This window comes from Balaenoptera musculus, chromosome 5 (assembly GCF_009873245.2).
Source record: "Balaenoptera musculus isolate JJ_BM4_2016_0621 chromosome 5, mBalMus1.pri.v3, whole genome shotgun sequence".
In the NCBI taxonomy this organism is placed as follows: Eukaryota; Metazoa; Chordata; class Mammalia; order Artiodactyla; family Balaenopteridae; genus Balaenoptera; species Balaenoptera musculus.
This window is the reverse complement of record NC_045789.1, coordinates 104,870,898-105,015,076: the sequence shown is the minus strand read 5'-3', so window position 1 is coordinate 105,015,076 and position 144,179 is coordinate 104,870,898. Positions and strand designations below refer to the sequence as shown.

At 35.7% G+C, this 144,179-nt stretch overlaps 1 protein-coding gene across 1 annotated transcript; it reads left to right on the top strand.

The window, feature by feature from the left end:
• Window positions 1-54,580: 54,580 nt before the first annotated feature.
• On the top strand, window positions 54,581-124,089 carry TACR3 (tachykinin receptor 3). The gene is made up of 5 exons (XM_036853394.1): window positions 54,581-55,667; window positions 81,598-81,786; window positions 83,543-83,693; window positions 121,442-121,638; window positions 123,069-124,089. Exons 1-5 carry the CDS (start codon window positions 54,652-54,654, stop codon window positions 123,379-123,381), a joined length of 1,866 nt encoding a protein of 621 aa, XP_036709289.1. The 5' UTR covers window positions 54,581-54,651; the 3' UTR covers window positions 123,382-124,089.
• The last annotated feature ends 20,090 nt before the right edge of the window (window positions 124,090-144,179 follow it).

The following is a 144,179-nucleotide window of genomic DNA, read 5'->3' as shown; positions in this document are numbered from 1 at the left end:
ATGTACCTATCTTCTCCCACACAACCCTCCCCCCCAAATTATCAGATATAAAATATTATAAAGCATAATTTATGAATTTCATCATATTAAATCAAAGTAAAATTCTTGGAATGAAATACAAATTGAAACTTTTCTTGTAGAAAAGAGCCTTTGCAATAGGAACAAAATGATTATAAAATCAATTGAAAATGGTTTATAAAACTTATGAAGTATCTTTTAGAAACAATTTCTTCCTTTGTGCATTATAATGTTATGCTAAGTATATGGTAATGTCAATTCATGTTTTATGTGTAATTCTACCGCTGCTTTGTAGCATTTACATAACTTAAAGTTTAAAATATCCTGCTTTTTGTTTAAAAGTTTTAGAAAAAAATTTCCCTAGAATCTTTGCCAAGAGTTGTGACATCATGAAATTTGTTTTAGCCCCTCTGTAGAAGTCATAGACTATTCCCCCACTCAACCTTACATGTAACCCTGTGATAATCCTCCCAACTGTGACTGCCTGCTGGATGTTCATCGTTCTTGTTTCAAGAGGGTAGGCATTGCTATGCTATGCACTGTATCTCTACCACACCACACGAGACATTTAATGAATACTAGCTGAATGGATGCAATGCTTCAATAAACTAATACATTGTAAGACTCACACCAGATTAAACAAATCTGATTTCCTCTTCATTACCTTTAGAATATTCTGGCTATTCTGGGAACAATAAAAACTTGCTGTCTGTTTCGACAATCAGAAAGACAGATCAAAAAGACCTGGAGAACTGCCGCTGTCAGAACACTGTGGTTATTTAAATTGCATTCAACATCTGTAAGAAAAGAGTAATTATGCCAATAATGTCATATTAATTGGAGATAAGGAAAAAATTCCTAAATTAGCAGCACCAAATAAAGCATTAACTGGAGTTCATTAAAATTTTAAGTTCTTCAAATTTTGATTTACTATAATCAGTATACTAACTTATTATTTTGCTTATTCACTATTATCAATAGACCAATATTGTGTTACGCCAGAGACCCAAATACTACCTACAATTCAAAATCCTTTCACTTCCCTGAGCTCCTTTTTTTTCCCCACCAGCTATCTCTAATGATTAATAGCAATGCTTTGTGTTCATGCTATTACTCCATATTCAATAATAAAGAATAATTATTTTCTCTCTTTTTATAGTAGTACATATAAAATAATGCTTGAATTGTTTTATTATAATGAATTATTTTAAAAGATAAAGATGTATATAACGAGGACAAGTGGAGTGAATAAACAGAGAAGAGAAAAAGAATAATGCAAGTGGAGAGAAAATGAGAGTTTAGAGAGCAGTAAGGAAGTACAGTAAATCTGCATTGGAGGAGGAAAGACTGGGGAAGACTGACACGAAACACTTTTCTAGTCTAACTTCCCAAATGGAGCTGGAATAAAGCTTCCCACTTTAAAAGTAAGACAATTCTCACATGCACCAAGGGGTGCAATCATTTCTGTCTCATCTCTTACTTTAACCTTAAAGTGCAAATAATAGCCCTATTATGAGTTCTAGAGAAAATGGGAGCAGAGAAGCCAATTTAAAATTGGTTATTTAGGCAAATGTTCTTGTTGAAACTTCACAACTGTTGATCACCAGTATCTTCATTTATTACATCTTTGGTAGGTACTTAAGTTAACAATATCTTTCAGTTTATGAATTTCAAAAAATCTCTTACATATGTAGAGCCTTTAAAATGAAGTAAATGTAAGACAATTTATCACTCTATCAAAAATATATAATTGTGCACCCTGGTTTTTATTATGAAAAAGTAGTATATCAATATCATTATTCTGAAATTTTGCCTTTGAACATTTTTACATGTAATTTCAAATTTTTATTTCTTTAGGTATCTATTAAGTCCTTGAATTAATGTTATTTATAATCAAAGCATTCCACTAATAACAGTTCTCCTTTTAATTGTATATGCAGTAATCATTTCTCAAATTTTCCTCAAAATCATGTTATGCATTAACAAATAAGTCTACTAGGACTACAAATAGTCAAAAAAATACAGAGAAAACTTGCAAGCATTTCCATGTAGTACAGAAAAAACATTGGAGTCTCTCAAAGTCTCTGACATGACATTACTTAATGCTCAGTGACAATTTTAAATTAGTTTGTGGGACAAATGACAAAAAGCAGCCTCTATGATCAGTGGTCAACATATTGTGGCATGCAGCAATATTTACAGTTGAAAAAAGAACCAGAATATATAATCTTGTGATATCTTTTTATTTGGCATCTCAGCTTAATCTATAAGATATTTTATCAGGGCTAACTAGTTTATTGCGGTGGATGAGTATGTATTTTATATAGTTATTTCTTGCCTCCAAGTAACTCACTTCATTCTATGTTCTGTGTCTAAATTTGCTCAACTCTATAGTTGGAATATATGAATAAATATTATCTTCATGCTGAGGTTAGGTTGACAAAAATCCTTTTGCTAGGTCAATCAAAGGTACTAACACCTGTGAAGTGAAACATCACAGATCAAAAGATATAATAAATTAAAGGATCAAAAAATTGGACTTACACTAAACAAAATGGTTTTATGTTTATGTCTGGGTAAACTCCTTTATGCAGTAAAAATCTTCATATGCTTTATACTAAAAATTTTTAAATCTGAGCTTTCAATAATGAAAACACTTCATAAATGAAAGTATCTTCTTACTCTCAAAGATAGTCTTCCAATAGGATAAGACTCTAGTAACCATGAATGTGTTTGAATATATAAATAATCCTTGAACAACAGCAAAAATCCAACCTTCCCAAGCAATTTACTTCCAGTTTCAACAAAATGTAGTTGAGGAAGTAATTTCTTCCAGTCAGATATCTGGGTTTATTCTGGAGCCATTGCTTACTAGCTGTGTGACCTAGAACAAATTATTGCTCCTTAGCTTTCTCATGTCTGAGATAGAAATATGCCCTCTGAAATATTATCTAATATCTACCTCACAAGTGTGACAGAACTATTAAAAGATAGAACACAGGCAGAGGGTTTAGAAAGGGGCCAGCACACATAAAATTCTGAATAAATTCTAGATGTTATTATTTTTGTCATTCCTATTATTATTACCAATTGTTTTCCAAGTAATACACTTTGGTTGCTGATGTTCAACTAATTAACCAGTATTCTGTGAGTTCTCTTAGAAGTTAATGGATCATCTCTGCCTACTCTAGAAAATTAGAATTAGTAAGTAATATTGGACGAATGGACCCACAAAGGCCAGTCAAATTCTGGCACTCATACTCCTTCCCTCAAGAGAGGGAAGGCTTCAGGAGAGTTGAAAGCACAGGAAAATGAACGACAAAAGAAAACAAAACACAGTCTAGTCCACTTGGATTTGAGTATCAAACTCTGATCTTAGGAATAATGTAGGGAGGAGCTAGCATACTGGCTTAAGTAGGGGATTTAAGGAACTTCTCTCCCTTCTAGGTCTTGGCCTGAATCTTTAAAATGTACCAGAATCGTCTTAGTAACTTTGAAGAAGAGAGTAAATGGTAAGTAAGACGGCTGGGTGTTATCCTGTGTGGGAAGAGTCTGGGCTCTTCACCACAAAAGGGAGAAGAAGCGCTCCATACCTTTATGCATGACCTTCTAATTCAGCAGCTCCAACAACTTGCAATCATGGCTCAATCAGACTTCAAATCTGACAATCTGTAGCAACAGCCTGAGGCTGGAATCAACTAAAAGTTTATTTACTCATATGTCTGGCAGTGGATTCTGGCTGTCTTGTGGGACCTCAGCTGAGACTTCCCCATGACCTCTTCATGAGGCCTTGACTTCCTCATAATATGGCTGCTTCAGAGTAATCCAACTTCTTAAATAGCATTTCAGGGCTCCAAAAGCAAATGTCCCAGTGACAAGTTCATTACCTCTTCTGACATAGCCTTTGTAGTCATGCAGTGTTACTTCCACTGCATTCTATTCATTATAATTGACTCAAAAGCCCACTTAGTATTCAAGGGAAGAGGATGAGAAGGGTGTCAAGATCAAATTGTCAAAGAACACACAGGATGGGAAATATTAGTGTAGCCATCTTTGTAAAATGTCATCTGTCACAAAGATATAGCATTACAATATATGAATAATATAGATCATATTAAAGAGCAAATATATTAATTGCCAAATTTTGGAAATACACTATGAGTCTGAATGAATTTTAGGAAGTGTAGGCATCAGTGAAATGCCTACACTTAGGAGCAAATAACCTTATGGAAGAGACTGGCCCTGAAATGGACCTTGAAATATATGTGGTATCCTTTAACAATTCCTATAAACTTCAGAAAAAAGTACATATTAATGCCCAGCTGGTCTCCATTTTCCATTTAGAACAAGTTATAGTCTGCAATTTCTTATTAGAGCTAGTATTTAAAAGAGGTAGGAAACTTTAGTATTACTGACAATGACAAATATGAGAGTAAGAACTTCTAAAATAGGCTAAAACATAGTTATTAATATAACAATTTTCCTAATATAGCTAATAAAAAATTTTGTTTAATTATGGAAAAGAACAAAATCCTCAGGTTGTCACAAAATCCCAGATTAAAGAAATAAAGATAGCAACTATAAAGACTCCTCACTGAAAGAATATCAATGAATGGATTGTTCCATTTCATGTTAAATACCTTTTGAACAATACTTTTTGAGTATGTTTAAATAACTTGGAAGGTAAGAGAAAAAAAATCCTGCCAGCCAGCCTGATTCAAAACAAAGGACTCACTTTACATAAGATATTTTCTGAACATCAGTTGCTAGAAATAGCATTCTTTCTCTGAAAAACTAGAAAAGATGAATTTACTTTCAAAAAATCAATTTATAATACAGAAAATTGTTGCCTGAAATATTCTGAATATACTAAACCTAGTGGCTAAGGATATTATTAATTAGTAGATAGTAGTAAAGTTTCAAATATAAAAATGAAACTGAAATTATATCACATTTTAAAAATCAAAATGATTTACACTACAAAATGATATTTCTTTATTGAACAGATATGTCTGCTTGTGAAACACATCTAAGAATTATAAAGCGCACTGAGCCACAGATAAGATGGCTTAGCCAATAGGCCATTTTTTTGTTGTTTTTCGTTTTTAAATTTTTATTGGAGTATAGTTGCTTTACAATGTTGTGTTAGTTTCTACTGTACAGCAAAGTGAATCACCTATACGTATACATATATCCCCTCTTTTTAGGATTTCCTTCCCATTTAGGTCACCACAGAGCACTGAGTAGAGTTCCCTGTGCTATACAGCAGGTTCTCATTAGTTATCTATTTTATGCATAATATCAATAGCGTATATATGTCAATCCCCATCTCCCAATTAATCCCACAGCCCCCTAACCCCCCTGGTATCCATACATTTTTTTCTCTGCATCTGTGTCTCTATTTCTGCTTTGTAAATAAGATCATGTATCTACACCATTTTTCTAGATTCCACATATATGCGTTATTATACAATATTTGTTTTTCTCTTTCTGACTTACTTCACTCTGCATGACAGTCTCTGGTCCATCCACATCTCTACAAATGACCCAATTTCTTTCTTTTTATGGCTGAGTAATATTTCATTTTATATATGTACCACATCTTCTTTATCCATTCCTCTGTTGATGGACACTTAGGTTGCTTCCATGTCCTGGCTATTGTAAATAGTGCTGCAGTGAATATTGTGGCACATAAATATTTTTGAAGTATGTTTTTCTCAGGGTATATGCCCAGTAGTGGGATTGCTGGGTCATATGGTAGTTCTATTTTTAGTTTTTTAAGGAATCTCCACACTGTTCTCCATAGTGGCTGTATCAATTTACATTCCCACCAACAGTGCAAGAGGGTTCCCTTTTCTCCACACCCTCTCCAGCATTTATTGTTTGTAGATTTTTTGCTGATGGCCATTCTGACTGGTGTGAGGTGATACCTCATTGTAGCTTTGATTTGCATTTCTCTAATGATAGTGATGTTGAGCATCCTTACATGTGTTTGTTGGCAATCTGAATATCTTCTTTGGAGAAATGTCTATTTAGGTCTTCTGCCCATTTTTGGATTGGATTCTTTGTTTTTTTGATATTGAGCTGCATGAGCTGCTTGTATATTTTGGAGATTAGTCCTTTGTCAGTTGCTTCATTGCAAATATTTTCTCCCATTTTTAGGGTTGTCTTTTCATCTTGTTTATAGTTTCCTTTGCTGTGCAAAAGCTTTTAAGTTTCATTAGGTCCCATTTGTTTATTTTTGTTTTTATTTCCATTTCTCTAGGAGGTGGGTCAAAAAGGATCTTGCTGTGATTTATGTCATAGAGTGTTCTGCCTATGTTTTCCTCTAAGAGTGTTATAGTGTCTGGCCTTACATTTAGGTCTTTAATCCATTTTGAGCTTATTTTTGCATACAGTATTAGGGGGTGTTCTAATTTCATTCTTTTACATGTAGCTGTCCAGTTTTCCCAGCACCACTTATTGAAGAGGCTGTCTTTTCTCCATTGTATATTCTTGCCTCCTTTATCAAAGATAAGGTGACCATATGTGTGTGGGTTTACCTCTGGACTTTCTATCCTGTTCCATTGATCTATATTTCTGTTTTTGAGCCAGTACCATACAGTCTTTTTTTTTTGGCTTTGTTGGGTCTTTGTTGCTGCATACAGGCTTTCTCTAGTTGTGGTGAGTGGGGGCTACTCTTCGTTGCAGTGCATGGTCTTCTCATTGCAGTGGCTTCTCTTGTTGTGGAGCATGGGCTCTAGGCGTGCAGGCTTCAGTAGTTGTGGTGCATGGGCTTAGTTGCTCCGCGGCATGTGGGATCTTCCCAGACCAGGGATCGAACCTGTGTCCCCTGCATTGGCAGGTGGATTCTTAACCACTGCACCACCAAGGAAGTTCTACCATACTGTCTTGATTACTGTAGCTTTGTAGTATAGTCTGAAGTCAGGGAGCCTGACTCCTTCAGCTCTGTTTTTCTTTCTCAAGATTGCTTTGGCTAATCATGGTCTTTTGTGTTTCCATACAAATTACAAAATTTTTTGTTCTAGTTCTGTGAAAAGTGCCATTGGTAATTTGATAGGGACTGCATTGAATCTGTAGATTTCTTTGGGTAGTATAGTCATTTTCATAATATTGATTCTTCCAATCCAAGAACATGGTATATCTCTCCATCTATTTGTGTCATCTTTGATTTCTTTCATCAGTGTCTTATAGTTTTTCGTATACAGGTCTTTTGCCTCCTTAGGTAGGTTTAGTCCTAGGTATTTTATTCTTTTTGTTGCAGTGGTGAATGGGATTGTTTCCTTAATTTCTCTTTCTGATATTCTGTTGTTAGTGTATAGGAATGCAAGAGATTTCTGTGTATTAATTTTGTATCCTGCAACTTTACTAAATTTATTGATTAGTTCTAGTAGTTTTATGGTGGCATCTTTAGGATTTTCAATGTATAGTATCATGTCATCTGCCAACAGTGACACTTTTACTTCTTCTTTTCCAATTTAATTCCTTTTATTTCTTTTTCTTCTATGATTGCTGTGGCCAGGACTTCCAAAACTATGTTGAATAATAGTGGCAAGAGTGGGCACCCTCAATAGACCGTTTTTGAAACAGTGGATCTTCAGCAGGCTGGGCTTTATCCACCAAGATTTGGTATCATTTTCCCTTGACCATTACAGTTTTTGTTTATATGATGAGTCCTGCATTGCTCTTAACCTTCTTGCTACTTTGTGCAATTACATCTTGCAGTCTTCCATCTGGCATAGTATTGTCAAAATGTTATTCAAATAAAAAAACTGCATTTGCTCCCTTTGGACTACCCACATTTGAAAACTCTAGTTATATTTCTCACCAAGCAACCCTGTCCATTCCTTTTCTTGCCTTGCAAGTGTAACAAAGTACTAAAACACACAGTGCCTTTTTTGTTTCTATTTCAAGTTTACACAATTCAACATAAACTTTCTAGAAGACACTTCTAGATTTTTAGTAATCCTGTATAAAATATAATCTATTTTAATTTCACATAATCATTTTAAAGCATGACAATGTTTATTGAGTACACTATGAAATACTTCAATATTGCTAGATATGCATTCCTTTAAAAATAATACATAGCAAGAATCATTAGTTTGACAGTACACAAAAGCATGGCAGAAATATATGAAATAGATGTTCTAAAAATTTATTAGTAGACTTCAAGCTTCAGCTCTGACATGCAAAGATCTTGAAAGTCTTCACTCCTATCCTTACAATGAGAAATAGTTGGACAAGCGGAAATTTGATGACTTTGTTTAGACCTATCAGAGAATTGAGGTCATAGGGCAAATGCCACCCTGAAATGTGGAAAGAGATGTGTATACAGAGAGATACAACAACCAAGATTTGCTTATTTGGAGCAGAAGCATACAGAGCTATAATGCTGAAGATACATATGGCAAGAATTGTTGGAGACTGAGGACGGAGTAGCATAAGAGGAGGGCTATAGTTTTAGAGGAACTCACACTTTCATGGGCTTCCCCTCCAAGAATCCTACCAGGTATTCATTGTGCGGCTACAGGAAAGATCCCACTGTGGTTCTGTCAGAGTGAGGAGAAGAGTAACCACTGTGAAACACTCCCAAAACCTTCTCCAGACAGAAGCTGTCTCTCCAGGGGAAAGAACTTTGAAGCACAATTCTGAAATCCTATTTCAGCTCGATAAAGGGAATTCCTGCCTGCTCCAGCCCTTCCTACCTTCCTGTCTCAACTACAGGGAAAAACTATAATTGACAGGGGACAGGGCTTTAAGGATATAAATTAGGAATTCTTTAGACAGGAAGGGAATAGGTGACAAAATTTTAAAAAAAAGAAACTATAAACTGGAAGAGGATCAAGAACACTGTGAAGGCCACAGCCTGAGGCAAAGTCCCACTAAAAGACTGAGAAATAATCAAAGGATTATAGAAAGTTTTCCCTCCCCGACACCTTACCATCCCTGCAAAAGGGCTCCACTATAATAATAGTAATTACAACTGAAAGAGCTGCAAAGCTTTCTCTCTCTGAGGAACAATACATAGAGAAGCCTCTAGGACAGGAGAGAAGACAAAAATGAGGACATTAGAGGAATTTGAAGACTGTGGTACCTATAGCTACAACAAACATTAAACACAGTCTGACTACAAGACAGATGAGCATAAATCCTCACACTAAAGGCCTATTTATTTTATTTCCTATTACTCAATACAACATGTACAGCTCTCAACAAAAAAATCATAAGGCATGCAAAAAGGTGAAAACACACAATCAGAAAAGACAACACAATCATCTGAACTAGACTCAAATATTACACATATGTTGAAGTTATCAGAAAAGAAATCAAAATATTACGATTAATGCTAAGGGCTTGTGAAAGAGTCCTCATGACGACCCTCAAGCTCCATGATTCCCTAGAAGGACTCTCAGGACTCAGGAAAAGCTGTTATACTCACAATAAGTTTATTACAGTGAAAGAATACAGATAAAAATCAGCAAATGAAAAGATACATGGAGCAAAGTCCTGAAGAAAAGAGGCACATGCTTCCAGGTGTCCTCCCCCAGGGATTCATGCAGGGCTGCACTTAATTCTCCCAGAAATATGTGAGAACACATGAGGAGTGATGCCAACAAGGGAATCTCATTCAAGCCTTGATGTCTTGAGTTCTATTTTTTTTTTTTTTTTTAAAGCAAGGCAATGCTTTTTTTCTTTTTTTTAATTTTTTTTTTTTTTTTTTTTTTAATTTTTGGCCGTGTTGGGTCTTCGTTTCTGTGCGAGGGCTTTCTCTAGTTGTGGCAAGCAGGGGCCACTCTTCATCGCGGTGCGCGGGCCTCTCACTGTCGCGGCCTCTCCCATTGCGGAGCACAGGCTCCAGACGCACAGGCTCAGTAGTTGTGGCTCACGGGCCTAGTTGCTCCGCGGCATGTGGGATCCTCCCAGACCAGGGCTCGAACCCATGTCCCCTGCATTGGCAGGCAGATTCTCAACCACCACGCCACCAGGGAAGCCCTCTTGAGTTCTTTTTGGAGATCAGTCACACAGGCATGCAGCAACCACGTGACTTAGCTACTCAGATTCCAGATCCCCCCGCCAAAAATAAAGCATTACATATATGTTAGAATAACTACAATACGAAAAGCTAAAAATAAAAATTGTTGGCAAGGATGCAGAGCAACAAGAACTTTCATTCTTTGCTGGTGGGAATGTGAAATGGTACAGCCATTTTGAGAGACAGTTTGGGAATTTTTTACAATGCTAAACATACTCTTACCATGATCCAGCAATGGCAATCCTAGGTACTTCCACAACTGATTTGAAAACTCATATCCACATGAAAGCCAGAACATAAATGTTTATAGCAGCTTTATTCATAATCACCAAATACTGGAAGAAATCAATATGTCCTTCCACAGGAAAATGGATAAACAAACTGTGAGACATCCACACAATGGAATAATAGTCAATGATAAAAAGGAATAAGTGATATATCAAGCCCCACAAAAACATGGATGAATTTAAATGTATGTTGCTAAGTGAAGGAATTCAGCCTGAAAGTATCATAGGATTTCATTTTTATGATATTCTGGAAAAGGTAAACTACAAATTTGATAAACAGATCAGTGGTTGCAGTGGTTTTCAGGGTTTTGTGGAAGAAGGATACTTTTAGAGTGGTTAAGCTATGATACGTAATACTGTAATACTGGATAACGTTACTCTTTGCATTTGTCTAAACCCATGATAATGTACAACCACAGACAGAATAAATCTTAATGTATGCAAATTAAATTTTAAAATCGTTTACAAGTTTGGGAGAATCCCACAATGGAATGCAGACTGTGACAAAAGAATCTAACTGTATTAAAAAATGTATTAAATAACCTCATTTATGAGGATGGAAGAGAAAGCTCTGAGCTAAGCAACTTTGGAAATGACTGGAAATTGTTTAAAGGTAAAAGAAAGTACACATAAGCACCTGTACTCTAATTGTTTTCTCACAGACAAGTTAACAATTCTGTAATCACTATACAAATATAATGGAATTGAACAATTAAGTAAATTAATGTCCGATGGTGAATTCCGGGTTTATCACAGTTGGAATGGAACATTATAGACAAGCAAAGAGAAGGCTAGAAAGATCCATGCAGTACTAGATTAGAGTTAGAGACATTAATACTAATACATATTTAGACGAATAGGGAGAAAGATGGATACACATAGAAATATTTGTCAAAGTGGGTATATACAAAGGCTAGTATTTACACATATACTTCCTTGCTCTGTCCTCTAAGAGGGTCTAGAAGCAAGAATAGCCCAGTAGCAATAAACACATTCAGAGCCCAGATTTTAGTTTCTAATACCATTCTCCAATCAAAAGAAACAGGGCTCCTCAGATAAATGTCTGATTCTTAAGGTGGGGCAGGAAATATACCTGATGACGCTAGACCATCTTAGAGTGCCAGAAAGTAAGAAAAAGCTGAAAAATAATAATAATAACACAACAATGGTAATTCAAAGGGACAGAGAAGCCAACTAAAAGAGCTCAATGGCCAAAGCTGGAATAATTTGAGCAAAAAATAAAGACAAAGTGGTACTAAATTATAACCCAAAGTATAAAATAAATATCCATGACTCAATACTGATATAAATAAATAATTTAATAAATAAATACATGGGTGATAAGAGAAAAATACCCCATGGAGAAGAATTCCAAATAATTTATGTAGCTACTCTGCCCTCAAGGAGGTGAAGCATAACTCCAATTCATAATTATGGGCTGCACATAGTGAGTACTGCCAAAGAATACAATATGGAAAGGGAGAAAAATATGAGAGGGACCTTCAAGATGGTGGAGGAGTAAGATGTGGAGATCACCTTCCTCCCCACAAATACATCAAAAAATACATCTACATGTGGAACAACTCCTACAGAACACCTACTGAACACTGGCAAAAGACCTCAGACTTCCCAAAAGGGAAGAAACTCCCCACGTACCTGGATAGGGTAAAAGAAAAAAGGAAAAACAGAGACAAAAGAATAGGGACAGGACCTGCACATCTGGAAGGGAGCTGTGAAGGAGGAAAAGTTTCCACACACTAGGAAGATCCTTCACTGGTGGAGACAGGGGGTGGGGGGTGGAGAAGCTTTGGAGCCACCTAGGAGAGCGCAGCAACACGGGTGCAGAGGGCACAGCGGAGAGATTCCTGCACAGAGCATCAGTGCCGACCAGCACTCACCAGCCTGAGAGGCTTGTCTGCTCACACGCCGGGGTTGGGGGGTGGCTGGGAGCTGAGGTTTAGGCTTCGGAGATCAGACCCCAGGGAGAGGACTGGGGTTGGCTGCATGAACACAGCCTGAAGGGGGCTAGTGCGCCACAGCTAGCCGGGAGGGAGTCCGGGAAAAAGTTTGGAACTGCCTAAGAGTCAAGAGACCATTGTTTCGGGGATGCGAAGAGAGGGGACTCAGAACACTGACTAAATGAGCTCCAGAGATGGGCGCAAGCTGTGGCTATCAGCATGGACACCAGAGACGGGCATGAAACGCTAAGGCTCCCGCTGCAGCCACCAAGCCTGTGTGCAAGCACAGATCACTATCCACACCTCACCTCCCAGGAGCCCATGCAGCCCGCCACTGCCAGGGTCACGTGATCCAGGGATAACCTCCCCAGGAGAACACACGGAGTGCCTCAGGCTGTTGCAATGACACGTCAGCCTCTGCAGCCGCAGGCTCGCCCTGAATTCCATACCCCTCCGTCCCCCAAGCCTGAGTGAGCCAGAGCCACCTAATCAGCTGCTCCTTCAACCCCGTCCTGTCTGAGCGAAGAACAGACGCCCTCAGGTGACCTACACGCAGAGGCGGGGCTAAATCCAAAGCTGAAACCCAGGAGCTGTGCGAACAAAGAGAAAGGGAAATTTCCCTCAGGAGCAGCGGATTAAATCTCCACAATCAACTCGATGTACCCTGCATCTGTGGAATACCTGAATAGACAACGAATCATCCCAAAATTGAGGAGGTGGACTTTGGGAGCAACTGTAGACTTGGGGTTTGCGTTCTGCATCTAATTTGTTCCTGGCTTTATGTTTATATTAGTTTAGTATTTAGAGCTTATTATCACTGGTAGATTTGTTTATTGATTTGCTTGCTCCCTTCCTTTCTTTATATATATATATTTTTTTTTTCTTCTTTTTCTCTTTTTCTGAGTGAATATGTATGCTTCTTTGAGTGATTTTTTTTCTGTATAGGTTTGCTTTTACCATTTGTCCTAGGGTTCTGTCTCTCCATTTTTTTTATTATAGTTTTCAGTGCTTGTTATCATTGGTAGATTTGTTTATTGGTTTGGTTGCTCTCTCTTTTTTCTATTACCTTTTTTAAAATTTAATAATATTTTTTTATTTTTTATTTTAATAATTTTATTTTATTTTAATTTTTTTCTTTCTTCCTTTCCCCCCCCCCCTCCTTTTTCTTCTGAGGCATGTGGTTGACAGGGTCTTGCTGCTCCGGACAAGTGTCAGGCCTGAGACTCTGAGGTGGGAAAGCCAAGTTGAGGACATTGGTCCACCAGAGACCTCCCAGCCCCTCATAATATCAAACGGTGAGAGCTCTCCCAGAAATCTCTGTCTCAATGCTAAGACCCAGCTCCAATCAACGACCAGCAAGCTCCAGTGTTGGACACCCCATGGCAAACAACTAGCAAGATAGGTACACAAACTCACCCATTAACAGAGAGGCTGCCTAAAATCATACTAAGTTCACAGACACCCCAAAACACGCCACCGGACTTGGTCCTGCCCACCAGAAAGACAAGATACAGCCTCATCCACCAGAACACAGGCACCAGTCCCCTCCACCAGGAAGCCTACACAACCCACTGAATCAACCATACCCACTGGGAGCAGACACCAAAAACAATGGGAACTACGAACCTGCAGCCTATGAAAAGGAGACCCCAAACACAGTAAGTTAAGCAAAATGAGAAGACAGAGAAATACACAGCAGATGAAGGAGCAAGGTAAAATCCCACCAGACCAAGCAAATGAAGATGAAATAGGCAGTCTACCTGAAAAAGAATTCAGAGTAATGGCAGTAAATATGATCCAAAATCTCGGAATTAGAATGGAGAAAATACAAGAAACGTTTAACAAGGACCTAGAAGAACTAAAGAGCAAACAAACAATGATGAACAACACAATAAATGAAACTAAAAATTCTCTAGAAGGAATCAATAGCAGAATAACAGAGGCAGAAGAAAGGATAAGTGACCTGGAAGATAAAATAGTGGCAATAACTACCGCAGAGCAGAATAAAGAAAAAGGATTGAAAAGAATTGAAAACTGTCTCAGAGACCACTGGGACAACATTAAATGCACCAACATTCGAATTATAGGGGTCTCAGAAGAAGAAGAGAAAAAGAAAGGGTCTGAGAAAATATATGAAGAGATTACAGTTGAAAACTTCTCTAATATGGAAAGGAAATAGTCAATCAAGTCCAGGAAGCGCAGAGACTCCCATACAGGATAAATTGAAGGAGAAACATGCCAAGACACATATTATTCAAATGATTGAAAATTAAATACAAAGAAAAACTATTAAAAGCCAAAGAGAAAATCAACAAATAACATACAAGGGAATCCCCATAAGGTTAACAGCTGATCTTTCAGCAGAAACTCTGCAAGCCAGAAGGAAGTAGCAGGATACTTAAAGTGATAAAAGGGAAGAACCTACAACCAAGATTACTGTACCCAGCAAGGATCTCATTAATATTCGATGGAAAAATTAAAACCTTTACAATGAAGCAAAAGCGAAGAGAATTCAGCATCACCAAACCAGCTTTACAACAAATGCTAAAGGAACTTCTAGGCAGGAAACACAAGAGAAGGAAAAGACCTACCAGAAAAAACCTAGAATAATTAAGAAAATGGTAATAGGAACATACATATCAATACCTACCTTAAATGTAAATGCATTAAATGCTCCCACCAAAAGACACAGACTGGCTGAATGGATATAAAACAAGGCCCGTATATATGCAGTTTACAAGAGAGCCACTTCAGACCTAGGGACACATACAGACTGAAAGTGAGGGGATGGTAAAAGATATTCCATGCAAATGGAAATCAAAAGAAAGCTGGAGTAGCAATTCTCATATTAGACAAAATCGACTTTTAAATAGACTATTACAAGAGACAAAGAAGGACACTACATAATGATCAAGGGATCAATCCAAGAAGAAGATATAACAATTGTAAATATTTATGCACCCAACATAGGAGCACCTCAACATATAAGGCAAATGCTAACAGCCATAAAAGGGGAAATCTACAGTAACACAATCATAGTAGGGGACTTTAACACCCTACCTTCACCAATGGACAGATCAGCCAAAATGAAAATAAATAAGGAAACACAAGCTTTAAATGACACATTGAACACGATGGACTTAATTGATATTTATAGGACATTCCATCCAAAAAAAAGAGAATACACTTTCTTCTCAAGTGCTCATGGAACACTCTGCAGGATAGACCATATCTTGGGTCACAAATCAAGCCTCGGTAAATTTAAGAAAATTGAAATCATATCAGGTATCTTTTCGAACCACAAGGCTATAAGACTAGATATCAATTACAGGAAAACAACTGTAAAAAATACAAACACATGGAGGCTAAACAATACGCTACTACATAACCAAGAGATCACTGAAGAAATCAAAGAGGAAATCAAAAAACACCTAGAAACGAATGACAATGAAAACGCGACGACTCAAAACCTATGGCATGCAGCAAAAGCACTTTTAAGAGGGAAGTTTATAGCAATACAATCCTACCTCAAAAACCAAGAAACATCTCAAATAAACAAACTAACTTTACACCTAAAGCAATCAGAGAAAGAAGAACAAAAAATTAGGCCACAGTTAGCAGAAGGAAAGAAATCATAAAGATCAGATCAGAAATAAACGAAAAAGAAATGAAGGAAAGATCAAAAAAAATAAAAGCTGGTTCTTTGAGAAGATAAACAAAATTCATAAACCATTAGCCAGACTCATCAAGAAAAAAGGGGAGAAGACTCAAATCAACAGAATTAGAAATGAAAAAGGAGAAGTAACAAGTGACACTGCAGAAATACGAAGGATCATGAGAGACTACTACTAGCAATTATGTGCCAATAAAATGGACAACCTGGAAGAAATGGACAAATTCTTAGAAAAGCACAACCTTCCAAGACTGAACCAGGAAGAAATAGAATATATAAACAGACCAATCACAAGCACTGAAATTGAAACTGTAATTAAAAATCTTCCAACAAACAAAAGCCCAGGACCAGATGGCTTCACAGGTGAATTCTATCAAACATTTAGAGAAGAGCTAACACCTATCCTCAAACTCTTCCAAAATATAGCAGAGGGAGGAACACTCCCAAACTCATTCTATGAGGCCACTATCACCCTGATACCAAAACCAGACAAAGATGTCACAAAAAAAGAAAACTACAGGCCAATATCACTGATGAACAGAGATGCAAAAATCCTCAACATACTAGCAAACAGAATCCAATAGCACATAAAAAGGCTCATACACCATGATGAAATGGAGTTTATCCCAGGAATGCAGCGATTCTTCAATATATGCAAATCAACCAATGTGATAAACCATATTAACAAATTGAAGGAGAAAAACTATATGATCATCTCAACAGAGGCAGAAAAAGCTTTTGAAAAAATTCAACACCATTTATGATAAAAACCCTACAGAAAGTAGGCATAGAGGGAACTTACCTCAACATAATAAATACCATATATGACAAACCCACAGTCAACATCATTCTCAATGGTGAAAAACTGAAACCATTTTCACTAAGATCAGGAACAAGACAAGGTTGCCCACTTTCACCACTATTAGTCAACATATTTTTGGAAGCTTTAGCCAGAGAAATCAGAGAAGAAAAAGAAATAAAAGGAATCCAAATCGGAAAAGAAGAAGTAAAACTGTCACTGTTTGCAGATGACATGATACTATCCATAGAGAATCCTCAAGATGCTACCAGAAAACTACTAGAGCTAATTAATGAATTTGGTAAAGTAGCAGGATACAAAATTAATGCACAGAAATCTCTTGCATTCCTATACACTAATGATGAAAAATCTGAAAGAGAAATTAAGGAAACACTCCCAGTTACCACTGCAACAAAAAGAATAAAATACCTAGGAATAAACTTACCTAAGGAGACAAAAGACCTGTATGCAAAAAACTACAAGACCCTGATGAAAGAAATTAAAGATGATACAAACAGATGGAGAGATATAACACGTTTTTGGATTGGAAGAATCAACATTGTGAAAATGACTATACTACCCAAAGCAATCTAAAGATTCAATGCAATCTCTCTCAAACTACCAATGGCATTTTTAACAGAACTAGAACAAATAATTTCACAATGTGTATGGAAACACAGAAGACCCCGAATAGCCAAAGCAATCTTAAGAAAGAAAAATGGAGCTGGAGGAATCAGGCTCCCTGACTTCAGACTATACTACAAAGCTACAGTAATCAAGACAGTATGGTAGTGGCACAAAAACAGAAAGATAGATCAATGGAACAGTAGAGAAAGCCCAGAGATAAACCCACACTCATATCATCACCTTATCTTTGATAAAGGAGGCAAGAATATACAATGGAGAAAAGACAGCCTCTTCAATAAGTGGTGCTGGGAAAACTGGACAGCTACATGTAAAAGAATGAAATTAGAACACTCCTTAACACTGTATACAAAAATAAAATCAAAATAGATTAAAGACCTAAATGTAAGGCCAGACACTATGAAACTCCTAGAGGAAAACATAGGCAGAACACTCTGTGACATAAATCACAGCAAGATCCTTTTTGACCCACCTCCTAGAGAAACGGAAATAAAAACAAAAGTAAACAAATGGGACCTAATGAAACTTAAAATCTTTTGCACAGCAAAGAAAACTATAAACAAGATGAAAAGACAACCCCCAAATTGGGAGAAAATATTTGCAAACAAAGCAACTGACAAAGGATTAATCTCCAAAATATACAAGCAGCTCATGCAGCTCAATATCAAAAAAATAAACAATTCAGTACAAAAATGGGCAGAAGACCTAAAAAGACATTTCTCCAAAGAAGATATTCAGATTGCCAACAAACACATGTAAGGATGTTCAACATCACTAATCATTAGAGAAATGCAAATCAAAACTACAATGAGGTATCACCTCACACCAGTCAGAATGGCCATCAGCAAAAAATCTACAAACAATAAATGCTGGAGAGGGTGTGGAGAAAAGGGAACCCTCTTGCACTGTTGGTGGGAAAGTATATTGATACAGCCACTCTGGAGAACAGTATGGAGGTTCCTTATAAAACCCAAAAATAGAACTACCATATGACACAGCAATCCCACTACTGGGCATATACCCTGAGAAAACCATACTTCAAAAATATTTATGTACCACAATGTTCATTGCAGCACTATTTACAATAGCCAGGGCATGGAAGCAACCTAAATGTCCATCGATAGATGAATGGATAAAGAAGACATGGCACGTATATACAATGGAATATTACTCAGCCATAAAAAGAAACGAAACTGGGGCTTCCCTGGTGGCGCAGTGGTTGAGAATCTGCCTGCCAATGCAGGGCACACGGGTTCGAGCCCTGGTCTGGGAGGATCCCACATGCCGCGGAGCAACTGGGCCCGTGAGCCACAACTGCTGAGCCTGCGCGTCTGGAGCTTGTGCTCCGCAACAAGAGAGGCCGCGACAGTGAGAGGCCCACGCACCGCGATGAAGAGTGGCCCCCACTTGCCGCAACTAGAGAAAGCCCTCGCACAGAAACGAAGACCCAACACAGCCATAAATTAAATAATTAATTAATTAAAAAAAAAAAAAAGACAGGGTAAATGCTTAAACCTTTCCCTTTAAAAAAAAAAAAAAAAAAAAGAAACGAAACTGAGTTATTTGTAGTGAGGTGGATGGACCTAGAGTCTGTCATACAGAGTGAAGTAAGTCAGAAAGAGAGAAACAAATACCTTATGATAACACATATATATAGAATCTAAAAAAAAATGATTCTTAAGAACCTAGGGGCAGGACAGGAATAAAGACGCAGATGTAGAGAATGGACTTGAGGACATGGGGAGGGGGAAGGGTAAGCTGGGATGAAGTGAGAGAGTGGCATGTACATATATACACTACCAAATGTAAAATAGATAGCTAGTGGGAAGCAGCCACATAGCACAGGGAGATCAGCTCGGTGCTTTGTGACCACCTAGAGGGGTGGGATAGGGAGGGTGGTAGGGACACATAAGAGGGAGGTGATATGGGGATATATGTATACAAATAGCTGATTCACTTTGTGATACAGCAGAAACTAACACAGTATTGTAAAGCAATTATACTCCAATAAAGATGTTTAAAAAAACATGAGGAAATTTAAAGTAGTTAAACTTGACAAACACTACCTCAGTCAAGTTATCAAGGCCAACACCAACAATGATAATCCATATTAATAGCATGTATACTTGACATCATATAGTGAGAATGGCACTTTATCTCTGGGGTCTCCTCCCCAAGCCTTGTAACCTCAGTCTAATCCTAAAAGAAGCATCTATTAAACCCACATTTAGAGGCATTTTATAAAATACCAAACCAGTATCTCTCAAAACAGTCAAGGTCATCATAAACAAGGAAAGTGTGAGAAACTCTCACAGTCTAGAAGAGCCTAAAGGACATGATAACTAAATATATTATATTAAGGTAGCCTGGATGGCATTCTGGAATAGAAAAATGACATTAGGCAAATACTAAGGAAACCTGAAGAATATATGTACTTTAGTTTATAATAATGTATAAATATGGTTGGTTAGTTTTAACAAATGTATCATTCTAATATAAGATTTTTAACAGTAAAGCATGGTTATCAGCTACATGTAAAATTTCTGTATTATCTTTGTAACTTTTCTGTAAATTTAAAACTATTCTAGGAAAAAATTATTTTTAACATGATTACAATCATGAATTGATTATACTCTTAGGGGAAAGAATGGAGGTAAATTATTGAGTTTTAGAGATTTTTTTTCATAGAGAGTATCCTAAGAATAATCATTGTTTACATTTCATCATCAATATTAGAGACAAAATATATTTATTGCCAAAATGTTCATTCCTTATACTTCTTGTGTTTGTACATAGATGTACACAAATTTAGGTGCTAAAACTCCATCTTTGATTCAATAATTCAGTGCATGCCATTGATCCCATTATTAGTTGATTACTACTACCTCTGTGCATGAATGAGTGGTAGCATATCCATACACTACTCAGGCTATCTATGTTTAAGGCTAAGACACCTGATATCAAGCATGTGACTACTTAAAATTACACAAACATAAATAAGTTACATAAAATTAAAATTACATAAACTGGTATTAATTTGGTTGGAGAAAAAGTTTCTGACTTCTAAAAAATATATCAGTAGTCTTTACAATTTGGATTCCATATAAACTGACAGCAGTATTAGCATTAAGAGAGTGGAATCTTCTTGATTCTGTTATCTTTCATGTCTTTTGAGCTAATCCTACATTATAACAAGAAAGTGGAAGAGAAGCCATAGAAATCCATGAGAGAGAAATGGAACAGATGAGTAGATAGCAACAAATTATTGAAAATGTGCCCAACCCTAAGATTCACTCTAGAACAGATTTTTTTTTCCTTTTGACACTTTCTCATCTATTATCCCTATATTAAGTCAGAATAAATATGTTTAAAAACAAGGTCTATCTGATATAAATATAGTATCTCCCATAACACAACAATCCTAAAAGGCAGATAATAGTAATGTCTCCCTTACAGATTAAGAAATTGAAACAAAAAGAGATTAAGTGATTTACCCACAGGTATACAACAAATAGATAAGAATATCAAAATATAACTGAGGAAGATTATATCAGACTTTGCACATCTAAAGTACTGTGAAAAAATTGCTGCTGCTTGTTATCTCTGTCTTCTTAACATTTTTTTAATCTGTTCCCTACACCCTGTCTCCAACACTCTCTATCCACTGCTATTTCCTAAATTCAGGGGCCGTTACTTTTCATCCAGACTTACAATAGCCTATCATGCCCTTCCCCACTCATTGCAGCCTCATTAAAATTAAATTATTTGCATTTATAAATATGATAAAAATACTTGCATGAAAATTTTTATTTTTGATCTATCAAATGTAATGTACATCAAAATTTCTTGCATTAGAACAGTAATAATTTAAAGAATAAATTATAGCTTTCAATGTTTTAAAAACAATGCTCAGATAGCTTGGTTACTAGCTCACACATTTAAAAATCTAGTGAGTTCATACGGTGCAAAAGGGACTCAAAGCTAATTGACTAATGACTACATTACTTATGTTAACATAACTATTTGTTCTATAAAATGTTTATATATTTTCATTCTGTTTTATGAATTACAGCTCTATCTAAGGCCTCTTCCTTTTGAAAGAAATAAGTGCAGTAGAAGACTATATCATTGTCACATTTCATTAGGCAACCTGGCAGTAGTCACTCTGTGGTGTTTTTTGTTTTTTTGCTTTCGTTGAATATAGCTACTGGCATGGTTTATCACCTCTTTCCAAAAACTACTGAATAGTCATTGGGTACACCTCCCTCAAGCCACGTAGCTCCCAAGGAATTACTTTTATGATAAAGTAAACTGAAAATAGTCTGACTATAAGAAATATTAAAAGAATACCTACATGTTAATAGAAGCATTAAACAATGTGTAAAATTTCCTTTTTGTGAGCATTTGCGCATCAATTGATAATGGTTGCCTGAATTAAATATTACATTGAGACTATGAAATGATGATTTTTCTAACTGTATGATTCCTTATAAATGTGTTAGTTGGTATTTTTCCATAAAGAGGTCTTCTGTCCTCTGCCACTTTTTTTAGTATTAAAAAGGACACATGATTTCCTTGTATTCAATATATGTGTTACTATCGTTATTATTTTCCAATGCTGACTGACCCAGTTTGACCAGTGGATGCCCCTTCAAGCTGGCTCTCTGCCCTTTTGCTCTGATTCTATCAATCTTTAAATACCTCCTTGTTTTCACCATAACAAGATAGAATAAGAATGCCACAAAGTGTATTTTAAGCAAAAGAAATGTGACTTTCCACTTCTCTGATTCGTATTGTGACCTCTTTCGGCATGTAATACATTTGGTCGTTTAATATTATATTTCCTTACACAATGCCACATGCAGTGTAGATACTCCAAAAAATATATATTGCAAAAATGAATTAATTGTGCATTTGTTGAGACACTATTTAATTTTACTTCCCTTAAAGACAGATTGTGTGCAATATGCACAATCATCTTCAATAATACTTGTTAAATTAAATTAAATTATTAGAAACACAAAAGTGCTGTATAGTGCTCTGGTGTTAGTTATTAAAACTTTGACCCCTTGTAAACAGAAAAGGGTCCATTTGACCAAAACCTGGGAGTAAATTGCTCACATCATTTAATCCATTTTAGGCCTGAAAATTTTGATTCTAACAACCAGATAAGTTTCACCCAACTCAGTATCGGAAAGACTCTTTTTACAGAGAGGATTAAAAATAGCAAAATATTTGTTGAGAATGACTGAACCAAATTCTAGTGCCTGAGTTATATATAGTTTCTTATGTGTGCATATAAAAAAATTATGTGTGTTCTTATATATGCTTTTCCTAATCTTGCAAAGAAACAAATAATAATCCTTTACCAAAATGTCCTTATTGTTTCTATGTGTAATCAATATACAATTATCAATGAGTTATTTTAATTTGTTTTTTCATAGTAAGTGTTTAAGTCTATGTGTATTTTATACTTAATGCACACCTCAATTTGGACTGACCACATTTCCAGGCCTCACTAGCCACATGTGACTAGTGGCCACTATGGTTTTTTTTGTTTGTTTGTTTGTTTTTCACAATCATACCTTACTTTATATAATGGACTTCAAATTCTTTAACTACAATGGATTTTTACTTAATTTCAAGTAAAATCTGTAGCTGGATATTACATTATACTGTAATATACTTGCTTTTAAAAATGGTTTTATTGATAATACATTTTAAGAGCAAAAGCATATAAAAGGTGATTTGATTAAAAGTTAACTTTTAAAATTACAAAAATGCTGCAACTTTATTCTACAAAAGTGAAAAAAAAAGGTAAAGAAAAAAATCTAAAAATTACCCTTAATCCCATTTTTCTTTTTAATTGGGGTATAGTTGTTTTACGATACTGTGTTACTTTCTACAATACAGCAAAGTGAAGTAGAGTTCCCTGTGCTATAGAGCAGGTTCTTATTAGTTATCTATTTTATACATATTAGTTTATGTACGTCAATCCCAATCTCCCAATTCACCCCACCCCCCATCCCCATCCCCCACTTTCCCCCCTTGGTATCCATACATTTGTTCTCTACATCTGTGTCTTTATTTCTGCCTTGCAAACTGGTTCATCTGTACCATTTTTCTAGATTCCACGTATATGCATTAATATACAATGTTTGTTTTTCTCTTTCTGACTTACTTAACTCTGTATGACATTCTCTAAGTCCATCCATGTCTCTACAAAGGACCCAAGTTCATTCCTTTTTATGGCTGAGTAATATTCCATTGTATATATGTACCACATCTTCTTCATCCATTCCTCTCTTGATGGACATTAAGGTTGCTTCCATGACCTGGCTATTGTAAATAGTGCTGCAATGAAGACTGGGTGCGTGTGTCTTTTTGAATTATGGTTTTCTCTGGGAATATGCCCAGGAGTGGGATTGCTGTGTCATATGGTAATTCTATTTTTAGTTTTTTAAGGAACCTCCATACTGTTCTCCATAGTGGCTGTATCAATTTACATTCCCACCAACAGTGCAAGAGGGTTCCCTTTTCTCCACACCCTTTCCAGCATTTGTTGTTTGCAGATTTTCTGATGATGCCCATTCTAACCGGTGTGAGGTGATACCTCACTGTAGTTTTGATTTGCATTTCTCTAATAATTAGTGATGTTGAGCAGATTTTCATGTGCTTCTTAGCCATCAGTATGTCTTCTTTGGAGAAATGTCTATTTAGGTGTTCTGCCCATTTTTGGATTGGGTTGTTTGCTTTTTTGATATTGAGCTTCATGGGCTGCTTGTATATTTTGGAGATTAATCCCTTGTCCACTGATTTGTTTGAAAATATCTTCTCCCATTCTGAGGGTTCTCTTTTCATCTTGTTTATAGTTTCCTTTGCTGTGCAAAAGCTTTTAAGTTTCATTAGGTCCCATTTGTTTATTTTTGTTTTTATTTTCATTACTCTAGGAGCTGGGTCAAAAAAGATCTTTTTGTGATTTATGTCAAAGAGTGTTCTTCCTATGTTTTCCTCTAAGAGTTTTATAGTGTCTACTCTTACATTCAGGCTTTAATCCATTTTGTGTTTTTTTTTTTGTGTATGGTGTTCAGGAGTGTTCTAATTTCATTATTTTATGTGTAGCTCTCCAGTTTTCCCAGGTCCACTTAGAAGAGGCTGTCTTTTCTCCATTGTATATCCTTGCCTCCTTTGTCATAGAGAAGCTGACCATAGGGGGATAGGTTTATCTCTGGGCTTTCTATCCTGTTCCATTGATCTATATTTCTCTTTTTGTGCCAGTACCATATTGTCTTGATTACTGTAGCTTTGTAGTATAGTCTGAAGTCAGGGAGTCTGATTCCTCCAGCTTCGTTTTTTTTTTTTTTCTCAAGATTGCTTTGGTTATTCAGGGCCTTTTTTGTTGCCATACAAATTTTAAGATTTTTTGTTCTAGTTCTGTAAAAAATGCCATTGGTAATTTGATAGGGATTGCATTGAATATGTAGATTGTTTGGGGTAGTACAGTCATTTACACAACATTGATTCTTCCAGTCCAAGAACAAGGTATAATCTCACCAGCTGTTTGTGTCATCTTTGATTTCTTTCATCAGTGTTTTATATTTTTCTGAATACAGGTCTTTTACCTCCTTAGGTATGTTTATTCCTAGGTATTTTATTTTTTTGTTGCAATGGCGGATGGGATGGTTTCCTTAATTGCTCTTTCTGATCTTTTGTTGTTAGTGTATAGGAAAGCAAGTGATTTCTGGGCATTAATTTTATACCCTGCAACTTTACCAAATTCACTGATTAGCTCTAATAGTTTTCTGGTAGCATCTTTAGGATATTCTATGTATAGTATCATGACATCTGCAAACAGTGACAGTTTACTTCTTCTTTTCCAATTTGCATTCATTTTATTTCTTTTTCTTCTCTGATTGCCGTGGCTAGGACTTCCAAAACTATGTTGAATAATACTGGTGAAAGTGGGCAACCTTGTCTTATTCCTGATGTTAGAGGAAATGTTTTCAGTTTTTCACCAATGAGAATATTGTTTGTTGTTGATTTGTTGTATATGGCCTTTATTATGTTGAGGTATTTTCCCTCAATGCACACTATGGAGAGTATTTTATCATAAATCGGTGTTGAATTTTGTCAAAAGCTCTTTCCGCATCTATTGAGATGATTATATGGTTTTTATTCTTCAATTTGTTAATATGGTGTATCACATTGATTGATTTGCCTATACTGAAAAAGCCTTGCATCCCTGGGATAAATCCCACTTGATTATGGTGTATGATCCTTTTAATGTGTTGTTGGATTCTGTTTGCTAGTATTTTGTTGAGGATTTTTGCATCACTGTTCATCAGTGATATTGGCCTGTAGTTTACTTTTTTTGTGACATCTTTGTCTGGTTTTGGTATCAGGGCGATGGTGGCCTTGTAGAATGTGTTTGGGAGTGGTCCTCCCTCTGCCATATTCTGGAAGAGTTTGAAGAGGATAGGTGTTATCTCTTCTCTAAATGTTTGAAAGAATTCGCCTGTGAAGCCATCTGGTCCTGGGCTTTTGTTTGTTGGAAGATTTTTAATCACAGTTTCAATTTCAATGCTTGTGATTTGTCTGTTTATATATTCTATTTCTTCCTGGTTCAGTCTCAGAAGGTTGTGCTTTTCTAAGAATTTGTCTATTTCTTCCAGGTTGCCCACTTTATTGGCATATACTTGCTTGTAGTAATCTCTCACGATCCTTTGTATTTCTGCAGTGTCAGTTGTTACTTCTCCTTTGTCATTTCTAATTCTGTTGATTTGAGTCTTCTCCCTTTTTTTCTTGATGAGTCTGGCTAATGGTTTATGAATTTTGTTTATTTTCTCAAAGAACCAGCTTTTATTTTTATTGATCTTTCTTATTGTTTCCTTCATTTCCTTTTCATTTATTTCTGATCTGATCTTTATGATTTCTTTCCTTCTGCTAACTTTGGGGTTTTTTTGTTGTTCTTCTTCTTCTTTGCTTTAGGTGTAAGGTTAGGTTGTTTGAGATTATTCTTGTTTCTTGAGGTAGGATTATATTGCTATAAACTTCTCTCTTAGAACTGCTTTTGCTGCATCCCATAGGTTTTGGGTCATTGTGTTTTCATTGTCATTTGTCTCTACGTATTTTTTGAGATCCTTTTTGATTTCTCCAGTGATCTCCTGGTTATTTAGTAGCATATTGTTTAGCCTCCATGTGTTTGTGTTTTTTACGGTTTTTTTCCTGTAATTTATTTTTAATCTCATAGCGTTGTGGTTGGAAAAGATGCTGCATGCGATTTCAATTTTCTTAAATTTACCGAGGCTTGATTTGTGACCCAAGATGTTATCTATCCTGGAGAATGTTCCATGAGCACTTGAGAAGAAAGTGTATTCTGTTGTTTTTGGATGGAATGACTATAAATATCAATTAAATATACCTGGTCTATTTTGTTATTTAAAGCTTGTGTTTCCTTATTAATTTCCTGTCTGGATGATATGTCCATTGGTGTAAGTGAGGTGTTAAAATCCCCCACTATTATTGTGTTACTGTCGATTTCCCCCTTTTATGGCTGATAGCATTTGCCTTATGTGTTGAGGTGCTCCTCCTGTGTTGGGTGCATATATATTTATAATTTTTATATCTTCTTCTTAGATTGATCCCTTGATAATTATGTAGTGTCCTTCCTTGTCTCTTGTAATATTCTTTATTTTAAAGTCTATTTTATCTGATATGAGTATTGCTACTCCAGCTTTCTTTTGATTTCCATTTGCATGGAATGTCTTTTTCCATCCCCTCACTTTCAGCCTGTATGTGTCACTAGGTCTGAAGTGGGTCTCTCGTCGACAGCATATATATGGGTCTTGTTTTTGTATCCATTCAGCCAGTCTGTGTCTTTTGGTTGGAACATTTAATCCATTCACATTTAAGGTAATTATCGATATGTATGTTCCTATGACCATTTTCTTAATTGTTTTGGGTTTGTTTTTGTAGGTCCTTTTCTTCTCTGTGTTTCCCGCTTAGAGAAGTTCCTTTAGCATTTGTTGTAGAGCTGGTTTGGTGGTGCTGAATTCTCTTAGTTTTTGCTTGTCTGTAAAGCTTTTGATTTCTCCATCGAATCTGAATGAAATCCTTGCAGGGTAGAGTATTCTTGTTTGTAGGTTCTTCCCTTTCATCACTTTAAATATATCATACCACTCCCTTCTGGCTTGCAGAGTTTCTGCTGGGAAATCAGCTGTTAACCTTATGGGAGTTCCCTTTTATGTTATTTGTCTTTTTTCCCTTGTTGCTTTTAATAATTTTTCTTTGCCTTTAATTTTTGTCAATTTCATTACTATGTGTCTTGGTGTTTCTTCTTGGGTTTATCCTGCCTGGGGCTCTCTGCATTTCCTGGACTTGGGTGGCTATTTCCTTTCCCACGTTAGGGAAGTTTTCAACTATAATCTCTTGAAATATTTTCTTGGTCCTTTCTCTCTTCTCCTTCTGGGACTCCTATAATGCAAATTTTGATGTGTTTAATGTTGTCCCAGATGTCTCTTAGGCTGTCTTCATTTCTTTTCATTCTTTTTTCTTTATTCTGTTCCATGGTAGTGATTTCCACCATTCTGTCTTCCAGGTCACTTATCTGTTCTTCTGCCTCAGTTATTCTGCTATTGATTCCTTCTAGTGTATTTTTCATTTCAGTTATTTTATTGTTCAGCTCTGTTTGTTTGTTCTTTAATTCTTCTAGGTCTTTGTTAAACATTTCTTGCATCTTCTCAATCTTTGCCTCCATTCTTTTTCCGAGGTCCTGGATCATCTTCAGTATCATTATTCTGAATTCTTTTTCTGGAAGGTTGCCTATCTCCACTTCATTTAGTTGTTTTCCTCGGGTTTTATATTGTTTCTTCATCTGGGACATTGTCCTCTGTCTTTTCATTTTATCTATCTTTCTGTGGTTGTGGTTTTTGCTCTGAGGGCTGCAGGATTTTAGTTCTTCTTTCTTCTGTTGTCTGCCCTTCTGGTGGATGAGGCTAGAGGCTTGTGCAAGCTTCCTGATGGGAGGGACTGGTGGGGGGTAGAACTGGGTGTTGCTCTGGTGGGCAGAGCTCAGTAAAACTTTAATCCACTTGTCTGCTGATGGGTGGGGCTGTGTTCACTCCCTCTTGGTTGTTTGGCTTGAGGCGACCCAGCACTGGAGCCTACAGGTTCTTTGGTGGGGCTAATGGTGGACTCTGGGAGGGCTCATGCCAATGAGTACTTCCCAGAATTTCTGCTGTCAGTGTTTTTGTCCCTGTGGTGAGCCACAGCTGCCCCCCACCTCTGCAGGAGACCCTCTGACACTAGCAGAGGTTCAGTATCCTATGGGGTCACTGTTCTTTCCCCCTGGGTTCTGGTGCACACACTACTTTGTGTGTGCCCTCCAAGTGTGGAGTCTCTGTTTCCCCCCAGTCCTGTTGAAGTCCTGCAATCAAATCCTGCTGGCCTTCAAAGTCCAGTTCTCTGGGGATTCCTCCTCCCATTGCCAGACCCCCAGGTTGGGAAGTCTGACGTGCGGCTCAGAACCTTCACTCCAGTTGGTGGACTTCTGTGGTATAACTGATCTCTAGTTTGTGAGTCACCCACTCAGCAGATACGCAATTTGATTTTATTGTGATTGCACCCCTCCTACCATCTCATTGCAGCTTCTCCTTTGTCTTTGGATGTGGGGTATCTTTTTTGGTGAGTTCCAGTGTCTTTCTGTCAATGATTGTTAGTGGTTCAAGTGACCACTAAGTTTGCGCAGACTTAATATCTTACTATTTGCCTATGTTCTTGCTCAAAATAAAGCCTTTAAGTATTGTTTTTTTTGTTTGTTTCCTTGTTCTGCCATTGTTATCTACTAAAGTTTTGCTTTAGACTAAAACTCTCCAATTCAAGATGGTCAACTGCTTTGCAGTTAATGAAATCATTTTTGTTTTGCTGAAGCTTTCTGCGTTTCTATATCTGAGAGTTCCATCTTACATCTGTGCTACTCTTCAGTGGATGTGGTATTCTCTGTAAATTGTGTTTTTATCTACATGCTTTGGAAAGAAATGACTTAATTTTTAGTGGAAAAAATAATGACCCATCCTTGTAATAATCCTATGAAACACTTCTAAATAACACTATTAAACATCCTCTTGCAAGAAAGAGTAAATTGGCATTATCTTGTAATCACTTCACAGGAAGAATAAATTTGATCCAATTTGAGCTCATTCAACTCTCCAAAATGCAAATTAACAATTTAGCTTTCTAATATATTCAAAGCAATTAATGTGTACTTATGACCAGTGGGTTTTGTTACTTACTCAACCCAATCTGGACAGTCTCTTACTGGAATTGGTCATAATAACCTCTCTCCCTTGAGATCACCAGGCCCTCCTGAGCAGTGTTTTTAAATGTTGTACTGATGGATTTTTCTTCCTTTAAATAAAAACTTTAAAGATAATATTTAATTATATTGAAGAGAGAAAAAAGGGCCTCAATCACTTTCTCTTATTTTTTCTCCTTCAGGCTTCAGATAAATTCTCTATGGCAGCACTATGGTGGTGAAAAACACAGTGAGAAAACAAATAGTTTACAGCAATTAAGAAGACTTAGAAATTCACATACATGTAGAGAAAATTTTCATCTTATTCCAAATCCTCCAATAGCTGTTGTAACTACCTATGCCATCCAAAATCAGATCCTAGCCAATTAAATATAAGTATAATCTGTAGAGCTATTTTTATGTTTCATTAGGTTATGTTTCCACAAAAATTTATACTGAAAACCTTGAGTATTTATAGAAATAAAACAAGTTCACACAGCATTATCACAGCTTCTGTTTTCTTGCTATCTTGCTTTTCATAGTATAGTTCTTGATATATTGCTTTTCTGTTGCGTGCTTCTAAAAACTAATGAGAAACCTTTCCACTATAAGCACGCTATATTCAGACTCTTTGGTGGGCACCAACTAAAACAGGAGGCATCACACAAAAATACTGAACAAAGTGGGGAGATAAAGTTGGCTATAAATAATGCCAAGGATAACATGTATTCTGAGATCATAGATTCTAGCTTCAAGAGCATTTATTGTTATTTCTTTTCTTCACTATATGACTCCCTTCAGTAAAGCTATTCTAGTAAGTTAGTGGAAATATTATTTTGTTCAAAATACTATTAGTTCCAATTCCATGGATCAAAAAAATGTGTAAAAATATATACGATTTTTAAAAAATGATTCAGGGAATTCCCTGGTGGTCCAGTGATTAGGACTCTGTGCTTCCACTGCAGGGGACAGGGGTTCGATCCCTGGTCAGGGAACTAAGACCCTGCAAGTCATGCAGCACAGCCAAATAAATAAATAAATAAAATTTAAAAATCAGAGGGGGGCCTTCAAGATGGCAGAGGAGTACAACATGGAGATCACCTTCCTCCCCACAAATACAACAGAAATACATCTTCATGTGGAACAACTCCTACAGAACACCTACTGAATGTTGGCAGAAGACCTCAGACTTCCCAAAAGACAAGAAACTCCCCATGTACCTGGGTCGGGCAAAAGAAAAAAGAAAAAACAGAGACAAAACAATAGGGACAGGACCTGCACCTCTGGGAGGGAGCTGTGAAGGAGGAAAAGTTTCCACACACTAGGAAGACTCTTCACTGGCAGAGACAGAGGGGTGAGCCGGGGGAAGCTTTGGAGCCACGGAGGAAAGCACAGCAACAGGAGTTCAGAGGGCAAAGTGGAAAGATTCCCACACAGAGGATCAGTGCCGACCAGCACTCACCAGCCTGAGAGGCTTGTCTGCTCACCCGCTGGGGCGGGTGGGGGCTGGGAGCTGAGGCTTGGGCTTTGGAGGTCAGATCCCAGGAGGGGACTGGGGTTGGCTGTATGAACACAGCCTGAAGGGGACTAGTGAGCCACAGGTAGCCACAGGGAAAATGTCTGGACCTGCCTAAGAGGCAAGAGACCATTGTTTCAGGGTGCATGAGGAGTGGGGACTCCTTCCCTATTTGCCCACAGAAGGCAGAGCACCGCCTAAACGGGCTCTAGAGATGGGTGCAAGTTGCAGCTATCAGCTCAGACCCCAGAGATTTCCATGAAATGCTAACGTTGCTGCTGCAGCCACCAAGAATCCTATGTGCAAGCACAGGTCACTATCCACACCCCCTGGGAGCGTGTGCAGCATGCCACTGCCAGGGTCCCATGATCCAGGGACAAGTTCCCCAGGAGAACACACGGTGCACCTCAGGCTGTTGCAACATCACGCTGGCCTCTGCTGCTGCAGGTTTGTCCTGCATTCCAATTATAACCACCAGACCCCTACCTCTCCCCGGCCTGAATGAGAAAGAGCCCCCTAATCAGCTGTTGCTTTAACCCCATCCTGTCTGGGAGGGAACAGATGCCTGAGGGCGACCTACACGCAGAGGTGGGGCCAAAACCAAAGCTGAACTCCAGGAGCTGTGCGAACAAAGAAGAGAAAGGGAAATCTCTCCATGCACCCTCAGTAGCAGCAGATTAAATCCCCACAATCAACTGGATGTACCCTGCATCTGTGGAATACATGAATAGACAACGAATCATTCCAAAATTGAGGCAGTGGACTTTGTGAGCAACTGTAGACTCGGGGTTTGCTGTCTGCGACTGATTTGTTTCTGATTTTTAGGTTTATCTTAGTATAGTTTTTAGTGCTTGTTATCATTGGTGGATTTGTTTGTTGGTTTGGTTGTTCTCTTCTTTATTATTATTTTAAAATTTTTTTATTTTAATATCTTTTTTATTATTATTAAAAAAATTTTTTTTTCTTTCATTTTTTTCTCCCTTTTCCTCTGAGCCATGTGGCTGACAGGGTCTTGGTCCACTGGCTGGGTGTCAGGCCTGAGCCTCTGAGGTGGGAGAGCTTAGTTCAGGACACTGGACCACAAGAGACATCCCAGCCCCTCGTAATATCACTTGGCGGGAGCTCACACAGAGATCTCCGTCTCAAAGCTAAGACCCAGCTGCACCCAATGGCCAGCAAGACCCAGTGCTGGATGTCCCATGCCAAACAACTAGCAAGACAGGAACACAACCCCACCCACTAGCAGAGAGGCTGCCTAAAATCATAATAATGCCACAGACACCCCAAAGCACACCACTGGACATGGCCCTGCCTAACATAAAGACAAGATCCAGCCCCACCCACCAGAACACAGGCACAAGTCCCCTCCACCAGGAAGCCTACACAAGCCACTGAACCAACCACACCCACTGGTGGCAGACAACAAAAACAACGGGAACTACAAACTTGCAGATTCCAAAAAGGAGACCCCAAACACAGTAAGTTAAACACATGAGAAGACAGAGAAATATGCAGCAGATGAAGGAGCAAGGTAAGGTAAAAACCCACCAGACCAAACAAATGAAGAGGAAATAGGCAGTCTACCTGAAAAAGAATTCAGAGTAATAAAGGAAAGATGATCCAAAATCTTGGAAATAGAATGGAGAAAATAAAAGAAACCGTTTAACAAGGACCTAGAAGAACTAAAGAGCAAACAAACAATGATGAACAACACAATAAACAAAACTGAAAATTCTCTAGAAGGAATCAATAGCAGAATAACTGAGGCAGAAGAACAGATAAGGGACCTGGAAGATAAAGTAGTGGAAATAACTACCACAAAGCAGAATAAAGAAAAAAGAATGAAAAGAATTGAGAACAGTCTCAGAGACCTCTGGGACAACATTTCACGCACCAATATGCGAATTATAGGGGTCCCAGAAGAAGAGAAAAAGAAAGGGTCTGAGAAAATATTTGAAGAGATTATACTTGAAAACTTCCCTAATATAGGAAAGGAAAGAGTCAATCAAGTCTAGGAGGCACAGAGAGTCCCATACAGGATGAGTCCAAGGAGAAACATGCCAAGACACATATTAATCAAACTATCAAAAATTAAATACAAAGAAAAACATATTAAAAGCAGCAAGGGAAAAGCAACAAATGACATACAAGGGAATCCCCATAAGATTAACTGCTGATCTTTCAACAGAAACTCTGCAAGCCAGAAGGGAGTGGCAGGACATATTTAAAGTGATGAAAGTGAAAAACCTACAGCCAAGATTACTCTACCCAGCAAGGATCTCATTCAGATTCAATAGAGAAATTAAAACCTTTACAGACAAGCAAAAGTTAAGAGAATTCAGCACCACCAAACCAGCTTTACAACAAATGCTAAAGGAACTTCTCTAGGCAGGAAATACAAGAGAAGGAAAAGACCTACTAGAACAAACCCAAATTAATTAAGTAAATGGTAATAGGAACATACATATTGATAATTACCTTAAATGTAAATGGATCAAATGCTCCAACCAAAAGACATAGACTAGCTGAATGGATACAAAATCAAGACCTGTATATATGCTGTCTACAAGAGACCCACTTCAGACCTAGGGACACATACAGACTGAAAGTGAGAGGATGGAAAAAGATATTCTATGCATATAGAAATCAAAAGAAAGCTAGAGTAGCAATTCTCATATCAGACAAAGTCAACTTTGAAGTAAAGACTATTACAAGAGACAAAGAAGGACACAACATAATGATCAAGGGATCAATCCAAGAAGAAGATATAACAATTGTAAATATTTATGCACCCAACACAGGAGCACCTCAATACATAAGGCAAATGCTAACAGCCATAAAAGGGGAAATCGACAATAACACAATAATAGTTGGGGACTTTAACACCCCACTGTCACCAATGGGCAGATCATTCAAAATGAAAATAAATAAGGAAACACAAGCTTTAAATGACACATTAAATAAGATGGACTTAATTGATGTTTATAGGACATTCCATCCACAAACAACAGAATACACTTTCTTCTCAAGTGCTCATGGAACATTCTCCAGGATAGAGCATATCTTGGGTCACAAATCAAGCCTTGGTAAATTTAAGAAAAGTGAAATTATATCAAGTATCTTTTCTGACCACAAGGCTATAAGACTAGATATTAATTACAGGAAAAAAACTGTAAAAAATACAAACACATGGAAGTTAAACAATACGCTACTAAATAACCAAGAGATCACTGAGGAAATCAAAGAGCAAATCAAAAAATACCTGGAAACAAATGACAATGAAAACATGACGACCCAAAACCTATGGGATGCAGCAAAAGCAATTTTAAGAGGGAAGTTTATAACAATACAATGCCTAAAGAAACAAGAAACACCTCAAATAAACAACCTAATCTTACACCTGAAGCAATTAGAGAAAGAAGAGCACACACAAAAAAAACCAAAGTTAGCAGAAGGAAAGAAATCATAAAGATCAGATCAGAAATAAATGAAAAAGAAATGAAGGAAATGATAGGAAAGATCAATAAAAATAAAAGCTCTTTCTTTGAAAGCTGAGCAAAACTGAAAAACCTTTAGACAGTCTCATCAAGAAAAAAAGGGAGAAGACTCAAACCAATAGAATTAGAAATGAAAAAGGAGAATTAACAACTGACACTGCAGAAATACAAAGGATCATGAGAGATTTACTACAAGCAAGTGGATGCCAATAAAATGGACAACCTGGAAGAAATGGACAAATTCTTAGAAAAGCACAACCTTCTGAGACTGAACCAGGAAGAAATAGAAAATATAAACAGACAAATCATAAACACTGAACTTGAAACTGATTAAAAATCTTCCAACAAATAAAAGCCCAGGACCAGATGGCTTCACAGGTGAATTATATCAAACCAATCCTTCTCAAACTCTTCCAAAATATAGCAGAGGGAGGAAAACTCCCAAACTCATTCTACAAGGCTACCATCACCCTGATACCAAAACCAGACAAAGATGTCACAAAAAAAGAAAACTACAGGCCAATATCACTGATGAGCAGTGATGCAAAAATCCTCAACAACATACCAGCAAACAGAATCCAACAGCACATTAAAAGGATCATACAACCATGATCAAGTGGGGTTTATCCCAGGAATGCAAGGATTCTTCAATATATGCAAATCAATCAATGTGATGCCCCATATTAACAAACTGAAGGAGAAAAACCATGTGATCATCTCAATAGATGCAGAAAAAGCTTTTGACAAAATTCAACACCCATTTATGATAAAAACCCTACAGAAAGTAGGCATAGAGGGAACTTAACTCAACATAATAAAGGCCATATATGACAAACCCACATCCAACATCATTCTCAATGGTGAAAAACTGAAACCATTTCCACTAAGGTCAGGAACAAGACAAGGCCCACTCTCACCACTATTAGTCAACATAGTTTTGGAAGTTTTAGCCACAGCATTCAGAGACGAAAAAGAAATAAGGGGAATAAAAATCGGAAAAGAAGAAGTAAAACTGTCACTGTTTTCAGATAACATGATGCTATACATAGAGAATCCTAAAGATGCGAGCAGAAAACTACTAGAGCTAAGCAATGAATTTGGTAAAGCAGCAGGATACAAAATTAATGCACAGAAATCTCTTGCATTCCTACACACTAATGATGAACAATCTGAAAGAGAAATTAAGGAAACACTCCCAGTTACCACTGCAACAAAAATAATAAAATACCTAGGAATAGACCTACCTAAGGAGACTAAAGACCTGTATGCAGAAAACTATAAGACACTGATGAAAGAAATTAAAGGTGATACAAACCGATGGAGAGATATACCATGTTCTTGGATTGGAAGAATCAACATTGTGAAAATGACTATACTACCCAAAGCAATCTACAGATTCAATGCAATCCCTATCAAACTACCAATGGCATTTTTCACAGAACTAGAACAAAAAATTTCACAATTTGTATGGAAACACAAAAGACTCCGAATAGCCAAAGCAATCTTGAGAAAGAAAACCGGAGCTGGAGGAATCAGACTATATTACAAAGCTACAGTAATCAAGACAGTATGATACTGGCACAAAAACAGAAGTATAGATCAATGGAACAGGACAGAAAGCCCAGAGATAAACCCATGCACATATGGTCACCATATCTTTGATAAAGGAGGCAAGAATATACAATGGAGAAAAGATAGCCTCTTCAATAAGTGGTGCTGGGAAAACTGGACCGCTACATGTAAAAGAGTGAAATTAGAACACTCCTTAATACCATACACAAAAATAAACTCAAAATGGATTAAAGACCTAAATGTAAGACCAGACACTATAAAACTCTTAGAAGAAAACATAGGCAGAACACTCTATGACATAAATCACAGCAAGATCTTTTTTGACCCACCTCTTAGAGAAAGGGAAATAAAAACAAAAATAAATAAATGGGACCTATGAAACCTAAAAGCTTTTGCACAGCAAAGGAAACCATAAACAAGCTGAAAAGACAACCCTCAGAATGGCAGAAAATATTTGCAAATGAAGCAACTGACAAAGGATTAATCTCCAAAATATACAAGCAGCTCATGCAGCTCAATATCAAAAAAACAAAAAACCTAATCCAAAAATGGGCAGAAGACCTAAAAAGACAGTTCTCCAAAGAAGATATACCTATTGCCAACAAACACATGAAAGGATCCTCAACATCACTAATCATTAGAGAAATGCAAATCAAAACTACAATGGGGTATCACCTCACACTGGTCAGAATGGCCATCATCAAAATATCTACAAACAATAAATGTTGGGGAGGGTGTGGAGAAAAGGGAACCCTCTTGCACTGTCGGTGGGAATGTCAACTGACACAGTATGGAGGTTCCTTTAAAAACTAAAAATAGAACTAACATACGACCCAGAAATCCCACTACTGGGCATATACCCTGAGAAATCCATAATTCAAAAAGAGTCATGTACCACAATGTTCACTGCAGCTCTATTCACAATAGCCAGGACATGGAAGCAACCTAAGTGTCCATCGACAGATGAATGGATAAAGAAGATGTCGCACATATATACAATGGAATATTACTCAGCCATAAAAAGAAACGAAACTGAGTTATGTGTAGTGAGGTGGATGGACCTAGAGACTGTCATACAGAGTGAAGTTAAGTCAGAAGGAGAAAAACAAATACCTTATGCTAACACATATATATGGAATCTAAAAAAAAAAAAAGTTCTGAAGAACCTAGGGGCAAGACAGGAATAAAGACGCAGACGTAGAGAATGGACTTGAGGACATGGGGAGGGGGAAGTGTAAGCTGGGAGAAAGTGAGAGAGTGGCATGGACTTATATATACTACCAAATGTAAAATAGATAGCTAGTGGGAAGCAGCCGCATAGCACAGGGATATCAGCTCAGTACTCTGTGACCACCTAGAGGGGTGGGATAGGGAGGGCGGGAGGGAGATGCAAGAGGGAGGAAATATGGGGATATATGTATACGTATAGCTGATTCACTTTGTTGTACAGCAGACACTGGCACAACATTGTAAAGCAATTATACTCCAATAAAGATGTTAAAAAAATAATAAAATAAATAAGTAAATAAATAAAAGCTTTCACTTGAAAAAATAAAAATAAAAATCATTCAAACGAGTAAAAGATTTTCATTACTGAGTTTGTTTTTCAAAGAAAATATTGAGGACTTTTTTTTCACGTTTTGGTATGAATTTAAACACTTAAAATATAATATTTTTATGCAGTTTTTTGTTGTTCTTTGAAGCAGAAATGAAAATGCAAACTTTCTAAATATAAATAGTTGTTTATATATATGGATTTCTTTTAAATGTTAATCTTTCATTAAAAACGAAAGCAAAAGTTAAAGGGATTTATATTATATGAGGAAGAAATTTGTTTCACATTCAGGTAGCAGAGGTTTAACAAACAATTCCTTAAAAAATTGTAAAACACAGAATGATGTTCACGTGTACTCTTTTGAAATGCTGGCCTCTGCAATCAATTAAATATATATTTAGCTCTTATACTGTGTATTGTGTATCTCCTACACGCCTATGCTGAAGAAATTTTTTTTAAGTTATAAAGTTCATTCTCTGCTCTCAGGAATATTATTAGTATATTCTTGAATTTATATTTTACATTTCACTTATAATGGCTCTATTGAGGTAGATGTAAAGGGATTCTGAGAACAAAACTAACTGAACAAGGAGGTCTTCCTTCCTCCCTGCTTTCTCTCCCTTCCAGCCTTCTCTCTTGAACCAAATGGTTTCTGAGGCCTTCAGAGTGTTTCATTCAGGTGTTCTGGAATCTCTACTGAAAATAGGTATTCTCACCTATGGGAGGGGGTGTGTTTGAAGATCACTTTGAAAGAGATACTATACAGCAAAGCCACAATTCACTATCTGGACATAAATTTATTCTAAGAGATCTGCAGGTGTCATTGGGAATAGAATAATATCTGGCAGCTCGACTATGCCTAGTCTCTCTGGCCCCAAGAAGGCAATTAAGAGTTGGAAGGAGTTACTCTGTTATTTCTGCTTCTTAGGATAGAAAAGTAGAAGGAAATAGGCTTTCTTCTATTGCCTCAGAAAGATCCAGTTGCCTAGGGAGAGAAAGATGAGTTAAACAGAAGAATATCCAGCAAAATAGAGCTGATGGAAGAGGCTCTTGAATTCAGGAGAAACTTGAACTTAAAAATGATTATTATGGTGATTATACGAATTGAGAACATTTTGCTGTGGCTTACCAGCTTAAGGAATCAGTAGATTAATTGAATGAGGAGACAGAAACAGCTGTAACTTAAGTTAGTGGCTTGGAAAATCAAGTTGAACAAATATCTAAATCATAGAGCAAAATTGTAGAGAAATGGATATAATGAAGAAAAAGGTGAGAAGATTGGAGAATATATTAATGGCACATGAAGTATAAATAATAGTAGTTAAATTTTTTTAATGAAGGCACAGATGCAGAAGGATAAAAATTAAGCTATGAATAGAAGAAAATGTCCTCAAGATGGAGAGAAACAAAGTTTGAATGTTGAAAAAACTCACAGCTGGTCATGTCATTTCTGAATTTTAAAGAATCTGAACTCTAGGAATAAAAAAATAATAAGCACAGAAGTTTAGCAATAGAAGTAAAATGCTTATCTATAAAAAATGAAACAAAAAATTTATATTGGAATTTTTATTTATAATACTGGCAGCTAAAAAACAGACTGGTATCTACAAAGTACTATGAAAGTGGGACGCAACACATGAAACTTGAAGATGGAGAAAACTAAGAAAAAATAGTGGTGAGAAATAAATTTTACAATATATTATAAAATGAGATAAAAATATTCATCAACAGACAATGTGCATTAAAATTGACAACTAGTTTTCTTGAAACAGAGAGCTATACTTCAGGGCATATTAAAATAAAATTAAAGATCAAAAATACTAAACTACCTCATCAAACAAAGAAGTTGGAACAATGCTGAAGAGGGGAGAGAATAGAAGAGAGTGAGGAGAAAGAAATTGAGTTACGCCTATCAAACCCTGTCTGACAGCCAGCCAGCTGCTCCTTAGCTTCCTAGATGATGGACAAATGATCACAGATGCATGAATAAGCAAGTTTTCCCCTTCTAAATCCATAACATTTTCTATAACAGCACTGCTGAGATTTTTTTTTTTTATCTATCAGTTATCTAAAGCTCATTTTCTAGATACATTGCTGGTTCACTGGCTATTGCCCTATAAATGTTAAAAATCTATATTATCATTGACCGGTCACAGTACAGATGCTTTCCAGATGAAGTGTCAACCCTCTGCTCTTGAGACATTTGTAAACCATGTTGAATTTTTAGCATCTTCAGATAACTGATTATTGGGTGACTCCCATTTAGCCAGAATGTTAGATAGTTCCTCAGGAAGATGTAACGAAGGACCCGAAGAATAATAGTCATGTGTTCATTTATTTGGTTGGTACCCTCAGTGCTTTCCTCTGTTGCATGTTCTTGAATATACCATTTCCACTTTCTGAGGAAAGACTCTGTGCACTTCCCACACTGTTGGGATGATGATTTGCTGTAACACAGGCCACAACAGGTATTTCAGGTCGCAGAATAACTGCATGTTATTCAACAATAGAAGCAGTTTTAATTAAAGCTGAAGAACTAGTTAGCAATTGCTAACTAGGCATGACAGTATGTTGAGCAGCAGTGTCCAGCAATACTAATAAAGTTTCTTCACTATCCCCCAAGCCATTTTATCTATAAAAACACAAATGGCTTGTCAACTCCTGGTGACTCAATTGCTCCTTCTCTAAGGGAACTGGATTAAGTGATCTCTATAGTCCCTCTAAAATAAGAGACCTTTGAATACTTTGAGTTAGTTTTTCTCTCCCTTGATGTTATTTCTTCAGCCATCCAAGGAAATTTTTTATGTAGATGAAACAATCAGTTTCTTCTAAGCCCATAGAGAACAATTGTCTGAAGAGTTATAAACTCTTGTCTGAAGAGATATTTCTATAAATAAACTGCACCTTTTTATAAGTTTACTCTCTAAGGTTTCAGAGACACAGTCTTATTTATAGCTCAGCAGACATTTTTTATTGTCAAACAACAAATTGTAGCACCTGAAAAAGAGAGTGGTAATCTCTGAAAAGGCTATGATCAGAATTTTCCCATTTTAAAAGTGATTTACTCAGACTTTTTCGTCTCACTTACACATGATCTATCTTAACATAATAAACTAGAAAAAATCTCAGTGAATCTATTAGTCTGTTATTTCCAGAGAAATAATTTATAGATCTGGATAAAGGATTAATACCTGCTGAATAGAATGCAAGACATCAGGGTTAGCTTAAAGGTCTGCCAGGTAGAATGGAAATTATAAGCATAATCTCCTAAGGTAAAAAGAAAAAAAAAAAACTATTATGTAACCCTAATTTTCATACCACCACTGAGACTCAGGAAGATGGCACAAACAAGAGGGTAAATGTGGTCTTCTGTTACCCGGACATCCTTGTAGTCCTGCTAATTTAAGCCAACAGGGAAATATGTCAGGGGCAGAAGCAACGCATCTTCTCTGTGGCTGGGGAATGTGGTGTCAGAGGGAGAAAATGGACAGGGAAGGGAAGTACAGCATAAAGATCTTTTATAACAGAACTCCACCAATTGAAAAAGTAGTGCATGCAGCACACACACACACACACACACACACACAATCATCAATGTACAATTTATATCTTTGTTCTACTTTACTAACATGTAAATTTAAAAATATGTACTAATAACATAAAACATTTAAAGGACAAGATAAAGAAAAAAAATAATAAAAGTTCAAATAGGTCCTCCCGCATCCTAATGAATCATCTCTAGCACTACATGGAGTATGTGCACCTCACTTGGAGACCAAAGGTATAAGGGAGAGATGCTAGGGTTAGAACCATTTATATTCACTTAGATGGAATAATGCTTCCCATTTCATCATTTTATAAATATTGTTATTCCTAGAGATTTTTAAATGTTATTTTTCTCAGCCTTTTCATATTTTCATACTGGTTTGTTTTATATAAACTTAATATATTTTCAAAACCTTACAAGAATTTTGAATCTAGAGCTTCAACTACTCTGGGAATTTTGCTTTGCCACAGAAAACCACAACAATAATGAGACTATGAGGGTTGTTTCAAGGTTAATATAATTCTCCCATATTTAAGCATCAAATTAAAATGAATTTACTTCATAGATTAGAAAATGCATTTTTCTTAAAATATCCCTACAAAATTAAGATTGATGCTCTTGTTAATTAAAGACAGAGAGACAGAGAGAGAGAGAGAGAAATAACTTCCTGTCCTTGATCACATAACTTTGTAAATCCTAGATTCTACCACCATTAGATATTTGTCCTGTTTCCTAGAAATCCCTGATCTTTTTCAGTCAAGTAATTTGATCCTATCAGGAATCTGATTTTTCAGATTAATAATGAAACCATGGAGTAAAATACCCTCATAGGTGTTTTGTTTCTGTGGGAAATTGATAAGAACTCATTTCCGTTGAAAATATCTACCTGGTATGGGAGTTTAAATTAAATATAAATAGAATTGTAAATAGTTTTAAAATTGTTCCCCTTTATTTTCCCTTTCATCTTGTTAACTTTTAAGAAATATCAGTGTATTGTTTGTTTGTTTCACCCTGTCTATTTTACACTCTCTATGTGATGTTTTGATGTAGAAAACTACATTAGCCTCTTCCAGTGACTTCCCAATTAAATTGAGGTCAGAGAGTAGGTGATTAAGACTATATATGTTGCTGTTGAAACATCTGGATTTGAATCCTGGTCCTGCTAGTTAAGTTTCAAATTACTTCTCTCACTTTCCTCACTCATAAAATAGAGACATTATTAACAATTATGGCACTTTTTAAAAGTTGCATTAATAAAAACAGTACATATAGAGGAAAAGGACTAGTGACACCTCTCAAAATTTATATAATTTAGTTACAAGAGCACTAACAAAAGTTGCAATCAGTACTGGAGGAGAGACTTTGGACTACTGAAGCAAGTTTCTCAGCATGACTGGAGGCAACCTCAGCAGATACAAAAAATGTACCAACTTCCCAATATAGTTATCATTCCCTCATTTGCCAAACATATGTGAACTAGCACCTACAAATACTTCAGTATCAAGTGTCATATCTTTAGATATTGAAATACTGAGGATCTTCAAACATTCTCATGATACAAGATAGGATTTTATGGGAAGAAAAAAAGGGAAAATATCTATGTTTCAGTCAATTAGAAAATATATCAATACTATAAAACCTAGGACAGCCATTTCTGCATACACCTGCTGACTCCCAACTGTATAGGCAGCCATGGAAGTAGCAAGGTTGCTAACAACTAGTTTGTAGAGTTTGCGAGGGAAATGGCTATGCAGCATCATTAATATCATTTTTAATTAATTACAGAAGTAAGGAGAATTTTCATATCTATGAACAAAGCTATTTTGTGTAAATAGAGATTACATGCTAAGATGCTACATGTATATTTTCAGGACTATTGTCAATGGCGTCATCTTTCCTTTTTATTTTTGAATATTTTAAATATACGTAATATATTCATGCAATCATGCAATATATATAATTTGTAAATAAATAAAGATACATTATTGACAGTATATGCTTTCTTTTCACCTCTTGATCAATAACTTGTAGAATACTACACTAGTCAGCATATAATAGTACAAAGATTAGAATGTAATATGTACCTGAGAGAGTTAGTTATATTTGAATTTTTAATCTAGACCATGCTTAGATTAAACCATGTCAAATGCTGATTTGCTTATAGATTATGTTCTTAGAAATCTTCTTAGACCACTAAGAACATTTGGGAATAAATTTGTATCCAGAAAATTTTGTGCACTTCTATGAGTAAATTTGACCTATATTCTCCTTAATATACTTCCATTTTTGTGGAGCTTGTGCAGTGATCAGATTTCAAATGAAAATTTATGCCAGCCATAAATGAAGCATATGTGAATAAAGATATCAGCACCTCCTATACATAATAATTTCTGATTCCTCCTTTAAATGAATATGTGGCACAGAAATTATATACCAATCATGCAATCCTATAATTATACTTAATTATAATTATAATTAACTCTGATCCAGTTAACAGATAGGAGATCTCCAAGGAGCTCTTATTTTGAGTATTAAAAAGAAGCTGAATTATTCCACTACACACCTCCCTCAAATTCAGCAGTTGTTAAATTTATAGTAATAGATACTTTAATGGTTTTGAAAGATTATAATTTTTCTCTTAATTATGTCACCTGTTTCTCTTGAATAAACATGGGAAACCCAGTGTCTGCAGATAATCAGCAGATGTCTGACTTATCACACATACTTACTTGAATATAACCCTTTCTCCTCTTACACAAAAAAGTAAACAAATCCTAATGTTGCTAGAATTATTTTTTAATTCATTTGTATGAATATGTTTTTATTTCTTTGGAAAATTGTCTCCAAATTACTTGAAAGTAAAAATGCAGGTGGCAAAATTATCATCACTATATAATTCTATGGAATTATAGCAAATACGCATTTAATTTTCTAAAATTCCAATAAATATACTTGGAAAATAAAGAAGGTAAAAAGGAATGACATGTAGGGAGAAAAGAAAGGAGGGAGAGAAATAATTTACATTGTTCAGAAAATACACTTCTCATTTCTTTCAGTTAGCATAATCCCAGGGAGAAGAGGAGATGGGAGACATGAATCTTCAATTTAGTCATTCTCAACTCTCACTGTGTAAAGGTTTTGTACAAACAAGTATGATTGTAATGTTTACAAATGAGCATTTTATACCATCTGGACTTTAAATACAATCTAATACTTTATCTTGTGCTAAACTGAAGAAGATGCAATATATTCCAGCTTGAAGACTAGCTATTTTATTCGTTAGGAAATATGGTGTGTGTACATATTATACTTTATAGGTGATATAGAGGACTCTCAAGGGTGACTTTAATAATGTGACTTTCTCTTCAGATTGTAGTAGCCAATCCCCATGTAATCTGTGACTATGTTGTACATGTATATGTTTAAAAACATTGGCAGTTAGGGTATCAATCATTTCTAAGTCATCACTGTGGCTCATATCCATATGCTGTAGTCCATGGTCCCAGTCTTTAAACCATGGCTACTCCAGTCTGCCTTTGTTGGTTGGGTTAATTCCAAAGAAATTATCTGTTTGCTTGTTTGTTTGTTGATTTGTTGGAGTTTTGTTTGTCTTCTACAAAACACTCATCAGTGCTATACTTAAAACCCTGCATGTTTGAAAATGTCTTTCTGTTATCTTTATATTTGAAAAGAATTTAATCAATGGGATAAATTTTTTCGAACACACTTTTATTTCCCTAAGAATTTTTAAGAATTCCTCAACTCTATTCCAGCAAGCAATGTTATTATGTAATATTTTGAGACCAGAATGATTTATTAAACCTATAGGTAATTTTTTTTGCCTGTTACATCTAATGTTATTTCCTTATCCAGAAATCCAGTGGTCTAGTAATTTCACTTGAATACATCTTGAATTGATTCTTTTGTATAAATTTTGGTTGTGATGTAATGAATTTTTCTGAATCTAGCTTTTTTTAGGAACGGTTTCCTGTTTTAAGTAAAATTCACATAACATAAAATTTTATGTTTTAAAATTTTAGGCAAAATTTACAAAACATAAAATCCATCATTTTAATCATTTTAAAGTGTACAGTTCAGTGGTATTTAGTACATTCACAAAGTTGTGCAACCATCATCTCTAATTTTGGAATATTTAAAACATGCTCTTAAATGACAGGATAAAAGCCCCTCTTTGAAAACACCAGGATTCATTTTTTGGACATGTTAAAATTATTTTACATGTATGCCTTTTACATTTTTGACCTTGTAAATATAGCTCCAATATACATTCTTGTGTAATTTTGTCTGAATTTCTGATTACTTCCTTACATCAAATCACTAGGAGTGAAATTATTGAACTCAAAGAGTTAGATTATTATTAAGATTCCTGATATATATTGCTTTATATCATACCAATTCCTATTTCCTTAATAATTTATACACCAGCTTTGAGGGCTATTAAGAGCACTTGGTAATCTGAAGGGGAGAGGGATTCATGGTTTTTTTACTTATTGCTTCCCACCGAGTGCTTGGTTTGTAATATCTATACACAGCAGATGAGTTGTCATTCTCTAATTTAAAACTCTTCTTAAATAAAACCTTAAATAAACGTTAAAACCTTCAACATTGAATTTGTTCAAACATTGTGAGTGAGTTAATTTCTGGATACTGTGAAGTTTCTCCCTCTACTTACCATCTCTGTGATCTTGCACAAATTAACCTCTTGAAGTCTCTGTTTTCTCGTCTGTAAAGTAGGTACCTCCTGTACTTTAGTAGTATTTAAGGATGAAGTAAAATCTATGTCACTATAGTGCCTTGCAGAATAAATTCTCCATAAATAAGTTACTTTAATTAAATTAAATGTAAAATCAATCTTTAAAAGGTAATATATTTTCATAGTATCTGTCCCCAAGAAAAACGTACAGTACATTTAGAAAAACTCTATAGTCAAGCTGCATCAAAGCATAAGTCCTGTACAATTTCTATGCCTAGAACAGCACCTAGCATACAATAGAAGCTCAATAAATATTTTCTGACTGAGTGAATGCTGAGTAGCTTCTTGCCACACCACTGGAGTTTTCAAGTCTTTTATAAACCCAGGGGAAAAAAATCATCTTTCCAGCTAAAGCCTATAAAAAAAGATCTGTTTGTAAATATCCAAACTTAAAAGCAGTTGTTGTGTCCTGTTAGAAAGAAAAAGAAAGAAAGAAAGAAAGAAAGAAAGAAAGAAAGAAAGAAAGAAAGAAAGAAAGAAAGAAAGAAAGAAAGAAAGAAAGAGGGAGAGAGAGAGAAGGAGGGAGGGAGGAAGGAAGGAAGGGAGAAAAGAAAGGAAAAGAAAAAAAAAAGAAAATTATACCAGAGAAATAAGAGTTACGTAACTGAGTCATGATACAAAATGACAAAAATGAGTAAAACAAGAAAGTTAATATAAGGTTCTGTTTTGTGAAAATTGTACATTTTCAAGGAAAGTTAATTATAATATAAAATTAATATAGTCCTCTGTATGGTGACATGTTTTTTTCTTTCTACTAATATGCAATTAGAGGGTGTGAGAGAAATATTTCCAGTGAGGTTACCCAGAAATAGAAGAAAATCCTCATTTTCAATATATATTTTATATAAAAGGGAACAAAAACTGAAGTTTTGTGAATATTTAATATGATATTTTGTTACAAGGAATAAATGTGGTATTCAAATACTCTGTGTGCGTGTGTGTGTAAATCAAATGAATTCATGAAGTTATGCCATTCTATTAAGTGCACAAGAATATGTAAGTATCTTGAGACAATTACGAACTTACTGTCAAAATAAAATCTAATATGATCTTCTGTGAATCTAGTGATAATGGTAGATAGTATTAACCTCAAGGTCTCTGGGATAAGGGGGAAAAGACCAGTGCACCATTTCTTAAGTAAAACGTACCAGTGTATTTTCCTACATAAAACAGAATTACTTCTTCCTAACATCATTGAAAACATGGACTAACTTCTAAACTTACCATTTTCAATACAACATAAATTTCACCTATAAATAACAAACCCAATAAAATAAACTTTATTTCGGAAAGGTCATATTTTTATAAATCAAATGTGCTCATAAATAATTCAATTTAGGGTTGTTAATTTCATATAATATATAGAAAGAAGTGCTGGTCTATTAAGCATTTAGTAATTCCAATAACATATACTTGTTATAGATTCTAAGCTAGCCATCTGAATAAAGTTCATACTTGGCTCTTAAATGTCTTGTAGTTTAATTGGGAAGACATACAGGTAAATCAATAATTACAGGATGCTGTGAAAAGAGCCAACCTAATAACAGAAACAGGGTACTATGATAGACTGCCCCATCATAAGAAGCTTCTCCAAAAAGAAGGAAATAATCAAAATGAAATCTAAAGAACAGGTGATAAATTACAGGAAGGGAAAAGGTATTCCAGGAAGAGGGACCAGAACTGTGAAAACATGATGTATAAAAGAATAAGATATGTTGGAAGAACTGCCAGTAGTTTTAGATAGTTAAAAAGAAGAACAATGCAAGGGAGAAGTAAAAGATGAAGTTAAAAAAGCAAACAGGGACCTAATAATAAAGGGCCTTGTTGCTTTCCACTGAAAGATTTTTGGCAGGGAAATGATTGATCTAATTTATGTTTAGAAAGATCTCTCTAAGCCATTGTAAAGAATAGTTGACAGGAGCAGTACTGACTAAAATCAGCAGTGATCCGTTCATAAGAGTGATCCACTATGAGCCTGTCACAGAGTCCACAGAGGAAGTAATAGAGGTTGAAAGTAGGAATCCACCAGCGGACACTTTCCTACTTTAAATATCTATTACTTCTTCTGTGGATGTAAGAACTTCTAAGAATGCTGAATCTATTCTACTGGAGTTGGTAAGAGATTGGATTTGTGGAATAAGGAGAGAAAGACAGATGCAAAAAAAAAAATCTAGAATAATTCCCCAGTTTCTAGTTTGGAGAATTAAATTCAGCCAGATTTATTTCCTTATCAACATGGGAAAAAATGGAAAGAACAGGTTTAAGACCTTGAAGGTGAGTTCAATTTGGGTACTGTAGAGTCTGAAGTGACTGTAGAACATCTGAAGGGAAATGTCCAGTAGGTAGCTGAGTATATGAGCATGGAGAAGTAGATCTGGTAGACATCAAGACTAATGGTAGCAAAGATTTGCATTTGCATAAAGTAGATATCTCAGGGAGAGTATATAGAGTAATAAAGGCAAAGGATCAAGTAAGTAATCTTTGAAAACACTAAAAATAAATGGTAGGCAGAGGAAGTGAAGCCTTAAAATATATTGTTTGGATGTAGGGAGGAAGGAGAAAGCAGCAGAGGGAGAGAAAGTTTCTCTCTCCTTTCTCTCTCCTTTCTCTCCCCTTGTAGAGGGAGAGAAAGTTAAGAATGAAGAAATTAATAATAATATTGTGGGTTACATTGTGAGGAAGTGGGGTGCAGCTGTAAAAAATACTAAAAAATGTGAAATTGGCTTTGAAATTGGGTAGTAGATAGAGGCTGGAAGAATTTTGAGGTACACAGTAGTAAAAACCTAAATTGCCTTTAAGAGACTCTTAGAAATATGGTTGTAAAAGGGGATTCTGGTGAGATGTCAGAAGAAAGTAAGGTAGTAAAAACCTAAATTGCCTTGAAGAGACTGTTAGAAATAAGGTTGTTAAAGGGGATTCTGGTGAGATCTCAGAAGAAAATAAGAAATAGGTTATTGGAAACTGGAAGAAATATTATCTTTGTTATAAACTTGGCTGAATGGTGTTTTGCTTTTGGAAAGTAGAACTTGTAACTGATGAACTTGGATATTTAGCTGAGGAGATTTCTAAGCAAAGCATGGAAGGTCAGGCTTGGTTTCTACTTGCTGCTTGTAATGAAGTGCAAAAGGAAAGTGGTAACTTGAGGAAGGCACTGCTAAGCAAAAAGGAACTAGAAAACTTGGGAAAGTTTGTAAAATTCTCAGCCTGTCCATATGGCAAAAGATGAGAATACTGTGCTCTGCAGAAAACACCAAGAGTGTGGCTGGACAAACTTTTGCTGGAAAGATTAGGCATGTGATGGATCCAAACAACCATCTTAGCAGAAACACTGCTATCCTGGACTGAAGCAGACAGAGACAGGATGAAATGAAGAAGGGCTGCTGGACTTCTGGAATTCTGTAGGTAGGAAAAAGGAAATGGATTACTAGAGATACTAGGCTGTAAATGTGTGTTGCCTTTCAGGAAAAGGGAAGAACAACTCTGAAGGTGGCTGAGAGGCCAGCAGGGATGGCACCTCCTCAGTTCTAGAGAATAGGGTTACCACCTCCTTGGGCCAACAGGATGGGACCACCTCAAGCTAAGATGGCAGGACCACCACCAAGAGCCCAGAGGCAGGAACCAATAGGGCCTTGGTGGCCCCAGAGACAGGGACTGATGGACCCTCCACAGACCCAGAGGACAGAGCACCAAGCCACAGAAGATAATTCTCATGCCTTACATCTAATGGATTTTGTCTCGCTGGATTGTGAACTTTCTTTAAACCTGTGATTCCTTTATTCTGTCCATTATCTCCCTCTTCAAATGGGAATGCCTATTCCATGCCTGTCCCACGATTGTATTTTGGAAATAGATAACTTGCTTTCTAGTTTCAAAGATCCACAGATGGAGAGGAATTTTGCCAGAGGATGGACTATACGCAGAGTTTTAATGCTTACCTGATTTAGATGATAAGATTTGGGGCCTTTTGAGTTCATATTTAAATAAGATTTTGGACTTATAGTTGACATTGGAATAGGTAAAACTTTGGAGCATGTTGGGATAAAGTGAACACCTTTTATATAGGTGAAGACATAATTTGGAAATAGGGTCTTTGCAGATATAAGCAAGTTAAGATGAGGTATACTGGTTTGTGGTTGGCCTTAATTAAATGACTGATGTCTTTATAAGAAAATAGTAATTTGGACACATAAAAACACACAGGGAGGTGATGTAAAGACACACAAGAAGAATATCATGTGATGACAAGCAGAGATTGGAGTAATGTTATCTACAAACACAGGAACACTGAAGATTGCTAGCAAATAGCAGATACTAGGAGAGAGACATGGAACAGGTTCTCCCTCAGAGCTTCCAGAAAAAAAACAGCCTTGCTTACATCCTGATTTCAGATTTCCAACCTCCCAAACTGTGAGAGAATAAATTCTGTTTTAAGCTGTTCAGTTTGTGGTAATGTGTTATGACAGCCCTAGGAAACTAATGCAAATGTCAAATGCTAATGTTACAGAGAGGTCAATAAAGTTAAGAATGGAAAGTGGAAATCTGTTTAACATGCAGGTAATTGATAGGACAGAGCACTGACAAAAGAGTATTAAGAATTTTAATACCTCAAGATATTGTGAGTGAGGAAGTGGAAATATTAAATTTAGCTATTTTGTTTAAAAAGCTCATCTAGAAATAAAAGAAGAGAGAGAAAAGCGGTAACTAAAATGGAATGTGGTCAGGAAAGGGCTATTTAATGTAGATTCTTGGATATGTCTCAATCCTAAAGAAAAAAAAAAAGAAAAGAGGTGTTCAAGAGAGAGAGAAAGGATAAGAATTGTTGAAAGAACACGTAGTACAGATGAAAGAAGATAAACCACTTTCACAGGGACAATAATAAATGACTTAAAGATGGATGAAATGCACAGAAATGTGAAGTTCTTGGCTGGTGGTCTTACTTTTATCAGATAAACTGTAAATAACATCATTTGCTGAGCATAGAGAGGAAGATGGAGAAGAAAGAGAATTGCAGAACAGCTGAGAACCGATCACAGGCCCACATGGAAAGAGGGTCCGGTAGACAGCAAGAATTGCTAAGTAGCTGTCTACACAATTAACTGGAGATGATCAATTGTTGATTGTCAGCAATACTCAGCAGCCTGATTGTCGGAGTCCATAACTCAGAGGGTGGAAATGAGCCAGTGTAACTGCAAAGCAGGTACGATGAAATAATAAAGGACAAAAATAAAGCAAGCAGCAAAGAGTGGACTATCAGGATCTGACATTGGTAAAAAGAAAAAAATATCTCAACATAGTGGGAAACAATGAACACACTGAAGCTAAAAGTGTGAGAGAACTGTCACACGGAAGATTATTGTCAGAGACAGAAATCTGGAAATTTGACTTTTTCTTTCCGAAAATAACTCTTCCACTAGCCAGCAACACTACCCGAAATTCCACCCTGATATGTTTATTTTTAGGAGGCCTGTTAAAATAAAAACACAAGCATGAAATATGCCATATTGTTTCCTCGAGTTGTAAAAGAGGAAAAAATAATTAATATATGACCAGCATCCATTCTATTAATATAAATTGTTAGCAAATTACTGGGGCACATCACCAGTATGTATTCTAAGCAAAAATATGGAGAGTAAATCACATTTGGAAGAAATGTAATCTATTATGCATAATAAAATAGGCTAATATTTCTTGGTCATTAGGAATAAACTGCAAGTACTCACATAAATGATCGTAATTTGTATTACAATTATTCAGTCAAACCAAGATTTACACACTATTATCTAAAACCTATTAATGTCTCCTAGGATACCATGCTTGGCTTATTTTCCAGGATCCTCATACATTTGCATAGGTGCATACTCACACACACTCCCAGGTTTTAAATGTGGGAGCACAGGATTCTCTCTAAGTTACCTTCTAGTGGGTTAACATTTTCTCAGCCTCCCTGCTCCTTTCCTCAGTAGTCCAAGGCTAAGGCTTTTGGAGTTCTTACGGTAAGTGAAAGAGGATGAGAAAGAATTAGGAAACAAGAAGAGTAGGCTCAGATAAGAGTAAGATTCAGATTCTGGAGCTACTATGGTCAGATTATTCACCAAATTCTCTTAGTTGGGAAACTTCCTCCTTAACCATTATCTCCTAAACCTTCCTGATTTTCAAGGCATAAGTTTCTGCTAAGTCTATCTTTCTTTTTGGCACTTCATTTTATCCTCACAAAGAAATGTTTTAAGCAAAGTTAACAGAATCCAGTAGGCACACATCCTCCTACTTAGTTACATACTCCCATTTTTCTCTGCATCTTCCTATTCTACTACCCTTAACACTTGCTTTAATGTCAAAAACACTACTAGACTACAGGCTCCATGAGGACAGGGTTTGTATCTGGTTGTCTCCTTGCTACATCCCTAGTATTTGGTACAGCTTTGGAAGGAAGTACACTCAATACACATTGAAGGAATGACTGAAGCAACGCATGAGCAATAACTACTCTACTGGGACACAGGGAAAGTCTCTCTATGTAAGGCAGATCTAAAAGGAAAGCCATGAGCTGGATCCCTCTCTTCCTCTGAAAGAAAACAACTCTTTAAACGCCTTTCATTGTAACTTCTTCTAATTCTATCACCAATCAATTTTTGTCCTATCTTCTACTCATGTTTAAGTCCAATAAGGACAAAATCACAACTTATAACGCTCTGTATGGATAAGTAAAACAGCAGTGTAAACTGAATAGATTTCTACACAACTAATTTTACAACTGTAAATATTTGATCAAAATATGCATAATTACCAAACCACATCATGACCCATTTTGTAATCTTCATAAATGGTGTGTTTCATACAAAGGAATTTTTTTTAACAATTCTCCATTGATTTCATTAGGGAAGAAAGAGGCTTTCACTTGTAAATCAAGTAATTTCCCAAGATGGTGAATTAACAGAAAGGAGTAATTTGCCTTTCAAAAGAAAACAATTTAATTTAGAATTAATAAGCAGGAAGTGTGGAGTCTGTTAACTTATGATTTTTCACATGTTTTTGCAGGTCTTTCTGGGAAGAAATAGCAAATAATAACCTTTGATAATTATCATTTTCAGCATGCATTTATTTTGAAGTAGGGTTGTGTCCACAGAATTATTATCAGGTTGCCTCAAACTTACTTCTATATACCACCTTTTTGTCATAAAAAATATAAGAAGGAAAATATTATTTATTACCAATCACCCTATGTTCACTTATGCAATAATCCAGGTTTTTAAAGAATAGGTACTTAACTGGGAAACTAAAGAATACAGTGTGCACAAATCACAAGCTACTTTCTCTTGAAGCAAATAAAACTTGCTCTCAAATACATCTTACCTGGCAATGTTTAGATGAAATGCACATTGTAACAAAAGAGAAGGGCACTAACATTTATTGAGGTCTCCCTCCTGCCTGGTATTGTCGAAAGGCTGTTGAAACTACTCATCCCCATCATTACCCTGAAAATTACATTTTTTAAAAATCTTCATTCTCAAGTGAGGAAATCAAAGCTCAAAGAGTTCAAGTGGGGGGAAAAAAAAAAAGAGTTCAAGTGTTTTGGGGGGATTGCTAAAATACGTGTAACCCTAAACCTCTTCTCACCTGCCCCCCAAGAGACTAATAAAAGAGAGTCTTGGCCCCAGAACATCTTAATAAATTGCCTGTGAGATCCACCTAAGCACAGGCTCCAGCTTGCACTCCACCGAACACTCCAGCTCACCTGCTCTCACCCAAAGCTCAGAAGTCAGGCCTGCCTGTCTGCCCAGGAAATTAAGGTTATTCTTGCATCCTCATCAGTGTGTCCTCATGGTCAGGCCCTGAAAACTAAGGCTCCAAATGTCCAAAACCGTATAGCCATGTGTATGTATTTAGATTGCTTACAGGATACTTTCATCCCAGAGAAATGAAGAAATTCAAGTCTTGCCCTTGTGTTTCAAGAAAATCTACATCTTGGAATTTCTGATTTACCCTCATTGTTTTATGGCATTCCAACCTGAGCAGAATCCTCCAGGAAAAACCGTAGTCTCTCTCTGCCTGGGGGAGAGGAGGGGTCGGATTTCTGGTGATAGAGATTAGAGGAAGAGGGGAAATGGGTGGATTTGGGAAGGGGGAACGAGAAGAAACAGGATCTGAGAAGGGAGAATAGAAACACACGAGCAGAAAGTTGAGTGAAATTCCAAAAACCAGTGGCACCTAACAAAGCGCGCGGCTCTCGGTGCCCACAGTCCGCAGCCGGCTGCACCCACACATGCTCTAGCCCTAGCTGAAAAATCCCCGGGGCCCGTACCTTTGCTTTACGGGTGAATGGCTTAATTGGTTTAGAAAAGAATAGTCCACAGTAAATGTCTGAAAGCAGGGACCTCAGCAAAATATCTTGAAGTTAAAAGACGAAAAACAATCTTGCAATGATTCTAATTACGTATGAAAAAGTGCAGCCCTTCCTTCAGCGTATCAACCCGCCGAGTAGCGAATGAATGAAACCCAAAGGGCGGGGGTGGAGGAAAGGAGGGCAATCGTATCCCAAGAAGGGGCTCGTCAGCTCCGCACAACGTCACGAAAGCAGGGCACTATGACAAACTATAAAGCTCGCAGCAGCCCCCGATGCTCAGCGCTCCAGCCGGTGCCCGGGAACTCGCGCAGGGGCGGCCCCGGAGTTCTCCGCGGGCGACAGCCCTTAGCATCTCTTTTTCCGACTGTCTCATCCTTCCTGCCTGCTAGATTCGCAGACTCCTCGGAGAAAGTGCCTCCCTTCTCCCCATCACCTGCAGGTTCAAAGCATACCTTAACCAGCAAGGGCTGTGGGTACCTTTCTACCTCGCTTTCGGGCGGGGCTGAGGTCCACTCCGCAGCAAAGCTACCGGGAAGCAGAGAAGAACTTCGAGGGAGACGGCCCGGGCGGACAGCGGGTGAGTCAGGGGAGCCGGGTTGCCGACCCATCGCTATGGTCTCGCTCCCCGTAGCCGCGAACTGGACGGACTGGGGAACAGCGGGGGCGGACGCCGGGAACCCGAGTGCCGCGCTCGAGGCTGGGGCAGCCGCGGGAGAGGCTGAGCCTGAGTGGCTGCAACTGCTCGTCCAAGCCGGCAATCTTTCCGCTTCCTCCTCCACGCTGGGACTGGCCGCGGCCTCGGCGGCGCCTTCGCAGTTCCGGGCCAACCTCACCAACCAGTTCGTGCAGCCGTCTTGGCGCATTGCGCTCTGGTCCCTAGCATACGGCGTGGTGGTGGCCGTGGCGGTCTTCGGGAATCTCATCGTCATCTGGATCATCCTGGCCCACAAGCGCATGCGGACCGTCACCAACTACTTCCTCGTGAACTTGGCTTTCTCCGACGCCTCCATGGCCGCCTTCAACACCTTGGTCAACTTCATCTATGCGCTTCACAGCGAGTGGTACTTTGGCGCCAACTACTGTCGCTTCCAGAACTTCTTTCCTATCACAGCGGTGTTCGCCAGCATCTACTCTATGACTGCCATTGCAGTGGACAGGTGAGGAGAAGACCGGGAGGAAGGAGGAGGAGGAGGGAGAGAGAGGGGCTGGGCGGTGGGATAAGGTTACAAAGGAAATGGTGACAAAATGGGTTTGATAAAAGGAAAGGGACCAGGAAAAAGTTCTTGAAGAAAGGAGGTCACTAACGCATTTGTAGTCCTCTAATGGCTGAACTGGTTTCTGCTTCTATGGCCTCCCCACTCCCACCCTAATCCCCTGATCCCCATTAAGGGCATCTAGAAGGACTGAAGAAGGCAAATGAGAGAGACGGGGAAAATCTGTCATTCCAAGTAGGACAAACTCAGCTAGAAACGCTTAGTACTCTCACATTTTCTCAGATGGCTTTAAGCAATTGCCACAAAAATTATGTTATCTGTAAAATGTACTTTGTGGCCTTCCTTCTGTCAGTCATTATTCTGTCAGAGAAATGAATGATAAGTTACCCTTCTCCTCCCTCTGGTTTGCTGGTCCTCATCACCACCCAACCCCTTCCCCATCCTTGCCCCAAGGCCAACACTGGTTTGGTCTCTCAGTTATGGAGGATCCATCAGAGGCAACAAGCTCCCTCCAAATGATTGCCGTCAGCTAGCAGTTTCCACAGTGTTTCAGGTAGATTTCACTTCCAGTAATCTGTGAAGGCCATGAGATGGGTAAACCCTGTGTCTGGAAGATGGCATCCAAATCATTCAGATGATGGGCAATAAAAAGCCCAAAGAATAAGTGGTTAAGAAATGAGGCACACCACTTTATAACTGTTGAAGATAATCTTTTAGAATGTCCCCCCATCTACAGTGGGGATTCTGAGATTCTCAAGCAATTTTAAGAAGCTGGAGAGACCTCCAACAGTTGTCCTCATGTTCCAGTTTATGAAATTTCTGTGTGTATTTTCTTTCTCATATTGAACATTTCGGACTATGCATACTGTGTTAACACAATGGTAAACCTCTACCTGTTACTGATAGTTACATTTTAATTCAATATTATGCTAAAAAAGAAACACACCAGTTGATTTTAGTCTTCATTTTGTGATTGGCAGCTTGCAAGGGGGATGCATGGAGGCGGGGGGAGGGGATTGAAGTCACTTTAACTTCAAGTAACAATGTTCTCATCTGTGAAAAGAAAAAAACACTTTTTTTCTATATTAACAAACTTGTTCAAAATAAAATGAGGCTTAATATTAATTCTTACTACATTAAGCCACCATTATGAGAAAAAAATAAGAAAAAACTACTTTTTTTTCCCATAAGTCCATCCTCTGTGTTTACTATTTTGAAATAATGAGCACAGAGGTCTTGATGACATAAAGCTTTAGAAACAATTTTCAAATGCCACGCCCAGGGGGTTAAATTGAAGGAGCAGTGGTTAGTTGCCACTGACTAGGATAAGGAAGCATAAAACCACATTTTAAAAGCTTCTGAAACTGCCAATCTTCCTTTCCCCTTTATCTCTGATTTTCCACAAGTATCTCACCCCTTCATTTTTGTAGGGACAGAGGTGAGTACAAAGAAGAAATAAAATTAGCCCCAAGATGGAGAACAAGTGAAATTGCCTCTAATCTTGCTCTGCCAAGATAGAAAGGAATGTTTCTTTGGTTTGAGCATTTTTTTTTTAATACATCTTTTTTGGAGTATCATTGCTTTACAATGTTGTGTTAGTTTCTGCTGTACAACAAAGTGAATCAGCTGTATGTATGCATATACCACCATATCGCCTCCCTCTTGAGCCTCCCTCTGACCCTCCCTATTCCACCCCTCTAGGTCATCACAGAGCACGGAGCTGATCTCCCTGTGCTATGAGGCTGCTTCCCACTAGCTAGCTATTTTACATTTGGTAGTGTATACATGTCAGTGCTACTCTCTCACTGCATCCCAGTCTCCCCTTCCCCCGCTGTGTCGTCAAGTCCGTTCTCAACATCTGCATCTTTATTCCTGGCCTATCACTAGGTTCATCAGTACCATTTTAATAGATTCCATATATATGTGTTAGCATACGGTATTTGTTTTTCTCTTTATGACTTACTTCACTATTTATGACAGACTCTAGGTCCATCCACCTCACTACAAATAACTGGTTTGAGCATCTTTATTTTTTGTTTTTGTTTTATTTATTTTTCTTTGTTCTGATCTGGAGGAGAGGCATTAGCATATCATGTTATAAAATTCTCACAATGTTATTGAAATGTTAATGGTACATTATGAAATTTGATGAAAATTTAGTGTGTGAATTTGGTATTTCAAGTCTGCGAGGGGAAAAAAGGTCATTTTCCCAATCACTTTCTGCCAATATTTATACAAAATCTGAAATGGTCTTGGAGTTATTTTAATTGATAATGTAATGCTATTTCATCACACTCACTGGTTTGAAATCAATAAATACTACTTATTCTTTCCTATTTCTTTACTAGAAAACATTATTCAATTACCAAAACTCTTCAAAATTTAGGAGCGTACAATTTGCAACAAAATCTGAAGCATACTCAGTTCAGATACTGAAAAACTTTTTAAAACTGTTAATTAAAAAATTAGTTTCCTGGGACTTCCCTGATGGTGCAGTGGTTGAGAATCCACCTGCCAAAGCAGGGGACATGGGTTTGATCCCTGGTCTGGGAAGATCCCACATGCCACGGAGCAACAAAGCCCGTGTGCCACAACTACTGAGCCTGCACTCTAGAGCCCCTAAGCCACAGCTGCTGAGCCCGCGAGCCACAACTACTGAAGCCCGCGCACCTAGAGCCCGTGCTCCGCAACAGGAGAAGCCACCACAGTAAGAAGCCCGCGCACCACAGCAAAGAGTAGCCCCGCTCGCCGCAGCTAGAGAAAGCCCGCGGGCAGCAATGAAGATCCAACGCGGCCAAAAATAAATTAATTAATTTTAAAAAAAAGAATAAGCTTAAAAAATAGTTTCCTTTGAGCAACTGACAAAAAAGGATTACAAAAATAGAGATAATTTTTAGAATCAAAGGGTATACAGATATAACAGAATTCTCAATAGTTTACCAGTCCACAGAATCTTTCTGCATTGGTGTCTTATCAAACATGAACTGAAAATACTAGTCCTGTGGTATCTGCAGTAATTTTATTGATTCAATTTGGCAAGGTTGACCCATCCTAGGAAGTTTAGGTGAGTCATGGTGCCTTTGGTTATGGTTGCATGGACTCCCTGCCCCGTATAGAACATAGTTAACAGTATATGCTCAAGAAATTATCTTTCCCTATATAATTCATGCTTTATTGAAATAGCCATATAGTTATATAAACCCTAATTAGGTCTTAACTGATAAGGGAATACATCATTTAGACTGTGATACTAACACTTGATTATTGAATTGTGAGTGTTTTCGAATCCCATTTAATGTAAACTGAATTGTATCCTCCCAGCCTAAATGGAAAATGTACTGAACCCACTGTGTCCCCCTGCCTAAAATCAAAAAGATCTTCTGAGGTTTAAAACTACTTCAGCTTTGACTCAGGCACTTATGGCTTTCCTTCAGCTGCAGCAAAATGCTTGCAACCTCCTATGACCTCAGAAATCTTAGACCTGAAAGGATTGTAGATGCTTCCTTAATGAACACCTGTATTTTACAAATGGAGAAACTCAAGCCAACAGTCACACATTTTGTTGAGTAAAGGCGTTATTTTCCTTTAAGTGTTTTGCACTCATTCTGCACTGGGAGAATTGCTTGATTTCTAATTCCACATTTTTTATGTACTACTGATAACTCTACTAAAGATCTGAATGTGAGTTCATAGGTTCTGATCTTATCCTGAAACACCCTGTCCTTTTGCTTTGTTAGAAATTCTTGCAAAACTATGTTTTTATAGGCCAAGAAATCACCTTTAAGTTCTACATAGTTCCTTTTTGCCTGTAAGGCTACTTCACCATACACACGCACACATACACACACACAAACACACTGGAATTATTTGCCAATGAAGTCACTGTTTCTCTCCACCATCCTTCCCAAATTTGCCATTTTGAAATGTAACATTTAAACATAACATTTATCTAAAAGATGCTCAGCTTTTCCAAGATCATTCAGCAGAGCTTCAAACCACCGCAGTCCACTACAGGACCTGTACTATTCTTAACCTCTATACTCTCTTATAGTTCCTAAGGAGTTGTGGTGACTACAGGTTTAAATTATAATTTAGCACTTGTTTATGCTATATGTCTTACATGTAGATATAACACATCTTACGTATATATTACCTATGTTTTAATTGAGAATGCAGATGTTAGAAAATTAATAGAACAGTTTATAATAGAAATATTATCTTTTTAAAAATTTATGGCATATCCCACTTGACATACAGGGATATTAGAAAATAGAAAATATTTTCTTCCATTTTCTAAGCACATTTTTGAAGTTAAGTTAGAAACTCTAGGAAAGTTTATTAACATATAGTAAGGGACAATTTCAGGGCATAGGGTCCAGTATTGATTAAAATATTTAAAGAATTTTTTAAGTGACAGTCACTGTTTTTTACCTGGAAACCTTAAGGAAGTAATTTAATATGTTTTATTTAATAATTCAAAAGCATTAACAAACACAGCAAAAAAAACTTTATATTCTTCAAACCCAGGGACACCTGACATAAATAATTAGTAAAATAAATATTTAATCTAACTGAAGTAAGTTATATTTCTAGCCAAATAGATAAAAATTTATCTTATATGCTATACTTTAAAAAATTTGCTTTTCATAAAGCTGTTATGCAAAGTATTCATAGAACCTCTATTTTTTTGAAGCTTATTATGGACAGATGAAAATATATAGTCATAAAAAATCATAAGGCCTCAATGTGGTAACAAATTATGTAAATGTATTGTGGTAAATTTTACCATTGCTTTAAATATTATGGTTATAAATACTTAGGTAAATTTTTTTTAAAAACATCTTTGTCAGTCTTTAATTCTAGTGCCTGAGCCAATCTCCTCATTCCTCTCTACTTTAGGGAGAGCCACTGCCCATGCAGTTATATTCTTTATTACAGTAAGACTTGACTCATTATTTAGCCCAGATGATAAACTGCATGAGCTTAGCCTAAGATAAACTGCTTTACATTTGCATTCTTTGCAAAATAGTAACTAAAACTACGCTTTGGAAAAGATTACTTTTAGAAAATTTTTTATGAATCTTTAGCTCTTTTTACAATTTGTAGTTCTTATTCAAGGATTTTAAAATATCCCATTTGCAGTCACTAAAATTACTGCTGTAGTGTGCTGTGAAAGTTCGATTAAAACTATCAAACAAATACAAATTCAAGTGCAAATTCTTATAAAATTAATCCTGAGCACATAATGAAAGCAACAAATGTGTATTAATTGAATGAATGAAACATAAAATCATGACAAAGTAAGGTGAAATCAGAAGTGTCTCTTAGATAACTAGCAGGACTCCAGTTGATATCAATGTTACATTAACAACACTGGGAGAAAAAGGAGTTTATATCATATTTAACAGACACAGTATAAAAAATGCTGAATATATAACATATTCTTACACACTAATAAAAATATATATCTCTAATATAAAAAGAACAAAAGTAACAAACAGAGAATTCACAAAAGAAGAAATAAAAGTGTCTAACAAACATTAAATTATGGATTGCTTATATTCTGTATCTCCATTTTTCACCTGTTATTTGCTTCTCAAGACATTCAAATCTGAACTCTTTTCCCAACACTCTACCCAAAGAGCCTTACTGAGAAATTCAGTGAGCATTTAGTCCTCAACTTCCTTGACCTTTTAGTAGTATTCCTCACAGGTGGCTATTGCCTCTTGGCTTACGACTGTCCTGATCACCTCCTACCCCCTCCGCCTCTCTTCCATGGCATTATTAATTCTCAATAATTAGAATTATTTCTAATTCTCTGCCTCTATGTAGTAATTAAATGCATAGGTTCCACAATACCAAATCCTGGACCTGATTTTGTCCTTACTTTATTCTCTATTTCTAAGTGACCTCATTCAAACCCACAGCTTCATTTTTCACTTTTGAATGAGCAGTTTCCATTTTTTCTATTATCTAATTGGTTTTCTTTTGAATTATAGAAGACACATAACAATCCATACAATAAAGTGGACAAATATAAATGAATGAAAAATTAAAACTGGAAAAAATAGAAAGGGAGAAAATAAAAACAAGATGGGAGTGAAGTTATAACATGGACATTCAGGTCAAAGACTCCCAATCATTTATGAAAGTTAAGCTTCAAATATGTCTCTGAGCCTCTTAGTGAACACACAAAAAAGGAAATACAATTAGTAAATTTGTTTACACTGTCCGTAAAAACAATATATACACGTTCCTTAAGGGCTTAGGAATTTCTGATATTTGAGTTTCAAGAAATTCTTTGTATGGGTAATTAAGAGGACAGTGTCTTTAACCACAGTGTGACAAATGCAAAAGAAGATTTCCCATAGGTGTTTGCTTAGCATTCCTCTGAGTAGGCCAAAGACATATGCCAAAGCAGAACTCAGTGAATGATGTTCTCAGGGTAAAACCTCTATCTGAGCACAGTTTCCAGATGGTCTGGTTTGTTGTATTGAAAAAACTATGAAAAAGGATAAAATGTATTTCCTCCAAAAGTATTTTTTTTCACCTGAACTTTGGATATAGCTAGAGAATCAGATAATTCAAAGTTGTAACATACGGCAAAAGCTCTACAAATCATTCTCATTCCAGTCCCCAATCTCTGATCCTGATTCATCCTCTCTACCAGTCTCTTATTTAAACTTATTTTCCCCTCATTCATTATAAGGATCATACATGCACAGTGAAAAAAATTAAAAATAGAAATATTAGAAAGTTAAATTTACCTGTAATTGTCCTACACCCCAAATATATCCTATCTATGATCTTCACGTTCACATTTCAACTCTCCCCTCATTTTTTGTGATATGTATATCTCACATATTACATTATGTACATGCATAAATAAAGATATATTTTTTAATTACTAAAATAGTGCCACATTATCATGTCATTTTAAATTTACCATACAGGGTTATTAAAATTTATTGAACAAATTATAAATCTTGGACATTATATGTTATGAAGATATAGATGTTTATCTTACTCTATAACATTTTTACTTTAATTGTTTAAATTACAGTAAGTACATGTAAGACAGAAATAATACATACATATGTTTTAAAACTCAAAAAGTAAATGGATCACCGGCTTAAAATCCTCTAAACCTTCTTTAAGCTCTGCTCATGTACCTGACGTTTCCACCTGGGTGTCTGAAAAGCTCCTCAAAGTCCTCCAAACCCATTATCTTACCTCCAAACCTTTTCCTCTTCCAGTGTTTCCCATTTCAATAAACAGTACAAGCATCCATTCGGTTGTTCAAATAGCTCCCAATCTATTACCTTCTTTCTGACTCTACCCCCACTTCCCTAGTCCAAGCTACTATCATATATTTCCTGGACTACTAAAAACACCTCCTAATTGGTCTCCCCACATCCAGTCTTAATCCACCTTAGTGTATATAAGAAGATGTTTCTGCACTCCTACTTAATGCTACAATGTTTTCCTATTGCTGTTATGAGAAGAAGAATATTCTTAATCCAGATAATAATACCTTGTATAGCCTGGTTCCTTGACCTGTCCAACTTCAACTCATACCATACCTCAACTTCCTAATCTTTGTTCTAGCCACTCTGATCCTCTTTCAAGTCCCTAAATGTGCGATGCTATCTTTTTGCCATAAAGCCTTTAAACACAGTTTTCCTTCTGTCTCAAATTCCCTTCTGCCCATTCCTCATTAGTTGAATGTACTCCTCATTTAGATAACAGCTTGAATCTCATTTCACAGGGAAATGTTCCATAAGCCTCCCAATTTAAATTAAATGTCACTTTGTAGATTCTCTTAGCACATGTTAGTCATAGCATTTTTATATGTTAAATTAAGAATACTTGATTAATAATTTCCTCTAATAAACTTATAAACATCATAAAGACAAGTTCCCTCTGTTCTTAGTCTTTATTGTATCCTTATGCCTATCATACTGTTTTGCACATGGTAAGCACACAATCCAGATTCCTGAATAAAAGAATCATAAAAGTAATCAAATAAAAATTAAAGTGATGAGATATAACTTTTTTCCAATAAAATCGGCAGAGATTGCTAAGTTGTAGTAAACATGGCATTTTAACACATGATTTTAGACTGGACCATATGTAATTGCCAGTTTTTATAGTTTAAAATGTCAATTAATATTTCATATGGTTTAATCTAACAGTTGGGTATATATTGTAAAAAATATTTCAGGGTGCAATTTTCCAACATGTTCAAAGATATTTTTCAAATCAAAATTCAAAGAACTGAAAACAACTAAAAAGCCCAACAAAAAGAAATGAATGATGAGGCATCTAAAAATGAAATTCTATGTAGAAATTTTAAAATTACATTTGAATATAACCTCAGTTCTCTCAAGTCTCTAGGCACATGTATATAAATGTGCTAACATTAACATGCATATCCAAATTTTTTTAGTCCATAACCTTTGCTTATAAACCATTTCTTGCTAGTCTCCAATTATTTCAAAGAATCCCTAGGGAAGTCTGATGAGAGTTCATCAGTAGTCCTCCTTAGCACTTCCATTCTCCTCACCATACCCTGGCCAGACAGAGAGAGAGAGAGAAAGAAAGAAACAGCAATGTCAACACTTTGGTACAGAACATAACAGTGTCTCTGGAAAAAGCCATGCCTTTCTCCAGTTGTTTTGGGCACACTACATCCAAATCTGCAGAAGTCATAAATTACAAACTGCCCTCTGCCTGAAGTTCTTGTGATGTCTATTTATGTTCCAAACAGAATTTGGAGGAATTATCTTGTCCCTAATCTTTGCTCCATTAACAAATTCTTAAAGACCAGTGTTCCTTCATCTTCTGCTTGCAACTCTCTCTCCCTGGGGCTCAGCTCTAAACCACATGTCCAGGATGAGGAATTGTTTCCCTACTTCCCTATGCCTCATTGCTTTGAGAATAAACCATTCTTATTGAGGCTTGCTCACTGGTACATTGGATAAATGGTGCAAAATATACAACTAGGGTTTGAAGCCCCACCACTTCATTAGACACAGTCAGAGTCTGAATCCCACTTTAGACTCAGCAGGATCTCTAACACATGATGAATTTTTAGACTATGGATTTAACAGGCTGATATAATTCTATATGTGCAATAAGATATAGATTTGATTTTCTCTGAATGCTGAGATTTTGCGTAATTTTGTTTTCCTTTATACTTTTCCTTTTCTAATTATCTACAACAAAATGTACTTCTTTTATATGAAACAAAATACATTGCTAATTAATTAAAGTTCTGAAGATGGATGGTGGTGATGGTTGCACAATAATGTGAATGTACCACTGAACTGTACACTTAAAAATAGTTACAATGGTAAATTTTATGTGTGGTATATTTTATCACTATAAAAATTGTAAATATTAATTAAATAAATAAATACTGTTTAAGGACCTAATAATGACTCTGAGATACATGCTAAAGAGTTTGGATTCAAGGAGAGAACAACTTGATTAAACTTTGTATAGATTTTTAGTGATAGATGTTTTATGGCAACATTTTTAACACACTTTCTAGGCTAATTTAGAAATCATGAAGACATCTCTGGCAAAAGAGTACCGTTAACATTACAATGGATTATTTTGTAAACTGTGAAATCTTTTTCTTGGGAATTATGCAAAGATATCACACCTATGTGGAGTAATTTAGAAGACTGCCTAAAGATACAGGGATAAATTAGCTTAGTATTTCTATTATTTAGTCTGGTACATGACAAAAGTTTTTAAATATTTGCTTAAGAAGTCCCCTATTTTGAGTTTGTATTATCATCTATGATTTTTTTTTACCTTCAAATCTGCCCAAGTATCAAGGTTATTTAAATTTTTCTTTTACGCATACCTGTAAGTAAGGAAAATGTGTATCTGATTTTATCCCTAAGCAACAAAGGCCTCAATTGTGTTCTGGAGCTGATTTATACTTGTTAGAGGGAATCAATTGTGCACATTTCTTCTCAACTCTGCATTTAGTGATGTTACTTTGGTAGCTTGAAATCATGGTAGGAGTATTTACACCATAGAAATTTGCAAATGCTAGAAGTCATGAGTTTTGTTTTGTTTCTGTGTTTTTTTTTCCTTAGAGTGCTTGTGGTTAAACATTTACCAACACACAAATCACTATATTTGTAGTCATTCACTCAATAGCTATTTCTTAAGTACCTTCTAAGTATTAACATTGTATAGATATGGGGCACACTGGAATAAACAAGACAAACATGTCCCATATCCTAATGAAACTGTAATTAATATCTTCACTTGAATTCCTCAGCTGTAGTCCAGAGTCCTAAATCCAATAATCTATTGAACTTCAACATCTGAAAGTTTAATAAGCATCTCAGAATTTACATGCTCCAAACTGAGTTCCTGATTTTCCTCTGAAACTCACTCCTCCTACAATCTTCTGAGGTCAAAAATCTGAACCTTAGGTCAGAACTCTTGGAAATATTCTCACTCATCTCTTCTTTCATACTCTATGTTCAATCAATAAGAAAATCTAATCACTTTTACTTTCAAAATATATGTAGAATCTAATCACTCCTTAAGATGTCTATCGTTGCCTCCCTAGTCCAAGTCAATATCATTTCTCACCTAACTGGTTTCCCTACCCCTGCTTTTGTTCCCCTTTGGTTTGTTCTCAATGCAACAATCAGAGAGATCCTGTAATGAGTCAGATCATATATCCCCTCTACAAATCCTCCAATGGCACCTCAGTTCTCTCAGGGTAGAAATCAAAGTTCCTACAATGGTCTATAAGAATTTATAGTAGCTGGTCCTTTGTTACTCTCCAACCTTATCTCCTACTACTTACACTCCACCACTCTGCTCCACCATCACTGGATTCCTCTGTTACATCAATATACTAAGTGTGTTTCCACCTCAGGATCTTACACTCTGTGTGAAACACTCTTACTCCAGACACATTGTTCATTACCTGTACTACTTCTGGACCCTGACTACTCTATTTGAAATTGCTTTAAATTTTTCTTTACGACATGTATCACCTTCTAAAATACTATACAATTAGCTCATCTGCAATGTTTATTGTTTTTTGTATGTCTGCCCTGGATTCTAAGTTCCATGAGGACAAGGCTAGACCTGTGTCTCAACTGAGTAAATGAAGAATAGATAGAGTCTATGGTAACTGGGAACACATATCAGGGGAAAGCACATTTATAGTGTTAGAGCAGAAAAACTCAGAAATGTAGAAGCATTTTTAAAGTTCCTTATTTTATAGAAGTATAGAAAATATCTCCTAATAAATTGGCTATGAGTAGTTACTATTTAAATAAAAACAAAACATTTAAAATATTCTATGCAACCTAATATGTGATTATCATATTAAACTGAATCATCTATAAAGAAAAAGATTAGGAGATTTTCAAATGAGCAGAGGAAACAATTTTGAAGAAATTAAAAACTCACCAATTGAGTGTTTATGTTGAATAAGTACTATTAATCACAATTCAGAATTCTTAGATGAATAAACTTACTGAATTTAAAAGACATCATAGTGCCATATGTATTGATTTTTATACCTTCAAATTAAATAAATATATGAAGGCCGTTTTCCCCATTAAGTTAACTACATGGTATAAAATAAATTCAAAACTCTTAAACTTACATCATGTTTTCATTAACTTAAAATGTTTTACTCCTAAAATAAAAATATTTTCAATATCTCTTCAACAAAGATTTACATAAGCTAAATTTCATGTTGAAGGCTGTGGTATTTCACAAACAAACTAGTGTAATAATATTTTTTAAATAATAGATTACAATGCTTTCCTATGTAAGAAATTACTAACAATCCCCATTGACCAGTCACAAAACCATTGCTGAGACTATCTTTAATGGGCAAGAATGAAACAGGTCTCCTTAGAAACATATAAAAGGACACCATTTTAAAGTTTTAGCAGCTAAAAAATAGAACACATATGCCAAAGAACACACACACACATACCCAATTCTATGCATGCACAATTCAATACATGCAATCCTTACTTTGCACAAATTTCAGTTACCAAGATTATTTATTTATATAACACCAGTCCTCTCAACAGCATGGCTCAAGTTTTTCTTACCATGTCACATTAACTGTGAGTACTTGCATAAAGTAAAAAATTAGCTGCTAGCTCTTAAGCTCTCATGAATCACTCCACAAATAACAGATGCACTTTATAATCAGTGACCAATCATATTCCTATTTCTCAAAATCTGTTACTGATTGGTCACTGATTATCTTAGTTCATGCACAGACAGCAAAGCACATAGTTGCATTGCCTCATTGTCTTTCAATGATAAACTCAAATGACACCTTAGAAAAATGGCTAATCAAGAGAAGGACTTGCCAACAAAGAGGAAGAAATAAAAAGTGATAACACTGAAAGTGAAATTCAAATCCAATATAGGTGAAGATGAAGAAGAATAGCTGAATAAGGGAATGTTGACAGTCACTTTACAAGAGACTCTAAATATGCAGCCAGAGGAAATTAGTGAAGGTGAATTTATCAACAGCCTGAGCTCCTCCAATGCCGCCCTGGGTTTGCAGAGTAAGATGGCATTTTGCCGGTTTTTGTTACTTGTTTGTTTCTGAAGCAGGCAGATTTGCCACTGGTCAGTAAGGAATGGCTGACAAGAGTTAGGGGAAAGGGAATGGAGAAAGATTAAAGGGGCAAAAAGGGGAAGAAGAGAAGAGAGAGACACATACTATTATTGCAAATCCATAGCCGGTATAAAAACCATCAGATGTTTTAAAGCACTAATTTGATTTTGGTGGCCTTTCCTCTTTAAAGGAGCAATGCTGAATGGCATCAGTATGAGCAAGAAGATTCACAAGCAAGTGCCTCTGTTTATAGCTAATGTCAGCAGTAGGACCAGAGAGTCGTTCTTACCATGTTTCAGATGTAGGCAGCTGTCATTCTTGGACCTGTACCTGCAGAAAATTGTGTCTTTAACAAATTTTTATTGAAGAGGTTTTTGTACATTCCAAATACGTAGTAGCTACAATATAATGTGGACCTGTCTGCTTTACTTTTTATGGTTCTTATACCAGCCATTTTTATTTGTGCAGTACAAGTAGAGGCCTTATCTTTTATGAAAGAAAAGGGGAAATAAACTGGACCTCACTGAAAAAAAAAAAAAAAAAAAAGCTCAGGCTGGCCTCAGGAAAATGATAGTGACAAATGATGAGGATGTCCCAGAGGAAGAGAATTGGCAAAAATCTTCATATAAAAAAAAAAAAAAAACTCTCAGATACTTCACCACTTTCAAAGTTCAAAGATAAAATGTTGGAAGCTGATTCAAACTCACAAAGGAGTACAACACTCTTCCAAGGTATAGAAAACATGTTGGCTCTGCATATGTTATATGAAAGAATAAAGTAAACACTATTCAAACTACTCATGATACCTTTATATTTTTTTCTAAGACTTTACTTTTAGAGTAATTTTTGGTTAACAGCAAAATTGAGGGAAGGTACAGAGATTTCCTATATATCCTCTGCCCCCCACACATGCATAGCCTCCCTGTTATCAACATCTCCCAGCAGAGTGGTACATTCTTTACCACTGATGAACCTAACTGACTCATCATAATCACCCAAAGTCCATAGTTTACATTAGGCTTCACTCTTGGTGTTGTACATTCAATGCATTTAGGCAAATGTGTAATGACATGTAACCATCATTATTGTCTCCTCCAGAGTATTTTCACTCCCCTGAAAATTCTCTGTGCTTTGCCTATTCAACCCTATTCCCTTGAACCCCTAGCAAATACTGATCTTTTTATTGTGTCCATAGTTTTGTCTTTTCTATAATCACATAGTTAGAATCAAACAATATGTAGCCTTTTCAGATTGACTTCTTTCACTTAGTAATATGGATTTAAGATTTGCTGATGTTTTTTCATGGCTTGATACCAGATTTCTTTTTAGCAGTGAATAATATTTCATCATCTGATGTATTGGGTTGGACACAAGGTTCGTTTGGTTAGTGAATACGTTGTTCAATAAAGTTATTCGTGAAAGTGAAAAATGTGCCTTTTAGTTTTACTTAAAACCGAACGAACTTTTTGGCCAAACCAATATCATAGTTTATTCGTTCATCTAATGAAGGACATCCTGGTTGCTTTCAAGTTTTTGGTAATTATGAATGAAGCTGCAGTAAACATCCATGTGCAGGGTTTTGTTTGTTTTTTTGTTGTTGTTGTTGTTTTGGTTTTTTGGTTTTTTGTGGGTTTTTGTTTTGTTTGTTTTGTTTTGTTTTGTTTTGTGGACATGAATCTTCAACTCTATTTGGTAAATACCAAGGAGCACGACTGTTGCTGGATCATATGGTAGTAGTATGTTTAGTTTTTTAAGAAGCAGCCAAACTGTCTTCCAAAGTGGCTGAATCATTTTGCATTCCCACTAGCAATGTATGAGAGTTTCTGTTGCTTCACATCCTTTCCAGCATCTGGTGTTATGGATTTCCACCATTCTATAGGTGTGTAGTGGTATCTCATTGTTGTTTTAATTTGCATTTACCTGGTGATGTATGATGTGGAGCATCTTTTTGTATGCTTACTTACTATCTGCATATCTTCTTTGGTGAGGTGTCTGTTAAGGTTTTTGGAACCTTTTGGGAACCTTATGCATATGTTAAATCTTTTGTAGTTGTCCCACAGTCCTTGGATATTCTCTTCCGTTTTTTTCAGTCTTTGTTTTCTTTGCTTTTCAGTTTTTATGGATTCTACTTATATATACTCTAGCTGAGAGGTTCTTTCTTCAGCCATGCTCAGTCTACTAATAAACCCATCAAAGGCATTCTTCATTTCTGTTGCAGAGTTTTTCAACTCTAGCACTTCTTTTGGTTCTTTCTTTCTTAGGATTTCCATCTCTCTGCTTACATTGCCCAGCTATTCTTATATGCTGTCTGCTTTATCAGTTAGAGCCCTTAGGATATTAATCCAGTTGTTTTAAATTCCCAGTATGATAATTCCAACATCCCTTCTATGCCTGGTTCTGATGCTTGCCTCATCTCTTCAGGTTTTCTTTTGTTTTGTTTTCTTTGTCTTTTGATAGCTGGACATGATGTTCTGGGTAAAAGGAACTGCTCTAAATAGACTGTTAGTAATGTGGTGGTGAAGTATAGAGGAAGGGGAAGCATTCTAGAGTCCTATAATTAGGTCTCAGTCATTTAGTGAGCCTATGCCTCTGTTCTGTGAACTTCACAAGTGTTTCTCGTTTTTTTTCTCTCCCTTTATTTTTTTAAAAATTTTTATTGGAGTAAAGTTGATTTACAATGTTGTGTTAGTTTCTGCTGTACAGCAAAGTGAATCAGTTATACATATACATATATCCACTCTTTTTTAGATTCTTTTCCTATATAGGTTATTACAGAGTATTGAGTAGAGTTCCCTGTGCTATACAGTAGGTCCTTATTAGTTATCTGTTTTACATATAGTATAGTGTGTGTATATCAATCCCAATCTCCCAATTTATCCCTCCCCTGCTCTTTCCCCCGTGATAACCATAAGTTTGTTTTTTACTTCTTCTTAACAAGGACTGCCCTCAGAGGAAACTAGTTGGCCAGAGTTTAATCTGCTGGGGTATTATCGGAGACTAACTGTCCTGAGGGGAGGATATACTCCAGTCCCGCTGCATCAGCCTTCCACTTGGGTGAAGGGAAATAGCCAACTCTAACCTACTCTAGACATCTGTCCCATCTAAAGGGAGAGAAACATCTGTGTTAAGAAGAATAGTCTTTGATGTGTTTAAATATAGTCCTTTTCCCCTTCATCCTGCTAGAATCTTGAGGGGGTGTTTCTCTGATACATACAGTGGGATCATGGTCCAGTTCCTGGAAGTAACTCACAGTATTGTGAGGGGCCTCTGCTATATTTCCAAAATGTGTATTTAATAATCTGAGGGGAAAATGTAACATTCTATAAAGCAGGACAAAATTATTCTTCCACAATTTTACTTTGTAGAAAGATCTAAATGTTCATATGCTTCCTCATTACTCTTTTATTCTGTTGTTGATTTACTTGTAGAAACCTGGACAATCGTTCTGCCTTTGCTGTAACCTGTTCCATACAACTCATCCTGAGTTTCATTACCTTTGCATAGTAATTTCCATTCATCTTCTATTTGGATATGTTTAATTTGTTAATTTTTCCATTTGCTAATTTTTAGGGGAGAACATTCTAAAGGGTTCATTCAGTAAAAACAAAAAAAATGAAAAACTACAAGCAACATATACAACGTTTCAAAATAAATGGAAAGAATTGTTGAAATAATGAATGCTCCTCTATAATTACATCACATTTGTTATGTTCAAATCTTTTTTTATCTTTACTAGTTGTTGTTGTTGTTGTTTTGTCTTCTTCTATCAGTTATTGAGAAAAGTGTGATAGTCCAACTATGATTGGGAATGTATTTCTCATTTTAGTTTTGTCCATTTTGCTTTGTATATCTTGAAGCAATTATTTATACAAATCTAGGACTGCTATGCCTTCCTATGAATTTATCCCTTTTATCATTATGAAAAGTCCCTCTTTACATTTAGTGACACCTCATGCCTTAAAGCCTAATTTTTGTGATGTTTTTTGAATTTTATTTTATTTTTATACAGCAGGTTCTTATTAGTTATCTATTTTATACATATTAGTATATATATGTCAATCCCAATCTCCCAATTCATCCCACCACCCACCACCAGCTTTCCACCCTTGGTGTCCATATGTTTGTTCTCTACATCTGTGTCTCTATTTCTGCCTTGCAAACCAGTTCATCTGTACCATTTTTCTAGATTCCACATATATGTGTTAATATACAATATTTGTTTTTCTCTTTCTGACTTACTTCACTCTGTATGACAGTCTCTAGCCAATCTTTTCTTTGGTTAGTGTTTACATGGTAACCCCTTTCACACAAACATTTTAACACCAAGAATGTCTAATATGATTAGAAGTCACAAATTTGATCCCATGATGTGTGGAAATGTAAATTTTAATTATGTAACTTTATTTCATTTTTAAATTAACATGTACTAAAATTGACTTTAATTGATGTACAGATTTAGGATTTTTAATGCATGAATCTATTCATGCAACAGTCACCACCATCAGGACACAGAACAATTTCATTACTACAAACAAACTCCCTCATGCTATACCTTTGTATTCATACCCTCTCTCTGCCCTAAAACCTGGGAAGCACTGATTTATCTTTCTCCACTGTAGTCTGGTCTTTTTGGGAAAATATCATATTAATATAATCATACAATATGTGAACTTTGAGACTGGCTATTTTCACTCACCATAACATCTCTGAGATCTAAGTTGTTGAGTGTATCAAAAGTTTGCTCGTTTTTTATTGCTGAGGGTATTCTTGTATGGAGGCACTGAAGTTTATTTGTTCATCCACCCTTTGCAGTATATTTGGGTTGTTTCTAGTTTTGAACAATTATGATCTATTCATAGATCATAAACATCCATTAAAGATTTCTGTGTGAAAACAAGTTTTCATTTCTCTAGAGTAAATAAGTAGGAGTGGGATTGCTGGGCCATTTGGTAAATGTATATTTAACTTTATAAGAAACTGTGGAACTGTTTTCCACAGCGGCTATACCATGTTGTATTCATACCAACAGTGTATGAATGTTCTACTTGTTCCAGATCTTCATCAGCAATTGGTATTGTCAGTATTTTTGTTTTAGTTTTATCCATTTTAATGTGTATCTTGATGTGCTTTTAATTCACATTTCATTAATGGATATTTATATTAGACAAGTTTCATGTGCTTATTTGTCATTAATGCATCTTCTTTGATGAAGTGCCTATTCAAGCCATTTGCCCATTTTTAAATTGGATTGTTTGTTTTCTTACTATTAAGATTTTATTTTTAACAGCTTTATTGAGTTATAATTTACGTACCATAAAATATACTCATTTTAGGTATATGATTTAATGATTTTTAGTAAGTTTTTAGTTATGTAACCATCAACACAATATAATTTTAGAACATTTCCATTACCTCAAAAAGAAACCTCACTTCCAATTTTGTAGTCACTCCCCATTCTACGCGCAGCCCTAGACAACCACTAAGCTATTTTCTCCTGTTACAGATTTGACTTTTCTGGAAGTTGATATAAATGGAATCATTTTATATCACATATAGTCTTTTGCATAGACTTCAAATTGTTTTCTCTGTTTTTAATTGGGTTATATGTCTTCTTATTAAATAGTGAGAGTTATTGTGTATTTTGAACACAAGTCCTTTACTGGACATATTATTTGCAAATATTTCCTCCTTGTCTGTGGTTTGTCATTTTACTTTCTTCATTTCATATTTGAAAAACAAAAATTTTTAATTTTCATGAAGTACAACATATCATTTTTCTCTTTTATTGTTTGTGCTTTTGTAGTCAGTTCTAAAAAATCATTAGCTATTCCAAGGTTGTGAAAATTCATTTCTATGTTTTTTTTATGATAGTTTTATAGTTTTAGATCTCACATTTATATGTGATACATTTGGAGATTATTTTTATGTGTGGTGTGAGATAACAGTATAATTTATCTTTTTGTATGTGGATATCTAATTGTCCTAGCACTGTTTGTTGAAAAAATACAATTTACCCCCATTAAATTGCCTTGGCACAGTTGTCAAAAATCAATTGAACATAAATGTAAGTGTTTATTTCCGGACTCTTGATATTTTTGCTTCACTGATCTACATGTCTATTCTTATGCCAGTACTACACTGTCTTGATTACTGTAGCCCTGTAATAAATTTTGGAAAGTATAAGTCCTTCAACTTTGTTTTTATTATTCAAATTTTTTGACTATTCTAGAAGGTCTGTACTTCCAAATTATTTTTAAGATCAGTTTTTTAAATTCTGGAATTAGAATAGGAAGTTTTATAAGGAATTGTTGAATTTTTCAGTCAATTTGGAAAGCATTGTCAGCTTAACAATATTGAGTCTTCCAATCCATGAACATGGACTGTCTCTCCATTTATTGAGGTCTTCTTTAATTTGTTTCAACAATGCGTTGTAGTTTTCAATGTATGCCTCCATTCTTTTATTAAATTTCTTCCTATATTTATTAAATTATTCTTTTTGGTGCTACTGAATAGACTTTTTTGAAGTTCATTTTCAGATTGTTCATAACTAGTATATAGAAATACAATTCATTGAACTTGTATTCTGTGACCTTGCTGAACTTATGAATTCTAATGGGTTTGGGGTTTTGAGGATTCCTTAGAAAGATCATTTCATCTGCTAATAAAAACAGTATTACTTCTGTCAGTAATAAAGACAGTATTCCTGTTGAATCTGGATGCCTTTTATTTCTTTTCTTTCTTTCTTTTTTTTGTAGTTGTTATTGTTGCTGTTGTTTGCTGTTTTTTTTTCATATCTGATTTTTCTCTTTAATTATATTTTCATGATATCTTATTAAGGTAATTTGAGCACAAATTATTCAATGATAGAAAATGACTGAAAAACAATTTTAAAAATCACCTCCATTCATTCATTAATTTAGTCATACAATGAATATGTATCAGGTGCCAAATACGTGCAGTCATTATCCTAGATGCTATGAATATATTTATTATCTAAGTATATATCCAAGAATATATTATTATCCCAGTTTAGAGGTTATCTATACCTTCTTTCTTCCATTTGCACAGTTAAATAAGCATTTACATCATCACAGCTTAAATACCTGAAGACTGGGTACTCCTTCTGCTTGATGGACAACATCATCTTTCTGAGTTTAAGGATAACAGAGTGGAACTGCCACAGGCCACTTCAAAAAGGAGTTTAATATGGTATAGGCCATATTAAACATAATTGAAGGAAATTAATTCCTAGTGCACCCAAAGAACTTACAGAGGCTCCAAGTATAACATTGAACATTTCTATTTAATCATTGAACCACTGAGCACTAGTTGCCCTGACTGATGTTACATAGAAGACCATAGTACTCTCCATACAAGAAATTCTTCTAAAAGGAGAGATTTGAAAGAGAAATAACCTATAATGCACTACCCTGATGGAACAGTTTCTGTTGAAAAGTTAAAACAATATCAAAAGAAGTTTGGTTTTTTTTAATCCTTAGATCAGAATTTTGGCGTGAACTTATTTTTCTTTCTACTCTGATCACAACTAGCTAAGAACCACATTAAATAAGTTATCTTTGCTTATTTTTGTCTCGAGCTTACCACAACAAATTTTTTAAAATTCTCAAGTGTTAATTTCATTTTATTCAATATAGTTTTAGAGTGATTTAGGTTGAGTGTCTACTGTGCCTGATATTACCTAAGTCTCCTTGAATACATTGTGTTATGTAATGTCATTTTAACCTCATAATCATACTCTACGCCACGTTTATTACTCCCATTTAGCAAAGTTAAGAAAACTGTTCCTTTTAAAAATTGTGTACACGCTGAAGTTTTTATTTGTAAACAATTATTCACCCATCCATCTGTCCAAATATTCAACAACTATTTGCAGTCACTATTCGACAATGATTTTGACTACTATAGATACTTTGTTAGGTGCTACAGAACACAGAGAAGAATAAATCATATCTCCAATGAGCTAAAATCATTATGAGCATAATGCTGTTGCAGCACTGAGGAGGTAAAGACTAACTCTGCACAGAGAGAGGGGAAGAATCTATAGTGATCAGTCTGTAATCTGAGTGGAAATTAAAGGATGGTTAGAAGTTTTCCAGTCATAGAACTTTAGAATAACACATGAAGCAAAAGAAAAATCACTTCAGCAAGGAAACTAGCATGTGAAAAACATGAAATTATTATCTGAGCTGGATAATTTCCATTTTTCAGTTCATATCTACTCACTATCTATTCCACTCTTTTTTTCTGCCCCTGCCCACCAGGCTGACTACTTCTGTAGACTGACTGTATCAATAGGGTCCCTCACTCTTGGGTCTCTTCTTGCCTTTTCCTAATGGGAGACCTCTGGAGGGGATGGGAGGAAGAAGAGTGCCTTTGGGATATATCTACCACTCTTGCCTTTCAGGATTGCTGCAAATTGGCTAAGTCTCCAGCTGTATACATATCTCTTACCAAGTGCTCCTTCCTAAGGCTTCATCTCCTCACTTCAGATTATAGGATCCTGAATTTACAGACTAAAGCAGTGTCTACTGTGGCCAGAAGCAAACTGGAAAACAGTAAAATCTATATTACTTCAGGCAAATATTACTTAATATAAACAAGTAAACATCTGAAGACTGCACTCTGTCTTTTTTATTTTTTTTATAAATTTATTTCTTTATTTACTTATTTTTGACTGTGTTGGTTCTTCATTTCTGTGCGAGGGCTTTCTCCAGTTGTGGCGAGCGGGGGCCACTCTTCATCGCGGTGCGCGGGCCTCTCACTGTCGCGGCCTCTCGTTGCGGAGCACAGGCTCCAGGCGCGCAGACTCAGTAGTTGTGGCGCACGGGCTTAGTTGCTCCGCGGCATGTGGGATCCTCCCGGACCAGGGCTCGAACCCGTGTCCCCTGCATCGGCAGGCAGACTCTCAACCACTGCGCCACCAGGGAAGCCCTGCACTCTGTCTCTATACCAAAAATTTTAAATGTATATAAGCATGTAAAGATCCAGAAACAGAGCTTAATAAAAATGCTACCAAAAGGAAAAATTATACCATATACCACGAACAATTACAAAATGGAAAGGCTTACTTACTGAGAGTAGTAAAATTATGTCAAAAAATTGTTTTGCAAAAGACATCATCTTTTTGATGAAAAAGACCCCTTCAATTATGTCAGGAAAAGAAGTACATGGTAAAGGAAATTGGTCCTGTATTAGAGTGAAAAGGAAAACTAATAAAAGATGGCATTGTAATGTGAGCTTCTGATGGATATTTCTGAGAATTTCTTCCTCTATGAAAGACAACAAAATTGACTTTAAAACTTGTTTAGGTGATATGCTAATTGGAAGAGGAAAGAATCCAATCTTAGCTATTCTTTGTTAAACAGTCAGACTAAGGAGACTCTAATGTATTTGAGAATCTATTTGGTGGGGAAGAATGGTAATGAGAAGCTCAGACAAATACCTAGGAAAATCTAGTGTGATCATATCAAAGATATATATTTCTTTAAAGGAAGAATAAAGTACTGACAATCATTTGAGTGAGATTGTATCCTGGGTTTGATCATTTCTTCTCAAGGTCCAGAGGGTATTTATTTGACCCTAAGGATCCATTTGCTTCACGCCTACTGTTGAGCAAATTATTATTCCAGGAGAGAGCCACAAAATAGGAAATGTTGATGCCACAGTGAATTCCTAATCACCAATTTCAAATTGGTCTTCAGCAGTGCCTGGAAGGTCTACCTACCTCTTTGGTCAACTGGCTCTCCCTTTCTACAATATTTCAACATTTCTTTGTTTTCCTCAATCATTAATGTAATTCAATCTCCAGTGGTAATACTCTATTCCAAGCAGCAATCATCTCTCACCCAAACCAAAACAATAATGAGGTAACTTATCATCTCCCTCCTTCAATCCATTTTCCAGACTAAAATCTGATTACTCTCCCCTCCTGATTGAATCACCTCAATTACTTTCCAGAGGACAAAATTCTATAACCTGAACTACAACTTTGTCTCAAATCACTTTCCCCCTTCACTTTCAGCATTTCAATTACATTAGCCCTTAGTTCCTCAAGTGCACAATGCACCCACCCTTACCCATCAAATTGGTTTCCTAGGGCTACTGTAACAAACTAGCACAAACTGAGTAACAACAGAAATTTATGTCTCACATTTCTAGAAGCTAGAAGTCTGAAATCAAGGTGTTGGCAAGGGCCATGCTCCCTCTGAAACCCATGAGGAAATTCTGCCTTTCCCCTTCCTAACTTCTTGTGGATTGCTGGCAGTCTTTGGCATTCCTTGACTTGTAGATACACCACTCAATCCTCCATCTTCATGTGGCAATCTCTGTGTGGTTCTCTGTTTCCAAAGTTCTCCTTTACACCTTATATTGAATTAGGGTCCATCGTAATGACCTCATTTTAACTTGATTACCTATATAAAACTCTATTTCCACATAAGGTCACCTTCTGTGATATTGGGTGTTAGGACTTCAATGTACCTTTTTTAGGGGGACACAAGTCAACCCATAAAAACCCACCATTAACACAGGAGTTTTTCACATCTTGTTTGTTCCCCCAGAAATCTTGGCAACCCTCACCCTTCTGCTACCTTGCCTAGTCACCCTTTCAAGTTTCAACCCAGAATGCTTTTCTTAGGGAAGACTGATTCACAATCTAAATGTTTTCCCCAGTAAATGCACTCACACAGCCATAAACATTGCCTTTGTAACACTTATTATATTTGTAATTTTATGTTTACTGGCGAGATTATTTGATTAGTATCTATCTACTTCACTAGACTGTGAGTTCTGTGAAGGTCATTTTTTCTCATTGTTGTATTACTACAGTATCTGGGATACTACAGTAGACATCCAAGAAATGTTGGCTGAATGAATGAATAACAGATCAGACCAGAAATGACAAAAATGTCAGCTTGAAGTTTCAAAATTTCTACTTTCACTAAAGTGTTAGTTAGTGAGAACAGAAATTGACTGTTTCCATACAATTCAAATAAAACAATATTCTACCTGTCAGGAAAGAATTTCTCTAACATTAAACTAATTGACAAAATAATCAATAAGAAATTTGCAGTTTATTTTGAATTGTCCATGCTGTAGTAGCTGTACAAGACTCTAAACCTGCTCACGTCACTCAACTTCTCATTACAGTCTCAAAAAATCAGCTGTCTAAATATTCAAATAGCATTCATAAATTTCCAGGCAAGCAAAAAAGCAAAGATTATGATAAGATTGAGGAATAGTCAGTTCAGTACAACAAAATTTATTGATAAGTACTGTGTCTGACTCTGGAAACACCATAAAGCAACAGTTCAATGTAATGAGAGAAATGCTATGGTGATTTATAGTCCATAGCAATGGGAACAGAAATGACCAATCACAATTATTGCCTTTATATATTTGACTTTCATCTTTAATATTGCACATAAATGCTTTTGAATTTAGAGACAAGATGCGACTTCTGATCCTCTTCAAGGCATCTACCTTATATATTTTTCTTTCTCTTCCACAATTCCTTACACGAATGGTCATATTCAAAGCCATAATCTGTACCTATGTAGACTTTGAGGATTGGCAGAACTGGTTTAGAATTCCAATTCTTACTATTTGGGACATTTTTAAACAATTTACTTAATCTTTAAGCCTCAGTTTTCTTTTCTGTAAAATAGAGATAATATTAGTTGATTTATTGAATTTTTCTGGATACTAAATGTATATATATGTATATATATTGTGTGCAATAAGTTGTCTAGTCATGCTTAGCAATCAATATATGTTGCTATTATTATCTTTACCAACATAAGCATGAGAGGTGAATTTTAAACAGTTTTCAGTTTCAAGCATGTGTATTTTATTTTCTTTGTATGGTTCACTTTATTTCCCTAAACCAAGGTACCATTTTATGATTATTTTTTTCATATCTAACATTCACTTTTGCCTAATAGCTGTCATACATAATAAATTAAGAGTACTTCCTTTAAGTAAATTACAACTAAAGTTAATATTATGAATAGTAGGTAGATAAGTTCCAATATATCTACTGAAGATCTAATTCTGCCTAATAGTTACAAAAGCAAAGAGCAGTAAGCAAATTAATGAATTATCCTTACACTGAAATAGTTACATTCATAAGATTAAATGTTTTTGGTTTAAGTAATACTCATTCTTTGATAAAAATATTACCTTTGAAAAATTTTCATAAATAAAAATATATTTGAGAAACACAAAATGGCCAATAGTAAAAATAATACAATTAAATAATGTGCTTTATTGATAGAAATGCCAAAATATAATTCATTTGATGTATGTTATTTTCTACTCTGAGTATTAGCCATAATTTGGCAATTAGCCATTTTATCCAATTTAAAACTGGAATTTAATTCTCCCAGACATATTCTTACTATTTTACCAAGTGAATAAAGCTTGACTTCTGTTACCATATTCTAACAGTTTCTAATTTCTCAAAAAGTTGCACTCTAAAAATCATATGTAAATATTTTAGAGCCTTAAATATATTTTCCTATAACAATTATGTTATATATAGTTACATAGATAAATACTATGAGATTTATATGATACAGTATGAATTCAATTTTAGAGGTAATAGGAAAGCATAGCCTCAGTCAAACTTGATTTATTCATCCTTATCTAAACCCTGAACTTGTCTCTGGATGCTTTTAAATGGCTATGTTGACAATATCCTTCTGAGGGATTCCTCATTTTGTCAATCATGTAGACATTATCCATATTAGTTGTCTAGAATTTTCTTTTTAAAAAGTTAAACATACATAAGAAAAATGGAGGTCTTGGGGTACAGAATTCATATTTTTAAGCACTTAATACGCATCTTTCCAATTCCATCCAGCAGACATGTGAGTTCTGATAATGTGTTAGGCACAGCAGCAAATAATCAATACCTTTCACTTACATTATTTCTATTGATCGTTACTTCACCACTAAGAGAGGGGTGTTCTTATTTCTATTTTAAAAATAATGGAGTTCAAAAAGTTAAATAAGTGACAGGATAGGGTTTGAACCTTGATCTACCTGATTCCTAAGACTATGCCATAATTATTCTATGCTGCCTTTATACAAGCAAAATCTTTTTCAGTTTGTTTACCAGAAGAGATAACCCTGACCCTAGAAACTCCTCTGAAACTCATTTTAAACTCCACTAACAAGATGGCCAACAAAATGGTTTTGTTTGTTTTTATATAGGTATATGGCCATTATTGATCCCTTGAAACCCAGACTGTCTGCAACTGCAACCAAGATTGTCATTGGAGGTATTTGGATTCTAGCATTTCTACTTGCCTTCCCTCAGTGTCTTTACTCCAAAACCAAAGTCATGCCGGGCCGTACTCTTTGCTATGTGCAATGGCCAGAAGGTCCCAAACAACATTTCACGTAAGTTAACGCTCTATTACAATTTTCAACTAAATGTATTGAACACTTAATGAACTACAGGTTGGGAGCAACAATTACATAGATAAGCCATAGACATTTCCCTCAAGGGCTCACACATTACTGGGGAAAGAGACACGTAAAAATACTATACTACAATATGATATAGTCAATTAGTTTGTATAAGTTACAAAGGTTTCTAACTGGAAAAATGTGAAGACCTCTATGTGGGGTAGCTCTGGAGAGTTTCTGGAGGAGCGGATAAGATCACTGGAAATGAAAGTGCAAAGGAAAGCCAGGTTGTTATCCACTGAGAAACGAGCCAGAAGGGAGGAACTGAAACCCAAAGGTGCAGATTGCTCTTTTAAGAAGCCTGGCTGAAGGGAAAGAAAGTCTTAGTAGGTTCTTGGTTGTGTTCCTTTGTTTTAGCATTAAAGAAACTTAAGCACTAGGTTAGAAAGGAAATAGGAATGCTATATGATAGAATTTGATATTTCATAATTTGAACCCACCTTAAGAAAAGCAAATGAAAAAAACATAATTGTTCAGTTGTTTGCATTTTGTTTTTTATGCTGACCATTTAAATTTTATTTCAAAAAATTCTTATTTAGTGAACTATTTTTTCCGTTAAGAATAACAAATGACGCAAATACAGTGATCATCTTTTAAAGCAGCCATTTTATCAAACTCTGCTCTACTCAGAGTCCAGATTTTTAAAGAAAAACATTAAGAAGTACTTATTAAAGGAAAAGCAGGCAGCAGTTATTAAACTGAGGACTGCATTCTATCCATTACATACTATTAATAATTCTTAGGTTGTATGATAACAAAATTAATTTAATCAAAATAATAAAATTAAATTATTTGTTGACTTAATTCCCCATTGGCTCTAAGTTAATACTTAATAAGCTATAAGGGTACAGAAGTCAAGAAGATTTAAGATTCCCTTTACCGAAAAAAAAAACAAAAAACAAAACTGGGATTGAGAAGACTAGCATACCAAACTCTTTAATTACTTTAAAGCCTTCATAAGATAGTAGAAGCCACCCAAAAGTTTATACAAATTCTAATTTGGCTATTATATTATTGGTTGCCCTTCTAGTCCTCCCCAATTGCATCCTTATAATTTTTATTGAAAGCTATGAAATCCCAAAATTTAGTTATAATTTATAGTATAATAATTTTGATGTGACTAACACACCTGTATATTATTTACCAAATTTAATGATGCAATCAAATGTACCATGACTTTGGAAAAATGCCAATGTGACTCAGAGCATCTAGTCACATTTTTTTCATTTGGATGAAGAATGATTTATTTCAAATATGACTGATGTTGTAGGATATATGTAATAGTTTTACATAGGAGAAAATATGTCAATTGATCAGTTTAATCTGTCCCATCTCTTTTCCTCCAATTATACATTTAATTAGGTTAGCTCGATGACTACCAAGCAGAGAAAAGGCACTCATCCTGAGCTTCTATGCAAGGGAGAACGTGTGTAGTTTAAATGAGCACTACAGTTCAGCTATAGTTTTCATACAGGAAGTAAAGATTGGCAAAGATCAGCTGGTAGCATTTGGATGATTGTAAGTGACAATAGCATAGTATTGTGATGGATTTGTGAAATGAGGACTTAAAGAAAATGTGGGAATAATCTTTGGCATGTTCAATTATGACTTAAAATGGAATGAATTCAAAGTCTTACTATTTCATTCCAATACGCTCTTCAGCACATATTTTTCTTATTTCTTACAGTTACCATATTATTGTTATTATACTGGTGTACTGTTTCCCATTGCTCATCATGGGTATCACATACACCATTGTTGGAATCACTCTCTGGGGAGGAGAGATCCCAGGGGACACCTGTGACAAGTATCATGAGCAGCTAAAGGCTAAAAGGAAGGTACTGTTTCATATAATTTATCCAGCATTTGTGTAAAGAGAAGGGAAAAAACCCAGTTATGGCATTTTAATATAATATGATTTGATGCTTGACTCCTACTTTATTCCTGTTTTTTTCTTTTTATCAATTTTTAATTTTACTTTCCTTTTATCTTCTATAAGCCACTGGCCATGTACAATATCAGTCTGGGATATTGTTACTTCCTTACAGAAAGACTTTTTATTACCTTTTGCAGAGTATTCTTAATTACACCATGTGAAACTTCTGAAATTTCACTGTTGGAGTCCCAGTAGATTGTATTTCTGCAGCTCTAGCTATCTTTGTCCTTTATTGAACAGAATGCCTCTGATGTACTATATAGTCTTTCAGAAGTTTCATTTATCCCAGGAATGGTATCTTTCTTAGTATGTGCTATAATTCTGTAATATCCATTTATCTATCCCTCCCTCCTTCCCTTCTCCACACCTCCTCACCGTTCCTCCCCTTTCCCTCATCTGGTGTCTGATTAAGAGATGAAGTTACATTAAAACCCTTGTACAACTTATTGGGTGACATGATAAAACCTATTTTTGAACAATTCACATTAAACAAGAAAACCTATAAAAATTATCATAGTGATATTTTACTAGGATTATTTTTTTCCTTTAGTTTTTTTCTGACTATCATTATGTGATTCAATGAGTGAGATATTTTAATAAATTTGTGCAGTTAAAAGTAATCTTAAAGTCATCTATTCCATCTTCCTCTCTCCAATTGATGAGTACCTAGTGCAAGTCAGAGAAGTTTTCCCAAGGATAAGCGAGACATACTGATTATGGCAATTACTGTTTATTCCAATTATGACATGGACACTTACCTACAAACACTCACTTAACAACAATCAATCAGGTTTTAAAAATCTAGTATAGAAAATGAATTCTATTTTAACACTAATATGTGTTTCCTCTGTTATTGACAAGTGTACAAAGCTTATGTTGGGTTAACATTTTATCATGATGTCTAGTATTTGAAAACAAATTTTTTTTCACATATATTTAGTCATTTCAGCCTAAAATATATATATAATTTCATTTTATTTCATTAAAAATGAAGTGCATAATCCCACTCCTGGGCATATATCTGGAGAAAACTATAATTCGAAAAGATACATGCACCCCAATATTCATAGTAGCACTATTTGCAGTAGCCAAGACATAGAAACAAATGTCCATCGATAGATGAATGGATAAAGAAGATGTGGTACATATATACAATGGAATACTACTCAGCCATAAAAAGAATGAAATAATGCCATTTGCAGCAACATGGATGGACCTAGAGATTATCATACTAAGTGAGATAAGTCAGAAAGAGAAAGACAGATACTATATGATATCACTTATATGTGGAATCTAAAATATGACACAAATGAACTTATCTACAAAACAGAAACAGACTCACAGACATAGAGAACAGACCTGTGGTTGCCAAGGGGGGTGGTAGAAGAGGGACTGGGAGTTTGGGGTTAGTAGATGCAAACTATTACACTTAGAACGGATAAAGAACAAGGTCCTACTGTATAGCGCAGGGAATTATATTTAATATCCTGTGATAAACCATATCAGAAAATAATATGAAAAAGAATGTATATATATATATATATGTATAACTGAATCAGTTTGTGGTACAGTAGAAATTAACACAACAATGTAAATCAACTACACTTCAATAAAACAAAATATTTTAAAAATGCAGTGTACAATGTCTTTACCACATTAAAAAAAATCATAGAACTAGCAGAACTTCAGTAACATGATCATCTTATAATTTTGACCCTCATTATCTAACATCTTACTCATGTTGCAAGATACTCTTTGGAGGGGCAGTATTTTCTAACAGTTATGTTTTAGGCATAATCACATTAAATAACTGATGTGATGGTCTGCGTACTATTTTTCAGAATAATTTGTCTTTGTATTTCCCACCTAGTTTCTTGTCTTTTATTTCTTTCCTACTATTTTAAGTATTTTTAAAATATTTTTCCCATGTTTAATTTTAGTAAAATTAAAATAAGTCCAGTAATTATAGATTATAGTTCATTTTCCTTCATAGTCATGTAATATTTTTCTAGGAAGAAATGAAAATTTAATCTGAGTGCTCCTTTTTATTTTTGAGTTGAGTCCCAGAGGGAACAAAAGAAAGAGGGAATGTTTTTGCATTTGCCCCCATATAACGGATGAGAGTAAGGCATAAGTACTCCATTTTTACTTCATTACTCTATAATTTCAAAGTATAAATATCAATTCAAACTGAGACTGTGACTCTTCTAGAATATCTCAAAAATTAAGACATTTAAAAGTTCTTGTCCATATTTCTTTTTCTCAGATTGTGTTCTGGGCTGAAATAGTATAAAATGACATTTATGACATGGACTTCTCATAATAAATCACTTTGTCCTTGTACTTCTTTCACAGTCACATTGATATTACCATCAGTATCTCAGAAATAACACCAATTCTGCTCAAAAATTTAAAATTTCACAATAAAGACAGCTCTTCTCTTAATTTCTTTTTTAATCTAAAATTTAAATATGGTCTGGTATGGATTGGAATACAGTTATTTCTAGTAATCATGCTCTTTTCATATTTTAGTATGACTACTTAGGTCAAAGATATGCATCTTACCCTGGATGGGCCATTTAATTATATGCCCTCTCCTAGAGAATACATCTTTGATATTAACAGATTGGACTTGAGAGTTAAGAGAGTATTGGTTACAAGAGTGCGAACTCCTCATGACAGTTGGGAAAAACAACTCCATAAACAACTCCGAGCCAGCGTACTACTAATAAAAGGATAGCAGTTGCTGACGGAAGCCCCACATATACATGAACAAGAATAAAGAAAAGCTTAAGACATTTTAGTCAAATCACTGAAAAGATCTTTGCAACTATTGAGAAACATTGCTTCCATTTCTCTTTTCCCACAATCTTCAGGAAGTGTGTTCAGTTTCAAGCCCTGTAGATTAAATTCTCTGAAGAACAGCCAGAACTAAATTACAGGTCTATGTTATTTAGAACTTAGCATGTCTTAAATTGAAGCTAATATGAAACTTTCAGATAATTTAAGATTAACTGCCCCCACTCAAACTTTACATTTGTCCTGCCTAAGTATATAAATAGTTTGAAAATAATACCAGTGGTTCTAGCCAGTACCAGGTCAAAAGACTAAATATTAGTTTGGAGAAATAAGGTAATACCTCTAGAAATATGTGCTTATCATTAAAATTGGAATGTTGAACCTGAAAATCAGTATTAAAATTCTATGACTGCAAGCAGCTTATTAAACTCTAGGAGGCAATTTGTAGGACTGTCTAACATTTAAGTCCCATATGTAGAACCAGTCTTTCCAAAAGAGTTAGCAAGCACACTAATATACTCTTTCTTATATGATGTATTTTACAATTTCAAAGCACTCTGTACACCTCATAACTGAACCAAAGGTATCCTTAACTTACAGTAAGTTTTCTGAGTTTTAAGACCCTGTATGCTATGTACCCATTGGCTTTAAATATGTCTACTTAAATATGTATATTGAAATAATAATGCCTCTTTAACTTCAGAATCCCTGCACTTTAAATAACAGTATCTTCAGATAGTAGAAAAATATAAAATATCAATTAGTATCACACAATCCCCAAAGCCTTGGCTAAGGTTAATTCTGTTGTTTTTGGTGGTAATTGGTTAATATTCTTGCCAAAGCTCTCCTTCAGGAAATATGTACTATTCAGTAGATTGCTATAAAATTCAAATTGAAAATTAAAATTATAATTTTTTTATAAATTTCTAGGAGAGAATGCTCTTCTAACATTATTCTCTTTTCTGAGCATTATTGTATTAATGCTTACATTCCAGTGTGAGAATAATTTAGTGCATAGAAAAAGAAACTGACCTTTGTGTATTTTATTTTACTTATTGTCAGATATAGTCACAGATTTTGGCTACCTATTAAAACCTTGGCTAAAATACTATAAATGAAAATTATTATTAAAGCTATCTATTAAAGTCATAATAATTATACAGCAAAACTTGAAACCTTCTCTCTTTATGTAATATACCACATGTTGGCATATGAAAAGTCAGATTTTAATATATAGTGTTCAACTCACAAGCTGATTTAAAATACATTTGCAGTTTTGAAAAGATCTATTCTAGAATGGTAGATCTGATCAGAACCTAAAATTTCATGAACCCCTTGCCTTACTGCTGTTCTTTAAGGCAGCAGATTAAAATCTTGCCACAGTCAAGAAACTGGCAAAAAGCTTCCATCCTGTACATGGTGCTCTTTCTCTCTCATTTTTTACTTAAAAAAAAAACCAAAACAACAGGAAAATGCATCAGATTTGTGTAAATGAGGATATTCCAAGAGGGTGGCCAGTTTTGCTTTATGATCTTATGAAGGAAATTTGTGACCTGCCATATATATATATATGTGTATATATGTATATATCCCAAACCAGTAACAGGACTTTGTTTATATTGCAAATCAATATTATTTTTTCTTTAAAATTTTTAAATTAAAATCAAATTCAGTGTAAAATTGAATGTAGAACTCATTTCCAGACATTTATATCTGACTCTCATTTTACTTCTTTTAATTAATAAAGAATTTTTATTTAAGACAGCCGTAGGTTTTATCAAGATTTATAGTGAAGGTAAATTACATTAAGGATAGAATCAGTTTCCAAGTGACCTAAAGTTGCTTGTTTTTTTCTATGTATTAATTTAACAAGAGATACAAATGGCAATTTTCCTGTGATGACATTTAACTAATGTTAAAACATCTCAACCATAGGAAGGAGGGAAAAAAAACAGTTATTTTCAAATTTTTCAGATTTAGCCTATAAAAGCCCTTACTCTTGGAGAATATCCATTTTAAAAAGGTGAATCAAGAATTTGATACCATATTTTATTTTCTGTGTTTTAATATTTACATCACATTTTATGATATTAATCTGAGTTTTTTCTTAACCGTTGTCTTCCTTTACTATCCAGCTGTAGCAAATAAAGTAACATAAAATGTATATATTTTTCTAAGAGAGCACTTACTGTGCAATACCAGCAGTGGTAAATGTCAGAGTACTTGGGAATCTGCCGAAATGCTGACCTTGAGAATAAACTAGAATTTTTCTGTCTAATTTTCCCCATAACCAAGTTCTTTATCTCTATGTACTTTGCTTACTATGTTGCAATAAAAAATACTTAGAATTATCCATATGACTTATACTTCAAATAGTAATACATTATGTAGATGTACAAGCTTATATACAATGCAGTATGGCTCACCTATCTGTGTCCTTCTCTCATTTCTACATCTCCATGACACACTACCACTTATTTCCAGGCATTTTTATCCAATAATTTGTCATATTATTAATCATAAAACCATATATCCCTTTAAAAATATATCCATACTTTAAAAAGACATACCTTGTGTATTCTACTTTCTTTTAAAAATATATATTATCGGGACTTCCCTGGTGACACAGCGGTTAAGAATCTGCCTGCCAATGCAGGGGACATGGGTTCGATCCCTGGTCCGGGAAGATCCCACATGCCGCGGAGCAACTAAGCCCGTGTGCCACAACTACTGAGCCTGTGCTCTAGAGCCTGCGAGCCACAGCTACTGAGCCCGTGTGCCACAACTACTGAAGCCCATGCGCCTAGAGCCTGTGCTCCACAACAAGAGAAGCCACCGCAATGAGAAGCCTGCTCACCACAACAAAGAGTAGCCCCCACTCGCCGCATCTATAGAAAGCCTGCACATGGCAATGAAGACCCAACACAGCCAAAAATAAATAAATAAATAAATTTGTTTTAAAAAATGTATATTATCATCCAGGTATAAAACCAACATTTTAGTAGTAGATTTTCTAGGGAAATTAAAGTCAAAAACCATGAAATTATCTTTTTAAGTTTCTGTCATGTATAACACGATATTTCACCAACAAAGAAAAATAAATATTGTAAGCACTTTTATATAGAAGTTCCTAATTTTTTTCCAAGTATTTTTCATTAAGATATTTTGAGAAAAGTTTGTATTTTGGCTGATAAATCAAAGAACACCATTAGAACATATCTGCTTTTTATACTTCTGAAATTATATAAACAGTTTAATTCATCAGGATATAATGAAAATTTATCCAACTGGGTATTTCAAAACCCCATCGTCTTAAAGGAAAATAACTAAAATCAAAACAAAGTCAAAAAGCACCTAAAATATATAACAGATATGAATAATATTATCATGAAATACTCTAATTGAAGCAGTGAAGTGTAAAGAAAACTAATAGCTGTTCGTTCCCTCTCTCTAACTTCTACCCCACCAGGGATACAACCTGCAATCAGGTGTACCGCCTACCTCTAAGCTTTGCATTGATTGCAAATGTCACTTGCTTTGATTAAACCTTCTCCCTAAGTGGCAGTGGATAGGAATTATTTTGAAAAGCCTAGAAAAGTTTCTGTGTATTCCTTTCGAGTTTGCTACAGTACTTGAGAAGTGGAAATGTTTATTCCTTTCGAAAAATATAAGAAAAGATAGCACTTTAGGAGGAAATATCTGCAGCCCTTTAGTGCGTGGCAATCACTTGAAAAGATTCCTCTATGGATTACCCATTAATATTTCTCATGCTGCAATTATAGGTGCAGGGAAGATTGCAACCAAGTTTACACAATGTGGATTTCTCAAAAGAAAATTAAGTTTAGCATATGAAATCAATAACAAGTGCTACACCATCAACATAGAGAAATTTGTTGCATTTCTACACACTAATAGCAAACTATCAGAAAGAGAAATTAAGAAAACAATAACACTTACAATTGCATCAAAAAGAATAAAATATCTAGGAATAAGCTTAACCAAGGAGGTGAAACACCCATACACTGAAAACAATGAGACAGTGATGAAAGAAATTGAAGAAGACACAAATAAATGGAAAGATGGTTTGTGTTCATGGATTGGAAGAATTAATATTGTTAAAATGCTCATAGTACCTAAAGCAATCTATAGATTCAATGCAATTCCTATCAAAATTCTAATAGCATTTTTCACAGAAATAGAACAAATAATTATAAAATTTGTATGGAACCACATAAAAACACCGAATAGCCAAACCAATCTTGAGAAAGAAAAACCAAGCTGAAGGCAGCATGTGTCCTGATTTCAAACTATATTACAGAGCTATAGTAATTAAAACAGTATGGTATCGGCATAAAAACAAATGCATTTATCAATGGAACAGAATAGAACCCAGAAAAGAACCCACACATATATGCTCAAGAAATTTACAACAAAGGAGCCAAGAATATACAATGGAGAAAGGACAGTCTCTTCAATAAATGGTGTTGGGAAAACTGGACAGCTACATATAAAAGAATGAACCAGGACCACTATCTTACAATTCTCAATACTTCAGAACATGCTCTTGTGTGTGAGAATAGTATCAATTATTGTCGATTTTATAAAATCACTCTTTATATGGATAGATTAGATTAAATCAAACTCTTCTAGTGGTTTCATAATGTGTTTGTTGTGAAAAATTTAGATGTAGCTGAAGTTTATTTATGTAAGTTGTGGAATGAGACTCCAGTATTATTTTCTAGATGTTTTCCTGTTATATCTACTTCCATTTATTGAGTAACCCATCTTTTCCAACACTAACTTAAAATGTTACAGTTATCATATTCTAAGTTCTCCAATGTGTTTGAGACTCAGTCACCTTTCTACTCTGTTTTATCTGTCTGTTCATGCATTATCACCATACTGGTTAAATTAATGAAGCTTTATATGTACTTTAATATCTGATAGGGCAACTCTTCACCTCTATTTACTCTTTTTTTCCCAGAATTTTCTCAGTGATTCTTGTTTATTTTTACATATAAAAATTCATAAAATCATTTTGTTTAGTTAAAAATGAGTTTTTGTTTATGGAATTAGATTATATTTATTAATTTTGAGAGAATTGGAAAATACATATTCAGAGAAACATAGAATGGGTTGATGAATGGATAAACAAATGGCATTCTTTTATGTTACTCTTAGACAATTTAATGTAATGACTGGGAACAGAGACTCTTATTCAGTGTGCCAAGTTCAAATGCTGGCTCTGGCACATACCTTGGGGAATATAACCTATCTGAGCCTCAGAGAGGTTACAATCCCTATAAGCTGAAATGAAAATAATAATAATGCATATACTATGTGGTTGTATAGGGATTAAATGAGGCAATACATGTTAAGTACTTCAAAAAGTGCCTGGCACATAGAACTGTTCTCAGTAAATGGTACCTGTTACTTTAGGCACTTTACTGTGAATATATATGCCAGTACTGTGAAGATAAGAAAGCATCATGTGGTAGAAAAGTAAAGAGGTATAAAACTGGCCATTTATCTTTTTAAACATAATATTGACCTACATTTTACAGTGAGTCACAGTTTCTAAATAACTTTCACATGAATATTATTTAATTCTCACAGTATCTATGTGATTTTTTCTTGTTTTACATGAAAATGAAATTGAATCTCAAACTCACAAAATTAATAAGTGGCAGAACTTGGACTTGAATCCTGGACAAAAGTTTTTAGAGTTGAGTTCTTTTAGAGAACTGGCTCAAAGGACCAGGTTTCAGAATGATACTTTACTTCTGAGTATTTATATTATACAAGTTGTATTCTCATACATAGACTGTACTAATCTTCACAATATCCCCAGGAGGTAAGCCTGGTGGAAACTATTTTCTTCCATTTTTAACAAATCAGGAAACTCAAGCTCTTTTACCTTGCTTAAGTAGTTCTTAATGTAGACTTAAATAGTCTTAACTAGACTGTTTGAATAATTGAAATTTCACTTATCTCAACAACAATATATTATTTAATATCCATTTACAATTCTTCAGTTTATAATTAAACCTCATTTAAAAATAAGCTCAAGTACTGTTAGAGTATACAAAAAAATAAAGGAGGAAAGAATAAGGTACTTTAAAATTAGGTTAAATTAAAATGATGATTGGTAATGTCCCTAAGAAATGTGGGGCATTTTATCACAGGTAAATTCCCAAATCTGTTGTAGACTACTGAACAAGAGAAGTGCTGTACTCACTATTGTCTCCTCAGTGCCTAGCATAATGATTTCTGGATGGATGGATGGTGAATTAATAAATGATTGAAAGAATAAAGTTTTGTGAATCAGCTGCATTCTCATTTTATACATAAGAAAATGCAGTCATGTGATGTGACTTGCTAAAGGTCAAAAATCTTTAAACGGAGAACTAGTTCTGGAAATTAGGCTTCCTGAGTTCCAACCTGATACTCTGCCCCTAGACCCAGCACACAGAGGAAAGATTTTAGTCTGAATCTTCAGGACAAAGTTCATGTCTTCAGGATTATATTATATCCTCAGGACCAAAAATGAGGTCTACTTATCTATTGCTGAATAAATGAAACTGTTCTTGAAAGTTTTCCATATTTTGTTAAATAAAAATATTTCTTAGCCCTGCCACTAGTAAAATAATATAGGACTCTCCCCATTATAGATTATTGATATAGTATTCCAGTAAACAAAAAATTCATGTTAGTAAAAAGAATTTACACCATGCATATACTTTTGTTTTTACAAGGGTTTTCTATATAAGTTTGCTAGACGTTAACACATGTATTTTGTGATCAATAAGTGGGTGCTAATTATTGGTGATAATGATTATATTAATTTAAAAAAAATGTATTGGAGTATAGCTGCTTTACAATGTTGTGTTAGTTTCTGCTGTACAGCAAAGTGAATCAGTTATATATACACATATATCCACTCTTTTTCAGATTCCCTTCCCATTTAGGTCACCACAGAGCACTGAGCAGAGTTCCCTGTGCTATACAGTAGGTTATCATTACAGTAGGTTGTCCATTTTATATATAGTAGTGTACATGTCAATCCCAATCTCGCAATTCATCCCACTCCCCCCATCCCCCTTGGTAACCATAAGTTTGATTTCTACATCTGTGACTCTATTTCTGCTTTGCAAATAAGTTCATCTGTACCATTCTTTTAGATTCCACATATAAGCCACATTATGCGATATTTATCTTTCTCTTTCTGGCTTACTTCACTCTGTATGACAATCTCTAGGTCAATCCACGTCACTGCAAATGGCATTATTTCATTCCTTTTTATGGTTGAGTAATATTCCATCGTATATATGTACCACATCTTCTTTATCCATTCCTCTGTTGATGGACATTTAGGTTGTTCCATATCATGGCTATTGTAAATAGTGCTGCAATAAACATTGGGGTGCATGTATCTTTTTGAATTATGGTTTTCTCTGGGTATATGCCCAGGAATGGAATTGCTGGGTCATATGGTAGTTCTATTTTTAGTTTTTTGAGGAAACTCCATACTATTCTCCATAGTGGCAGTACCAATTTACATTCCCACCGACAGTGCAAGAGGGTTCCCTTTTCTCCACACCCTCTCCATCATTCATTATTTGTAGATTTTTTTTGATGAAGGCCATTCTGACCAGTGTGAGGTGATACCTCATCGTAGTTGTGATTTGTATTTCTCTAGTAATGAGTGATCTTGAGCATCTTTTCATGTTTTTTGACCAACTGTATGTCTTCTTTGGAGAAATGTTTATTTAGATTTTCTGCCCATTGTTTGATTGGGTTGTTTGTTTTTGTGATATTGAGCTGCATGAGCTGTTTGTACATTTTGGAGATTAATCCCTTGTCGGTTGCTTCGTTTGCAAATATTTTCTCCCATTCTGAGGGTTGTCTTTTCATCTTGTTTATGGTTTCCTGTGCTGTGTAAAAATTTGAAGTTTAATTAGGCCCCATATTTTATTTTTGTTTTTAGTTTCATTACTCTAGGAGGTGGATCAAAAAAGATCTTGCTGTGATTTATGTCAAAGAGTGTTCTGGCTATGTTTTCCTCTAAGCGTTTTATAGTATCCAGCCTTTCATTTAGGTCTTTAATCCATTTTTAGTTTATTTTTGCATATGGTGTTAGGGAGTGTTCTAATTTCATTCTTTTGCACCTAGCTGTCCTGTTTTCCCAGCACCACTTATTGAAGAGACTGTCTTTTCTCGATTGTATATTCTTGCCTCCTTTGTCATGGATTAGGTGCTCATAGGTGCGTGGGTTTATCTCTGGACTTTCTATCCTGTTCCATTGATCTATATTTCTGTTTTTGTGCCAGTATCATACTGTTTTAATTACTGTAGCTTTGTAGTGTAGTCTGAAGTCAGGGAGCCTGATTCCTCCAGCTCCATTCCTCTGTTTCACGATTGCTTTGGCTATTCAGGGTCTTTTTTGTTTCCAAACAAATTGTAAAATTTTTTGTTCTAATTCTGCGAAAAATGCCATTGGTAATTTGATACAGATTGTGTGGAATCTGTAGATTGCTTTGGGTAATACAGTCATTTTCACATTATTGATTCTTCCAAGCCAAGAACATGGTATATCTCTCCATCTGTTTGTATCATCTTTGATTTCTTTCATCAGTATCTAATAGTTTTCTGAGTACAGCTCTTTTGCCTCCTTAGGTAGGTTTATTCCTAGGTATTTTATTCTTATTGATATGATGGTAAATGGGATTGTTTCCTTAATTTCTCTTTCTGATCTTTTGTTTTTAGTATATAGTAATGCAAGAGATTTCTGTGTATAAATTTTGTATCCTGCAACTTTACCAAATTCCTTGATGAGCTATAGTATTTTTCTGGTAGCATCTTTAAGATTTTCTATGTATAGTATCATGTCATCTGCAAACAGTGACAGTTTTAGTTCTTATTTTCCAGTTTGGATTCCTTTTATTTCTTTCTCTTCTCTGATAGCCATGGCTAGGACTTCCAAAACTATGCCAAATAAAAGTGGTGAGTGGACATCCTTGTCTTGTTCCTGATCTTAGAGGAAATGCTTTCAGCTTTTCACCATTGGGTATGATGTTAGCTGTAGGGTTGTCACATATGGCCTTTATTATGTTGATGTAGGTTCCCTTTAAGCACACTTTCTGGAGAGTTTTAATCATAAATCGGTGTTGAAAGTTGTCAAAAGCTTTTTTCTGCATCTATTAAGATGATTATATGGTTTTTATTCTTCAGTTTGTTAATGTGGTGTATCACATTGATTGATTTGCATATATTGAAGAATCCTTGCATCCCTGGGATAAATCCCACTTGATCATGGTGTATGATCCTTTAAATGTGTTGTTGGATTCTGTTTGCTAGTATTTTGTTGAGGATTTTTGCATCTATGTTCATCCATGATATCGGCCTGTTCTTTTCTTTTTTTGTGATATCTTTGTCTGGTTTTGGTATCAGGGTGATGGTGGCCTTGTAGAATGAGCTTGGGAGTGTTCCTGCCTCTGCAATATTTGGAAGAGTTTCAGAAGGGTAGGTATTAACTCTTCTCTAAATGTTTGATAGAATTTGCCTGTGGAGCCATCTGGTTCTGGGCTTTTCTTTGTTGGACGTTTTAAAATCACACTTTCAATTTGAGTACTTGTGACTTGTCTGTTCATATTTTCTATTTCTTTCTGTTTCAGTCTTGGAAGGTTGTTCCTTTCTAGGAATTTGTCCATTTCTCCTAGGTTGTCCATTTATCGGTGTATTGTTGCTTGTACGAGTCCCTTATGATCTTTGTATTTCTGTGGTATCCATTGTAATTTCCCCTTCTTCATTTCTAATTTTATTGATTTGAGACCACTCCCTTTTTTTCTTGATGAGTCTGGCTAAAGATTTATCAATTTTGTTTATCTTCTCAAAGAACCAGCTTTTAGTTTCATTGATCTTTGCTACTGTTTTCTTTGTCTCTATTTCATTTATTTCTGCTCTGATCTTTATGATTTCTTTCCTTCTACTAACTTTGGGTTCTGTCTGTTCTTCTTTCTCTAGTAGCTTTAGGTATAAGGTTAGGTCCTTTATTTGAGATTTTTCTTGTTTCTTAAGGTAAGATTGTATTGCTATAAACTTCCCTCTTAGAACTGTTTTTGCTGTGTCACATAGATCTAGGATCAATGTTTTCATTGTCATTTGTCTCTAGGTGTTTTTTGATTTCCTCTTTGATTTCTTCAGTGACCCATTGGTTATTTAATAACATATTGGTTAGCCTCCATGTGTTTGTGTTTTTTATAGATTGTTTCCTGTAATTGAGTTCTAACCTCATAGCATTGTGGTCAGACAAGGTGCTTGATATGATTTTAATTTTCTTAAATTTATCAAGGCTGGATCTGTGACCCAAGATGTGATCTATCCTGGAGAATGTTCCATGTGCACTTGAGAAGAAAGTGTATTCTGCTGCTTTCAAATGAAATGCCCTGTAAATATCAATTAAGTCTATTTGGTCTAATGTGTCATTTAAGGCTGTGTTTCCTTATTAATTTTCTGTCTGGATGATCTGTCCATTGGTGTAAGTGGGGTGTTTAAGTCCCCCACTATTATTGTGTTACTGTTGATTTCCCCTTTTACGGCTGTTAGCATTTGCCTTATATATTGAGGTGCTCCTATGCTGCATACATAAATATTTACAATTTCATATCTTCTTCTTGGATTGATCCCTTGATCATTATGTAGTGACCTTCCTTGCCTCTTGTAACAGTCTTTATTTTAAAGTCCATTTTGTCTGATATGAATATTGCTACTCCGGTTTTCTTTTGACTTCCATTTGCATGGAATATCTTTTTCCATCCCTTCATTTTCAGTCTGTATGTACCCCTAGGTCTGAATTGGGTTTCTTGTAGACAGCCTATATAGGGCCTTGTTTTTGTATCCATTCAGTCAGTCTAAGTCTCTTGGTTTGAACATTTAATCCATTTACATTTAAGGTAATTATTGATATGTAGTTCTATTGCCAATTTCTTAATTGTTTTGGGTTTGTTTTTGTAGGTGTTTTTTCTTCCTTTCCTCTTTTGTTCTCTTCGCTTGTGATCTGATGACCATCTTTAGTCTTGTGCTTGGGTTGCTTTTTCTTTTTTGTGTGTGTATCTATTGTAGTTTTTTGGTTTGTGTTTTCCATGAGGTTTTGATAAAGCAGTCTATATATATACAAGGTTGTTTTAAGTTGCTGGTCTCTTCGTTTCAAATGCAATTCCCATTTCCTGCATTTGTACACTTCTCTTCTCACTGTTGCTGATTTTAACATTATATTTTTTATGGATGATTTCCTACCTTTACTGTATGTTTGCCTTTACCGTTTAGCTTTCCCATTTGTGATTTTCTTGTTTCTAGTTGTGGTCTCTTTGAGGTTTTTTTTTCCCTGCCTAGAGAACTTCCTTTAGCATTTGTTGTAGGGATGGTTTGGTGGTGCTGAATTCTCTTAGCTTTTGCTTGTCTGTAAAGCTTTTGATTTCTCCATTGAATCTGAATGACAGCCTTGCTGTGTATAGTATTCTCGGTTGTATGTTTTTCCCTTTCATTACTTTAAACATATCATGACACTCCCTCCTGGCCTGCAGAGTTTGTGCTGAAAAGTAATCTGATAACCTTATGGGGATTCCCTTGTATGTGATTTGTTGCTTTCCCTTGTTGTTTTTAATATTTTTTCTTTGCATTTAATTTTTGTTAGTTTGATGAATATGTGTCTCAGCATGTTCCTTCTTGGGTTTATCCTGTATGGGACTATCTGTGCTTCCTGGACTTGGGTGACTACTTCCTTTCCCACATTAGGGAAGTTTTCGACTATAATCTCTTCAAATATTTTCCCACGCCCTTTCTCTTTCTCTTCTTCTTCTGGCACCACTGTAATTCAAATGTTCTTGTGTTTGATGTTGTCGCAGAGGTCTCTGAGACTGTCCTCATTTCTTTTCATTCGTTTTTCTATATTCTGTTCCATGGCAGTGATTTCCACCATTTTGTCTTCCAGATCACTTATCCATTCTTCTGCCTCAGTTATTCTGCTACTGATTCCTTCTAGAGTATTTTTCATTTCAGTTATTGTATTGTTCATCTCCGTTTGTCTGTTCTTTAGTTCTTCTAGGTCTTCATTAAACATTTGTTGCATCTTCTCAATCCATGCCTCCATTCTTTTTCTGAGATCTTGGATCATCTTTACTATCATTATTCTGAATTCTTTTTCAGGTCGATTGCCTATCCCCTCTTCATTTAGTTGTTCTGTAGGTTTTTATCTTGCTCCTTCATCTGCAACTGATTTCTCTGTCATCTCATTTTGTCTAACTTATTGTGTTTATGGTCTCCTTTCCACAGCCTGCAGGATCACAGTTCCTCTTGCTTCTGGTTTCTGCCCCCTGGTGGGTGAGCTGGATATTGAGCTGGGCCTCCCCTTTGCTCTGTGGTTGTCACTGCCCTGTCAGGGGTATGGTGTGCTCCCTAGTTGTTGAAGTATAGGCCCTGAGATATGTTTCTTAGCTGTGTTTCTGATCTGCGATGCGAGGTAGGCAGGATTGAAGTACTCCCACTGGGAGAGAATCCTCTGAGTATTCCTCCTCTGGGGTTGTTCACCTGTGAGTGTGCTCTGTTGTGTCCCCTTTCATGCATTGTGCAGGCTCATAAAGTACACTGTTGTTGGCACTGCTGTCAGTCCCACCTTAACCTTGGGTATGCCGGCAGATGGTCCTGGTGACTCACAGGTGTTGTTTTCACCAGGCCACCGGTGCAGATCTACTGAGGTCAGGTTCCAGGACTGCACTAGTCATGCACCTGGACCTGCTGTGGGAGCTACTGAAGCAGCTCAGACTCTGGCCTGGCATAACCCCTGCATGTACATGCCCACAAAGCCCACAGCTGCTAAAGCCAGACCTGTCTCAGCTGCAGGAACACTTGTTGTCTATTCAGATGTTCCACAGGCATTGAATTTAGGAAGTCACCAGTGGAGGTGTAACTCTGCGGTTTGCATAGCCATGAAGAGAGATTCTAGCTCTTCTTCCTTAGTTGCACAGCCCCTCCATGCATATACTTCTCATTGTAAAATTCCAAATTCCCTTAACATCAAACTATGCTGAAAAAAAAAATGCCTCCTTTCTTTCATAGAGGAAAATAACACTTCAGTGTTTTGCAAAACTAACTTTATCAACATCAAATATAAACTGCCTGATCAAGAAAATAATTAATAGAGAGGTTAAGCTAAGAGAATGATGGATAGCAGGGAGTATACTCTTAGGCTTAAGTGGTGCATATCTCCAAAACAGATTTACTAGCCCAGCAAATATTTCCACGAGCCTCCCATTCTACCCCAGGCCCTCAGCTGGTAACATCAGCTAAAAATATTTTTCCTAAAAACAAAAATCCTTTCTAAAATGCAAAGAATACATGAATAATCTCTTTCTTGACAGCTAGGACACAGGGGTTGATACAGTCAAGGGGTTCCTGGCACCGAGGAGGATTTCTGCTCTGCTATAAAGATGCAAGTTTCCTGGCAAGTGAGACAGCTCTTAATTAGGGTAGTGCTCCTCTCCACTTCAGTCTAACAGGCTTAACCTTAAACAGAAAGAAAACTGAGGAAACTGTTTTTCTGTTTGTTCAACTTGAACATTTTACTCCCTTATCTCATCCCCAGTTGGCTGTTTGCTTTTGAGAGCCCTTCTATTTCCCCTTTCTCCTTTACTCCTCTTTCTTCATTCCTGCCTTAGAGGAGACAGTTCCTTTTGAAATTATTTTGCCGTTCCATCTTTACATAATCTTTGCAACAAGGGGCAGTGCAGTCCTTAAAAGTGCCTAGAATGACACCTGTCTGCCCCACACATAGTGCTCTATAAGTATTTCTGACTCTTGATTTTGTACGATAGCTAGTTCCCGATAACCTACTGTTTTCATTTACCACTATTCATATGACCCAGATTTTAAGTAACTTCGTATATATCACTTTTTTTCATTTTCATGTATCCTGAATGACAGGCGTAAATTTTACTGAGGATTTTGTACATTAGCCCAAAGAGAGAATTTGCCTCCCAGAACATAAAACTCTTTTGGCATTTCTTTACAAGTCAGCTCCCAGGCAATTGTATGTGTCTCTCTCTTTCCCTCTTCATCTTCTTCCCCTTTCCTTCTCTCTCTTCACCTTTCCTTCTTGCAGCCTCTCCTTGATCTATTTCTCTGCCTCAGAAAGCCTATTCTCCCATTATTTTTCAAGACAAATCCAGCGCAGTTCCCATAATCCAAACTGTAGCACAGACCCTATGATTCAAATAATTCCAAACTTGCAATCCCCATCTACATCCGTTACCCTTCTCAGCAAACACAATATTCTCCATAGACCCAATTTCACTCTCCTTCAAGTCAGGAGAGGATTATAAATAGAAGACTAATGTTGTTGTTGTTGTTATTGTTGTTTCTGTCACACACCAGGTTGCACATGAACCCTTTATGCATGTGATTCTAATTACTTGCTCCAAGTCTTTTCAGATGTCTTTCTGCTACCGTTTTCATTTTTATTTCACTTCTGAAAAGACTTCAGAGAGACCTTCACCTCTACTACTTTGCTTAAGTAGTAGATCCCCCAAAGGACTATGATTCTCTGTACTTATATGTGCTTCACACGGTGTATTTCCAAACTTATGGATTTTTCAAATTATTTGTATTTCTCCCAAACCTGTTTTTAACCTGTTTTTATTTGGAAATATTTAGATCAGTGAAATAATATACTGTAGATAGTTCTTACCTTTGGACTCTCAGATATTAGCGTCAGATTATTTCTGCCTAATTATTTCATCATTCTCCAACATGATCTGAAATGAAAATTATATAAAGTCTCTGAAATAGAAATTCCTAAAGCCTTTTGCCACAGCCACCTAAGCCCAGATGAAAAGAATGATTTTCACTGACACCTTAAAGGAACATATACATGCCTCACATATTAAATCTGTAAAGGAAAAAAGCATCCTAAAAGAACTGAAAACAATGGACAGAATAGTAGTTGCATAACCAAGGGAATAGGAACTCCAGTAATAATTAGAATAAACAACAGGTCCTTCAAATGCTACCCATGCTGATTAAAAAGCAGAAGATCAAGTATTAGATAATAGTTCCCTTCATACACAGTGCCTCAAGGAAATTGAAAACTAATGACTGGTGACAGTAAGTTTGTATGCCACAGTTAATCCAGTTTGAACAAGAGAGAGTGTTCAATTTTAGACAAGGCTTCATGGAGAACTAGAAGACACTTTTTCTTTCACTTGACTGAGAATACAAGCCAGGTCTCTATCATTACAATACCTGGAACATTACAATCTAACTTCTAGACATAAGATTTCATGAGGCATCTCCTGGAACATTTCATTATCAGACCACATATTTTCACTAGGAAGTATTCAGTACAGTGAGCACAAACTCCAGTGTTTTGAGGCAATAAATAAATCAGCTTACATTTACTTAAGGATCATCTGTGATACAATGAATGGGAGATCCTAGGCCTTACAATTCCATTTCTATTGCTCTCTTATCTTCTTCCTATAAGATATCTGAGAATTTAGGCAGCTTTGAGCAAATGATTCAAAGGTAAAGGTGTATACCCATAGCTTCTTCAAGTCTCATAGCCTGAGATGGAGGCATAGTTCAGGGACATTTTGCTGTAATGATCTCATTTCTTAATGTATATAAGGCACATCAATGGCTACTCTGTTATATTCTGTGATAACAAGCCAAAAAATTTTGTTATAAGCAAAAGGGACTATTTTCCACACAGGAATTTATTAATGTTATTTTAAAATTTTAGACGAAAGTCACAGAATCTCTGTCTTTGGGTGATTTAACAGCACAGATCAGATTCTCATTTCTCTGAAATGGATCAGTTTTTTCATCCAACTAAAGTACCAAGTTATACTAGTTGAGTGGGAAAAAGCTTATAGCTTTATTTATATTAACTTTAAGCAGTAGGAGAGAGAATTAATCTATTCATTTTGAATCCTTTATCCAAGAAAATTGTAGGTATACTCCAATTTGAGAGCAGGTAGATCTAGCAAATGACCTCACAACATTCCCATCGGTCATGTTTCCCTACAATTCATTTTGATTAAAACTTTAATATGCACTTCATTTTATTTTTGTAAGTGTGATTCCTTAAAGCTGATGAATATCCTTCCCCAGTCACGTTGATACTGGTCTCTTCCAGGTCTGATTGTTCCTTGCAACTGAGCTCCACGTCTTCACAACAACACAGCTCTTCTGCAGTATTATATTTGGATTCACTTCAACCCGGGGGTGGGGGTTCAAGTGGCCACAGACTGCTGACGAGGCTCACTGTCTGCACACGTCATCCAGCTACTGCTATCTTCCTCTGATCACTGTCTTCTTATGTTTTTCATCAATACATTACCTGTGTTCTAGATCCTTGGCGCCTCCTTCTCAAGAGTAGTCATCTCTCAATTAAACCATCTCTCTTCTGAACCATGACCTCTTTCACTTCACTATTATTCTCTTCCAAAATGTAAGCACACTCACATCTCTTCCATCTTGTGTTGTTTACATTTGCTTTCTCCTCTTGTTTACCAATCTTTTGCTCCTCTTGTTAATGCTTTGTGACTTCCAACGTATCATTCTGCTGAAACTACCCTTGACAAAGATACCTGTGCCTTCTTTGTTGTAAATTCATTGGATATATTCAGTCCTTGATCAGATTGACACAGTAGATACCTTTTCATCACTCACCACTTGAGAAGCCTCTCCTTCCATGGAATTTGCCTCCTTTCTCTCTGCAGGATATTCCTCTTTAGTATCCTTTTCTGACTTTTCTTCCTAGACTTCAATGCTACTCTTTACCCTGGAGGCCCATTCTTCATATTTTTATAGCTTTCATATACAGTCTTATTTGGATAATTTCATCCACTCTCACAACATCAACATCTTTGAAAATTACTCCCAAATCGACATTAACATTATGCCCATATCTAGACTTCTCTTCTGAGGTTCAGGCTCTGAGCTCCAGATTAAAATTCTATTAACCATCTCTCGTCCTAACCCTATGTATAACAGACAGTTCAAAATAAGCGTGTCAAAATGAAATAACTGTCTTTGTCGAGACTTTGAAAGTCTTCTTCCCATTTCATAGAATATTACTAATATCCACAAAGTGACCAGAAAAAAGAAACTGGAAATAATCTGTAACATCTCTCTTTCCTCAACTGAAACTCAGTCAGTGAGAAAGTCCTTCAAATTAACTCTAAAAGCACTCAAATATAAATATATATTTTTCTTTCCTAAGCTTCTGCTCTACTTTTGTTTAGACTACATAATTTCTTACCTAGATTAATATACTCATCAACTAAAGATCCTCCTGCCTCTGTTAAATCTGATTCGAATAAAATCGATTCTACACTGCTTTCAAAGTAATCTCTCTAAAAATCTGAATTTATTAATACTCTCCTTAAAATCCTTTAATGGCTTCTCTGGCCCACCCTAATCTCACTTCAATCCATTTCTCTTACTTTCTTCATCAGCATATCTTATATTATGCGCTACATCCCCAGTCAGTCAAACTATTTGTAGTACTAGAGTGAGGTATGAGCTTTGCATATTTTATTTATGTGACTAGGACACTCTTCCCCCCACTCTCCCACTCCTTTTCTGCTCCTCTCACCTGGATATTTCCTATGTGTCTTCAAAGCTGTATCACAGGCACTTCTTCCTCTAGAAAGCCTCTTTGAAACTTCCACCCCCAATCTGCATTCAGTGTTCGTCCATGTGCTCCCATTACATCACACAGCAAACTCTAGCATGCAACTTACAACTTTACATAAGAAACATCCATTTGCTTAACTATCTCTTCCAACAAACCTTGCAAAGCTGAAGGGCTCAAGTGAATCATTACTTTAAAAATAATTATTATTACACATGAAAGTTTATACTTATTATAAAAGGCAGAATATTTCAAAATGAATTAAAGTTTTCTATTTCTTTGTTTGCTTATTTGTCTTAAACCATGACTCAAATGACTCACAGTCTTCTAATATTTATGACTCAAATAAAATATTAATATTAAAAGATCATGACTCATTTTGGCTCTCCAAATCTGGTTTTCATTTTTGATAAGGCATTGTACATCAATTCTCGTGTTTTGTGAGTTGCTAGCAAAAATAGACTCTAGCCGGAAACAGAAGCAATTAATGTGGACTCAGCACTTCAATGATTTTGCTAGTTTAATGGTCCTAAAAAAGTATTTTTCTCTTCTAGTAGTAGTAGAAACAAAAGGAATGTCTTATTCTAGGAGTATAATCTTGGAAAGTGATAAGAGATACTGACAAAATGGATCAAGCATTATCAAGTACTTATCAAATATTTACATAGTCAGAATTGAAATGAAACATCTAATACTTTATTGAATTACTTCAGATATTGTTCTAAGATTTCCATCTGAATTTTTTACAGTTTTACAATTTTCATATATCTCCTGAAATTCTCCATCTTTTAAGCCATCTGTTTCTGTAAATACTTCAACATATTTTTCATAGTTATTTAAAAACCTTACCTATTAATTGCAAAACCTACTGACATTTTTTCTTCATTATGGGTCACATTTTTATATTTCTTTGCATGTACGACAATTTGGAGTTGTATACTGGGTATTGTGAGATATGATGTTAAGACTCAGGGTGCCATTCATCTGAAAAATGCTGTGCTTTCTCTGAGCAGGCAGTTAAGTTGCTGGTAGATCATTCAAATTTGCAGAGGTTTGGTACTTCCTTAGGATGAATCTATTTTAGTTTTGCCCTTAGTTTTAAGGTTAATTTCTTAATCCTAGGCATAGTATTTAATCTTAAGGCCTAGACCTTGTGGGAAAACCCAAGTTGTCTACTGAGACTCTAGTTTGAAGATACTCAAACTCTAAACTCTTGTCTCTCTTATGAGGAGTAGCTGCTAAAATCTCTCCCCTCTTACAGCCTTTCAGCTGTTTTTCACCTCCTAAGATGCTCGTAGCCTTGTCTTGTGCATTGCAGGGGAAGCCAAGGAATTCGGAGAAGTTTATATAGGTATGAATCTCACCCAGGTTATGTAGTCTCCAGTTTCAGTATACTTTTGACCACTCTCCAGTGCCATAAAACAGTTTTGTAGTTGTTATTGTAATTTATACTTTTTCCAGAGCTTATAGTTGTTCTTAGGGAAAAAAGATAGATAGATAGATAGATAGATAGATAGATAGATAGATAGATAGATAGATAGATAGATGATAGATAGATGATAGATAGATAGATAGATATAGATAGATATACATATACACACTCAAGTTACTCTGTATATATTATATACAATATACACTCTATATACTCTATACAGTATATACAAACTATACAATATGTTGATGTTTCTGATATTAGAAAGATCTTTATAATATATACTGTCCTTTTTCTTTGGTTGTATCTTTCATGCGTTGTAGTGACCCACAAACTTATACTAATGTTTCACTTATAATTCAATAGTCTCCCAATATCCTTTCTAGGAGTTTCCTCTAGCACAAGTCACTAATTTCTGACATTACTAGTCTAACTAAACCCATAAAATTTAATTTTCTGGAACACCACCAGTTTTCCTGACATATCATGAGGACGACTTAAATTTGATGTTTTAAAATATATTTCTGGAATTGTTAGAGTAAAGGATATTTCTCTTTCCCAGAAATTATTCATGCATCTAAAGGAGTAAATATATAGACAGGTTATTTTTATTTTTCTCAGATGAACTTTGCAAACAAATTGAGATCTTAAATACCAATTAAAAAGATACTGAGATTATATGCCTTGGATTAATTTTATGCTCTAAATATTATAGTTAACAGTTAAATGGGCATTAGAGTCTAGGTATTTTTTAACTTTTTAAAAATATTTATGGTCTTTTTATTGTTCAATTAATATTTTATTAAATACATTTCAAGTTCTTAATTCTCCAGTTATAAAACTAAAATATAAATCAAGAACAAAACATTTATTATTCTTTTTCTTCCTCTGGTAATAATCTTAATCATTTTTTTCCTATAGGAAAGATTTGTAAGGAACATCTGTTACGTTGTTATTTTATAGAAATATGCTGTGTTGAAGACGTGACAAAGCCATTGTGACTATAGAATGATTGGGCTTGTTATGTTTTAAGCTGTAATGGAAAACATGGAGTGATGCCATATCTCTCTATCTCTATCTCTATTTCTATTCACAATCACACAAACACACAAACTCAGATTAGCAGGAATTATGATTTTAAAACTCCTATTGTTTGCATATCTTCTCCCACAAAATTTGATAGAAGACCTTGGCTCTCCAGTACCCAATTTTCATTTTACCCACTGTCCCCCACCCCACCACCATAGCCCTCCATTGCCTTTATAAAAGCACATTCATAACCAACTTAGGCCCCGGTACCAATAATTTAAAATAAGTTAGTCAGATCTTGGGAATGAAGTAAAAATGAATATCTCAGCATGCTCTGAGTATTTTATGAGCCTGGCATTCTCATTTCCATTTAATCCTCACAATCCCTTGTATGATGAGTGTTCTTATCTCTACTAATAAGACTATTGATGTTCAGAAAGTTTTAAGTAATTTACCCAATGTTACATAGCTGTTTACAATCAGGGCCTAGATTTAAATCAAAGTCTTTGAGTCCAGTGCTCTTGACACTGTTGTACACTACTGTGTAATGAACTTCAAAGTTCGCTTCTATCTATTCCATAAAGTTATGTGCTTAAATGTACACCACTGATCAGCCACTTGATAAGCCATTTAAATTCTTTGCCTCAATACTAAATAGAAACAAGTTTAAAACTTATACTTTAAAATATCAGGGAAAGAATTTCTCTCAACAACTCCCCAAATAAGTTGTGTGTCTCTTCCAATTTGGGAATTATTCTTCCCAGGCCAAACAATGAATTATGGTATATTAATAGAAATGTTAAAACTAATATCAAAAGAAAAATGTTACTTTCTGGAAAATATCAATAGGTAATTACCAACTCAAAGGGAAACTCTAGAAAATAATAGACCTAAACACATTGACAAATAAGAACTTGATATTATAATGTCTTACATTTTGTATTACTAAAGACTGAATTGTGTCTCTGCTAAATTCATATGTTGAAGCTCTAACCTCTAATATGACTGTATTTGAAGATAGGGTCTATACAGTGATAATTACAGTTAAATGTGGTCATCAGGATGGGGCCCTGATCCAATAGGATTAGTGTTCTTGTAAGAAGACACACCAGAGAGATCACTCACTCTCCCTCTCCTTAAATACACATGGTGGCCACCTACACACCAGGAAGCAGAACTTCACCAGAAACCAATCATGCCGGTACCCTGAACTCAAACTTCCAGTCTCCAGAACTGTGAGAAAATACATGTATGTTATTGAAGCCACTCAGTTGATGGCATTTTGTTATAGCAGCCTGAGCTAATTAAGACAATTATTATTTTATTATTAGCTATTAAAATATAACAATAGCTTGACAGCAAAGTCCAATTAGGTGGTTATTGCATTAGTCCAGGAGAAAGATAATGATGCTTTCTCAGAGATTATAGTAATAGAGATGACAAGACAAAAAGATTTAGACATATTTTGGTGACTTGGCCAACAGGATTTGCCTAGGTATTGAATGGGGCAGTGAAAATGAGGGGATGCAAAGAAATAAGCATGACTTCTAAACGTCTGGATGGGTGGTGGTGCCACTTACAGAGATAGGGAAGTTCACAGAAAGAACAGCCTTGGAAGGGGGGGTGGGGAGGGGGAGTGGAGAATGCAGGGAACTTTTTTAATACATAAAATTTGAGATGTCTTTGAGATATTCAGACAGGTTACCTATCTGGGGAAGATGGTGGCCTGAGTTCTACCTTCTCATCTGCCACATGCTAAGTCTTCTGAGTGAAGCAGCAACTGTGATAGGAGAGTGGGCAGAGCTCAGAGGGGTGTGTGAAGCCAGAAAGTGGTGCAATCAAGGAGAGAAAAGCACAGGGTTTTATGCATCGACCTCATTATTCCTGAGACTGTGAAAGTGCTAATACGCCCACTAGGGCCACACGGGGCAGACTAGGCTGTCTTTCTCCATCTCCCGAGGACACATAGCTGACCAGTAGGAAAGAAGACTGTGCTCCCTCTGTCATGTCAGATTTGCAGTCCCAAAAAGAACACTCAGTTTATCTTTACAGGCAAAGAGACAGGGCCTAGACTTGGCAAAAGGAAATAAAAACAAACCTTAGGGAACCCAGCTGCTAGAAACAAGACAAAGAAGCAGAGCACTTAGAATAATCTGTACTTCATGGACTAAAACACAAAAGATAAGATCTCTTAATTATGGAATGAAAATCATGAGACTAAATGTATCATTTTTAAATTTAAAACTCCAATTGTTGAAAAAGAAGATGTCACCATTGAAAAGTGAAGAAATATATCAAAACACAAACAGATATGCAAAACACCTAAGGATCACAAGGGAAAAAACAACAGAAGGTTAGAGGAGAGGTCTAGCTTAGCAATGTGGAGTCATTCACTTGAATAGAATTTAGTGTACAGAGAGATGTTCTATTTACCTTTACCTCCAGAATCAGCCTCTTCTACTTCTTGACAACACTCCCTGTTAGAAAATAAATTCTTACCTACTAGACATTTCACTTTAATTAAAACACAGTTAGCTAGGCACCTCCAATACATACCAATGGCATTAATTAAAATGAGCATATAATGCATACAATGCAAGCACAGTACCTTGCACATAACAGGGCCTCAACAAATTTTAGTTTCCCTTCTGTCTTAGGAGGCAACTGTTTGTCCCTTACTTTTACTCTTTGAGATTTTATTTATTATTTATTAATTTACTTATCTATTTATTATCCTCTTTCTTAAACAGTCTTATAAAACTAAATGTACCTACATATTGTTATCTTTTCTGAGTTATTCCTTTCAATAAAAAGCAAATTCTTTCTTTTTACCATTGCTGAAATTAAGGGGAGAAAGCACAAGCTTCTAGAATATGTGTTTTGACTTATATTTACCTTAGGGTATAAATAGATCTACACTGACATAATATCACACATCATAAAAACGTTTGTGTATGAAAATAGTTTCTTTAGCCACCATTGAAATAGAATGCAATGAACAATCCAGACATGTATCTATCTTTCTCTATTAGTAACATACTAAAATTCAATTCAATGGCATAATGAAGCCTATGCTATTGTAATGGTTCATTTTATGTGTCAAGTTGACTGGGCCACCAGATACCCAGAGAGCTGCTTAAATATTATGTCTGGGTGTGTCTGTGAGGATATTTCCAGAAGAGATTAGCATTTGAATTGGTGGAATAAGTAAAGCAGATGGTCCTCCCCAATGTAGGTGGACATCATCTCATCTGTTGAGAGCCTAAATACAACAAAAAAGCAGAAGAAGGCTGAATTTGCTCTCTGCCTGACTGCTTAAGTTGTGACATCAATTTTCTCCACCAGCCTTCCTGGGTCTCCATCTTGCAGATGGCAAATTGTGGAAGTTCTCGGCCTCAATAATTGTTTGAGCCAGTACCATATATATGCATATATATACAAAACGCTCAATAAATATTTGCAGAATCAATGAATTAACAATGTATGAAGCAATGCCATAATGCCATTAGCTAAACTGATGAGGAATAGATTAGATGATCAGAAAAAAATGTATTCTCCCCTAGATCAAATATATTTTTATATAAAAATGAAAGTGCTCAGAAATTGGACTACTTCTAGGAAGGCCAAAAATATGGAGTATACAATAGGGAGCTGTGCAGTATAATTGATATATAGCAGTATTAGTCAGGGTTCTTCAGAGAAACAGAACCAATAGTACAGAATATATTCATTCCTATCTTTCTATATTCATTCTTATATTCATTCATTTCCATGACATTAAGTATCATCTATAGATCTCTGACTCTCAAATATATATTCCAAATCAATACTTCCTCTATGAGCTCTAAGTTTATGCAATAATCAGCTGCATACTTGATGTCTTTGTTTTGGCTATTTCTGAGGTATTTTTAGATTATAATATACAAAACTGATCTTTAAGTCTCCATGTCTGTCATAAAAGCAGACTCTTTCTACAGTCATCCAAATATTAGTAGCTGGCACTTCCATTCACCCAGATATTAAATTCTGAAAAGAGTCATTTTTAAACTTCCCTTTACCTCTCACTATCATCTAATTCATCACTAAATCTTAATGAGTCTCCTCCCTAAAAATATCTCCCATCTCTGTACTTCTCTCCACTTCCATTGAAATAATTCTCCAAGATACTATCATTACAACAGCCATTAGGTCCACTACAACTGCCTCTCCAACTCATTTCCCCAGATCTACACTTGTTCTCTTCAAATTTATTCTCCATTCAGCATCCAAGATTTTTTATTGAGATATAATTTAAAATATAACATTATATTAGTTTTAGGTATACAACATAATGATTTAATATTTGTATATATTGCTATATGATCACCACAGTAAGTCTGGTTAACATCCATCAGCACACATAGTTATAATTTTTTCTTATTATGGGAACTTTTAAGATCTACTCTCCTAGCAACTTTTAAATATACAGTACAGTATTATTAACAATAGTCACCATGCTGTACAAGATGATGTTTTTAAATTCTAAATCAACTCATGCAATCTGCCTAGTTTTTCAGTGGTTCCCCGATATAGTTAAGAAAATAGATCAAAGCAATTGCAAACCCCAAAAATAACCTATGAGATCCTGCAGAATCTTGCTACCGCTTACTCTGCCAATCTAATTCTATGAAACTTCACTCTTCACATACTATGTTCCAGTGACACTTGCTCTCAGCTGCTCTAGCACATCAAAGTTTCTCCCACTTCTCAGTCTTCACTCACACTATTATCAGGACATAGAATGATGTGCCCTTCATTCTTCTCTCTGTACATCCTCTAGGTTCCAGCTTAAATATTACTTCCTCAAATAGAACTTCCATTGCATTCCATAAACCTAGATATAATTCTTCTTCTCTATAGAATTCATCATAATTTGTAATTTCATATGTATTTGTGTATTTATTATTTAATGACTACGTCTTTAATAGGATGTAAGTTCTGTGAAAATAGACAACTTTTTTTTTCTTTTTTAATTTAGCACTGTATCTCGAGAGCCTAGGGCCTTGGTTTCTTTAGAAAAGTGGCATTATTGTAGAACAATTGTAATTTAAGGATATAATAGATTAAGTAAGCAAACATAACTGAACTTCTTTCTTAAAGCTGTACCTTCACATGGTTCATATAGCTATTCTTTCCAAATATCCTGCTAAATACAAAAGCCAAGGACAGTAACAATGATTTTAATTTCGGTTTAAAATATATAAAGGTGTTTTTGTTTTATTCACTGAAGTAATATTTTTGAAATCCTATTATGTGCATGGCAGGGCAAAACACTGGTAAGACAAAGATAAATGATATTTTTTGCAATTAAAGTGTTCATAAAATGGGTGGTAACATTAAAATATCCTCAGTCAATAGGTATTTATTGAATGTCAAGAACTATGCTAAGTTTTGGAGACACAAAGATGAATAATGCATGTCCCCATATCCAGACAGAAGAAAACAGAAACATGCTTGACTGTAACATGTATCTGTGTTATAATATGCTAAGTCTAATTAGGAAGTATCTAACCCTACCTGCATGAAGAAATGAGGGAAGCTACTCCAAGAGGTGAAATTGAGGTACTCTCCCAAAGGATGGAGAGAAAATTTTACGGGGAAAGAAATTGGATTAGGGTATTCCAGCGGTAAACATGTGCAAATCATGTAGATTTATTTCAAGGTAACTACAAATAAGGACAACATTTATTTATAAACCATGTTTTCTTAGTTTGTCATATACTGTAGAGAAAAAAATTAATTTTCAGTGACTGATCTTATCTTCTATAGAAATATAGAAAAGAGTAATCTTAAATATTCTAGATTTATGCTGTTTCAAAAAACAATTAAAGTAGGCACACCTTTAAGATAAAAGCCAACTGCAAAAGACACTGGCTGGCTCAATATTTCAGACCACAGTTTATTAACAACACTGTGTTTCTAAAAGGACAAGATATATAAACACATATCAAGACATAAAATCTGCTGTTCTGGCAAATGATGTCAGCCTAGCCCTTCACCTGGCCAGGCACATTCTCAAGATACCAGATCCCTCCTTGCAACTTCTAGAACAGAGAAGGATGAGATGACCTGGCAGTTGATTGCAGCTCTTTCCTCTTTTACACCCTCTTCCCCAGAAGGGTAACTGAGACAGAAATCTTCTTGACTCTCTCCCCAACTTCTGTCTGTCAAAAGATCCTAAACCCTAACAGTAACTATTTATTTGAGACTAAAACAGTCCTTTCAGCAGACTTGCTTTATGGTTTCTAGGTATAATGAATATATGATATTGTCAAAGATTTATACTTTTTTTTCCATTTGTCTTTAACTGTGTTTGACATAAATAAATAATGTGGAAGTAAGTGGTACCATATGAGCACATAAAATATTTGAAGTATTGAGTCCCTATTTCATAGTTTCAGTACAGATAAATCTGTCCTTATTCATGTAGTGTTAGATAAGCCAGGTTCCAACCTCAAATTTTCAGGCCCACTCCACCATTCCAACTTATTTTCTCACTCTTTCCCCTTCCAGATTTAGAAAAATATCTCATATCACATAAATCTCATTTGAGCTGTCCCTTAGTGGAGTAAGATTCTTTGACTACCCTTCACTTAAGCATCCCCTGAGAATGCTACGTGAGGAAAGAAGCAAAGGCTATTTTTCAGGGTCTTGAGAAGCAGAATGTATACAAAATGATCCCTAGCTAATGAAGAATGAAGAGGCCCAGTAATCCTAGCTCTGAACTTGCCTTTGGGATCTTAAGAAATCATTTCCCTCCTTGGTTTTAAGTGTCTCATCCATAAAATGGAGAAACTATATGGTCAAAGGTTTGTCATGGAGTTTAAATAAATTCATATATTTGAAAGTTTTAAAATGAATATAAAAAGCACTAAGCCTTTTACTAAAATCAAAGAGGGACACAACTGCACTGACTCATACACCACTTCTGCCCTCAAATGTATCCACTGGCCATACCTCTCTCAAACGACAATGTAACTATCAGCTTGGCTTTCCTTTAGTGATTCTCAAAATGACTGTTAGAACTACCTGGCTGAGTGCATCACTCCAGCAAGCCGAGCATTGTTTCTGTAGCACAGAAACTGTGTCATCACAAACTAGCACAGAAAGGTAGTAAAGGGAAAGATAAGGAAATAGAAGTTTTGAAGGACAAGATAAGAAATTCCTTAAGTAGAGCACAGAATGAGAAATTGTAAAACACTGCTATACCTTCCAGAATTTAAGAGAGAGAAATTTGAAATGTAAAGTCAGGAATGGGCTCTCTATTGCTATCCAGTTACAGTGTAACAACCCAGGCCATCTCAATAAGTAAGAGCAGAAGAAATTGATCAAACAATTTCAAATTCCAGTCCTATTACCAAACTATCACCTTGTAGTTCATTATGAATGATACTTTTATATATTTTGTCCGTATGTCCTGAGTACTATAATTTTATTACATTTTTGTGTTATTAGCTAGATGTATACCTTTAAAGTAAACCACATTTTTAAACTGTATTTTGACATTCTTCCCTATTCTACTATAAAAGAAGCCTCAAAAACATGACTTGGCCCCAACATTCATAATGTGTGACAATTTGTTTTTTGTTAATTCTTGTTGAAATTGGTCTTATTTATTTGAATAGCTGAACTACTGGTAAATAAATTTGCTTCTATTGTTTTATAAACCATAGAAATTTTTTCTGGCTATTTTCTATTTTAACTATCTTCCTCTAAATACTAACAAGCCAGATCTGCTCCTTCAGAAGTGAATACCTAAGTTTGATAACAAAGAAGCCTTTTGCCTTAATCAAAGGAACCACTCTTCAGTCTAAGCTCAAGTGACAGATTCAATTGGATTTTTGACTTGTATAACAACCACAAAGAATCTATCACCTTGCCCAGCAAGTAAGCTTTCTATGTGCTTGTCATTTCTGTTACAAAGGAATTATCATGGAAAACAGTGCTTGTGAGGAAGACCATATATAACCTAAGAGAGGCTCAAGTGTTGGAAATAGAGATCCTGGTCTATCCTTTACTTCCCTGAAAGCAGTTTCCAGGCAATCAAAACCTCTCTGGAAGTCTCCATTTTCACTGGGAACTTGTATAGTATTTTGCCTCCTACTTTGTTGGAATTAAGCCATATGTAATATACTCTCCTTAGCATTTTAAACATTGTATTAATCTACTCAGGCTGCCATAACAAAATACCATAGACTGGTAGTTTAAACAACAGAAATATTTTCTCACAATTCTGGAAGCTAGAAGTCTGAGTTCAAGGTGTCGTCAAGGGTTGGGTTCTTCTAAGACCACTCCACTACGTTGCAGATGGCTGTAACCCTCTATCTTCACATGGTCTTCCTTCTGTGTATCTGTATTCTAATCACCTCTTCTTTTAAGAACACCAGTCATATTGGTTTAGGTCCCACCCTAATGACCTTATTTTAACTTAATTACTTCTTTAAAGACCCTGTCTCCACATACAGTCACATGCTGAGGTGCTGAGGTACTGAGGATTAGGACTTCAATCTATTAATCTGGGGGAGTGACATCAGCAAGATGGCCAAATAAGATATCCCTCATCATAGCCGCACTCAACAACAACAATTTGACATCTATCCATGGGCAAGAGTGCCTTTGTAGAAACTGGGAGATCCAGGTAGGAGACTGTGAAACCGCAGTGCAGTCCAAGAACGAGGAGAGTCATTTTGAGAAGAATGGCCTGCACCCTGGCGGCTGACTGGCCTACCACCGTCTCAGCTACAGATCCAGAAACAGCTCCATACCTCTGAGGACTTGGCTGCAGCCCCATCTGGCTTTGGTTCCATCACCAGCACCATATCTGGGAGAGTCTTGCCCACAGGAAGACAGATAATAGACATACAGACCTCTGTCTGGCTGTGAACCCCTGAGTGGCCCGTGAACCAGCTCTGCCCCCCCCTTAGCTGTGAACCAGGAGTCCCTTGAAAAAAGTGATTTAGACAGTCACCCACAGATCAGAGAGCCTTTGTGGAAGTCCAGGAGTCCAGCAGAGAAGTTCCAGCACAAAAAAATCTGAAATTGGATGCCCTGGAAAGAGTAAGAGGAACAAACTGACTTTACACACATCACCTCTTCCCCAGGGTGACACAGCTCAGTGCCAAGAGGGCCTTCTCAGCTGTGACTTCTCCCTGGGGGGGCAATACGAGCATGTGACGGGGGAGTGCCAGGCTTCCTCGGATATGTGGGGCCCTGCCAAAGATGCCCATCTCTGTCTCCCTCCATCCAGAGGACTGTGGAGACCTGCACACCTAGGGAACAGTGAGCAGCTGGGAGAACGGCAGGCAGGGCTCCAAACTGAACGTATCAAAGGGACTTGGATCCTACTAACCCATCACGGACTCCATCAGGAAGCCAGCTCACAGGCCACTGGGGATGCCTCGCAGATGTTAAGAGAGTAGATCTTAAATGTTCTCAACACACACACACACACACAAAGGGTAATTATGTGATGTAATGAAGGTGTTAACTAACCCACCTGGGATAATCATCTCACAATAGATTCATGTATCCAATCATTATTTTGTACACCTTAAACTTGCACAATGTTACATGCCAATTATACCTCAATAAATCTAGAAAAAACTTTTAATAAATAAAAAGGTATATAAACTTTAAAAAATGTGGTGGTGAGGACATAACTGAGCCCATAATAAGCCTCTTTAAGTTTTTATCTTTAACCATGATCCCATAACATCAATCTTTATTTCCTCTTGCCTTAATGGACTTCCTATTCTAATGTCCTCCTGTCTTCCTTTTTGTGGCTGCATTCATTTTTATGTCTTCAGATCATCATAAACCTGAGATCTTACAATACTTTAAAATTCTAAGTTTCCAATGGAAAAGTGAAATTACATTAAAAATGAAGCATGACCAATGAAGTGCAAAGAAGTAGAATCCAAACACAATACTGCACACACACACTCACACAGAAATATTTTCCACGTTCCATGTATATACACATAGGCTTTTCTCATTTGTCTCACCTTGACATACTTCCTTATAGGCATTGCTCTAAGCTAATGTTAATTGGATAGTCATGCTAGTTGGATTTGGTAACAGTGTCAAATTTCTTGGATGACACTAACAAAATACACCTATAATCACATCTAATCCTGAAATTACTGGCAAAATTCAACTCATCTTCTGGACTATCCTGAACTTTTTTCACAAGTGTTACTACTTAGTTCTCTTTTTCTCACTTGGGACTGAAATTTTTAAGCATGTTCTTTTAAACTGAAGCAGCAAAAGCCCAACCTAAATAGTCCAAGAAGTAGTACTTCAGATTTTGATGCTTGTCATTAATTTTTTTCCATATCTTACTCTTGAGAATATTATTTTAATTTGCTGATATGAAGTTAGAATAAGCAGGCCTGTAATTTTGACCTAAGGAGATATAATGGTTATTTAAGAACATTTGTGCAGATAAAAGGTACAGAGAAGTGGTAGGGTATAGTCCATGGGATGGTTCTTCAAAACATGCTCTGAGGTTTTAATCAAAACAAGAAGTTTCTTCTCACATAGAGTTGACCATTTCCAATTCAGACATTTAAAAAGAATAAATTCCCCCTTGAAGAATATAATTCCTAGATTTTTTTAAGGTTGGCAATATTTCATTTAATTTCCTAAACTGATTCTTTTTTCTCTTGCAACTTAAAACCTCAAAATCATCCGTCCTGCATTAATTTAATATGATAGATAAGAACAACTGCAGGCAGTTCAGTCTAACCTGTACAGGATAAAAAGTCAAAGATTTTTTTCCCTGATACCTGAAGAAAAGGTGCCCAAAGCTTATTCTCACTAACTTATGACATGCATTTCCATCCTGCCTATGTGAGTAAAGTGGATTCCAAACTATTAAGAAGAGGCAATGTTGCTATAAGAGCTACCTCCCTTGTCCCACCTCCCTTCTTTCTCAGCTGGTAAGTCCCTGTGCCAAGGACAATGGATGGCCACAACTCTCCATGTTGCCATGGAGAGTAAATCCAGTCGCCTCAGGAGCTGGATATGTCTTTCAGCTTCGAGAAGTACCCAACATCGATCAATCTTTGTATCAAGTTACAATAAAATTTGTTAAGGCACGGTGAAAGATTTGAGTCATCTCTATCCCAGTCTCTTGCCTAAAATATATCAGGAGTTTCAGAAAGTCCACCAACTTTCCCGCTTAGCATATGTAGCCTGTCTGAGCTAGTGCCATTGTCCAGCCATGAGACACAGGGGAACTGAGAAGTTGCACATCTATCATTGCTCAACGTCTGTGCTTCAAAGTGCTCTTTCCCTTGCCTTTTTACGAGGAAGATGATTACAATTTCTTGATTTCAGCGTTTCACAAAGCAAGGCAATTTTGTCCACCCAGGAGCCTACTTTTGCATTTACATCAAACCTGGGGGCCTGAAAGTTTGATATATGAAATCATTCCAGAAGATTTTATGAGCAGAGACCCAAGGTAATGGGTAAAATGTATTTGAGAGCAATAAATCAATAAAATATAGCTGTTGTTTCACAATAAAAGATCCTTTCTTTTAGGTTCTTTTAGATTTCTCCTAAAAATCTTCAAATAGGTTTCTAAATGTTTTGCAACAGGGTCCTTAAGGCCATATATATGTGAATTATAAGTTATCTGATACTCTGTTTCTATACATGCACTTTAGTTTTCCCACATTCCAGACTTCTTCCACATTGATGGTAGGAAGTCACATTAAAAGACTCTGATAGCCTTTGCAGCTCTTCAGCTATTGTTGAAAGACAGTTTCATGCAAAGGGAAACTGGTTAGTCTGTATAAAAGCAATTAAATAAGCTTTTATGTACATTTGCTGATTCTGTATTTAACATAGTAGCTTGTGCCATGTTCACATTGTCATAAATATTTTTCTTGCCCTTAACGTTTATTCAGAACGAAATGCAATGCTTTCATGCATCCAAAATAATATAGCAGTAATACTGTTTGTGCACTAATATGCTTTACCTGCATTTGTTTGCCTAGAAAAGGGAAATAGTTCATTTTATATACACATGCTCATTTTAAAGTTGGAGGACACATGATACCAGTAATTCATGACAGAGTAAAACTGTGAACATCACTTAACCAACTACATGTCTTTTAGTTTCTTTTTGTATTCAGTTTCATTTACTTATTTTTCAAAACTTTGAACACCAATTATGTGTGAAATCCAGTCTACATGCCTGAAATACATAGGTAAAGAAAACAAGCAGGACATTCTTGCTTTTTTTTGTATTCTAGCATAAGAAGACACAGAGTAAAGAATAAACACAACCAACTGAAAATAAAGAGCCAGCTAAGGGGTTTGGGGTGCGGGAAGGACAGACTGCAATTTTAAATAGGCTGGTCAGAAAACGATTCATAGAAAAAGTGACAACTGTGCAAAGGTTTGAACGAGATGAGGTTGCTAGTCAGTGAGAATAACTGGGGGAAGAGGGAGACGGAGGAACCAGGGAGAATAACCTTGGACAGGAGCTTGTGTACCATGTTCAAGGAGCAATAGGATGTTCACATATTCAAGAATGAAAAAAATCAACCAAATCCATGTCCTTCAGTCTAAACTTCCCTGAGTCTACAGGTAACATGCATGGAGTCATTCCTGCTTATAATAAAGTAGTAAGTTTCATTCCTGCTTATAATAAACTAGTAAGTTCTCATAAATATTTTCAATTTATTTACACATCTGCATCCCCATTCCTATGCAGTTTTAATTTACATTTTTGCATTTTTCATTATATTATAATCTTCTTCAGGATAAGGAATGGGTTCTCTACTCATTATTTTTCTCTATTATGTATTTTAGACCCAATAGGCATTCAATAAATCTTATTAATTGTAAGCAGAAAAAACAGACTTAACAGGCTGAGTTTTAAAAATCTTAGATTCCATGAATCACAGTCATCAAATCTTTTTTGGTCTTTGCCTCAGCTTCCTAAAGTGCAATTGAAAACAAATTAATAAGTTGTTAGATGTGTGAAACATTGTATAAATGTAAAATTATAATCAAATAGGCTCCTTACTTGTATTCTACAAATATATGAATAAAGAATAGGAGAGATAAAACGCAGAATTCTGAACACAGTTATTCAGAAAAAATGCAATTGACAGAACATTGAGAAAATCAAAACACTGCATGGTGTGGCCAATGATGACATTCTGTGAGCTACTGACCTGGATTTTCAGCTCTGATGGCCAATTACCATCAGCTAATACTAAATACCTGGATGCTAACGTGATTAGGCCCTTGGGAAAGCTTTGCCTTCCACATTGACCCGCTTCATGCCTTGTCTATTTCTAGAATCATGTCTCTCATGATTTTTAATCTTGTCAACTTTCATCTGAATCCCAACTTGCAATCAAATAATGAATCCAGTGCTTAAATAATGTATTTTCATAGTTTCAAGATGCTACATAGGCTGTTTACATCAGGACCTTCTCTGATTGGTGTTCTAATATGACTGCGGTTAAGCCTCAAAAATATTTTGTTTAGTATTTATTATTCTAAACTTTTTACAAATTCCCAAAAGAAGTATGAACAAATTTACTTGACAGATTGGTAATGAGAAATATTAAATGAGGTTATCCGAGGATGTTATTATTATTTCCTTTCACATAGAAAGCCAAGCTGCTCACGGTGTCCAATAATTTTGAGTCTACCTTTCTTATAGACACAATGGAACAGATTTTATCTTATTTACAGACACACAAAACATCCTCCCATTCAACTTCCTGTTACAAATTGTACATTGTCATTCATTACTCATTCATTTTATATCTAATTATCTATCTCCAGCAATACACTAGGGACTGTGGTAGATGCTGGGGACGTTAATATAATTAAGACATTCTCTATGTCTTTTAGGAACTTAAAGACTAGTGCAGGAGAAATAGATATTGACATTCTACTTTGATTAGAGCTTTCCAGCGTATTGTGGTTCAAAAGTGTAGAACAGAGGAAATGACCCATGCTTACCAAACTCAAAGAAATTGATATATAAACCAGTTGTATAAGCCAGTTGCCTACTTACAAATTTAAAAGTAGTGATATTTTCTCAGACTAATGTGACTATCCTTTATCACTATCCAGAGGAACCTTTACCAATATCAGATTAGAAAAGAAACCAAGGTAACATTCAGATGGTTTCCCAGCGAGCATGGTATTAAAGAAATCTAAATAGTCATAAGCTATACTCAGGGTATAATAAATACTGAAGAACATGCTGAGCCACTACAGCCTGATATACCTCCGTGGTGACTCAACAGTCAGTTCTCTAGATATAATGTCTTCACTATTTTACAGTTCAGGCTAGCACAGCCAAATCCTAGCTCTTGCTTCTTTCTCTCCCAGGCTTTTTGATGTTTTATAAACATGTATTTTCTTCAAGCCAATTAAAATATATTTGGTTCTGTTTGAGTGATTGCCACCCATTCACTAGGTGACACAAGCACGCTTTCTTGAAACTTACCTTAGGTAACTATCCTTATATTACCTTGCCATTTTTTAATATATTGACTATTTCTTAGGCATGCTATGTATTTAACTGTATTGGCAGAAAAATACGATTTGCAGTAAGCTATTAGAACTAATAGATATAATGACTTTTATATTTGCCAAAAATGACCTCTTTCTGTCTTCCCAGGTCGTAAAAATGATGATTATTGTCGTGGTGACATTTGCCATCTGCTGGCTGCCCTATCATATTTACTTCATCCTCACCGCGATCTATCAACAACTAAATAGGTGGAAATATATTCAGCAGGTCTACCTGGCTAGCTTTTGGCTGGCAATGAGCTCAACCATGTACAACCCCATCATCTACTGCTGTCTGAATCAGAGGTAAACACAAGATTACCACATGCAAGTTCCTTGTCACTTCTGACTTCACTGAAAGCATATAAGGCTGTTCCAGCTCCCTGATGCACATTTAAAATTCAAAAGGAAGGGAAAATTGAAAAATTCACTGAGAGGAGCACAGAGCTAGATATTTTTCTAGACTCCTCCCTATTTAATGAAATAGCTCACCTTAACAATTACCTCCTCAAAACAATGCTTTTAGGGGTTCTAACTGGGTGGTTTTTTATATAGGCCAAATTCTCTCTCCAAACCCTTTAGAATTATACTTGCCAAAGAAAAAGAAATGCCCTGTTATTAAAAGAGGAGAGTTGAAAATGTGCTCAAGTCCTCGAAGAAATGAAGGCACTTCCTAGAAATGCACAGACGGAGAGATGATGGCATATGTGAGCGGACTCTATTAAAAAGGAGGTTTTGCAAATAGACTTCAAAATAGAAGGCGTTGTGACAGCAACAGAAGCAACACTCAGGAAAAGGATGGCAATCCTCCTTCCAGCATAATGAGTTCAGCGAGTTAGACAGGCTGCAGCCTCTGGAGGAGGGGGAGCTATTTTTTAAAGTGAAGTTGGAAAGAAAAGTAGAAATATTCACAGTTAAATTTAAGCCTGGAAAAAAAAAAAAGGTAAACTGTGGTTTCCAGATAAAAAACACCTTAGTTGTAAGGTCAGCACATGGAGGAGGAGGGTTAAATTTCATAGGGTTAATAATTTCCTTAATAAACCAATGTGGTTTAGCACAAGCAGAAACTGAACTTCATGTAAGTAACTACATGACCTAAACTCTAAGCTCTCTTTCCAGCTGGACCTCTATCTACCACACCGTTCCTCAAGTTTGTTAAAAACTACTTAATTCTTGCTTTTTTTCAGTAAGTGCATAAGCCATATATCAATTCAAACCACTCCATAAGCAGTACATCTGTTTTTAATCAACTTCATTTAATGGTTTACAAAGCCAAGGATTTTGCACTTTCATATATGATTAGATAAAAACCATCCAGATGAGCAATTAATTTTAATATTAAATGAGACTTTATAAATGTGTAATTATTTCTGTAAGAAGCTATTTTGAAATATGTCATTTTTAAGTGCCTTACCCAGCAAGCTTAATTCACTTATGTAAATGTATAAAATTATTGAAGAAATGTACACTGTTTCTTTGGCATATTGATTACTGATACGTGCTTTTACTATTTGATGACTTGCTTCTCATTGATGGAAAATTAAGATTCAATTCAAACAAGAAGAACGTAGAAGACTAGTACCAATACTGTGGCATAAATTCTAAGAGTTTGACTAGAAAATTAAATTAAAAAACTGAGTTGGCTTAACTGCATTAAGTAGGGCTTTCTGCACCAGTTGAAGGAAATTTCCACTTGAAAACATGACTTTTTCTTCCCATGGCCTGCTTCTCCTCAGATTTCGAGCTGGCTTCAAGAGAGCGTTCCGCTGGTGTCCTTTCATCAGAGTTTCTAGCTATGATGAGCTGGAGCTCAAGACCACCAGGTTTCACCCGACTCGGCAAAGCAGCCTGTACACTGCGACCAGGATGGAGTCCATGACAGTGGTGTTTGACCCCAATGATGCGGATAAGACCAAATCCAGTCGGAAGAACAGAGTGCCTCCAAGAGACCCAAGCTTCAATGGCTGCTCCCGCCGGAATTCCAAATCTGCCTCCACCACTTCAAGTTTCATAAGCTCACCTTATACTTCTGTGGATGAATATTCCTAAATCCATTTCCTCAGCTGAAAGAGTAGGGTGAGGCCATCATGGTGCCACCATAGGCCCACACCCTCCTGATTGTTGGTCAGCCCTGTCCTACATACTCTCTGGAAATAGAAGAGCAATTTTTAGGCAACTATGTTTCAAATGAGAAAGGTAGCATACAAGTGTAACAAAGACACTATTCAGATATTTGCCCCCTCAAAAGTAAAATGGCCTTTAAATTTATGCTTTGAAAACTGAATTATTATATGTAACAGAAAAATATACTGAAAAATACTTGTAGAGTGTTCCATTTTTCTCACTGAAAAACTACAATATACATTTGTGACACTAAAGTGGCATGATTTTCCCAAAAGATTAAAGAACCTTTAAAATATAATTATGTGAATGAATAAAAACAAAACCTTTATAAAATGAAACATTTTCATCTATAGCTATAAAACAGAAAAAAAGTTATATGACTAATTTTACCACTAGAATGATGGAAAATTAACCTCCAGGCGTAAAAATTAATGAAAATCTTTGCAAAAGAGAACTAATTCTGTGGAATAAAATTTTTTTGAGATTTAAAGATTTTCTCCAAGAAATGTAACTGAAAAAGAAATCTAATCAAATTATTAGGTATCTGTGCATATTATTTTCTTTACATTTTTTTCTGGGAAAGTGGCTTCAAAAGAAAAAAAAATAATTATTTACTTTTTGACCATTACATATATTAAAGTGCCAAGCTAAGAAACGAAGTTAGGACCTTAAAATGACAAAGCAAATCCTTATGATCCTCCCTATTTTATTTTTCACAAATATTTTTAAAATTTTTAAAAAGATAGGTAGATTACAAAACACTAAAGATGCTTTCTAATGAAGAAGGGAAGAATCTCTGACTACCAATTTTTAGGCAAGAATTAAAGATAGTAATTCATAGTTATGACAGCAGACAAGAGCATCTACTAGCTCCAAAGGGAAATGTGTTTCTCCTCCATAACCCAAGGAAAAAGTTTAAGGTGGATGTCAACTTAATAATTGTACGGTGCCCTTATTCTCTCCCCTTCCCCCACCGAAAAAAAGAGTAAGGACTAGGGGAAAGTATCAGAAAATATATTCAGATGCAAAGCCTTAGGACAAAAAGTTTATGTACTACCTACATGTATATTAGTACCTATAGGTAAATCAAGTAAGATGTAGAAAGCTGAATCAACTGTTAGAATAGAAAGCTGGACAATACTTGGATAAATGTGAACTAATACCAGGCGAACAAGAATAATATACACCTTTCCACAGAGAGAGCCTTCCTTTTGTCTGCTTAGATAATTCAGAAATTCCTCCAGAAAGAAATGAGCTAATGGTCCTAAAGAAGCATCTGTTTTACTACAAGCAAAAATATACTGACACATTTCTGAAACCCATAACAAAACAAGGTACACCATTAAGCGTAGAATTTATCTTCCAGACCTCAGTGCTTATAAACCATCTTTTCTTGAATTAGGGATACTGTCACTCCTGCTCAAGAAAGCAGAAACCTTCTGAGAATGTGGTTGTATAGTACAAACTTCTCCTTTAAAATAGTCAGTTAGATTTTTAAAGCTATCCAGCTAAAATAATTACCTATAACACTTTACTGGATTGCTATGCCTCCATCAATACAGAACCGACTATTCTTTTTAAGAACAAGAAAAAAGCAATTATTTCAAGAGAATATCACGGTCTGTTGCTCCTACAACATCAAATTTTCCAATCCTACCCTGTTTTGGACCTGAAGTCAGAAATATTTAAATTGTTACAAGGTGTTAAAAAGTCTACACACCCCTCATCATATGTGTTTAAGCTGAATTTCTTCTGATTACACCAATAAACAAATAGATACAATACATACATACACACACATGCAAGTGTGCAGACACATACAGTCTGTTTAATGTATGTAAGAACTTCAAAGAATTAAATTCAAAATTGAATGCTGAAATAGTAGTGGCCATAACAGAGTTGCCACAAACAGTTCAATAAAGCCTGTGAAGCTTGTATGCATGCTTTAGATAAGCAAATGTATTATCATTTAGTACCTAATCGTTGAATATAATGTTTTTAAGTGTTCATTCCAAAATATGTAAATGCTTATCATACAATGTGAAAGTGTCAAGAAAAAGCCTAATATTTTAAAGCAAACATTTCTTCTTCTTAAATTTATAAATGATTGTGGGACTAGCATTAATGAACGTTCTAGATACATGGGACCATATTCAGCTGTAGAATAGGAATGTGAAGTCTGGCCCCCAAAATCAATGTAATCATCCCTCACCAAAATACATTAATACTGGGTCATATGGTAGTTCTATTTTTAGTTTTTTTAAGGAACCTCCATACTCTTCTCCATAGTGGCTGTATCAATTTACATTCCCACCAACAGTGCACGAGGGTTCCCTTTTCTCCACACCCTCTCCAGCATTTATGGTTTGTAGATTTTTTGACATGGCCATTCTGACTGGTGTGAGGTGATACCTCATTGTAGTTTTGATTTGCATTTCTCTAATGATTAGTGATGTTGAGCATTCTTTCATGTGTTTGTTGGCAATCTGTATATCTTCTTTGGAGAAATGTCTATTTAGGTCTTCTGCCCATTTTTGGATTGGGTTGTTTGTTTTTTTCATATTGAGCTGCATGAGCTGCTTGTAAATTTTGGAGATGAATCCTTTGTCAGTTGCTTCATTTGCAAATATTTTCTCCCATTCTGAGGGTTGTCTTTTAGGACAGGAATAAAGACGCAGACATAGAGAATGGACTTGAGGACACGGGCAGGGGGAAGGGTAAGCTGGGATGAAGTGAGAGAGTGGCATGGACATATATACACTACCAAATGTAAAACAGATAGCTAGTGGGAAGCAGCCGCATAGCACAGGGAGATCAGCTCTGGTGCTTTGTGACCACCTAGAGGGGTGGGATAGGGAGGATGGGAGGGAGACGCAAGAGGGAGGAGATATAGGGATATATGTATATGTATAGCTGATTCACTTTGTTATACAGCAGAAACTAACACACCATTGTAAAGCAATTATACTCCAATAGAGATGTTAAAAAAAATACATTAATACGTCTGAAAAACATAACTCCTGCCTTCACACATTATGGAAACTCAGTATAATTTAGCAGGACATCTAAGGAAAAATATTGCTCCAATCAGCTGTTTTGTTTGTATTCTTTTTGTTGTTGTTGCTTTGTTTGCCAAGTATCATCCTTCTGGCATGATGGAAATACCCGAGGTCCAGAAAGTATCTTTAATACTTTTTAGGGAAAACTGACATCATTTACTCAATACTCATGACTCTTAAACCAAGACCTTATGAAGCAGAATATTTTAGGTTCAAAACTTTGAAAAGTAATAATAATAAAATGAATGAATACAATATGAAAAAATGAAAGAGATAAGATTTTAGTCCTTTTGTTTGAATTTTGACACTGAGAACGGTAGAATAATACACATGGAAACCAGCTTTAGTAGGAGTCATGTTAAATAAAGCTATGCCAGTAGTTTCATATTTGTCAGGGTTTGGAAGAATTTGCCTCCAAAATTCACTCTACCCTCTGATGTTCAAGTTCACTGTGAATCTTTTTCATTGTTTGTAGGCAAACAGTGGCTAGAAATACCAGGCAGATGGTCAAAACATCCTAGGTGTTTTTGTACTTAGATCAACAGCAGAAAAATACAAACTATTTTGAAAGAATTCTAAAAGACTCAAAAAACCTTGCATCATTTTAAATACTGTTTCTAAAGACAAAAATAATAAACATTGTATTTTCATTATTTTGCATCTGGACAAAGTGTTTTTGAAATTCCCTGCATCGGAAAAAATTAAAGCAAACATGATTACTATAGAATCCAATCAAACATCTTTCATTTTTTTTAGCAAGCTCAGTATGCTGCTGCATTTTTCTATCGCCCAACTTCATGACAATGACATTTCTGACCCAGCAGCCAAATTCATATTCTTTTCCAGAATCTGCCAGTCTCTTATAAACAGAGATCCTATGCACTTCAAAGTGAACTCCACCCTTACAATGCACACAGAAGAACTCCAAGAAGCTTAGTATCATACCTCAGAAGAACAAAATAAATGTGAAAAATCAATGCTGGCCAGCTCAGAATTTGAATTTGATTTTTGTTAATGCAGAATTTCATCAGAAAACTTCTGATTAGTGTCTGGTAAATTACTCCATCAAATACAAAGGCAGGAAAATTATAACAATTTCTCACATTTACCAGTAACAATTTGAGTTCCCACTTATTTTTGTCCGTGTGCCAAAAGTTAAGAAAATTCAAGCATGACACTGGCCAGGTTGTAATATTTTCCTTCGGGACAAGCAGGAATAGAGAATAATGTCCAATAGTTCTGAACAAGTTCAGTAACTGTGTGTTGTAAAATAGCTTGGCAAAAATTCTGTGTACATAAGAAATAAATGTATATAATGTCTGTAGCTAGTGAATAAAGTATTTTCAAGTTGTGATAATTATACCAAGTAGATTTAATACATTCATTACCCTTTGTATATGTGGTAATATGTAACAGATTTGATTTCTTTTTTATTTTCCTTTAAAAGCATTAAAGATAATATTAAAAATAAAAGCAGTCAATATTTTCCTACTGGTTAGCAAAACATATGTTATGGAAAGTCCTACCTTGTCTAAACACACTCACCTAACCATCCCTCAAAACTATATTGCGCTTCCTCCTTTATTTTTCTTCATAAAAATGTCTAGTTTTCCTAAGTTACCTTGATTCGGAAAAAGCATCTATGCGGAGCAAAGGTATCAAACTGCAGAAGAATATTCTGAGTAGTAAGCAGGAGCAGGTTAATTGGAACATAGACTGAAAAGTGCATGTAGCTGAGTACAGAGCAGAGCATCTTAGAGCCATGGCATCAGAGCTATAACAACTGACAGACTCCGGTTTAAATCCAAGTCCCACCATCTGCTAGCTGGGGGACCTGGGGCAAGTGATTCTCTGCACTGAGCTTCATTTAACTCATCAACAAAAAAGAGAAAATAATAATTTCTTCAAAGTGCTAATGTGAGGATTGAATGAGCCACTTCATGAATAAGGCAGAGCCAAACATTACATAAATGTTCAAAAACATCTTTAGTATCATTGTGTGCATGGGGGGATTAAAGAAACCCTTGTTGCCCATATGATTCTGCCCCCATCCAAAGCTCTTTGAGGGGCATAAGGAGCCTATAGTCTCCTATTCCTGAGCCCTGGGCTGTTTTCAGAGTCCCCACAAGATCTCAGGGATTACATGAGTGTTCTGGAAATTTGCCATCTGGCCATGGGCCCTGAGCAGGGAAAGCTACACAGATGAAGGGTTAGAAATGGCCAATTAAGAGAAGGAGTAGCTTCAGACATGTGAAACTAAACTCCCTTCTTAGGAAAGGTGCAGCCATTTTAGGTTGAAGAATAAAAATGTTGAACTTCAGAAGATAGTAGATGATGGAGGAAAAGCAGAAATTTTTCTTTCTGGTTTCCTTGGCAGCATCACTGACTGCTCTCTCAGGGCCTCCTCCCCCATGCTCTGAGGAAGAGTGCTCAGGGACAATTCCAGGTCAGGTGGCAGCAATGACCCACACTGACTCTCCATTTCCACCAGCTGCAAGGACATCTTATTTGATTCAGTCCCTCAACCCCATTTAGATACAAGCATTCCCTAACCTATCCTACCGATTCATTGAAGAAGCGGGAAGGAGAGAAAAGAGCAAGGGGTCTTCACCAGCCCACCACCCATCTAAAGCATTGGGAAATCCTCTAAGCTCTTAAAAGATATCCAATGTTCTACTGACTCACACTATATCAACTGCTACAAACATGGTCCAAGTTGCCATCATTTCCTGCCTGGATTATTGCAATAGCCTCCATCCAATGCTCTCCTTAAAGTTTATTCTCAAGAAAGCAACCAGAGAGATTCTTTTAAAACTGCATCATATCATCTCTCACCTCTGCTTAAAACCCTCTTGTGGCTTCCCATTTCACTCAGAATAAAGCCAAAATCCTTACAATGGCCTAGTGATGTGGTCCTTCTTAGTTTTTCTGCTTTTCTCTTCCATGCTCACTGAGATCCATGGATCCATCTACATCGGCTTCTTTCTTAGCATGTGCCAAGCATGCTACAACCTCAGGACTCTGGAACTGGCTATCCCTTTTGTCTAGAATGTTGTCCACTGAGATAACTGCATGACAAACTCCATCATTTTCTTCAAATCTTTGCCCAGTGAGGCTAATACTGATTACCTTATTTAAAATAGCAAATCTTTACCCCCACCCCAAACTATTCCTCCCAATTTTCCATCTTGCTCTTTATTTTTTCACAGCATTAATCATTTTTTAGAATACCATATAACTTACTTATTCATTATATTTAGTATCTACTCCCCTGAATAGATGTACAAGCTCTACTAGGGAATGGGCTCATTAAATAATCATTAAATGAATGAGTGAATAAAAAAGTTTTGATGCAAGGTATAGTGGAGATTGAAGTTCTTCATAAAGCCATCATTTCTCAATGTCAGAGAATGTCAGATGACATTTTTCTACTGTCTCATACCATCAAGCCCCCTGTGTACACTCTTCACTGTGATGCCAGTGCTGGTATTTTGTAAAATACACTCTCCAGACTCCCTTATTGCCTGATTTTCTGTTAGGTTCTGTAATGGGAGTCATTAGAAGGAACTCAGAGTGTAGAAGGAGAGAAATTCTGGTCAGTGGTATTCCAGCAGCAGCAAACCTCTACCTTCTTCAACACCCCCAGCACTAGCTTTCTATGCATCCTCCAAGATAACAGTAGCAACTGTACTGTGCCCCTTTAATGATCAGATACCAACCACACCACATTCCCTCACCAGAAGGTCTATGACAATTTCACAGAGTCCCAAGCATCAGCCCACTGAGGTCCCTCTTCTGAGTTCTCAGAGTCTAGCAATATCTCCTCTTACTTTTTTGTATCCCAAGATTCCTCAGCAAGTATGAATTTCTGCATTGTATCAAGACCTGATTTTTGCTCTTTCAGACTTCTAACATCTATGGAACCAAAATCTCTGCTTGAAATAGCTAATGTGATTTACCTTTTCCTTACTGGACTTCTTGGATTCTGGTTTAGTTTAATTATGTCTTTGATCTTGAATACCATCTGAACCCCCAATCAATGGAAAATTGGGCCTTAATAATCAATGGCATGCAATGTCATCGTGATTAAATTATCACCTTTGGTTACTTGGGATGAAAGGCCTACTGAAGGCAAGACTTTGGGAAGTTGAATGGCAGCTGTACTTATTTATTGTGGGATTATTAATTACAATGACTGAGGAGGGGAGGTAGTAGTATTTCTAATAATATCTACACTAGAAAACATACACAGTGAAAATGATGAGCTTAGGCCTTTAAACTTTTATCACAAGTATTTATTGGAAGACCATCAGTCCTATAAGAGGGCCCTAAAATAATCTCTTATTTTAGGCAACCACAGAGCAGATATGACTAAAAATTACTCCTAAAATTTAACTGTGTGGGTTGCAGAATTACAACATTTGTTATGTTCATAGTTCATTGAAAGAGGAAGGCCGTTTCCCTTGAGGAAGAACCCTGCGACACAACCACAAGTATACATTGTAAATATTCCGTCAAGGCTTTCCCCAGAGGACCTGTGGCCTTTCACTAGAAAGAATGTGCACTGTCAAAAGAGAAAATCCCAAATATTCTGAGGATTACAATATATTGAACAAGTAATGATGATTATGACAGGAAGAGCACAGATAGGTAAAATCAATAAAGAAATAAAATTATGAACCAAATAGAAATTCAATAGTTAAAAAGTATAATAAACAAAATGAAAAATTAACTAGAAGGGTCGGCAGTATGTTTGAGCTGGCAGAACACAGAATTAGTGAACTTAATGAGTGCAATAGGGATTAAGTAACCTAAAGAACATAGAAACAAAAAAAGTGAAGACAAATAAAGTCTCAGAAAAAAAGTGAGATAACATGAAGCACACCTACATACACATTATGGGAGTACCAGAAGGAGAGAAGAGAAAGAAATAGGTCCAAAAAATATTTTTGAAGAAATAATGATTTAAAACTTCCCAAATTTATTTACTAATTTATTGAAAAATAAATTAATTAGAGATCAGTGAACTGCAAGTATTACAAACAAAAGAAAATCCACATGCAGACACCGCAAAGTTAAAATATTGAAAGCCACAGATAAAGAGAAAATTTTGAAAACAAGAAATGACTCAATATGGAAAAATATCTTTCATGTATGTAATAACCAAAATAGACTTTATGTCAAAAATTGTTACAAGAGACAAAGAAGGATTTTACATATTGATAAAAGGCTCAACTCATCAAGAAGATATAATAATTATAAACATATAAGCACCTAACAACAAAGCCCGAAAATATATGAATTAAAAACTGACAGAAATGAAGGGAGAAATAAACAGTTCTATAGCAATAGTTGGATACTTCAATACCCTACTTTCAATAATAAACAGAATATCTAGACAGATAATCAATAAAGAAATAGAGAACTTGAAAAACACTATAAACCAACTAGGCCTAACATACATGTACAGAACCCTCCACCCAACAGCAGTAGAATAGATATTCTTCTCAAGTTTACATAGAACATTCTCCAGGGAAGGCCATAAATTATACCACAAAATAAGTCCCAAAATTTAAAAGGACTGAACTCATACAAATCATCTTCTCCAACCTCAATGGAATGAAGCTGGAAATCAATAACAGAAGGAAAACTGGAAAATTCACAAATATGTGAAAATTAAACAACATGTTCTTAAACAACCAAAAGATTAAGAAGAAATCAAAAGGGAAATTAGAAAATATCTGAGATGAATGAAAACAAAAACAAATTTCAAAACTTATGGGGTACAGTGAAGGCAGTACTCAGAGGGAAATTTATAGTTGTAAATGCCTACATTAAAAAAGAGGAAATATTTCAAATGAATTACCCAACTTTACACATTGAGGAACTAGAAAAATAAGAGCAAACTAAACCCAAAACTACCAAGAGGAAAGAAATGATAAAGATTAGAGTGGAAATAAATGAAATGGAGAATAGAGAAACAACAGAGAGAATCAACAAAACCAAAAGTTTGTTGTTGGAAATAATCAATAAATTTGACAAACTTTTAGCTAGACTATCAAGGAAAAAAGAGAGACGATGCAAATAAGTAAGGTTAGAATGAAGGCAGGGACATAACTACTGACCTTACAGAAATAAAAAGGATTATAAGAGAACACTATGAACAATTGCACATCAACAAATTTGATAATCTAGTTAAAATGAAAAATTCCTAGAAATACACAAATTACCTAAAATTATTTGAGAATAAATAGAAAACCTCAACATACCTATAACAAACAAAAAGATGGAATCAGTTAAAAAGCAAACAAAAAATTCAACAAAGAAAAGACTAGGACCAGATGGCCTCACTGGTAAATTCTACCAAGGATTTAAAGAATAATAGCATTTTATCTTAAACTCTTATGAAAAATAGAAAAGGAAGGACTATTTCTTAGCTCATCCTATGAGGTCAGCATTAAACTGATATCAAAGCCAGAAAAGACACCACAAGAAAATTACAGACTAATGTACCTTATGATTATAGACACAAAATCCTCAATAGAATCCTAGCAAACTGAATCCAGCAGCATATTAATGAAGAAAGTGAAAACTTTGTACACTGAAAATTATAACACATTGCTGAAAGAAGTTAAAAGCAAACAAATAAATGAAAAGACATTCTATGTTCATGGTTTGAAAAACATAATATTAACATAATACATCCAAAGCAATATGAAGAGTCAATGCAATCCCCAACAAAATTATAAACAGCCTTCTTTTGCAGAAATGACAAAGTTAGTCCTCAAATCCATATGGAATTGCAGGGGACTCACACTGATGAAACAATCTTGAAAAAGAAGAACAAAGTTGGAGGGCCCCACTCGCACTTCCCAATTTCAAAACTTAGTGCAAGTCTATAGTCACCAAAAAAGTGTGGTACTGCCCTAAGAACAGACATCTTCTCGGACCAATGGGATAGAATTAAAAGTCCAGAAATAAACTCATACATCTATGGCCAGTTGATTTTTGACAAGAATGTTAAGACAATTCAATGAGGAAAGAATAGCCTCTTTAATAAATAGAGCTGGGAGAACTGGATTTCCATGTGCAAAAGAATGAAGTTGAACCCTTACCTCACACCATACACAAAAATTGAATCAAAATGCATCAATAACCCAAATATAAGCACTAAAAGCATAAAACTCTTAGAAGAAAACATAGAGGTAAATCTTCATAACACTGGAATTAGCAAAGATTTCTTAGATATGACACCAAACACATGAGCAACAAAGGAACAAAATAGATAAAATGAACTTCAGCAAAATTAAATACTTTTGTGCATCGAAGGACATTATCAAGAAAGTGAAAGGACACATAGAGACTGTCATACAGAGTGAAGTAAGTCAGAAAGAGAAAAACAAATATCGTATATTAACGCATATATGTGGAATCTAGAAAAATGGTACAGATGAACCGGTTTGCAGCGCAGAAATAGAGACACAGATGTAGAGAACAAAAGTATGGACACCAAGGGGGGAAAGCAGTGGGTGGTGGGGGTGGGGGTGGGATGAATTGGGAGATTGGGATTGACATATACATACCAATATGTATAAAATTGATAACTAATAAGAACCTGCTGTATAAAAAAATAAAAATTCAAATATAAAAAAAAAGAAAGTGAAAAGACAACTTACAGAATGGGGGGAAATATTTGCAACTCATATGTCTGATAAGGGTTTAATATCCAGAATATATAAAGAACTCCTACAACTCAACAAAAAGACAACCCATTTTATAAATGGATAAAGGGTTTGAATAGACATTTCCCAAAAAAAGATATAAAAGTGGGCAAAAAGTGTATGAAAAGATGTTCAATATCACTAATCTTTAGGGAAATGCAAATCAAAACCACAGTGAGATAACCACTTCACATCCACTAGGATGGTGTAGATGCAAATAATAAACAATCTATAATAGGAATAGAAGAGTTTTATTCAAGCCAATGAGCACTTGAATTGTGTTCTGCCATACTACCAAATAGGGGAGGCTTAGATAAGCAAAAAATTCAAAGTTACATAAATTGTTTAAGAATTAGGATTGGAGCTGGCAAGAAGTAAGGGTGCTTGTTAAGCAGGTATTGGTTGTGGGCCAAAATAGTTACACAGCTACAGGGGGAAAGCTTGAGACCATAACGTTGCAGCTGGCAGCTGCTAGCAGATATTTTTTGAAAATGGCTGGTAGTGTCCTTGAGTTTGATACAGTTCAGAAAATTCAAGTTCTCAGTGATGCAAGAATGTGTCTGCACCCACATCCACAATGGCCACCCAGCTCCATTTTGAATGTCTGAACCATAGAGATTTTTAAATGCATTCTTTTCTTTAATGGTTAAAGCAGATGTACAATGCACGTTTGACAAGCCATAAGACAGGCTGTCCTAGTTAGCATAAAGTTCAAGCCATATCATGTATAAGCCAGAATGACTTCCCCATACCTCAATATGTGAAAATTTCTTCCATCAACGGAAACAATCAAAAAGACAGACAATAGCACACTTTGGCAAGAATGTGGAAAAATTGAATGAATTGAATGTGGGTAAACTGAAATTGAATTGAGAGTAAAATGGTGCAGCTGTGGTGGAAGACATTATGGCAATTCCTCAAAATGTTAAATATAGAGTTACCATATTTAGGTATGGTAAACACCTAAATATGGTATTCCAGCCATTCCGCTTCTAGGTATCTACCCAAGAGAAATGAAAACATATGTCCCCACAAAACCTGTATATAGATATTCATAGCAGCATTATTCATAATAATCAAAAAGTGGAAACAACCCAAATGCCTTCTGGCTGATTAATAAATAAACAAAACATGGTATTTCAATAAAGTCAAATATTATTTGGTAATCTATAAAATGAAATGAATTACTGATTTGTGCTACAAACATGGGTGAACCTCAAAATCATTATGCTAAGTGAAAGAAGCCAGTCACAAAACACTACATATTGTATAATTCTAGTTATATGAAATGAACAGAGTAGATAAATCTATAGAGAAAGAAAGTAGATTGTCTGTTTCCTGGTTGCCTAGTGCTAAATGGTAGAGGAAGGGCTGGAAATGGGTAGTGATTGCTAATGGGTACAGGTTTCTTTGGGGAATGATGAGAATGCTCTAAAATTAGGTTATTGTGTTGGTCACACAGTTCTGTAAATATGCTAAAAAGCACTGGATTGTACACTTTAAATAGGTATAAATTATACATCAATAAAACTTTTAAAAATTAAAAAGGGGCTTCCCTGGAGGCACAGTGGTTCAGAATCTGCCTGCCAATGCAGGGGACATGGGTTCGAGCCCTGGTCTGGGAAGATCCCACATGCTGTGGAGCAACTGGGCCCATGAGCCACAACTACTGAGCCTGCGCGTCTGGAGCCTGTGCTCCGCAACTAGAGAGGCCGCAATAGTGAGAGGCCCGCGCACCGCGATGAAGAGTGGCCCCCGCTCGCCGCAACTAGAGAAAGCCCTCGCACAGAAACGAAGACCCAACACAGACAAAAATAAATAAATTAATTAATTAATTTTTAAAAAAAAATTAAAAAGGATAGGGACTTTATGGACAAAAAGTCTAATGGGAAAGTCAATAACCTATATCATTAAAAGAGTCCTTAAAAATCCATCAAATCAGCCACAAAAACAGTTGATTGAACAGGTCTTAACAGGCAACTTACAAAACAGTGGAAGGATTGGTTCCTCTTTTACAAATGCAACTGACTGTTTTTATAATGTTTGCTTTTATTATGGCCATAACCTTGTGTGATATTGTGATTTATAATAAATATATATCCGGTCTTCATTCCCGTTTCTGGCACAGAGCTCCTAAAACCCTTGGATTTTCCAAAGTGATGAGACTGAAAAAAGTTATTTTGTTATGTTAATCAGCTGTCTTTTGGACCCCACCTACGGATGGGAGCTGGTTGCCAGAACTAACCAGGTAATAAAAGCATTGGAACTTTGAGTCCCACCTCCTGATCTCCTGGGAGTGGGGAAGGGCTGGAGGTTGAATCAATTGCCAATAGCCAAAGATTTAATCAATCATGCTTATGTAATGAATTCTCCATAAAAAGCCCAAAAGGAGCTTCTGGTTGGTGAACATGTGGAGGTGCTGGGAGAGTAGTACCTGGAGAGAACATGGAAGCTCCCTGCCCTTTCTCCATACATTCCGTACGCATCTCTTTCATCTGGCTGTTCCTGAGTTATATCCTTTTATAATAAACTGGGGACCTAGTAAGTAAAATGTTTCTCTGAGTTCTGTGAGCTGTTCAAGCAAATTAATCAAAAGCAAGGGAGGAGGTCACGGGAACTTCTCATTTATAGCTAGTGAGTTAGAAGGACAGGAAACAACTTGGACTTGTGATTGGCATCCTGAGTTGCAGGGGGTCGCTGGAACCTCCAGGGTGCAGCCAATGGATCAGAAGCACACGTAACGTTCTGGGCTTGCGGCTGGCGACTGAAGCTGAAGCGTGTGCTCAGGTCGGGGAGATCAGTCTTTCAGAACTGATCCCTTTACCTGTGGAATCTGACGTTCTCTTTGGGTAGACAGTGTCAGAACGGAGTTGAATTAAGTTGAATTCTCAGATACCCTCCTAGTGTCTGAGAATTGCTTGGTGTTATGTGGAAAGTCCCACCCCCACCCAGCCCCCACCAACACACGCACATGGGAAATGGGTCCAGGAACCCAAAAGACTCTGAAATTGAACATAAGAATTTCCTTCAAAAAATCCTAGCCCACAGGTAGCATTTACCCCAGACTCAGGATCATGTTGAAATACGATTCCAATCATATAATAAAGAATAATCTGAAGCAATTATACTCCAATAAATATGTATAGAAAAAGAATAATCCACTGATTCAGTGTCTTTAGTTGCAAGCAATAGAAAATAACTCAGGTAATCTTAGTCAAAACAAATTTTATAAAACATATTAGGTAACCCACAAACTCTCTTTTGAGAGCTGGAAGAACAAGCCTGGGGCCATGTAGTCACTGGCAATGTATAAAATAGCATCCCAGAGCCATTAAAGTAGCCACACTGCCACCAGAACTGCTGGGCACAATCACTGTTACTTGCAAAACTTTCGTCACCAAAACCAGGCATCCAGTGCTGCCGCTAGTACTACCGCTGCTTCAGCCTCTGGAGGTTGGATGTTGGTGCCACTGAGGTACCACCCTCATTAGAATGGGTTCTCCTGTATCTCTGCTGCTTTGCTTCAATAGCGTTCAATCCAAAGCCCAGGATGGCTGCATTAGATTGGTGTAGCCTAGGCTATGTGCTTGCCCTTAACGCCAAGGCCAGCTGAAAATGAGTAATGAATTTTGTGCTTCTAAAATAGGAGGCAGGATCTGCTTCATAAGGTGGAAATTCCCCAAACATAGATAGGCGTTCAATAAGAACAGCAGATGTCTGTTATAAGTGACTTGAGTAAATAAAATATACGTAAATATTATGTAGGTGTTCTTGGTTACTAGAAGCACAGCTTACAATTTTTGTTCTATTGTTCTGTGTTAACCATATTTTCCCTCGTAAGCATACACGGCACAAATAATGAAAATTTTAAGAGTATTATACTGAGGAAAAGAGTGAAACTTTCTATTTTAACTGAATTCACAGGAAATGTCTCTATTTTTTCAAGGTTATTGTTACCATGCTTTGCAAACTTCAAAAACAATTGCTACAGGTTTTTAAAGGTTAGAATATTTGGCTTTTGATAGTCAAATGATATCACAATTACGGGAAATTGACATAATTACTGTCTAGATATAATGTCGCATTATAAAAGCACTGTATAAATTACAAAGGCACTCCTGTGACTCTGACAAGCCAAACAAGCAGTGATGAATGGCCCAATCTCCTCCTAAAGAACTTGAACCTCTACCTGGTCTGAGATTTCAGCAGGATGAGATGAAGACCTCTTTTAATTAACTTTATGATTTATTACCAATGAAATGTTCTTTTCAGTTTATAACAAGATGCCCACAGTTCATTCTAAAATGTATTGGAAATGATGTAGAAAAGGATTCTAGTGCATGAATCAAAAGGCATCAGAATATTGTCCTATGTTCTATATGAGAATTGTCAACTGTACCAGAGGTCTCAATTGTTGGGTTCCTCTTCCTCCAACCTCCAAATACCCTAAGAGTGGATCTGTGTGGGAAGTCCTAGTTAGCCTGAGAGGAGGAATGCATTTTAAATGGATTCAACCCCTGAGCATTTGTTTACGCACTAGGCTAAGGAAAGCACTAAAACATGCAAAACCTCAGCTTTGTGTTCCTAAAAGGCAGACTCCAAAAGTACATGGCCCTTTTTTTCAGCAGAGCACCATTAAGACTTAGATACTTGGGAATTCCCTGGCGGTCCAGCGGTTAGGACTCCTCACTTCCACTGCAGGGGGCACGGGTTCAATCTCTGGTCGGGGAACTAAGATCCCGCAAGCCACACAGCACAGCCAAAAAAAAAAGAAGACTTAGATACACAAGTGTAGTGGGTGGAGACAGTTTGCAAGATGCTCAGATGAATGAACTGATCTCAAAATATGCACTGATGATAGCAACAAATGCTGAGCACCCAAGAAGATGCTGAGAACCTGAATTAGGCAAGTTGAAACCAAGTGCAACAGACCTAGTGGGGGTCCAGTGGGGACCTTGGATCAGTGAAAAGCAGTATGAGGGTTGTAAGCAAGAGAAACTGACTCAAAAATGTTGGGTATTAGGGAAAGAATCCAGGCATCTCAAAGACAATTTTGCATACTTAAAAATATTTCATATATTCAAAGAATTGATGCTAAAATGCAAATCTTGACAAATACAGATACTTACTAAGGAATGAAGGGATTTGACTGAAATTAAACTTTTTCTGTGTACACAATAAAGGCATGAGAAGAAGAACATAACTTCCCAGCCAGTAATCTTTACCCTTTCATTTCAAGGCCTTGAAAGTACAGGTCAGAATAACATTGTTTCTTTACTTAAGAATAGTCACTCAGGCTAATGAGCTCCAAAAACTTGTGAAATGTATCTCCCTACTCACCAAAGTAGACCCTGCTGCTGCATAGGAATTCCATCTCATCCCACCTCATCCTTTCATGTTGCATCTCCTCCACCCAGACATCCTGTACCACCCCTGGGCAAGTCAGTGTTCTGCTTTTATCCTACCTTTACACTAGCCCAAGCTGGGGTCTGCAATACTAATAGTGGAAATGGCAAAGAGATAGTTGTCTGCAAACTCAAAAGCTTTAGAAAGAACATAAGGGACAAATGGTTTCTTAGTTCTCTAAAATGTAAAGAACAAGGTGATAGTATAGAAAACATAGATCTGTGATGAATTTGCTAAAGTTGGTAGCTTAACTACCTCAATTTAAAAGCGAACAATAGTTTTAAAAATCAGATGTGCTATACATTTAATGACAAAAATTGAAAATAGTCCTCACAAACATAGTCAATTCAAAGTCACTAAAAAATAAAAGTTAAATAATGTATTTATTTGAAGAACTTGACTTCTAAATATCAAACATATATTTGCATTAGTTTAAGTAACGATCAATTAAATGTATGATACGAAAAATGTATAATATTTTTAAACAGTTTATTTTTCACACGAAGTTTAAAGATAGAATTCCTACTTTAGAAGATGTGGTTCTTCTCCAGGCTGAGTCAATGAACTGAGCTCTTTCCCTCTGTGGCACTGGTATCTTCAAAACTCAGCTTCCAAAGTGAGTGTGTTATCTTGAATCAAAGAATGAGGGGAACAAGTTTGGGTATGTCTGATTCCAAATTATAGTCCACAGACAAGAGCTAGATACATGGTACCACCTAAATGCAAGGGAGCTAGAGAAATATTGACCTTGGCTAGGCAGCTACTCCTACTCAGCAACAGCTTTGCACTATGGGAGGACAGCATAACTCTTTGATGGAAATCTAGCCTCTGACACAGATGACCCATCTGACCACTAAATGTCTATGAGCACTGTTTGTGCTCAACACAGAATGTACTCCCCACACACCCCATTGCAGACATCATGAAATGGCACCCAGTTACTGCACCCAGCTTAAAGATCAGGATATCCAGGTGGTGTGTAGCCCTCTTCATCTGACCTGCATGGGGTTATTCCTGGTACTGTGATCTACAATCTAAAATGACAAGCCATTTGTCCCACCCCACATCCAACACACAGTGGTGGAGAAGGGACAGAATAAATATAACTACAAACTTAAATTCAAAAAAGGGAAGAATGGAAGCACACAGCAGGCACTGGTTCTTGCAATGATGAATTTCTAGAGGAAAAGTATTGTGTGTTCCTGGCAGTGGAGTATTTCAGTATCTGATTTTAATGGCTGTCATCTGAAAACACATGCATCACAAATATATGTATAGAATCAAATGGAAAAATGAGATATTGTTAGCTTCCTTTACTATTGACTATGGACGTTAAAACACAAAATAAGTAAAAATACTCCTTAAAAGTATAAACATACAAAATAATTAATAATTACACTTATTTTTCACCAACTATGCAGAAGTTTTCCTTTAATATTCTGTTCTGCAATTCGATCACTTATGCTTACATACTGAAAGGTACTGTACTTTCTTAGGTTATGAACAAATATTTTAACATCTTGTTTAAATGTTGAAGAATAAAACTTTTAATACAGAAGATTTAAATATTTCAGAAAGTTTTGTTTTTAGGTTTTGTAAGTATGAATACAAGAAAGATTTTATAGGAAGTATCCTTCTTTGTCCTTGGATTATGGGAAACCTTCTTTCAGAGTTGGAGCTCCAGATTCATAGTGAGCCAAAATCAAGCAACAGCTTTGAAAGTTCTTTTGACCCTGAGTATGACAACTAAAGTACACATGCTAGCTGTTCTCTTCAGGCTGAAAAACCTATCACCCCATCTAAAGTTCAAAGAGATAGCTGCTTCCTCTCTATGGCTTAACTTCTCTTAGATTTCACCTCGTGATTTCTCTCAGGAATCAAAGGAACTCCAGCAAACATGAATCAACCATTTCACTTTTATGCCTGTCAAAGTCCATGAAGATCATGGTCAAGTATAAAATGTAGTCCACCTACCTCATATGATAACAGAAGAGCAGACTATTAAGGATAGCCCTGTATGGATAGAGGTGAAAGCAGCTAAAAATTATCTAAACATTATATAATTGCTTTGCTAATACCCCTCAGTGATCATATGAAATTTCATTGTTCAGAGTAGAGTTGAGACAACCGTAATCTTTCATTTGATCATTTTGATCATCCTCAGAAAATGTGAGTGTATACAGACTATTAGGGCATAGAACATTCACAATAGCCCATAATACTATACCAAGGACATAAGGATTTCCTTGCCATGTAGACTTAGAAATTACTGTTTATTTTGTCTGTTTTCAACAGAAAACATTTGTGTGAAGGCAAGAGAAAACCGTGTTCAATTTAGTAAAAAATGTTTTAAAGTTAACACATTTATTTCAGCAAATAATATTCATCATCATCTTCAATCAGCTTCACCCTCTATTACCAATTTAAGCACTTAGACTGTATTCTTAAATCATGCATAGCTTATTAATTTTTTATACAGCCTTATGAAGTAGAATATTATCCCCATATTTATTTATTAATTTAGTAAAGAAGTTAAAACACGGATATTTAAGCAATCTTCCCCAAATTACACAGCTTGCTGTTGGTGAAAGTAAGCTTTGAGCCCAGGGAATTTGACTCCAGAAGCTACCTACACCTTTGACTAGTAGTTTGTGAGATCCAGCCACATAAACCTGGTACAGTAAAGGCTATGTATGTCTGTCTCTGATGCTGATACAATCTTAGGAAACAAAAAATCCTGACACATTCTGATATTGTAATCTTTAAAGTGTGGATACTATACATTGCATTTGGTGGTTTCGAAGTAGATGAACTTCTACCACCAAACATCAAAACATGTAATATTTTCAGAGAAGATCCTGACCAGTTAGATGGAGAGACATCTTCTGAGGTCTAGTTATTCCAAGGAATAAATGTCAGTCCTGGTTCTTATCCTAAGCCTGTGGTGTCCCAGAGTTGACTCTAAATCAGATTAGTTAAGTAATATTAGTAAATCTCACAGGCAACTGGAGAAGATATCATAATATTGGCTAACTAGCATATTAGCTTCCTACATGGAAAAACAATTATTCAGGAAATTGATTGAGCATGGAATCTGGACAAGGGTTATAATATAGTCATTTTCTTTTATTAGTTTTCTCTATATGTTTTTCCTTGGACAATTCTTATCTATGACTAAGACACTGTTGATGAATATAGCATCTATTCTTTTGAATCTATCTTGTTGAATCCTCAAAATGCTGAGCCCCAGTTACATCTGTGAACAAATAATTTCACTACAATATAGCAAATGATTAAAGAATGTATGTATAAGGTGCCTTGGGAACAGATTGGGGAGCACACCTCTGTCTGCCAGGGAAAATTGGGAGGAAAAAAGAGATGTATAGAGAATAACTTTCACAGGAGAAATGAGGCTTGAACTGAATCCCGAAGGATAAATCTCTTTTCCAAAGAGAAGAAAAAGTCATGCATAGAGAACAGAGTGTAAGGGCCAAGGAGACCTAAAATAATCCACATTTTCCCCCACTAACTGCTAAATTATTTTCAAAGTTAAAAGTAAAAAAAGCTAGTGGTACATCATTAGGCAACACTAAAATTATCTTGAGGCTTGACAATGTCAAATAATAAATTACTTCTGCCAGGCAGAGCCAGTTACCTTTTATAACATCAATTTAGATTCACACAAATCACCCTCCTCACATCCTCTTTAGGTTCTTCCAACCATGCATCAAAGTCATAACAACGGACACTAATCTGATTACAAATGATCAAGGCATTTCCTGTCTGTAACATTTCAGATCAAACTCAGTGTGCAGTGTATTCCCTAAATCAATACAAGTAATGAAAAAAAGTTTTAATTATTTTACACTATTTGTACAAGCTGTTGGAGCTACTGGATACATAACATTTTATTTTAACCCAACAACATTAACACGATCATTTTTGTTTCAGGAAGACTTTAATATAAAATATTCAGCTTTCTTTTATTGCCATTTAATATCTAAAACAGATGTGCTTACACCATGTCTGAGACTAACTACTTAAGGTCAGGGATGAAATGAAGGAAAAGATGAGAGTCAGGTATGAATAAAGAGATAAAGGGCTTAAGGGGGAGGCAATAAAGGTACAGAGATCAAGAATGGAATGACATCAAGTTCAGAATGAGTTAAATTTGGAGTGAGGACCATGTATGGAGTAAAGGTAATGGACCCAGGGTCAAAGTGTCCTCCCTCAGAACCTTTTCTACTGCTCAAGAGTAGATTACTAATACTTATGTCCATGGAATAACAAAAGAAATAATTCTGAGGCACTATTCCAACACCAATAAAATTTCCCTATATTTGTCATTTATTAATATTTAGCAGATAGATGCAATATAAAAATAGCTACAAAGATAGATGGGAGATGATAGATAGATAGATAAAATAACTTTGATAAAGAACTATATTAACTAGGGTAGTCTTCCTTGGAATTATTATTTTTTAATTCAATATTACAGTTCTTTAAATATTCAATATTACAGTTGAATTCAATATTA

Coding starts and splice junctions, on each gene's coding strand:
- TACR3 (XM_036853394.1), top strand. CDS start 54,652: ATGAATGAAACCCAAAGGGCGGGGGTGGAGGAAAGGAGGGCAATCGTA. Junction 83,694..121,441: donor AGCTAAAGGCTAAAAGGAAG/GTACTGTTTCAT, acceptor CTGTCTTCCCAG/GTCGTAAAAATGATGATTAT. Junction 121,639..123,068: donor TACTGCTGTCTGAATCAGAG/GTAAACACAAGA, acceptor GCTTCTCCTCAG/ATTTCGAGCTGGCTTCAAGA.